The sequence below is a fragment of the Meriones unguiculatus genome, chromosome 1 (genome assembly GCF_030254825.1).
Source record: "Meriones unguiculatus strain TT.TT164.6M chromosome 1, Bangor_MerUng_6.1, whole genome shotgun sequence".
Taxonomy (NCBI): domain Eukaryota; kingdom Metazoa; phylum Chordata; class Mammalia; order Rodentia; family Muridae; genus Meriones; species Meriones unguiculatus.
The window spans coordinates 99,480,716-99,624,894 of record NC_083349.1 but is presented as its reverse complement, the minus strand read 5'-3'; the positions used below and the strand labels follow the sequence as shown (position 1 = coordinate 99,624,894).

General features: G+C 43.0%; 2 protein-coding genes and 1 long non-coding RNA gene across 10 annotated transcripts; 1 reads left to right on the top strand and 2 right to left on the bottom strand.

The window, feature by feature from the left end:
• Positions 1-7,976: 7,976 nt before the first annotated feature.
• Positions 7,977-18,788, bottom strand: LOC132648996 (uncharacterized). The gene is made up of 3 exons (XR_009587383.1): positions 18,616-18,788; positions 10,276-14,095; positions 7,977-8,209 (listed from the first exon to the last, which is right to left on the bottom strand). It is a non-coding gene; the product is annotated as an uncharacterized LOC132648996 (long non-coding RNA).
• A 24,522-nt stretch (positions 18,789-43,310) lies between these two features.
• Positions 43,311-99,033, top strand: Rmdn2 (regulator of microtubule dynamics 2). 8 transcript variants are annotated; one of them, XM_060364099.1, is made up of 13 exons: positions 47,646-48,494; positions 51,227-51,288; positions 52,906-53,373; positions 74,032-74,206; positions 75,470-75,572; positions 79,478-79,538; positions 83,654-83,729; positions 85,002-85,079; positions 87,471-87,569; positions 90,905-90,958; positions 91,037-91,117; positions 96,398-96,447; positions 96,570-96,923. In XM_060364099.1, the coding sequence occupies exons 3-13, from the start codon at positions 52,922-52,924 to the stop codon at positions 96,652-96,654; spliced, it is 1,314 nt and encodes a 437-aa protein (XP_060220082.1). In that variant the 5' UTR covers positions 47,646-48,494; positions 51,227-51,288; positions 52,906-52,921; the 3' UTR covers positions 96,655-96,923. The 8 variants fall into 8 exon arrangements, with proteins under 8 accessions (XP_060220088.1, XP_060220094.1, XP_060220073.1 ...); XM_060364094.1 differs by having other exon boundaries at positions 47,646-49,146; XM_060364105.1 differs by lacking the exons at positions 47,646-48,494; positions 51,227-51,288 and adding an exon at positions 43,311-43,404.
• Positions 99,034-118,428: 19,395 nt separating this feature from the next.
• On the bottom strand, positions 118,429-127,273 carry LOC110547086 (cytochrome P450 1B1). Its single transcript, XM_021634374.2, has 3 exons — positions 126,508-127,273; positions 125,085-126,128; positions 118,429-122,170 (listed from the first exon to the last, which is right to left on the bottom strand). Exons 2-3 carry the CDS (start codon positions 126,125-126,127, stop codon positions 121,582-121,584), a joined length of 1,632 nt encoding a protein of 543 aa, XP_021490049.1. The 5' UTR covers position 126,128; positions 126,508-127,273; the 3' UTR covers positions 118,429-121,581.
• Between the last annotated feature and the right edge of the window lie 16,906 nt (positions 127,274-144,179).

Genomic DNA, 144,179 nt, shown 5'->3' with positions numbered 1-144,179 from the left:
CCAGATGAACGATTTTCTTTGCCTATTTAGCTCCTAGAGACTTCTGGCATCCTTGTTTTATCCATTTTCAAAGCCAGTGATGTAGCATGTTCAATCCCCCTTACCTCTCCTCTCTCTACACCCTCCCCTTAGTACTTATCTCATATTTCCTTCTTTCCTTCTTCCTCCAATCTAATATATAATATAATATGATATGATATAATACAATACAATATAATAATCTCTGACTCTCAGGCCCCTGCCCCTCTCCCATTTTATCTGTCCCACAGAGATAATCCAATATAACCTCTCAACCCCCAAATCCTTACCCAGCCCTTTGTCTGTGTGAAGCACATATTCAGGTGCTGGGGAACTTGGATATGGACATCTTTGGGAGGCCATTGTTCTATTTCCCACAGCACTTCAGCTAATCTCCAACTCCAAGATCAGGACACTCGCTACCTATTCCTGAAATGCTGGATGTCATGGTACCCACAGTGGCTGAAGCACAAGCATCCATCTTCATTTCCACAGTTTCCAAATCCCAGCCTCCCCTGGTTGCCTGCAGTCAGGGAATCTGAATCATACAAGCAAATAGCTGCAAGGGAGGCTGGCAAACCTTCTTCCTCAGGGATAACATGCCCCATGCCTTGCACTACAGTTTATTTTATATTCCTAGTTTCTTTTCTTTTATTTTTTTAATCAGTAAGTAACAATTTTGAATGACATAGATTGTTCTCATTCTGACCATTGTTTGTTTTTTATCTCCTGCCTGCTGCCATATCAGAAGACTTGGTATGTTTTTTGATATTCTGTAATATATACATCTGAGCAACAGTTCTGTAAAAAATGATCTCCAGCACAATGTCAGGTGCTGGCCAGCTGGACATTAGTGAAATTGTAAAGGAACTAAGTGATTCAATTCCTGTTTTCTTTTTTCTATATGCAGTTCTCTCTAAATTCTTATTTGCCCCAGAGGCTTTGATCCATTGCCCCAGGCTGTCACCCTTGCACAGAGACAGTCACAGTGTGTGCTGCAAAAAGAGCGGGTTGGCCTAGTTTTTTGTTGTTGTTATTGTTTTGTGTTCAAATTATTCAAAGAGAAATATGTCTACATGTACCCATGAAACACTCAGGAAGGCTACTTTTCAAAGTATGGATCTAATGCGGATCTAATCTAACACATTTTCAAGCTACAAGGGCAAGATGATTTAAGTTTGACTAAAACCATTTGTTCTAATCAGTGCTTCATATGACACAGGTTCCTTGAGTGACCCCAGCAGCATTAGTAATAGACATTTAAACCATCATATATATGCATTTTTTAGTGGAGAAAGAACTTTTTTTTCATTTCCAAAGAACCATGGGTAAAACAAGAGATGACTTTGTGCCTTAAAAGCTGCACTTTTAAAACCATTGCATGGAGAGAACCTCAACCCCCTGCTCAGATGTGCCCAATTGGCAGCTCAGTCTCCATGTGGCTCTCCAAGTGAGGAGAGCAGGGCTGCCTCTGTCATGAACTCAGTTGCCTGCTCTTTGATCACTCACCCCTGATGATGCAGCCTTGCCAGGAGGAAGAGGATCCAGGCAGTCCTGATAAGACCTAACAAGCTATGGGCAGGTGGCAATGGTGAAGAACTCCCCTATCCACTGAAAGGGGGGAAGAGGGAGGGAGGGTGGGACAGGAGGAGTTGAAGAAGGGGGTTTCAATCGGGATATATAATGAATAAACTGTGCAAAAAAAATAAAATTAAAAGAATATATCATGGGCCAAAGAACAATGTGTGTGTGTCTGTGTGTGTGAGTATGTGTGTATGTGTATGTGTGTACACCCATGCTTTTATATATATATATATATATATATATATATATATATATACAGGAGAAGGTAGTAAGGCTAGGAAAAGGTGAAATGAGAAGCTGCAAAAACAGCAGCAAAATTCTTAGCATTTTGTTGGCCTTCTCCAGTCAGCATTCACACCAAACACATTAAAAAAAAATTGAAAAATAAAAAAACTAAAACTCACACATGATTCCCTTCCTTCTCAGACAGCACCCCTACACCTTTCGTTATAAGTTGCTAACTATGCTGCAGAAGGATAAGGAGAGTCTGTAAGTAGGTGTTGCAATCAAATAAAATTGACAACAAAAGACATGGCAGCAGATAATCACAACAGGGGCAATTCAGCCTGGAGGATGATTAGCCAAGTATGCTAAGCAGCGGATCCCACAAATGACTATAATTATTTGTCTTTTAACACAGCCAAACCATCTCACTCTACCTCTTAGAAATGCTCTAGCGTCTATAAATAGACTACGCTCAGCATCTCATACACATGGAATTCAGCTTAATTCCTTCTCCAAAGTGTCTTATTTCGGGTTCTTAATCTCCATTCCCTTTCTGCCCCTTCCCCCTCTGCAGACCACTGAGGCCAGTTGCTGCCCTTCACTTTCAATTTTTTATCAAGACAAAAGCTTGCATCCCTCTCCCCATGCCCACACAACACCCTACACAGTGTCGATGCACTCTTTCCTAAGATTCCATAATGGAATCCCGGCTGCCCCAGCTCCCCAGCCCTGTAGAGGTCATCTGGACTCAGGAATGCTGGTGACTAAGGACTGAGGGTTAAAAGCTGGGATGGGAGGTGAGTGGGAAAGGGACTCTAGAGTTTGTTTTTCATAGTGCTGTGCTGTTATTGTGGGAGTAAAGAGCACAAGAGCATGGAAAATAAGTGGCAGCCACAGCTGGCCAACAGGCCTGTGTCCTATCATAGCATTAACCTTGTGACCTCAATACATGCCGTAGGACAATTAAGGCCAGGGCAAGTGGCACAAAACTCTCAGCACATGCTTTTCTCCACATAGTTCATCCAGAGCTAAAGGGTTACAACGAAACCAACCATTTCCACCACTGCCACCACCCTCACAGAGAATTCACTGTTTGGAACAGCCAGTAGGTTGACTATTGATTGTTTGGAGTTTAGCCTGGAGAGGAGTCACAAGGCAGCTCAGTGCCTCTCTTGGACGTGCAGAAATACCATCTTCTCCCTCCACCCACCCATCCTGGCATATCTTCATACCTTCTCTGCTCTGCTTCAGCCCCACCCTCTCTCAGGACCTTCCGTTCCTTGTAGTGCCATTTCAAAAACAGCTATGGGATTTGGAAACAAGAAAAGGTTTATGAACCCTAAGGAGACAGAACAAAGACTTTTCTAATTCCTATGCCCAGATCTCCAGCTTCTAAACTCCCCACTCTAACCCTGACACAGTTCTTTGTTATCCCTGAGCCTGAAAGCATAGAGTGGTTAAAAAAAGCCTCCACTCCTGGGACTCTCCCCTTTCTCCTCAGGAAAACTGGTGATGGATGATGGCACAGTACAGTATCACAGTCTCAGAGATCTCTTTTTGATCATGATCTGGACCATTACCACTGAGTACCATGTCTCCCTTCTCTGAAATCTCAATTCTCCTTTGTCACTATTGACATTGCTTCCCTGGCAACATGGCACCTGGCCCCACTTCCTATTTGCAGCCATACTGGCTAGTCACATCATCCAGACTTTAAAAGGCCAGGAGAGGGAGAGAACAGTCAGAAAAAGAGCCAAACGTATCTGTTTCCATCAAGGAAAAATAGCTAACATCTGGGATGCTTAATCTTTGCAATTGTTGGTGCTCTAAGCAGTGTCTGACATTGATTCAACAAAGGTTTTCCAAGAGCTTCCTCTGTGCAGCTGCTGTTCTGGACTCTGCGGAGACAGGGAGAAAAATCCAAAGGCCCTGACCTCATGTAGATTCCATCCTAGGGAAGAGCTAGGCAGTGGACAAAAGGACAGGAGCATGGCAAGCAGCTAATGACGTACAGTAGACGTATCTCTGCCTCGCGTCTCTCTTCTTGCCTGGCATTGGTTCAATCGTGCTTTCTTCCTGACTCTGCACTGATGAACCTTCCCCAGCTTTCCTTGAGTTGCTCACATCTATGACTAAGCCCTTCTGCTGAGCTAGCCAAGGTGTCTCTTTTGCTTTCACCTATGGACCTATCCAGGCAGTGACAAACGCAGCTTCCAAAGTGCACGGCCACAAGGAGGACTTCACAGAGCTGGACACACTCAGCCTCCTTACAGATGTAACTTTTCAGTCTCTTCAGAGAGCAAGTGAGTGGGGCCACATGAACATGTCTGTCCTGCCAGGAGTAAACATTCTAAAGAAACACTTGTTCTTCTCCTTTTGGCTATAATACTCCTGAAACTATAGCTCCAAGAAGTTGGAATTTCCTCAGGAGTCTCACACTAGGGAAAGGAAAGTGCAGGGCCCAGTATCAGCAGGAAGATGAACTTGCCTCCTGGAAAGAAATACCAACAGTTCTGACAACCTCTCGAGAGCCCTGAAATAGAGACAAAGCTGGCTCACTGAAGGGAAGACCCACACTGTGGTGAGGACCGCTTAGCTCTGCAAACCTCTTGTTATCGATTTAGTTTTTTAAATTATTATTATTATTTCTTTATTATTTATTATTATTTATTCACTCTGTATTCCGGCAGTAGGCCCCTCCCTTATCTCCTCCCAGTTCTATCCTCCCTCTTCCCCCCACTATGTCTCTCCCCTAGTCCACTGATAGGGGAGGTCCTCCCCCCCTTCCATCTGACCCTAGCCCATCAGGTCTCCTAAAGACTGTCTGGATCCTCTTTCTCCATTTAAACCAAACCCCATATAAGGACTCTGAAGATGGGCTGGGGGAGGAGGGCATGATCACTGTTTCCCCCTGTTTTTAGTGAGGCCATCTTGAATGAATCTCCTTTCTTTGTTTCTCACTATTGTGTGACTATGATTGTCCTGTTGGAGGCTGATGGCCTAGGCCAGCTTCTTTGGACTTCCAGGGCCAAGAACCTATAAGCTATAGTTCTGGCCTTACAACTCTTGTGACGGAAAGGCTGCAGGAGAGAGATGATTTCTGGCCAATATGTCTATTGTCTGATCATTTCCTGGGCTATAATTATTAAAGCTTCAATGGGACAACAGTAAGTTTAAAACATCCTTACGAGGGCCAGGGGGGAGGCTAATGTAGGAAATCAGGACAAACAGAAACAGGAGCCAATAAGGCCCCTCCAGACCATTGTGTAAAGTTTGAATTCCATTCTCTGTACAGGATGCCCCCAGCTGGCTTAAGCAGCAGTGACACGATTTGGCTCTGGCTGCTGTAGTTAAGAATCAGTTCAATGGGGCAAGAGTGGGTGTTGCAATGGGTCTCCATCTAGGCCTAGGGTGTTGGAGATGTGGTGATGATATGTTGGTAGGATGGGGGCTAGGGGAACATCCTGAAGGAGAAACTGACAGGCCTTGCTGGGAATTTAGTGTGGGTGTGAGGAAAAGAAGGCTTGTGAATGACTGTCAGGTTTGGGATGAATCTTGATGGGGTAGGTTGAGAGAAAGGAAGGTTAGTGTGTAGAGAAGACAGATCAAGGGTTTAGCGCTGTATTTAGTAGAAATGAACCCTGATGGGATAAGAGAAGGCCCAATGGACAGTAGCTTCCTAGAAGAACGTGAAAGAATCAGAAGCAAGGCAAGAGCTGGAACTGGGTAAGTTTTCTCAGCACGCAGAGGATGTGTTCGTGAGCCGGTGAGTAGTGTGGTAAGGAAAGGGGCACTTAGGACAGAAGCCGGGGCGGGGGGGGGGGGGGGGGGGCAGAAAATGAAGATATTGTGTAGACGACCCAGCAGGAAGCTACAAAGTGAAATAACACGCTGTTGGGTGCTGGGAGCCACAAAAGAAAGCATGGTTTCACAGTGAGCCGAGAACTTCAAGAATGTTCTTACATGCAGTAAACAAAGGGACAAAGCTAGGCATGCCGCTGCCCACCTCTGCCAATGTCCAGTCTAGGAGCAGCGAAAGCCCTGGATCCGCACAGGGAAGAGAGCAAGGAGGCCACACACTCCGCCTGCCTTCTTTTCTCTGAAAGAGCTCTTTGTAACTTCTCTGAGGAGGAAACACCTCCACTGTGGAGAAACATTTGCTTCCTATTAAACGTACTGTTACTCAGAGCTCAGCTCCTCGCCAGCCAACCACATAGCGAGTGGGCAGTGGGGGAAAGGGGAGCAAGGGGCGCCCCATGCGCTGCTTTAGCGGGAGCGACTCTAGGGCTCAAAGCCTGCTGGCCTACAGGCCCCCAGCCCGGTTTCCCTCTGCTAAAAACCCTCTCTCCTCCTCCACCACCAGCCTTTCTTCCTGGCCCTGTATGAAAAGACTGAGAAGATGGCAAAAAGGCTAGTCAGTGGTTTGGCTCAACCTTTCGATACCAAAAAGACTAAGATGGAGTACTCTTCCATTCATTTTGCAGCTTATGGAGAACAAAATAGGCCACGGCTGCTTTAAAGGTATTGAAGGGTCACAGCCCTAGAAAGGTTGAGAACCATTCCTCTAAGCAAAAGCAGTGGTCAGGGGCAAGAGCCTACTCCCTTTAGAAGCCAGCAGGGCACCTTTACATGACAATGGTACCTTAGATCCCACAAACCCTGACCAAGCAGCAGAGCATGGAAATGGGTCTCTGCTTGAGTCTACCCTTTCACTGGGATGAAAATATTTACTTTTATACTAATTTTTGTGTGTTTTGTTTCGATGCGTTTCTTTAACAGCAGAAGAAAAGAGGTTGGTGTTTGCAGTGAAATGGGTGCTTTCTGACAAACAGCAGTGCCATCTACTGTCAAGTACTAAGAGCACGAAGTAGCGACCTCTCAGTGAAAATCTGCGTTTGGGAAGGGAAGAGCAAATTCATAGTCTGGGACTTATTGATAAATACAGATTATGAGACATGCTTTTATTTTGTTTTATATCTTTAAGCAACCCGCACAGTCATATGTGATTCGTAATCACGTAATGTCTCAGAGCTCCACCTTTGGAAGCGGAGTTAATTAAAGTAAAAATAAGCTCAACTGAATAACTCAATCGCTACACAACTTTTCTTAGGCCCAGCCTTCACATCCGTAAGACACAAAGCGGTTATACTTAATGAAGTGGTTTTGCTGACTAAACAATGTGTAAAATTCACTTCCAAAGCAAGCAGAACAGAAAATAGTGCTGTGAGCCGTTGCTTGGGTGCACTGGTAGATGACAGACTATGCCAGGAGCCTTCTCAGCCGTCTGTGAGCTGGAGAGCCTCTGATGTAGGTACCAAGCTAGCGTAGCTAAGCTAAGGCTGGGACTGGGTCAAAGTATTCACCTGATTCCAGAATTATTCTCATACGTTACATCACAGAACCAGGATTCTGAATCCCCGCCTCATAAACCCCAATGCCTACTAGCTTCAGGTCCACCAATGAAGACTTGCTTTTTACCTATTGGCAAGGAGTCTGACCTTTACGATGTGATGAATGCACCATATCGCAGATCTGGCCCAAGTTTGTCTAATTGTGTAATTAAAAGAATAAATCTGAGAAGACTCTAAAATAGTCCATCAGGATAGGGAAGAAAGAGTGGCAAGAGTGAAAGGTGGCTGGTCACATTTCATCTTCATCCAGGAAGCACAGCTGAACATTGGTGCTCATGCCCTGTTCTTTTTATTCATTCTGAGCCAAGCCCATGGAATGGTGGTCCCCACATTTAGAGCTGGTCTTCCCACTTCCAATAGTCCAGTCTAGGAACTCCCTCACAACACGCCCAGACAGTTAGTTTCATGAGATTCTAAGTCCCATCAATTGACAATCAAGATTTATGATCACAGGGCAGTCAAGTGTTCTTTTCTTCATCATAAGGGGTCATGAATACTTCTGTAACAACAACAACAACCAGGCTAACAAGCGAAACACCAAATATCTGTTTAATATGAGAGATGGAAGCTCTGAGAATGAAACCCAAGGACCCGGGGAAAACTGTGGGTTGTTTTGTTGTTTTTGTTTTTGTTGTTGTTTTCTCCTCTTCTCTTCCTCTTGCTCCCTCCCTCCTCCTCCTCCTCCTCCTCCTCCTCCTCCTCCTCCTCCTCCTCTTCCTCCCTCTCCTTCTTCTCCTTCCCCCTCTCCTTTTTCTTTTCCTCCCTCTTCTCCTCTTCCTCCTCCTTCTATCTTCTTCAGTTTTTGAAGTCAGTTGTGTATAAATTTGATTGGACAAAATAATCTAATCAGATGCTAATAGACCGGAGGTGGGGAGGCTCCAGAAAGGAAGGTCTTATCCTGACCTTTCTTGGACCTTCATCAAGCACCCCTTCCTCTTGAGTGCAGAGCAGGACTCTTCTTTATTCCGATTCTGAAAGGAAAAGAGGAGAAGAAAGAAAGTTATCTTTCTAGCTTTAGAGGACAATTCTAATTTCTGTGACTTGCTTTAGGGGGAAGGAGTAGGAGACAGCAGGACAGGACAGATTCATAGAGACTTCATCTCCAAGTTCAAGGCCTACCAGTGTCCTTTAGCAGCCCCTCATTACCAGTGTGTCAAAATGCAGTAAATTGGGGTATTACTTTCTAAGCCCTAACACTCCTATGTGCCAGATAGACAATATTCTAGGTATGAATGATATAACAACAACAACAAAAAAATAACAGAACCCCACCATTGTGATACCTAGATGAAAGTTGGGGCCAGTGAGGGTCCCCAAGGGCTAGTGAGGGAATCTACCAAATAAGCTAATAAAAACTTCCATAGAGGAAAGCAAAGCCGATGTAGGGGACCATAGGTACCAGGAAGGACTGGCTTAGAATATTTTTTGGGGTCTCCACTGAGCAACAATATGAAGTGAGGGGGGGTCCTAGAGAAAAATTTATCAGAAAGAAGGAAAAAGAAAGAGGGTCTCCAATGACAAATGTACACTTGGCTCAATAAATCCCAAGAGGCCTTCCTTTCATTGTGTATTGTCATATCTGAGATTTTTGTTTCCTTGAGCATAGCTCCCAGGATCCCACAGTTTAAGATAAGTGTTAAGTATTTGCCATGTCTGTGCATATAGACATATGGACATCATAGACAAAGAGCCTGGTCCTTGCAGTGTGCCCCAAAGCATGTAAAGAGAATTAGTTAAGATAAAGCTGTCCATGGAAAGGCCATTTCCGTTTTTTGACTGTTTGATTTATATTGTTTTAAAATGTGACTGGATTTCCAGGCTGGACTGCAGGACCCTACTTAATGTCTAAAGTATATAGCCTGTGGATATTTGTAACAGAATACACTGACAAGCCGGTATAGAGCATGATGTCCTAAATTCAATTTCTTCTCAGACATTCTATTACTCTGAGCTTTATTAAAGAGCAAAGGGAAAATGCATTACCTGTGTTAGGAGTTGAATGAGCCTTTGTGGGTTGACCTGGAGACCCAACACATACTTATGATATTCTCTCTATAGAAAAATGAGTTCTGGGTTTGAAATGCTACACTTATAGACATTCAGAACACAGACCTTTGAGGAACCGGAGACTTCCTGCTGTGGGGAAGAGAGTCTCTGGTGGACAAGGGCAGGGAGGGATTAGAGAGCAAGGACTTCTGAAGTTAGAGCATTAGTGGGAGAAACACTGATCATGACAGACAACCCAGACAAAGAGTCTAGGGAGAGCATTGCAGCCTGAGTGCCGCTGCTGTCAAAGCATATAGCAGGGAAAGCTCAGTTTTCAGCGTGCACTGTGGAGCTTCTGTGGAAGTCAGCTGACAGAGCTCTGGAAAGAAAGAGCCCCCAAATCCCAGGGCACCTTTCTCTTTATGTTTTAGGGTACTGCTCTTCTTCCTAGGTGGCCTCAGATCTGTCTGTCTCTAGTATCAATACTGTTGATAGCAGGAATGTAAAGCATGAAAATTGTGTTCTAAATAGCAGCATTAGTGACTCAAAATATGATTCTGTAGCAAAGCACTGAAAACCACGCATTGTTCACAGAGAAAGCAAACCTGAATTTTTTTTATTTCCTTCCCCAACATCTGACAACCCCAGACCTTACCAATAAATGTTTCTATAGGAAATAAGAAATGTGAGAGGAAAGGGAAGTGAAAGGAAGTGAAAGACAAGGAAAGCCAAGAGAAGTATAAAAGAAGAAAAAGAGATGGTAATCCTCAGACAAAAAGTGTCTTCATTCTCCCCTCAACCCAGGCAAGTATGTGCATATATTCATGCATGCTTGTGTATGTGAGTTAGTGTGTGTGTGTTGGGACAAGAAGATCAGGATATTTCAGAGACAGACAGACAGATTAAGAACATGGAGCGATAGTATGTGTTCTTCAGAACAGGAGCGTGCGTGGCTGGCGGTCCATAGCAGCCTACAGAGCTCTCTGCCGTGCACCGTCTGATGAATTCGGAAGTTGAGAGTAACAGTTGAGTGAATTTCTGCAAGGCTGACCTTGTTTCGACTGCCACGTGGAACCATCTCGCTGACCCTCTTCGGGTGCTGTCGGACTCCCTTGCTTGAGGACTCCAGCTGCAGAACAGGTGGCCAGTTATGGGCTTGCCGTGGATTAAGTTGGTGGAGGAAGGAAAGGCAGCATTTGAAGATTCGAATCATTATTCATGACCATATTGTGTTTAATAAGCAACTGATAATTTATTCAGAGAGTTTATTTAGATGTGCAGAGCAGGGGCTTCACTCTCAACTCCCGGCTCAGTACTTTTTAATCAGATTATTGTTTTTCATAAGCTCATTGTGATGTCATATGCCTAGCCTTAGGGGGATGAGACAGAAAGCTCACAAATTCAAAGCCAGCCTGGGCCACAAATAAGCAAAATAAGCAGAAGTTGAAAAATAAAAAAAAAAAACTTCACAACCAATCTGATTAACCACATTTAAAATGTTAAATTTTATTGACTTTTTTTAGCTCAATTGATAAGCAGTGAAATAAGCTTCCCTTGTCTTGTTTGGTTGTTGTTTATTTTAATAAATCAATCTTATATTTCTAGTCCAAAAAATACAGGGCTCTGGAAAGTATAGAAAGTGCATATGTCCCTGAATCCAATGTACTATCCAGTTGCTATACATAGAAATCTATGCTCCATGTGTTTTGGGGGGCAGTCAAAAAGACATAATTCATTGACTATGAGAAGATGCTAATCGGATGATAAAATGGAAATGATTGCAAAGGAGCAAAGTTTCTCATGCATACTTTACAAACTGGTGAGGCATGTCCGTTGTTTTTTGGTTTGGTTTGGTTTGCCCCCCCCAAGACAGGATTTCTCTGTGTATCCTTGGCTGTCCTGGACTCACTTTGTAGACCAGGCTGGCCTCGAACTCAGAGATATCCTCCTACCTCTGCCTCCCCAAGTGCTGGAATTACAGACGTGCTGAGACATGTCTGTTACTGAAGGGAAAGTCCTATCAAAGAAGAAAACTAAAACTGTAAAATGAATCCAAAGGGTTTCTATAAGAAGCCAGCTTAATCCCAGTTCTGGTAGAAGTTATTTGCGCCTCTGTTTGATGCCTTTGGAACTTTTCATGATCATGATATTTTCGTGAAAGGAGGGCAAGCAGCGTGTTCTTCAACCGTATTAATGTTAAAGGATGAACACGAAGTTTGGAGGGTGTGACCACGTGGTCGCTACAGTTTGGGAGGACAACAGGCACTTGTGAGGTATTTGATAATCTTAATACACACAGCGGAGAAATGCTGTTACTCGCCTTCCACGTTTTACACTGCAGTATGCTCTGAGCTTGTCTAGCAAAGACTCACACAAAGGAAGCGCTGAGGTACTGAATCAATGTCTGCCCGTTGTAATGAGAGAAACTACTAGACTCCTCAATTTTAAATATAGTTTTATAAATATTTACTATTTAAATTGTTAGTGACTCCACGTGATTCTTATATGATCATGTAAATATCAAGGAACTGGGTTCCCTCTGCTTTCTCTCAGTCGAAGTACACGATCAGCAAGGTTTGGAGTCCACTGACTTAGAAAACAAAAATGCCAGAATATGTTAGCCTGGTGTGCTGAAAGATTTGAAATTTTTTACTTTTTTTTTTTTTTTTACTTACATGCATGTGTGTGTGTGTGTGAGCATGTGAGCGTGTGTGTGCATGTAAACGCATGGCATGTATGTGCATGCCTTCCAGAGACCAAAGACAATGCCGGATCCTCTAGAACTGAGCTGTGATCCATCCCACGTGACCTCCTGTGCTCCAGAATACCAGGCAAGTGCCCTTAGCTGCTGAGCTCATCCCTGCATCCCCAATTTTTAAAACTTCCATTCCCACTCTGTGTTAATTCCTTCTAGTTACGTCCCTCATATATGTATGCACGTATGGACAGAGAGTGTCGACAATTCAGACCTTGACTGTTTTCAGACCACCGAACGTGATTTCTCATAGTAAATTAATAACACGGTTTCTGGTTGTGATTTAGTTTGCCCATAGAGTTAACTTTTGGGAAAAATGTGTAAATTGGTCCCATCTGTTTTGCTCCTTTGACAACAGAACAGTTGTCCTGAATTTTGTTTAGCTAGATATGAACCAAAGACCCTCTCAAGACCCCATGAATCTGAAGTCTTGCATCTGGGCATCCTGAACTGGTCATGAAGTGGTTTTCAAGGGCCTTTGCACCAATGGGTCCCAGTCCGTGTTCCTAGAGTCCTATCTTTCCAATGTATGGCTCACCCCATATCTGCCTTAGCTGAAAAATCTTACATTTTCGGCTTTAGCATAAGATCCTCTTTTAAGAAAAGTTCAAAACTGCCTTCCCCTACTCTCGTTTGTGTTGTCCCTCAATGCTAGGCCCACTACTTGCATTTATTGTATTTGCCAGTCTACAGAGGTGTGTCCTTTCTCGTAGGAACACACCTTCTCCAGCTCTTTGGTTCTGTCTCCACACCAGTCTCGGGGATTCCCTGAACCATCGTGCCTCCACTTTGTTCTTCAGAATTCCCTCAGGTAATATCTTTGTTCATTTCTGGTTCTCTGTACCTGCTGTAGACTCCAGCACTGTGTGTTGACTAATAAAGTTTTGTTGATGTGAATTACAAGAGAAAGTGTTCAGAAATCAAACACGAGGCTGCAGCAGGTCTGTGAGCCTTCAGAGATGTACTCCAATACTAGCACACCGAAATACTTCTCTCCAGTTAGCAAATTGCTGCTGCCTCAAGTCTCCAAAAGACTCCTCTCTATTCCCTTCTCCCTACTTTTTCTTTCCACTGTTCCTGCCCCTCAGTTCCACTTGGATTATGCCAAAATCTAGCAATTTAGAAGAGAGTTAAGTCCCAATCCATAGAGGACTTTAGATCCAACCCAGTTAGTTCTACACCCGAGCTAGCACACTGGCATGCCCGTCCTTGCCAAACTCCTAACTAAATCTGGCAAACGTCTGCCTCAGAGTACACAACAGGAATAACCGGGAAAATGTGAGAATGGGGTTAGATCACCGAGACAAATATTTGCTGAGATCTGGATTACCCAGCATGGCCGTCCAGATTGTGGGTCTACAGAGCACTGCCTAAGCAAGGCCAGGAAAGAGGGAGAAGTCCCGATCCACAGAGATAAGCTAGAGGCTCATGATTTGGAAAGCAAAACAGGTTACTTCTAAATACCTTACATGCAGTGAGACCTTCCTTTAGGGAACTGAGTTCTTTTTGTTCCAATTTATCCGGTGGACCGAGGCCATGTCCATTATTGTATTGCAACCCAAGAACAGTTGGAGATAAGCAAAAGGTTTATCTGACATCCTGAGCTGGAGGAGGGATTTGAAACTCAACGCCACAGAAATTATCTCAAGACTTGTCACTCCTTCCACATCCCATTTAGCACTTGTATCCTTGGCTCCATGCTGGCTTGATGTCTTACTAGTGTTGGCTGTTGTACAGTCTCCAAGGAGCTTTCTCATGCACAATCGGATTTGGTTCTCACGGTGGCCCTGTGCTGGGCAATGATTGGTGTACTCATTGTACAAAGAAACCAGGAAAACTCAGAGAGATTCAGCAATATGCCCACACTCCTTCAAAAGACACCTTCGCACTTTAAGTCCACGTGACCAACTGTGCTATGTTGCAGCTTAGTGTCCTTTGACTAAAGACGGTGTTGTTTTGTTTGACTTAACTGGAAGCAGCCTCATGAAGCTTAATGATTCCTATTCATTCTGAAGCAAGAAGATGGCAGCCTGCTAGACCAAAGACAGAATGTAAAAGGAAATTCAAGATCCCAGGAACTTGCTCGTTGGTCCATAAAACATGTGTACACTTGCAACTGTTAAAGAAAATGATGAGAATCCATTTTACTTTTGTCATAGCAACCTGGTTTCTCTGAGTGGAAAATAACAGACATGTAAAGTTCTTTGAAACCTTGCCTTTATTGACAACAGGTAAATACAAATTTAAACCCCGCCAGTAGAAAAATTTTCTTCTTGAATGTAAGCCTGTAACAAGAGAGAACAGTTAGAATGAGGCATTTATCAAACAAAGAAAAGGAAAGTCCCAGGACTGGGAAAGAAAAAGCAAACAAGAGCGAGCAACTGGCTCTGCCTGCGGCACCCAGAGGGGTGTAAGACGCAAGAATGTGTGTGGAAATCCTTAAAGGATGGCACAAAGGAATGGAATCCCTTCAGCATCAATTAACTGTGGGGTGGGGTGAATATTGATTCTCTAGTCCTGTTTGTAAACTTTTTCTGTCAACGCTTTCAGATAGATTCTTTCTAATAAGGGTCTCATACTTGCTGGGAAAATACGCAAAGGGTCACCGGTGTCTATAGGTGGATGGTGTGGCCTGACACCAAGTGTACAGAATGCAAGGATCACAAATCAGGATGATGTCATTTGCTGGTGGAATAGTTAAGTAGCAGATTAGAAAGTAAGGGCAGGAATTAAAGAGAGAGAGAGATGATATGGCAGACTTTTGAGTGCGATACCACAAGATCTCTGAAGACTCTATCGTGTCATTACTTTCAAGAGATGGTTTAAAAGTCACAGAAGCCCACAAGGTGCTTGAGTTTATCCAGTTTGAGGAGAGACTCAATAGCATCTATGAATACGAGGATGGGTGTGACGCCACCTCCCTGAAAGGCAGACAAGCCTCACTGGCATCTAGGTCCCACAGTCAATCACTCTAAGGAAGTTCTCTGGAGGCAGTTCTATCAGGCATCTTTTCCATCCTTCTCAGCTCAAGACACCAGAATTCCTTTTCTGCTCCAAATGGCAGCTTTTGAAATTTTGGTCTTTGAAGCCTCTCCAGGTGGTCTGTGGTCGGTTGCCCAAATGCAATGGGTAGGTTTTGTTTAAAGAGTTATTTTCTACTTGAAATTCAAATTTTCTCTCCACAAAAGAATACAGAAATAGATAATTGAAAGTTCTAACCACAAAGATGGCCACATACTAGGCAAGCACTTCAAATGGTGGCAGGAGTTGGGGAGGGTACAAGCAGAAGCTTAGAGGTGGGTGGTCCGAGGGATTCTTTTAATGTGGTTGACAATCTGAAAGTCTCTATTTGGAATGAAGTTGAGCCAGAAACCAGACACTCACAGGGCAATCAAAGACGAGACCACTCTGAGAGTCTCTGAAACAGGTATTTGTAACTAATAATCCAATTAAGAAAATGCCTCAACACTAAAGCAATTTCATTACTCACAATAATTGAGGAATGGCTTGGCCATATCATCCTTATATACAATTTTATATTGTAAGAATATAAATACTTGGCTTTGAAGTTGTATGCCAAGTCATATTTTAGGGGATGGTTTGGGGAAAGACTTTCAAGGAAATCCATTCTCAGAAAAAAAAAAAAAAAATATATATATATATATATATATATATATATATATTACTTTCATTAATCTTTATCAGGGTACATGTTTCTTAACTTCAATATAAAAAATACTGCTAAATCCATTGGTTCAAAACAAGACAAGAATATAGAGCATTCAGATTTCAAATATGTGGTGCCAAGAGTTTTATATTTTATCCTTTATGCTTTGGCAATGGCATGTGTGTGTGTTATAGTTTCATTTCATCGTCCCATGTCATCAAAAAAGAAAGCAAGTTTAACAAGCAGCGTCATGAAAGGAAACAAACATACTTTGACAAAACTATGTCAAAAGGAATTTCCAACCCCTCGGAACTGAGGTGGATGAGACTGAGCAGCAACTACGGAAGCGCCCGAGAAAGAAAATAAAGCCCAGAAACATCTTATAAACCGCAGAACCCATAAATTATGAACAAAACTCATGCCTAAGAGGAGAGGATTATATACTTCATAAGGACCCAGGTGAGCGCATTGAAAAGGAGCTAGGAAGACTCCAGTCTGATGGGGGAAGATGGTTTCCTAGTTAGGCCTGCAGACGACAGTAGTCTGAAAAACAAGCTCCCTCCCACCCCCAAACATGCCCACATTCTGATCTCTAGAACCTGTGCCCACGTTGCCTTGCATGGTAAAAGGGATTCGGCAATTTGAATTCTGAGTTAAGAATTCTGAGATGAAGACATTATCCTGAGTTATCCAGGTGGGCCCTTGCAATCATAGGAGACCTCGTAGCAGGGGGTCAGGAAAATCAGACTCAGACCAGAGAGGGGGCAACAGAAGCAGAGGGCTGGAGTGATGGAGTCAGACAGTAAAGGAGCCTGAGCCAAGAATTCAGACAGCACTTGGAAACTGATCAAGAAGGAAGTAGGTCCTCCCGCAATGCTTCTAGAGGGAGGCTACTTCTGCCAACACCTGGATTTTAGCCCAGCACATCCCACTTCAATCTTCTGACCTTGTGAACAGTGAAGGTAATAAAGCTGCATTTTAAGCCGTTAAGTTTGGATGATTTGTTATAGCAGTCACAGAAAACTGATACACATACCTTCCCACATCCCCTCTCCTGTATGTTTCTGGTAAGAGGGGGACAAAGGAGGAACACGGACAAGATTCAGGATGGTGGAACCAGGGCTGCTGTCCTCTGATGCTCTGTGAGAAGATGAGGCCCCTTCGGGGCTGGCCTCACTCTCTGCACTGTGTCTAGCTTTCCTCCCGCTAGCCCTGGTGATGGACAGCAGCCCATAGGAAGAGTTTGCCTGTGGACCCAAGAGGCAAAGCTTAACGTGAATCCCACACATACCCCCTCCCTAGACCCACTTCAGCTGTGGACAATGGACTTCTTAGGTATCAAAGCTTTCTCTAGCCTGTCTTCTTGAGGAGAACAGTTAAATGGTATGGATTGTGCTTGAAGCAATTGTATCAAGTTTGCAATGAGTGCCTTTCTGTCATTCCGTAACCCCAACAACACTTGGTATTGGCTGATCTTTAATTGCGGCCAGTCTGTAAGCTTAGTGCTGGTATCTCCCTAATGAGGTTGGCATCTTTTAATAATTTATGCCGATTGCCTAGTTCTCCTTGTTTGTGGGGTGGACGTGATTACTCATATTTCCTACTGGGACACCTATCTTTTTCTTATTGATTCATGGTTCTTTTTGTATTCTGTATGTTGGCCCTTCATCAATTAAGCATACAGCAAATATTCCAATGTATGTATTGCCTTCTCAGAATCCCTATGGTTTTAGGATATTGCACTTGCCTAGCATGCACAAGGCCCTGGGTTCAGTCTCCAATGTGGGGGAGGAGGGAGCTGGGGGGCTGTGGGGGGGGGGGGCAAAGGACAGGGGGCTCCAAAGTTTTCTGTTGTCAAATTTATCATTCTCCTTTTAGAAGATGAGTGCTTCTCCTATCTCTATTTCTCTGTGTCTGTCTCTCTACCTAGCTCATCAAACACAAAACTTAGGTACAAGATTGTTTGTGGCAGCATTTTTCCTACAGGGAAAGTAGGAAAGGGGGTAGAGGCAAAAGTTGGAAGCTTCCAAATGTCTATCAACAGGTGACAAATATACAGGCTTCTCAGAAGGTGGCAACAGACCACAAACACATCTCTATGAGTGGATGAGTCTCGCCAAGATTCTGTAAACAACAACAGCAGCAAAAACTTACTCATCAACATTCAGTTACCCTAAGTTAGGTGATGAATTTTAAAATATAATGGTAGAGGTGTGAGAAAGGGTGAAATTCTCTCTCTCTCTCTCTCTCTCTCTCTCTCTCTCTCTCTCTCTCTCTCTCTCACACACACACACACACACACACACACATTAAAATTGAAGTTACCTTAGGAGGAGACAGGAAATGGAGGTGGGGCTCTCAGTGCTGCTGATAACTCTGACATTTGACCTAAGGGGTGTTTGCTCTCCCTTGCTGTTTTTTTTTTTATTATTATTATTATTATTCTTTAAAATCACCATGTGCTTTCAATAACCATTAATACCTGATCTATTTTCCCAATAAAACATGTGAAGAGGTTTTTACTTATCATCTCAGAATAAGATGTTTGCATTCTCTAGGGAAAATTGCTCCCATATCATGTGTTAAAAGCTCAGACCCCAGACCCCACATAGCTTGGAGAATTCAAGCATTCGGGGCCGAGCTGGTGAATCCTCTTGGTTTTGCCAGGCCTTTTATTTATGTATTTATTTTTTTCTTAGCCTTGCTCTAATGCTCCCCTCTAGCGTACTCAACCCTCTCCAGTATTCAGCCTGGTAAATTTCATGGGCCCCGCTGCCCTCTTGTGGTCAGTTTTGCTACTCACACGGAGAAGAGGAGCGAGGGAGCTCGCATCTGGCATAAGCGGTCTGGGTGGTTTGGGTCTATCTCTGAGGACTTGCTTACTTGGTGAGATGCCAAAATGTGCCACCTAAAACCCACTACATTATTGTTTTTGTCAAAGTTCCAAGCTCTTTAGCCCGGCTTCTTACCGGAAGCACGTCTGCTTTCTTCTCACTGTGGTGATGTCACAGATAAACTCTCATCTGCTCCAAGCCTCCTGCTGTCCAGACAGATGCTGTAGTTCAGATTCTGCCTCGTGGACCCACCATCCACACTTGCTGTTTCTCCACCGGCTGCTCCCCTTTTCTCCCTGAATATCTGTGGCCTGAACAGCCACCAGGGCCCAGTCTCTCCTCTGGCACCCCTGGAGGAGGACTGTTGTAAGGGCAAAACTCGGTGAGGCAGAGAAGGAACACCCTAAGACAGAGACCGCTTCGAGACAGGACAGCCTTAGACATGCTTACTCCGTACTCTCCGCCCGCCCTCCCACACACACCCCGTTTCATAATCTCATTTTTTGCTCTTCCTCTGCTCCCCTGTCAGTTTCCAATCCTGATGAGAAGCCCAGAATAGATGGCCAGATTCACTCTGAAAACTCAGAATAGGTGTCACTTCAAGGAAACACTTGATCCAGGTCTGGTGGGAAGAGTCTTCGTAAGTAAGGTCTCCACACGTTCACCTGCCTCTGTCCACAGCCCAGAGGACATTGAATTCTCAACCCAAACCCTACTGTTACACCTGACTTCTCTCGAGTGACCTAGTCCCGGTAGCTCCTCCCCATTCATTGGAAGGCAATGTAGTAGAATGAATAAAATTCGATTCTGTACTGAGAATTGGATTAGAATCTATGCTTGCTGATGAAAGACCGGATACCTGTAGGCTCCGGACTGAACTGTCTATAAACTTCTGTCTCCTCATCTGTAAAATGGAAATGCTATTTTACTCAAAGACTGCATTGAGGTAGAGATGAAAAGCATGCTTACTATACTCCATATACATAAGAGCAACTTAGTAAAAATTGTTGTCGCTCTAGACCTTGTAGGACTCCAATGACTGTATCTCATGACAGAGTCTTTTGTAGACCTAGATTATTTGTTCCCGAAGCTCCTTTCTTAGGAGTCAGCTCCCTGGGAATTCTCTAGGGAGGGGGCTCAAGTGTGTCACTGTTCTCCAGTTTGGCACTGCTGAACACATGGCACAATTCTGGCCTTGAGGCTGGAAACTGGCTTGGAGCCCATGAAGCCCAGTGCTCCTCGCATGTCCTTGTTGATCTTCAGCTATCTCTCTGCCAAGAAGAGAAACTCGCCCTTTCTTGCTGGGTTTCTTCCTCTCCCCACCCCCGCGTCACTCTCTCATTCTTTCCGGCTGGGATTAGGACTGCCATCCATATCCATTCTGACTTGCTCAGTCTGGACCACAGGGCGCTTCATTTTCAGTGCTGGGAACTGAACCTGGGGCCTCACGCACACCAGGCCAGGGCTCTATTCCCTGAACTCTATTCCCTACTTTTCTAATCAGGAGTCTTAGTGTCATATGCTTCAAACACGTGCGTTAATCCTTCCAAGCAAGACACTGCAGAGTGAAAGCCCGTAGAATATGCTACCCTACAATGTATCACTTTGACCTCAGAATTATTTTGAGCCCTGAAGACAATTAAGAATGGATTTAAAAAAAAAACTCACTGACTCCTACCACAGAATTGACGCTCCAAGACCCCCACACCCTGAACCTACATCCCCTACTCGAGGACTCTAGAGTAAACCTTACTGCCTCACCCGTTGGTGCCATTACTTCCACAGATATTTAACTTCCCCAAAATGGCTGCCCAGAAAAACCAAAGACTTCATCTCGTATCTTGTCCCATCACTAAGAAATTTGCTTTTCTTTTGTCAAGATGGCCACATGAACTCCAGTTCTAGACGTATGACACACGTGCCAACAAACTTCCTGTGTCGCTCTTGATAGTCCACCTTTTGTTGTGCTGTAGCGCCCCAGATGAACGAAGGAAGAGTTCCCTCTTCCTACAACAACAGTCTGGGTTCAGGGAAACAAACACACGTGTACTGTAATGCTCCATCATGAAGTCCTCTGCGCTATGTCCAGGGTCAGCACCCACAGGGCTCCTCTGCCCCGACCTCAACTCTGCTTTGCTGACTCAGTGATTTCCCCTCTCTTACTCCTAAGTCTCTCTGGCAAGGGGCTCCTGTCTCTCTTTGGTTGGTCTGGCTGGAGTCAAGATTGCTGAGCTGCTGAAATGGCCCATTCTGAGCTTGGTATGACAGCATTGAGTCTAACTCATGCCCTGGAAAGCTTTTGCTAGACTCACTAACGGTTCCTTAAATCCTCTCTCTCTGTCGTCTAGGACACGGAGCTGAAGTGTCGCTGAGAGTCTTGTGCCTTATTCTTTTTTTTTTTTTTTCCCAGAGCTGACGACCGAACCCAGGGCCTTGTGCTTGCTAGGCAAGAGCTCTGCCACTGAGCTAAATTCTTAATGACAAAATTAAACTCTTTACTTATTATTAGACAGTAATAACCAGAGAGCCTGGGCTATGGGCTCTGCTTTCCATGGCCACGTGGCGTTGTCAAAAATTATGTTCCCGATGTTTCCCATCTGCCAACTGGGAGAGCCAGGCTGGGTGACCTCAGAGAATTCTCCCTCTCTGAAGGGTTAACACCTGTTCAACAGCATGTGAGAGGGTCAGACTTAGTCTTTTCGTATCACTGTCCCTTTGAGAAGTTCTTCAGTCATTCAGATAATGCCATCCTTCTTATCCATGAGAATTTTAGGATCAGTCCTTTACTTGTTTAATGTACAGGTTCCATAATTGGCTTCCTTGAGGATACAAAATGAATCCTTTTTCAGAAGGCCTAAACAGCAATCCAGGTCTCCCTACCAGTGTTCTTCCATCAAGACAAGATGACAGAAACAATTCCTGCCATTTTCCCCGCCATTAACATTGTTTAGTGTTACGACAATGAGCAGAGGCCTTTAGCCTGCTATGACTCGTGTACCTTAGTGTTCTTACTGAGCAAAATTAACCCAGTTTCATGCAAACTGTGTAACAGACCTCAAACTTAACCAGTCAGGAACTGCCGGCGAAGCTCTGCTAGGTACTTCCTGTCTGATCACACCCAAATAAATCTAAAGTCTGACTGTAGACAGCCAAGTAAGTTCTTTACTTTGTCTCCCAGGTCAGGGACTCTGAATCATTTCCCAACTCACAATTCCTTTGATGTTCAAATACGCTCTATGAAGTCCATTTTGTCTGAAGCTTTTAACAGTAGGTTTTTTTCCCCATCTAAAGCTTCCTGTTAACTGAAATATTACATTTCAAAGGCGAGAGTATTTAAACACATGAACCATCATCGTTCAAAGTTCACCTTTAGCCTGCATGAAAGAACTCTGAAAATTTGAGAAACTAGTAGCCCCTCCCCCCCGTTTTTTTTTTTTTTTTCCTAAACAAGAAACTTCATTATCAAGATATGGCCAACAGACCATGTGGGGATTCAGGAGAGAAGCAGTATTTTTTATCAGAGTTCTGTTTAAGAATCAGTGTTTTCCATGCGATGCTCACTGGCTACCCCCGAACTGACACAGGCTCAGCCCTGAGCTTTAAATCCTCAAGGCTAGTGGAACTAGTCAGAGAAAAAAGTATTTGACAGCACACATCTTTTCTCAAGGCAACATTATCTTTGTTTCATTATCTGAAGAGAGATTAAATAGCCTCTGTATTGTTAGAAGTAATATAATAATCACAACCACCATGTGACTTTGTAAAATGAGTTTGAGATTTTACAAGTGCCAGGAAGTTTCTGGCCAGGAAGTTTCTTATTTATGCTTAATTACATCATTATTTTCATGAACGGGGCCAGTTTGTCTCAGAAAGTCCTGAATACCCCATCCAGGTAGGAAGACAGCCAAAGGTTCCCCAAACCTCTGTGGGTAGAGCAGAGAGCATGGGTTGCAGAAGGGCTGAAAGGGCTAGAAGCCAGAAAGTGCATGTGGTTAGGACGCAAAAAGGAATACACGTCCAGACCTTGAAACCGAGGGCCACAGAGCTGACCACAGACGCAAGCGGCTGAAGCCGGGACGTAAGCCTAGAGACAGGAGCAGAGGTGAAGGCTGGGGTCAGAAGGAAATCCTGAGTCACTGGAAGCACAGGAGCACACAACACAGGGCTTACGCCGCCTGAAAGGCTCTCCACCCACTCCCAGGAGCGGGACAGAAACCGAAAGGGGAAAGAGAGAGACCTAGACTAGACTGCTGACCCAATAGAGAGAAGGCTGCAAACCTGCAAAGCCCTGAGCTATTTCTGACGACCATTCAGTATCCTCCATTATTCCGCTGAGAAGACCTAGGGTTCCATCACTACATTTGCTTAAAGATTAATAAAGATGCAGAGTGACCTCTGTATAAATTAGTGGTTGGATACTGTGCTCAGCCCTGGCTCTGCAGGAAGCATTTTGTTTTGTTGTAGAATTTCTGGTATGTCTTTAAGGGTAAAATAAATATATAGTAATCTAGCTTTGATAAAATCAAGGCATAGCCCTTAGGGCTGTAGAGGCCAGAATAGGCCACCCCATATGTGCTGCTTTTGCGCAAGAGTTGTTGGAGCTGATGGTAAGTAAGACACTCCTATCTGCTCTCCCTCTGGCTAAGGGCAGGCCACTGATTTACAGCTAAAAGATACTCCACTTCCTCCCTACTAGCCTGGACAAATGTTAACTCCTGAAGATGGCCTTGGCCCCTCCTTCTGGGCAGGCACCAGAGGAACCCGCAGAAGCAAGCTAGACTAACTTGTCTTCATCTGCCTACCCCTAATTGCCTGCTTCTAGAGACTGAAGTCATTTTGGCATAGGTGGTCAAGGGTCCAGGCCTGGTATTCCCAATTTCTTGTCCTCTTAATCAAAGAACTTAAATAAAGGCTAACGCATTCACAAAGGTAACAAGGAAACACCATTCAGAGTGAAACAACGGCACAGAGTAGGAAGGAATGCACTCTCAAGATTGACAGATGGCCATGTGAATGACGGTGCACGAGGGGCTGTCTGGGAACTCACCCTCCTCATCTAATCACCTGCTGTTTTAATTATTTGTCTCACTGTTGTATGAAATACCTAATAAAAGCAATACAAGAAAGAAGGGGGTTACTTTTGGTTTACAGATGAAGGCTACAGTCCGTCATGGTGGGAAGCCATGGTGGCAGGAGCGCGAGGCAGCGGTCACAGGGCATCATCAGCCAGGAAGCAAACATTTATGTATGCACGCTTGTACTGTCTGCTTCGCCCTTCTGTTCAGTTTGGGAATCTGAGCCCATGGGATTGCACCTCCCGTATTAAGCGTGGGTCTTCCTAATTCAGGTTACCTGGTCTAGACAAGCTCTAGATCACCTGTCAAAGACCCAACTTCCCAATGTCATCACACTGTGGATTAGAACTTCAGCATATGGTGGCTGGAGAGATGGCTTGGTGGGTTAAAGGCACCTAGCACCAAGCCTGATAACCGGATTCAATTCCCAGGATCCACACATTGGAAGGAAGGAATCTCACCTTCACATATACACCAAGGCATTCGTGTACACACACACACATACACAATAAATAATTAATTTTTTAAAAATTTGAAGAACTTCTGCATATGTATGAGGCATAAACATATATCCAACTTGACATGCTCTGACTTTGTAGATTTCAAAATTAAATTTCCTCATTAAAAAAATCATGACAGAGGCAGTGCAGGAGCTGCCTCTGTCATGAACTCAGTTGCCTGCTCTTTGATCACTTCACCCTGGCAATGTGGTCTTGCTGGGTCACAGAGGAAGACAGTCCTGATGAGGCTTGATAAGCTACGGTCAGATAGCAGAGGAGAACTCCCCCTTTCAGTAGACTAGGGGAAGAGGATGGGGGGGAGCAAGGAAGAGACTGAGAGAAAAATGAGGGGGCTACAATTGGGATATAAAATGAATAAATTGTAAAAAATAAAAGAGAAAGACAAAAAAATCATGCTATGTCTGAATTTCTTTTCCTACAGCATTATCAAGAATGCTTTGTAGAACACCTTTAACATACTAATCCTCAGACTTCTATACTTTTCTCCAACACTCTTCCTACTAATCCACTTCTCTAACCCTGACAAAAGGCTTTTCAAGCCACAAGTTTCAACACAAACCACAAAACGTATGAGAATTTCTATTTCAAAGGGTGCAAAAGAAAAACATCTTGCATGAATTTTCCAACAGTTGGCAGCTCCTATCAAGATAGTACATAAAAATTAATCACTAGACCGAAAGTGAAAAATAGAGTGGTATAACTGGTCATAATATTGCTTCCAAATTCCTCAGTGCGAGAGATCTCTTGGTTGCTATTCATGTGTTAAAATATGACGTGAAAGTTGAAAGACAGTATTGTGCAACAATAGCAATGCTTTATGTACCTGGTGTAGATTCATTGTTTATTTTAGAGATCCATGTCCAGATGGTTGGCATGGTTATACATGCTAACTCCCATTTGGTCAGTGTGGCAGATGTTGTTGGCAAATTAACTTAAACCATCCTCAACTGCCTTTCTTTCATTTTGCTACCCTTGATCAGAACCAGATGCCTGGTTCCCAGCTTCTCTTGAGCTGCAAATAGCTAGACATTCTACTTCTGACCAAAGTGTTGGAAGCATAAATTTTATGGTATTTTCTGAGGCATCTTCTCTTTCTTGACAACCGGCCCCATGCCCCTTCCCCCTGTTGTTTGAGTATGACAAGTAATAGACAAAAGGCCAACACATAGAAAGATAGATAAGAGGAAAAATATCTGCCATTCAATAGTATCACGAACAAATGCCAATAGACTTTGTCTGTGTGTGTGTACATGTATATGCGTGCATGTGTAGATGTTCATGTGTGTTTGTGCGCATGTGGAAGCAGAAGGTTGATTCCGAGTGTTCTTCAATTGCTATCCCCTCTACTTAGAGTCTCTTCCTGAACCTGGAGCTTGCTTATTTGGTAGACTGCCTGGCCAGGATGCCTCTTTCGCCATCCTAGGACTGGGACTGTCGACACCTGCTTCCCTGATCAGCTTTTAAGTTTTAACTTAATTTTTAACATAGTTGCCTGGGATAAAACTCAGGCACATCTTACATTCATGCAAGACGTTTGTATAGCTAGAACGTCACCTGCAGAGCCACCTCCCCAACCCGTCTTCCCTTTCTTAAAAACTTCCATTTCATTTTAATTCATTGAAAATGTTCCTTGTTGGTATATCGCTATTTTTTTCATTTCCTCCTCCAGGCAAAACATAAAATAAAATTTCAGAGCTCATTAGTTTTGAGAGCATGTAAAGAAACAAACTCACAGACACACAAAGTAGCTTCTTCACTATCAACCTTGGCCATGGGCTTCTCAAGCAGCCCATTCCTCCCAACATTGTTAGTTCCATAGGAATGGGCTTAGAGGACCTTGAAACCAGATTCCTTCTGTCATAGTCAGCAGCATATAGAACAAAGGACAGGAATGACAGGATTTTTGTTACTCAGAAGAATGTGGCCTGAGTCCTATTTCTGCCTCTGGAAGAAGATGTGACACCCCAGATTGCCTGGAAGACTGTTAATGGATAACTATCTAAACTGGACTGCATGGAGCCTTAAACCTCGTAAGATTATTGTAGAACAGGAGGCTTTCTGATGAGGAACAATGAGAAACCATTTTATGATATACATCACTGACACAGTCATGTAAGAGTTACTTCCTACATAAATTACCCAAAATGGACAAAGACCCTTCGGTGAAGCTGTTGTCTCTAGAGATAATAGAATACTGTGTATAGTCTATGAAGGATATAGACTAAGGCAATGGTCTCTCTGGCCAAGGTCTCTTTTCACCTCTTCAGAATGTATTCTCCTTTGTGCTGCACAATAGGCTGTGCATTATCTGTCTTCTGCTCTGTACATTTTTGTGTCCCGTGAATTCTTTCACCAGAAGTCATGAGGAGGAGGAGGAAACTGAGCAGAATCTGGACTGGGATTCAGGTACCATGTTTCGCATTCCTATCTGGCTGTACTGGATCTCCTTCATCTTCGTCAAGAGGGGGCTGGATTCCTTTTCTGTGCCAAGAGCATAGGATCGTCTGCTCCTCTATGGTTAGCTCCCTGGTATATGCACCCTGCCAAGCTGTGGGACCCTCCCTCCCTCTGTCCTACACATATTGAGACTACACGTCTTGGGTCCTTTGTCCTTGATCAACTTATTCCTTGCCACTTGCTGCCTCTGAGCTAAGTGGAGTACAGTTTTGGGGAAGAGATAACTGGGCTTATGTAGTCTTTTTCAACTAGACGTTGTTTTGGCGGCTTCCTCACCACTTTAATCACCAGTGTAAGACCTCATTGGATGGCTGCATGCTGTTGGTTACCTTAACCTCGCCCGTGCTTTCTTCCTTAAGCTACATAATGTATACTTTCTATGTGTCTCTGGCTCATAATTTGATTCATTACCATCATATGGTGAGATAAGTTTGCTTCCTACATAGGTCTGAGGAGGCGATGCCAGACCCTAATAGGGGTTCCTAATAGGGGTTCTTGAGTCACTTGTTTTGCATGGTGTACCTGAAGAGTCCTGAAGGAGAACCTGGAGATCCCATGATGACAGTTAACCTTCAGTACATTTTGAGTAATATCTGCATGCAGCTTTCTCCTGGATGCCCTCCTGAGAGTCAGTCCAACCTTTTCAAGGCCTTGTAGGAAAGAATCACGAGCAGTACCAAAAAGAGGCAACCGTTCCTGTACTGTAGTTCAGAGGGAAAAAAATTTTTTTGAAAAAAAAAATGCATGTAGAACTCAGCTCCCAACAACAAAGGCAACACACACACTGTTGGTATCTAGCCTGGAGACTGAATGCAGGGTTCATTCAATGGTGCCTCCATAAGGCTCAAGAAGTTACAGATTTCTCACGGGCTCCTTGTATTCTTTCTTTTCTACATGAGTAACTTCCTTTCGGTTCTTCCTGATTTACCTCTTGGTGTAATCTTTATCCTGGGGACAGATTTTTATCCCTAACTTTAGAAACAAACCATGTGACCTCAGTGCAAGTAGCAGAGCAGGAGAGTTGGTCTGGAAAAGGAACTGTCAGTAACAACTAGGTTTATTTTACAACTAGATTTATTTTGTGAATGACTGGGCAAATAGTAACACCCTATGCCCAGACTTTCTTTGCTTTAAGAGAAGGCCCAGAATTAGATCAAGGAACAAATAGTTCTAATAAATGAGATACAAGTCCTCATTTTAGCAATGGTGCCTTCTCCAACCCCCCTCCTGACAAATCAGAAGAAGTGACATCTTTGGTCATTGCTACCTATGGATAGATTAGGCCCAGAATCTCTATATTCAAGTCCCCTTTATAACACTTTAATGTGCCTCTTCCAAGAAGCTGTTGTTCCAAGAGAACAACAGCTACCATACAAGAATGTAAGCAAATTAAGTAGGACTCAGTAGCTTTCTGAGAATTCTGAGAAATATGAAGAGTTGTCTTTTCATTTTGTTTTGTTTTGGTTTGGTTTGGTATGGTTGTCTACATCCTCACAAAATTATCAGCTGTTCTGTAAGGATGTCACTATTATTATGGAGAATGTACCAACTCTGAGAGAAAGGGAGTGCCTTGGGCCTAGACGATATGTAGGTGAGCTCTACACTATAAGTTTGGAATATTACCAATAGGAACTGAATTTGTGCCAGCATATTCCCTGATAGGGAATTATTCACCTGATAGTAGATGTGGCCTATTCTTGAGGGGCTTTAAAACACTAAAGTAAAAGCAGTAAATTATGCTAAACTGACCACGGTTGATCAGAGACCTAAGAAAAATCACACTACCATTTTATAGTTACATTTTAACTATTCCCACCTCCCTTGAGGAGAAAAAAATCCTTCTCTGTAACACATTTCTCACTCAATCTGCCCTGATATCATGAAGAAATTACAGAAATGGGCACAGGGACCGAAGAGTCCTACTGATGGGCTCCTAGATGTAGAAATGATGCTCTCTGAAGTCAGGGTATAGAAGAGGAACAGAATACAAATGAGGCTACAACTGCCAGGAAGAGAGAAAACAAAATCAGAGGAAACATTCTAATGGCCTTATGGGATGGCCCAAGATTCCCACTGGAGAGTGCTAATTCTGAAGAAAGCAAACTGACAGATAAATGCCATAAATCTGGTAGGCTGGTCACAGAAAAGAGATTCACCCAAGCATCAGACATTGTCCTAAAATCCTTTTACTGAGTGTGGTAAAACAGGACAAAGGAGGCTCTTTCCTCCAGCAGTCAAAGGACTCCTAGACCAGAGTCCCAGATACTGTCTCTGGGACAAGGAAGTCCATGGCTCCAGCTGGCCTCCAATGCACACACCACCATCAACCAGACAGAGCCTCGGGTAAACCCAAAAGTTGCATGTTCTTCCTTGACTGTGGGACCTCCAACTATGTTCACCACGTATTCCAGAGCATTGGCTTTTGACTGGTTACAGCATTAGTGAGATGCCTATGACCACATGTTCCATTCTGCCTTTATGTTGGCTATAGGGCAGTTTCCTCTTCACCCATGCTTTCCTAGTCATGCCTGAATGTCAGCTCCCTTTATTAGGCAAAGACCTATTAACAAAACCAGGGCCTACATTACCTTCTGTCTGCTAAGAGATGACAGACCCCTGTCCCGAGGGAACAGGCAAGGACTCAGTCCTGGCGGACCTCCTCATCGGTCTTCAGGGAAAGGCTTCTGGCATGCCAACAGGACAGTGATAGCCACCCCAGCTACCACGCCATTAAAATGTCCCCATGTTTTCCTGATGTTGGATAGTGTCTTCTTCATCCTGAGCCTAGGACAGAACTTCAACCCCTAATCAGTAAATCCTCCTGCTCTAGGCTTCAGCCCCTTACCAATCACCCTGTAATGCACCAGTGCTGGCCTTCAAAAAGTCTAACAAGGACCATCAGTTGGTACAAGACTTCCATGCTAGAAACAAAGCAGCTAGTATCATACATCCAATGACAGATCCCTGACCTTTGTATAGTGTTAGATCAAGTCCATCTAACATTCAATGATTTATGATCCTGGATGTTGAGATGACTAGATGACATTTTTGGATCCCAGTAGTCCCCAAATCTCAAATTCTCTGCCTTCCAGTGGACTGATGCATACAGGCCACACTCTTCTCCCCCAAGGGTTTAGGGACAGCCTTATATTTTCAGACAGGCCTTAGCCATGGATCTAAATAACTTTTTATAATTTATTTATTTTTTGATCATTACAATTTATTTCCTTTGTATCCCAGCTGTAGCCCCCTACCTTCTCCTCTCCCAATCCCACCCTTTGTCCCTCCCTCTTCTCCTCCCATGCCCCTCCCTCAGTCCACTGGTAGGAGAGGTCCTCCACCTTTTCATATGACCTTGGCCTATCAGGTCTCATCAGGACTGGCTGCATTGTCTTCCTCTGTGGCTTGGTACAGTTGCACTCCCCCCAAGGAGAGGTGATCAAATAGCCCGCCACTGAGTTCATGTCAGAGACAGCCCCTGCTCCCCTTACTAGGGAACCCACTTGGAGGCTGAGGTGTCATGGGCTACATCTGAGCAAGGGTTCTAGGTTATCACCATGCATGATCCTTTGTTTGAGTATTGGTCTCAGAAAAGACCCCTGGGCCCAGATTTTTTTGGTTCTATTGGTATCCTTGTGGAGCTCCTGTCCCCTCCAGGTCTTTCTATCTCCCCCTTCTTTCATAAGATTCCCTGCACTGTGCCCAAAGTTTGTCTATGAGTTTCAGCATCTGCTTTAATACCCTGCTGGGTATAGTCTTTCAGAGGCCTTCTGTGGTAGGCTCCTGTCCTGTTTCCTGTTTTCTCCCACTTCTGATGTCTATCCCATTTGCTTTCTGAGGATTTCAATCCTCATCAGATCTAAATAACTTAACTTGAGAAAATGCAATATTTTTACAATGTGTAGATAATCTCTTTTTTTAAAGAAAGCCCCAAATCACCTATAACAGACTTTAAGTTCTCCATCTAATAGTGAATAAATACTGTAATTGCTAAGCCCAAGGCCCAGTTGTTAACCCAAAGACATTGTATCTGAGATTTGTCGTAACTCTGGGGCATACAGCTCTTTGGCTGATCAAGTTCAAATTCTGCAGACCCTTCCAGCATCTAGCACTGTAATACAGCTTTTTTTAAACTATCAGTTTAATGTTGATTTTACAGTCCCAGATATGGCCTCATGGCTAAGCCTCTGTTTGTAGTGACCAAATATTCTTTTCCTGGGAACAGAAACAACAGAAGCTTCTTGACTTCAGGCTCCAACTTCAGAGCTACCGCACCTGATGGGCCTTCTAAATTGTACGTTACCAAACACCAGGGCGCAGCCCTGGACGTCCTCACCCAGACTTCGGGTCAAGCCCATCATTAGCCTGTTTTTATAATTATCAAAACAGCCTGACCTGGCAGGCCAAGAGTGGCTGAGTTGCACTAGGACAATAGCAGTTACAGGTCTCCTATGGAAGAACCTCATGAACAGGTTCTGGGTCCTCCTCTGCTTGCTTGTTCTTCACACTCAATAACCCCTGTTAGAAACCAGAGGACCCACTGACTTAGAGATGTTCATCTTTTACTTCACCAGGCCTTGTTACTTGACATCGCTGAGTTATTTTCATGTTGACTGTCTACCCTCAACACTGGTACCTGCTTTCCTACCCCAAAGAATAGTGTGCCTAACTCAGAGGACACTCTGAGGAAGCCCGTTCACGACTGCCTCAATGTCATCAATTTAATTCCTCTGGTAAAGAAGACACACAAGACAAGCTTTTTTGATAACTCGGATATATTTGGCTCTCTGCTGGCCATCCCTCTGTGAAAAGGGGAGGCAGTAATTAGCTACATTACTGCTCCTCCTAAGAACACACTGGTGACCCAGTCTATGCTTCGCAGAACCTTAGAACAGCTGGCTGAGTTCATAGTATCAACTCCTGCTTTGAAACTAGGCCACAGTAGACACCGACCCTAAGCCGGTCTTCCTGGTTTTGCATGCACTGCCACAATCAGGTGAGAGACATGTTGCCTTACTGTTAACAACAGTCCCATCACAGATAGGCCTCCGGTCCTAGCTTTATTGAAAACAACACATTCGCCAGTTGAAACAGCAATAGTCCGTTGTAGGTGCCAAGAAATCGGGACACAGAAGGAAATAAGAGAAAAGACACAACAACCAACTGGGCAACCGAATCTCCTGGTTCTGTTATGTTATGCTTAATTCCCATCTCATCTTTCCTCTCCAGCTTATACACGAAAAGAAATTACCTGGGCCTTATCCTAAGGGTGTAAGCAGGAACCAGATGGGTGACTTCAGTCAGAAAACCCCTTTCACCTTCCTTGGTCTACAGAAAACCAGTAAGAAATTGCACAATTTCTGCTGTCTGAACCAAGACCAAATTTGTAAACAGATGTTCTGTAGCAAAGAACTTTATAAAACTAATGATCGAATTTCAAAACCTGTGCTCTCTGTGCTGCTACTAATCCCTAGGAATCTAGACTCTCCTCCTTTGCTGGCTCCAGGCCAGTGACATGGGCCATACCCCGGTGAAGAGTGCCAAACAGTTTATATATAATTCCCCCTTGTCAGAGATTTAAATACAGCTCTTACACCCACCTCACATGGAGTGTAAGAACCCTCTCTACGTGATCTGAAATTCCCCTTTCCTCACTTAATTTGGAGTCTCAACCCCATGAGGTGGGGGTATACAACTAGTTCAATATTACAGGACATGGAGGCCTTGAGGTTGAACTCCCTTCTTCCTAGTCAGAAGCCTATAGAGCAAAGGACTGGATCAACAGGATTATAGGGACCGAGTCATGTTGCTGCACTGGAAGATATGCTCTTTTTGTGCTTTTCAGAAGGCTATTACTGGATAACTATCTAAACTGGGTTCCATGAATCCCTAAACCTCATAAGATTATTGTATAGCAGGAGGATTCCTGGTGAAACCAAAAGGCATACCATCTTATGGTAAATATCAACAAGCTACTCAAAGAGGCTCATAGATCACCTGGACAGGACGGAGGGTTTTGTGTTGTTTTGTTTTGTTTTTAAGTTTTGTTCTAGAGAGCTTAAAATATAGTCCATAATATCTAGAAGGCATGGTAGCAAGTGACTCCATGTCATAGCAGTGAGAGAATATGGCAGCGGCTTGCTTCCCTCACAGTAGACCAAGAAGCACAGAAAGGAAAAAGAGGAACTGTATAAACATCATGCCTGCCTCCTCTTCCTCCAGTTAGAAAAGATCATCCTGAGTGAGGTAACCCAGAAGCAGAAAGACACATATGATATATACTCACTTATAAGTGAATATTATCCATATAATATAGGATAAACATACTAAAATCTATAGTCCTACAAAAGCTAAACAACAAGCAGAATCCTAGGGAAGAGGCATTATTCTCATTCAGAAAGGCAAACAGGACAGACATCGGAAACAGGAGAAGACAAGGAACAGGACAGGAACCTTCCAAGGTAGAGTCCTCTGAAAGACTCTACCCATTAGGATATGGAAGGAGATACTGAGTCTCATAGCCAAACTTTGGGCAGAGTGCCAGAATCCTTATGGAAGAAGAGATAGAAAGACCTGGAGGGGACAGGTGCTCCACAAGGAGACCAACAGAACCTCATCTCCTCTTAAACTGCTATGATATGTTTCACTATCATTTTAGACCAGATAATCCATGGCTGTGCAGTGGCATCCCTAGACACTGGAACTTGCTTGGCAGCGTGCCTGACCTCTACTTACTGATACTAGAGTCCTCTCCTGTGGTGGACAACTAAATATGTCTCCCGAGATCGTGAAATGTCCCTGGAAGCAAAGGGCAAACATTGTCACTGGGTTAAGAATCACACCGACGTTTCAACTATAGTTAGTTATTAAAATGCAAATTCTACCACTACAAGGGATTTTGTCTTGCCAATTGTTGATTGGTTCAACAATTAATTATTCCATAAATACCTGAGAAATGTTCAGTAATAAGTGTGGAGAACACAGTACTGAGGAGACAAAGGGACTGTTCTCCAGAACTTCCCTTATATGGCAGCCAAATAGAGACAGAGTGGAAGAGCAGCAGTTGGGAAAGCCCAGGGATGGGGGAAATAAGAGGAGGTGAAAGAAGACTGGCCAGATCTGTCACAGAGGCAGGCCTTCAGTGAGACAGGGCAAAAAGATACAGAAAAGAGATTCCAGGGGAAAACGTTAAAAATGTTGGTAGTGTTTTCATAAGGTGAATTTTTACTAATCCCAACATATCAAGCATGTTCATTTCTCCTTCCTATACAATTGATACATTTATTTAGTGATCATCATAAAGCTCAAAACGTAATGTTATTAAAGAAGAAAATCAAGCCAGGTGCAGTGACACACATTTTTAATAGAAGGCAGCAGCAGGCAGATTTCTGTGAGTTTGAGGCCCACCTGGTCTACAAAGCAAGTCCAGGACAGCCAAGGCTGCACAGAAAAACCCTGTCTCGAAAAACCAAAATGAACAAACAAACAAACAAAATCAATATTCCATTTTGTGGTTTCAAAGGATGTCCCCTTATTCAGAAGACCTACATGAAGTTACAGAAAAAAAATAGTCTAGTTTTTAGAACAAGAAAAATTTTAGAACAAGAATAGAGTTAAGTTCTAGCTTTCAGGCAGGAAAGAGCAGATCCAGGTATTGGGGTCAGGGGTCATAACAGTGCAGTGCATGATTTGGCTGGAATGTCCCTGTTATCCCTAATGGTAGCAAAGAATGAGGGGGAGGACATGACTGAATTGTGACACTAATTAAACATAAAATATACAGAGCCTTCATTTTAGCTGCATTCAAATCCCCCACCCACTATATTTTCTTTTTCTCTTCTCAGTTCACTAAACTTAAAGTAATATATAATTAATCTTCTGATACCAACACAAGATAAATTAATTCTCAGACAGCTGAGATAACTACAATGTGAAAGGTAAATAAAAGAGAGTGTCCCAAAGGATCTGGGCAAGATATTTTATATCATAAAGCCCAGAAAAGTATTCAGTGAGCTACAGACCCTTACTTCACTTCTTCCCCATTTTTTTTTCCTGATCTGAGCCATACCTTATCTCAGAGAGGAGATTTTTTTTTTATAGAGAGAGAGAGAGACCAATAATGTTTAACCTTTTAAAGGGGTTAGAAAAGAACGCTTGTTGAGAATTATATCATGCTTTGATTAACCCACTGTATGTTTTGTGGAGTACTGTATGATATCTAAACAGTGTACAATGATCTCATAGGCGCAGTTTGTGTACCTATCAATGGATGACTTACTCTTGAGTCACTGTGACTGTCTTAGTTAGGATTACTGTTGTTGTGATGAAAAAGCATGACCAAAAGCAACTTGAGAAGGAATGGCTTTATTTTGCTCACAGTTCCATATAACAGTTCATCATCAAAAGAAGTCAGGGCAGGAACTCACACACAGGGCAGGAACGTGGAGGCAGCAGTTGATGCAGAGGCCATGGAAGGCTGCTGCTTACGGGCTTGATCCTCATGGCTTGTTCAGCCTGCTTTCTGATGGAACCCAGGACCACCAGCCCAGGGATTGTACTGCTCACAAAGGGTTGAACCTTCCCCCACTGATTACTAACTAAGACAATACCTGGCAGCCAGATCTTATGGAGACATTTCCTCAACTGAGGCTCCCTCCTTGCTGATGACTCTAGCTTGTGTCAAAACTAGCCAGAATAGTGACCAAATATCCCATGGTAAGAAGCACTGTAAGAAAAGATTTGCTCTGGCTCGTGGTTACAGAGGGCTTTCAGTCCTTCACAGCAGGGAACAAGGCAGAGTCCAGGATAGTGGGAGTGGATGGTGGACACCACGTCATATAGCATGGGCCAGGAAGCAGAGAGAGCAGGGAAGGGCCAGGAGCTGGTTGAATCTTCAAAGTCCTGTCCCTACTCCTACCAGCTATGCCCTACCTCTCAAAGGCTCCCAGCTTCCTAATTGCTACCAGCCCAGGAACAAGCGTTCAAAATTCAAACCATAACAATCATTTCAAATATTTGCCATTTTTGTGTTAGGAGCAGCCCAAATTCTGTCTCCTAATCCATTTACCCAATATGCTACAGAACATTAGATGTCACTGCTCCTGGCCAGCTACCCCCTTGTATCCATTGAGCAGCCTCTCTTCATCATTGCCTTTCCCTCTCCTAGTGTCTCATAACCAATTTTCTACTTGGTCCTTCTATGAGGACATGCAGTGTTTGTCTTGCTGTGCTTGACTTACTTCACATAACAGCCTAGGTTCGTCTGTTGATACTGACGTCACAGCTTTACTCGTCTTCTGGCCGAATAATACTGTGTCGCGTACATAGTGCACATCTCTCCCTCCCCGCTCATCCATCCATGACACCAATATTGGTTCCACATCGTGGTTAGTTTGGGGAAGTAGAGCACCTCTGCAGACTTGAGTCCTTTCCTTTGAGTATGCGCACAGTAGGAAGATCACTACTACGTCGAATGAGAGCTATAGGTCTAGTTCATAGTGTTTTCCATAATGACTGAGTAGTTTGTCTTTCGAGTAACCGTGAATGAGAGTTTGCTCCCCTTTGAAGTGCTGTCTTGGTAGTTATACAACTCTGTAATCTTCCTCGTGTAATTTGTATGCAATTTCTTTATTTATGGAGGGGGGCATCCATGTGCCACGGCATGCATGTGGAGGACAGAGGACAACTTGTGCATACTGGTCCTCTCATTCCAACCCATGGAAATCAGGACTCTTGCAGTGGCAAGAGCCTTTCCTCACTGAGTCACCTTGCCAGCTGCAGCTCTATAAATTTAATACAAATTGACTTTTAAACTTAAGTGGCTAGATTTTAAGGTATATACTTACACCTTAATAATTTTTCTTTAAATAATGCTTAAAAAGAAAAACGGACAGTCAGAAAAAAATTGTCCATCCACATAAAAATGAAATTGGTAGTAGCTTTATTTGTGACTCAAAAAAGCAGACAACCCAAATGTCCATTGACTACTAAATGAATAAATAAAATCCAGTGTATTGACATCATAAAATATTACTTAGCAATAAAAATAAATGATGTACTGAGACACTGATATATGCTGTGAGAAAAATGAACCTTGAGATTTTTATGTTAGATGAGGAAAGCCAAACAATAAAATGTTTTTTTTTCCTAAATGGATGATATAACTTTTATGGTTAAATTTTATTCATTTGGAATAAAATTTTAGGGGCTGTAAGAAGGCACCTGGCAATATGTTTTCTGATAAAGTAATCAAGTGTACCATCACTGCTGCCTGAATAACCATCCCTCTATTTCTCCTTGGTTACTAAATGCTGTGTGTACCTGGATCTCTATTGGGTTTTTGTCTCTTTCATTATTTTTGTGATTCTCCACACTGGTTCTGTGCTGTTATACTATTTTATAGTAAAATTTAATAACCAGGAGAGGTGATTAATTTTATTATTATTCAGACTCTCACTGATTACTTTTGTATGTTTATTCTTCTATTTGGATATTAAAATCAAGTCTGAAAGTGGCCTGGTTTGGGTAGAAATTTTGTGAATTAGTTTATGCAAACACAGCATCTTTAAAACAGTAAATCTTTGTGTGCAAGAACACAGTGTGACTTTTCATTTAGTCAAGGCTTCTTTATGCCTGTGAATAGGGTTTGTTTTGTATTTAGGGGGGAGGCATGTAAACCTTGAACATTGTGAACTAAATTGTAATGAGACACCATGGTGCAATGTTCACGAGCAGGGGCTCTGGAGCCCGACTTTTCAGATATCACCTCCAGTACTTTCTGGACATGTGACTGCACAAATTGCATCTCTCTAATCACTTCAAATTTTAATCTCTAAAATGGAGATGGTCGGCTAGAGGATAGTTCTCAGCTGGCAGAGTGCTTGCTTGGAATGTGCAAGACCCTGTGTTCAGTCCCCAGCTCCTCTAATCAATTAAAACATAAGTGACAGCATTTGCATTACAGGATTGCTGTGAGGACTAACTGGATTGCTTGTGAGGATTCTACAAGATTACTTATGGAATCATTTTTTTTTTAAGTGCTTGGTTCGAGCCAAGCATGGTGTAACACCAAACCCTGCACTTGGGAGGCTGAGGCAAAAGGGTCTTGGATTCAAGGTCATTCTGAGCTACAAAAAGTCAGACAAACAAGCAAAAGGGAAGGAGGAAGGGAAGGCTGGGTCTTTATGAGCAATGAGATCATTACAGCAATGGAAGTACTTTATAACCATAACCAAAGGCTAACCGCAACACATATGTAACTGATGGGCATGTTGATCATCATGTGGGTCCCCTAGCAAGTGGAGCAGGTGTGGGGGGGGTCTGACATAGACTCTGTTGTCTGCTTTTGGATCACTTTCCCCCAACTGGGCTGCCTTGTCTGGCCTCAGTGCAAGAGGACACGCCTAGTCCTGAAGCGACTTGATATGCTGGGGTGGGTTTGTAAGAGGAGGGCCCCCTTTTTCTGAGAAGTGGGGGGAAGTGGGAAAGAGGATGGGAGGGTGGGACCAGGAGGATAGGAGAGAGGAGGCTACAATTGAGACATAAAATGAATAAATAAATAAATTTAATAAATTTTCTAAAAAGGTAAAACTGTCAGTGGTTAGTTTTCAATTATATAACACTTGGAAGACAATTAGGCAATACCTATCCCTTTTGCTCATTTATCCCTTAGGCCCAGAAATTCCAGTTTTAAATATATTACCCAGAAGAGACACTAGAATGGGCACAACACAGGATTTGATTTGTGTGGAACAGTTGGCTGGGGTGGGGGGCGGTGTTCTGTGCTGTACACTGGAAGAGGCAGAAATTCTACAACTGTTTATCTCAATAAATCTTATCTGCAGGTAGGATAAATCTGATTTCAGATCCAGGGTTGACAATGTTAACCATCACACCATCTCATAATATGCTTGCACTGAATAACATATTCTATAATAAAAACTAATGAAGATAGCCTAGTATCTGTTAATTCAGAGACTAGTGAGATATCTCACAACAAAATACTTATGAGTTATCAAAAAGAAAATAGAAATGAACTTACATCTATGACACATCTTATTATACATATTATGTATGTCCATATAACACACATGCATGCCTGAATATTCATGAGAAATATGCAAAAGTGTGTCTCACAAGTCATATTTTATTCCTGGAGAGTGAGATGGTCTAGAAAGGACAAGACATTCTTAATAAACTTCTGTGCTTCTAAATATTTCCAGGCTGAACTGTTTATGAAATGACTTTAATTAGAATGCAAATAAGGTTGTCTTCAATTTTTAGTAATGCCCGACCTCATTAGAAACGCCAGCAATCCCAAAGCTTGCTCACTAAGGCTATTACATTATAAAAGACAAAGTAATTTAATTTGTCGATTCCTCCAGTGAATGTTTGATGCAAATACTACTTATCAGAGAATGTCTACTGAGCAATAATGTCTCATATTTCCTTTAGTTGGGGTATTTGCATTGGACTGTCTAAGGATCATTAAGATGACTAATTGATACTGGGCTTTATTACGGTTGAAAGAGCACCCATGTGTTCCCCCTATATGAAGGACTAGCAGTCATCCTATACGGTGAAAACAAAGACATTAGGGTTAATCAGACACCAAATCAAGACTAGGGAGAGTCAATGTAATGCAGTTAGTCCCAAGTAGCTCAGCAGTGGAAATAGACACAGGGGTTCACATTAGCAGGAGCAGAACCACGCAAACACAGCCGCTATGTAAAGACTGGCTTATTGCCTGCACCACAAAGATGACAGGAATTGTGTCCTAAATGATGCCCTTTTTGAGCAGAAGCAGCAAGGAGGTTTCATTCGGGAATCCTATTCATACTCCATAGAAGGGCCGGACATCCCGAAGCATGACTTGGTAAAGAAGTACATTCCTAAGCATCTCAGCTTCAGACTATAATTTAAGAAAAAATAGCCACATCTTGCGGGGTGCTTATGTAAACATCATGAGGCGCATGTTTAAAACTAAAGTGTGAGACAAGCATGCTTAGCTTGAAAAATAAAAGTTGAGTTAAGGAACACCTGAAGATGTATCAACACGGGGTTTGGCCCTGAGGATGCCTCGTCTTGCACAGTGGCTGACGGAAGTAGGCTCATCTGACACCTATTTACCCACATACACATGTGCAGTGAACTCACTTCCCTAAATGGTTATCGACTAGGCTGCACTGAATTCCCTTCCCGCTGCAGAGTGGGTCGCTGCTAGTCTCCTAACATTTGTGTGGAGATGTCGCTGTTAACACTCCAGTCTATATTCAGTCAACCTATATATAGCTGACAGGACTTGCTCTCTTTCTCCAATCACGCTACTCACCCACGCTTCTCCTCCCTGCTCTCTGCCATCAGGACACACAAGAGGGTCACAGCAAGGCTTCCTCGTGCGGCTGTGTGCCCTCTTTCTGATTGGTTGTGAGCTCCTTCCGCCGGAACAGCTTGTGGTGAAAGCTGTTGTGAAGGGCCCCTTCATAGTCATTGCAGCTGATCCAGTTCATAGACTCACTGTAGCCGGGTATAGACAGGTGAAGGGGACAGGTGACCCTCCTATATGGGCACAGTCCAAAATGGCTTCCTTCAGTAGTTTCAGTCTCAGCCACATCCCACTAAGACAAAATGCCAGTTTTGTGATGTGTGTGTCTTCTGCTTCCCTGTAATGGTGCTCAGAATGCCTGCAGCCTTCCAGCACATCTCATGTTGATCTAGGCAACGCCTTTACTATATCTTGGGAATATTACTCTCTACTTGATTTTGCTATTGCTAGGGAGACAGAATGCTTCCTAAATTTAATGTCATTTAGAGCTAATAATGATCCCTAATTCAAGTTGCCCTTTAGCTGGTGATGAAGAGGCCATATTCCAGACTGTTTACAGCTGATTCTCTTGGCAAGGTCCCAACCCTTCTCAAGGCCTGTGAGTATAAAAAGAGCATGAAGCACCCAGCCTCTTCCTGAAGAGGGCCCAGAACCAAGGTGGAAAGTGGGGCACTGCTTCTTTACCTGCACAATAAAGATGTGTTTCTTCTATTTAGAGCAGAGGTTACTCAGCATTTGTTTTCAGCTAACAACTTTATCACCAATCCCAGGAGAAACAAGAGTAATCTCATTTGGCATCTTTATTCTTTCTAGGGTTTCATGAACCCTACCCTTTCCTTTTGCTCAGTACCCTTCCCTTCATGTATTGCCTCTAGTTGATCCAGTGCATTCCTCATGATTTTGACTAGTACTATGACATATCAAAGACTTATTTAATATTCTGTGTTCTTAGAGATTGTAAATAGCATCTGTATTATTTATGCAATTCTTCTCTACATTTTTATTCTTTCTACCAAAATTCTCAGTAATTACTCCCAATGTGATTTGCTTCTACCTGATAACCTCACAAGAGCACTCATTTTCTGGTATGCTGGATAAACAAAGAGCAAAGAAGTACATTTCCTTTGAGCAGAATGTTTTCCCAGCAAGTCACACAATGAATGTGGACCTTTCTTATTCTAACTCGTTATGAAATAGGTTGCAACACTGCCACATTTTATCATTCTTCTGTTCCCAAGATATGCTCCAAGAGGCTCTTACTCTTGGGGAGGATAACTGTTAGAAATTGAGACACTACCCTAAGTAAATTTCTATTTGTGCAAGCGTTTTGAACCTGCACACTTACTGCCGGTTGCTACAAGCGTGCACCTGAAACTGCAAATGCTCTGTCTTGCTGGGTGCAAGCAGAACATGGTTTTCCCCAAGTTTCATTAGCAAAGCTCACAAGCCCACTCTCTACAAAGCCCGTCACTGTGTTCACAGAACCCTATAAAAACTGCGAATACCATCTTAAACTGTTTGAAGTAAGTGACCCTCCCAGGTCCTTGCAAAGTGCATGAACTTATAAACACACCACAGAACCTTACAGCAAAGACGTAAATGAACTGTGTCTCTCAGAAAAGAACTGGAATGAACCTAATTTGGAAGTAACTTAAATCAATACTGAAAGATAATCAAAGTTCTTTAGCAGCCGTTAAGGAAAAAAATAAAGGACATTTCCAGACCAACTTGGCACCTCTATAGTCAGTCATTTAATAATGAAGGGTAACATTATTATTCTTTAATATTTTTATGGTTTTTTTTTTCATTCTAAGTTAAATAAATAATGCACAAGGGAAAAACTGAAAATTGACTTCCCAATTTGTTCATCAAAATTTGATTAGCATTATTTTCCCTCTCTGTTCTCTCACTGATCTTGCTACCTTGAATATCAGAAATTAAATGGACATCATGGATGAATTAACAAAGCACCTCTTAATTTTCTCACCTGGTCCCAGTGTTTAATACTTTACCATGAGATTGAATTTTATTGTGAGTACTGGGGAGAATCTTCAAACCACAGAGCAAAATTCTCACAGGCAAAATTCCAAAATAAGATTTTGTTTGTCTATCTCAATATTGATTTTAACTCAACTTTTCACAAAAGACTAAAAATCCATAAACAGGCACACAGTGACTCCTACAGATGATGCTGTCTGATCTGCTTCACTTAGGAAACTCATCAGTGGCCATTGCCTAGAAACACACCAAGCTTTCTGAAGGGTGGTCCGTGCAACATCAACTGCAGAGAGTCTTTAAGCTGAGAATTCTTGAGCTTCATGTCAGAACTGAGAACCCACAGACATGGTGGTCAATGGGCGCTGATAGTCAACAACCAGTCCAGATCTGCTTTATGTGCATTTAAGCAGCCCATTTTCCAGTTTGCCATCTGAATTACAAGTACTTTCTAAAAGACTCAGCAGGCTGGCAAAGGCAGAGGTTGTGAAACCAAAACACAAATGCAGGATATATAAATTTAGAGAGATTTTCAAACAGTACATAGCAAATTCCTGTGAGAAAACCTAGTTTGATAAACAGGACTAGTTTTAGACCCAATTTTGGCTCCACTGTAAAGTTCAGTCCGTGTTTCACAATCAGCAGGTATTTCTCCTCTGAAAGCCACCACACCGCCCACTAGACAATTAAGAGTGGTGTGTGTGTATGTGTGTATGTATGTGTGTGTGTATGTGTGTGTTGGTCAGTATGAGACTCTTGCCATCTTTTAGTCGAAAACTGAAGAATTAAGATATACAGATATTCCTATTAATCCATCAATTAGTTCATTCATTCAAGGTACGTTATTACTAAGTATCAAGAATTGAAATAGAACACAAAGCATGATATATGGTACAACATATTCATAAAAATATTGTCCAAAACTTAAAAACTTAAGACATTCTAGCATGTTCTGCCAAAGGTAGGGCATTGTTTAACAACCCTATCTGAGCATCATTTAATTCTCTGGAAGAGTGTGTCCATGTTGGCGCTATTTGCTGTTAATTAAAGTATCTGATTCTATGAAGTTGCGCGTTAACCAATAGATCCATGTGCCAGTGGTGCACAGAGGTCGGGAGTGCTGAGAAACACTCTAAAACACCGAATTCTCTATAGTAATTCTCTGGCCCAGGAAGTCAACAGCACTGATATTGAGAAACTCTGTTCCAAAAAAGATAAAAGCCTCTTGCTTGGGAAACGAGGAGGCCTTTGCCTTGCACAGTTGAGAGCAGCTTTAGTGGTTTCTGCAGGAGGTGGGGGGAAGGGGGGCAGCAAGTAATGGCTGAGAGAGAAAGTTTTCAAGTTTTAATAGTTAAGGACGTTAAACAAAGCTATTGCTCAAGACCAGTGGAGATTTTGATAACTTGTGGTAGCAAAGTATTTGAATTAGATAAAAATTTCAGTTCTCTCCACCTTTGTCACTGGACATTTAGTTATCAGCTGCTACCACAGCTGGCAGGGGCACCACTACCTTATTTGTGTTAACAGGATCAGCCAAGGCTCTTACTCCAAGGTAAGTGATTTTCTGATATCAGTGCTCAGTTAGAATGTAGCTGAAACCCATGCTGTATGTAATCACATAATTTATAAAAGATTTTATGGGTTTATTTAGGAAATTGACCCTCATTTGTGGCATAATTTTCATAATTTATGTCTCAACAAAACAATTGTATTGGGTTAGAATACATATGGACTATTGACTTATGAGACAGACTTCCTTCTGAAATCATTGCTTTAGTAGGCTTCAGTTTCATCTTTTTCCAGATTCATATCTCTGGATGAGAGCCAAATAAGCACATTAATTACAATGATAGAAATGAAATTTTATAAATTAAAAAGGATTTTATTATTTAAAAGAAAAATCTCAAAAAATTACGCAACTGGAATTAACCAGCCCCAAAGTCTATATATCTCAATGAAATTCTATGCAGTTGGAACAGTCATTCTGAAACTGTGTAGCTTTTGCACTTGACTTTCACTGTTTCCCCGTCAAACATATTTTTATGTACATGCATATCCACTACCGAAACCAAAAAAATCATGACAGAGTTAGAACTGAAAAACTATTAGCTTTACCTCTTTTCTCATAATTCATGCCAATTACCTGCATTCAGTCATTCTGCAGCCCCTAATATCTAGCCTTTTTTGTTCTCTTTTCCGCATGTTATACTGTACATTATTAAAACAAAATGCCTTAACAATGGTTCACTAATTAATCAGTCTCTACTGTAATATTAGAAAGTAAATCTGTTCTAACAACTGATCAATATAGCAGTTTTTTTTTTCCCTCTGTCTCCTAAAACCTCTTGAAGGAAGGCTGCTCCTAAAGGGCAAATCACATTTCTTTGCATAAACTAAGGAAAGGCGAGCTACAAAAACTGTGAGCTCCAACAGTTTTACAGCAGAATGTTGAACAACCTTTTCACTAATCAAGACTTAATAAAAACAAATTCTTTATTCTACTTATTGCAAGTAAACATCTTCATTCACATGTAGTGCTTAACACTACTTTGATGCACATTCAACTGTATTTGATTCTGGCCAAAGGATGAAAGCGACCTTGGCTTGTCAAGGATGTCCTTCAACGTTATCTCTCAGGCTGAAAGAATGGAGGGTGCTGACCTACTCTTGATCCATTTAATTCCCCCTTAGAGTGCTCTGAATCCATGTAAAAGCATGACTCAAAAAATCTTCTGCAATTTCTGAAGAAACTACTGAAAGACACTGGGTAAAGTTATTATCAAACAGGCAAGGTACTATTTATGGCTTTCTGAACTTTTTTTCACTGAACAAAAGCATTTTTCCACGTGAAAATAGAAAGTTTTTAATAAGAATTTAATATCTTAATAAGGTAGTTATCTTTTCAAAAAACTGACTCAATTTTCAATTTCTAAGTTACATATATATGTTTGTATGTGTGTGTGTGTGTGTATGTATGTACACATATTGGAAACTTGTCATCCATACTTATTTTAAATGCTATTTTGTATTCTTTTAATACAGAAATAGTGGGCAACCATTTTGCTGTATTTAAGTAAATAATAAGTTCTTGCATTAATCAATTGGCCTTATGAAAATATTTAGGAACTGTAACCTTGCCCATATTAAATGAACTATTGTCTTTGGAATTCCAGTTTTAGTTTGAAAATGTCTCCCTTGTAATTTCTTAGTGTCTTACAGAGACCCTAAAAATTTTTTTTATTTATTTATTTTTATTAATTATAGTTTATTCACTTTGTATCCCAGCTGTATCCCTCTCCCTCATCCTTTCCCAGTCTCCCCCCTTCATCTCCTCCCATGCTCCTCCCCAAGTCCACTGATAGGGGAGGTCCTCCTCCCTTTCCCTCTGACCCTGCCTATCAGGTCTCATCAGGACTGGCTGCATTGGATTCCTCTGTGGCCTGGTAGGGCTTCTCCCCACTCAAGGGGAGGTGATCAAAGAGCCAGCCACTGAGTTCATGTCAGAGACAGTCCCTGTTCCCCTTACTAGCAAACCCACTTGGAGACTGAGCTGCCATGGGCTACATCTGTGCAGGAGTTCTAGGTACATGAACTTTTTTTTTTTTTTCAATGCAGTTTATTCAGGAACCTTGAACAATCCTCGGACCCTGGGGAAAGCCAGCCCACAGCTTAAATAGCCTCTGGGTAGCCAACCCAGGCGTGCCACGTGGGCAATGCAGATAGGTCCACATACATGGAAGCAAGCCAGATCCTCAGCCTTAGCCAAATGTGGAATTGTATATTAATTGGGCAATTACTATTTTTCCTTTTTACTCCAAGCCCCATTCCTAATCGACTCTTAACATGGTGAGTGAGACAAGGTTACATCCTGTGGCTTACAGTGATAACTAAGCCCATGGGCTACCCTTCAGGAACTAACTGTCCAGAGCTGAGTTCAGTTCCTCTTCCAACAAAAGCACTGAAGGCTGAATCCTAAATAGCTGAAGTGGGTAATGAGTACAGATGTCATCATGACCTGTTGAGAACTGAAAACGGCTGAGATAGGATGATCCAAGGCAGCCTGTCCAGCAGGGTTGCCAAGGGTCAAGAGGAAAGCTCAAAGATTGGCTTGCTTTTATCCCTAAACTGACCTGTGTGGCTTGGACATGTGTCTTCCCCTTCTGAAGATTTCAATTTCATCACCAGAAATGTTATCTTAGGTAATGTTTACTGCTTTAACAACTAAGTCAATGGCATTGCAGGATAGTAGGGTCAAGTGTTAGGAACACAGGACGAGTCTTGCTGCTTTACCTCACTTCCTGAACGCAAAGATCAAGTCAGTATTCTGCCATTTCCCTCTTCTGATTTGGTAAGGCCTTTCTCAGCCCACAGCCCTCAATTTCATGGAAAGCCTCTTTCAAGCTGTGTGCTGGGATGCAGCCATGACTCCATGGACTCCTGAGAAAGTTAAGTTCTTTTGCGTTACTGAGAGCAAAGTTTTTCTTGTACCTAAATCTTCTTAAAGAAGAAACATCACCCTGTAAAACAGGTTTACATCATGTTATATTCTGGTTAAATAAAGCAATTGGTGTTAGATTGTAACAAATCACAGTGGAGTAGTAGTTCTTAACTGCTTTAAAACGGAAAGGTGAAGTACTAGTCTGTTGTCTAGTTTTTAAAGTGTGTGTGTGCATGAATGTGTGTGTGTCACTTGTGAGTGTGGTATATGTGTATGGTATGTCTGTGTGTGTGTGGGAGGGTGTCTCCGTGTGTGAGTGATTGGTGTATGTGTGGTATCTGTGTATTACAGTGTGTGTAAGTCTGTGTGTGTGGTGTATGTCTCTGGTGTCTGTAGGTGGTTCGTATATAAAACCTATAATGTAAAATTGTAAAAATCTTCCACTTCCCTTCAGTATATATTGTACAATGAACCTAGATTGTTTTTACAGCATTTTGGTTCTTGTGTTTTTATAAACAGGAGTGCATCTAATTTTAATTGTATTCATTGGTGGGGAGGTTAGTAATTATGACTGTTCTCAACAAGTCAAAGTTTAAGCCAACCATGCTCTAAGTGAAAGCTATACATTGAGACTTGTGAGCAATTCTTACAAGTACGACAGAATTATTATACAAACTACAGAAAGTGAAGCTGGGCAAACCTTCAGCGCCAGTCATCTGAGAAGACTAGTTCTGAACTAAAGGAACTAAAAGCAGCAGTGAGACGAAGAGGCTGGGAATTTTGTTCATTAAAAAGCAAAGTTGAAGTAAGGTAAACCCAGAAATTAGTGCAAGATGTGATGTCTGCGTTTGACTGACGGAAGGCTCAAAGTTATGACATAGAGAGGGCTTGGAAGCGATCGTTGGCAGTGATGGTCCAGGGCACGGGCCGGGTGGGGGGGGACGGCGGCCGCCGAGCCCGCCTGCGGGGCGCTCTCTCCGCAGGGCTCAGCTTTCCCCGCAGTGAAAAGCAGGCCGGGAGCCCCAGGCTCAGAAGCGCCGGCGGGAGGAGGCGGGAGCCCGGGGCAGCTAGCGGCTCCTCCCCCGGCGCCTCCGCTATCTGGGTCAGACGCGAAGGCCGCGGCGCCGGACCTTGGCACCCGCGGGCTCCGGGACTCCAGCCGCCGCCCGTCCTCTCCCCGCCCGTCCTCCCGGGACCCCGGTCTCCGGCTCCCGCCACAGAGAAGCCCGCGCCCCGACCCCAGGTGCGTACCCATCCCGGGAAAGGACCACTGAGAGGGCTGGGCCCCACAGCCGGGGGGGGCGCGTCTGGAAGAGGCGCGGCACTTCCGGCGGCGGCTTTACTTCCGGGTCGTAGCCCGGCGCCTGCTGACCCGGCGGGGCTGGCTCGGTACTGACCTGGCGGAGCCCGTATTCCGGAGGGGAGGGCCGGCTGCGTGACTCCGGGGCGACCACCGAGCGGGCACCGCGCCCCAGCCCCTGCCGCAGCCTCGCGCCAACCTTGCTGTCTTCGGGTGCTCCCCGCACGATATATTTGGATTCTCTGCCTGTACTGTACTAACATGGAAACCAGACTAACCGCACTATTAACGTTTGCAAATAAGCTGAATACTAAGAGGTCGCAGATTTAAATGGTGGATGAGTAGAGGCATGGAAATCTGATGAAATATGAGTGTCACAATTCAGTGGGAAAGTGCTCGGCTTTCTGCATCGCTGTACACAATATAGTTGTTTTTTCACCCAAGGGTTCAGAATGTTTCCTTTGGAAACTTGAAACCTAAAGCTGACTTGTAGCCCATGTTTCCTGACCCTCTTGATAAAGTTTTTCCTTCCTTTGGTTTATGGGTTACAGCATTTAATCCCTTCCCCCAGTCCCAAGGATCTGTTCATGAATTGGTATGAATGCTCCTTCGGAGCTGATTCTAAACATTGTAGCTATTTTGAAAACCTAATTTTAATATTCAGAGATGAAAACTAAAACATGAACGTGAAATTTTCCTTTAAAATTTATCTCATGCCTTAGTTGTCTTAGAAGTCAACATTTCATTGTTTCACTAGGCGATTCTCTAATAACCTTTGGTTGTGTGTCATTAGTTTTAGGTTAATTTAAACAAACATAATGTCTATCATTTCCATCATAAGTGATTTACAAACTGGAAAAGTAATGATATTTTGCACCTGAAATGGAAAATTTTGCACCATAAAGTGAGTTGAAAGTTATGCTCAATAAATTTTAATTGTTTTATACATACTCAGTATAAGAATATACTATAAGCAAAAGTGTAAAAACAATATGAATTTATACAACCTTTTAAATTATACTGTAGGCAAGCACAGATTCTTATTTACAACTTTTGTACTTCTCTTTTTCAATGTCATTTTTCAGATTATTGGCACCCAAGTACACACAGATTTACTTCTTGTTTGTACCTCACTGATTTTCATTCAGTGTTACTTTTCAAATTATTGACATAGAAGCACATTCTATCATAAGTTCAAATACTTAGACCTATATGTTTCTAATGGTGAGATTTTTTTTTAAGCAAATGCCAGCTCTATTGATTCTAGTTCTTCTCAGTTAAATTTCATAGTTTTGGTGTCTTATTTCACTCTGAACATCTTTGCTCCATCAGCATTCTCCTTCATGTCCTTGCTTGATGCTGTCTAATTCCGCATGGGGCTGGCTAGATGTCTCTAGGATTTAGGAAACAGGAAGCCAGGGGTAACATTTCTAACTTCTTAATCAGATAACACTCTGGGTCAATGACAGCAGTTTGTCTGAAAAATAATAGTGGCGTTACTGTTTTGAACTACTACAAAGAGGTAATTTGGAACGGTACAGTACCTAAAGAAAGGAGTAAGTTTGGCTGTTTCTTGTGTGTTTAAACCTGGTTCTGTCTTGGAGATGAAGTCTTTTGTCCTAGTCAGATTTTCATTTCTTTCTATTTACTTGTTAAATGAAAAGGGCTTTCGGGTGTGTGTTTCAGAACATAAAGTTCAAGGCTGGCCTGGCAAGACTGGGCCAAAGAACTAAATCAGCATAGGAAAATTCCTTGTGCTTCAAGATAGGCATGTGGACATTCTTTGTTAGGGGGGTGGGAGGTTGAGGGGAGTGAGAGAGAGAGAGAGAAAGGTTGCAGAGGAGGAGTGCTGTTGGGGATCTAATGCTGGGTCTCATGTACGCTGAGCAAGAACAATACCATTGAACTGTCCCAGCCCTAGCATTTTTTATTAATCAATAAAAACAGCTTCAAGATGATCATTTGATGCATGACTTATCTGTAATGTGAACGAATGTCATAGCTATGTAGTAGCTTGCTTTATTTCTATGGGGTTTTTTGTGGTAATCTTTCAAAGTAATTTAGTGTTATAGTATAGTATAATGTTTTATAGGGTCAAACAATAGTAATCTTTAACAACCTCCTCTGTTACAAGTGCATTAGATTCTGCTTTCGCTGTCTCTGGATGAGTGGGAGTGACAGTTGATTAGATTTACAGTTCAAGTTATGTCAATTAGTTCAGAGGACATTTGGGTTTAAGCAAAAAAAAAAAGAAAAGAAAAGAAAGGAAAAATGGGCAGATGTTCTGCTATCAAGCAGGCCTGATGAAGCACCAAGGCTCTCTCTGGAATCGGTGTAAAAGAGGGATTTTAAGTCAGTCTCTTAGAGATAATATTCACCAAAATCTGAGCTAAATTTCTGAAAGACCTTTTTTTTTTTTTTTTAGAAAAAAAAATGAGGTGGAGCATCCAAATTGGATAGTAACTGTTGTCCAACCATATAGTATAATATAATAAGAATCTAATTTTGTTTTTTACTTTTATTTAGTGTATATGTGGCATTGCAGGAATTCTTTCTTTCCCTCCACCATAGGGGCATAGGGATTGAACTCAGGTCACTTGATCCTTCTCAACTACAATAGGAATCTGAAAAAAGACAGTCTTTTAAGCAGCTTCTTAGAACTAGATTCCTCCTACTTTTTCTCTGTAGCCCTCTTCCATAGGTCATTTAAAGCATTATGTTTAGTTGGCCATGTGGTATACAGGAAACAGTGCCTTTGCTAGAATATGTATAATAATAGGGTGCTAGCCGTGGGATGCAAGATTTTCGGTGTGGAACCTAATTCAGGATTTATGTGTGTCTAGTATTTCTGGCTTTCACATATGGCTGTTGTGGACAAGAAGCAATCAAACAGAACTTCCATAAACTCCTACATCTTTAACCTGAACCTCTGCTAACTAATCTGCCTTTTCTGTCATCACCCTCAAAGAGTGGTTTGTGTTCCTGTTAACGATCAACGTGTTCATGTACTAGAGACCACCTCCTTTGCCTTCTTGTTTGTGGCTGTGCAATTCTCTACTGCTTCATCAATTTTGCTTTTTTAGTTAGATCTTTCATGTTGGAAAGTAAAGTTTTTCTTTCTTTTTGGCACTATTTCTCTGTATAATTGGCAGGCATCCTTTCTTCTAATTGTTTTGTATTTATCCAACCCTCAAGGCAGCATGCTTTCCTTTGGACTTAGTATTCCGTTTTTTCCCTACCCCAACACACACACACACTGGTTTATCTATACCTTTATGGTTTTCTGTTCCTTACTTTGGACTGTTGTCCTGTCTCTTAGTTTCTAGGTCGGGTTGTCCCCACTATGGCTTTAATAGCAACTGTTTTATAAGTAAATTTTAAAGCGAGGAAACTGACTTTTCTGTTTACCCATATTTTTCACTACTGGTAGATGGCGCCCTCTGTGTTCACTGTTACTGTTGTGCTTCTGTGTAAAGAACTTCTTAGCTTCCCTTTTAGCACTTGTCACTTGGTAATACTAGTCTCACCTTCGTTAAACAACAGAAACCCCACATTTTTTTTTAACCTTTAATGTTGAATGATATTTCACTGGGTATAGAAATTTCAGTTGATTGTTCAATTTCCCCCACCCTCCAGCATTTTAAAGATGTCATTTCACCATTTTCTTGTTTAAATGGCTCCTGAGGACATAAGCACCGGTAAGTCTTCCCCTCTCCTCTCTCCACTCCTTCCTTCTTCTGGCTCTCTTTCCCCCTGATTTTTATAGTAATAGTATACCTTGGTTTCTCGTTTTGCTTGATAAGTTGACTTTTGTTTAATTTAGGAGTTGTTTGTTCCCCTTTTTCACCCTCTAACCTTCTACCAGCTTCCGACCATTCGTGGTGCTCCATTGGTCTGCTTGTTTCTTCTTTGTGTGCTTCATTTAGGGATAATCCGATTTTTATTGCTGTGTCTTCAAGTGCATTGTTCTTTGTTGTTCCATGGTATATCACTGTCAATTTTATTTCATAAAACTTTTTTCCCAGATATTTTATCTTCATTTCTGGAAATTACAGTCTAACTTAAAACTTTCTTTTCTTCTCTCCTCATCATGTGTATCTTTACTGTGAATATATCTGTAATATATTTGTAATATGATAATATTTTATTTACAATAAGTGGCAAATGTTTTAAATAATTGTTTTAAGGCCTTTGCTGATTACATCATCTCTGGAATTCTGCTTCTGTGCATGGCTGATAAATCGTTGCTAGGTTGGACATTCTGCTTGTATGTTGTTGAATTCTGCATTTTTTTCTGTTTGTTTACAGTATTAGACACTTTTCTTTTCCTCACTGGTGAATTAATTTAATACTTTGAAAGCTTACTTTTAATCTATTTTGGAGGGAGCCCAAATAGCCTTAAATCTCAGGTTCCTTTAGCCTCTCCACCATTTGAGCTCTCTGTTTCTTCAAAGCCTCTCATAGTCTGTAAGCCTTCTTGGCATCCTGAATACTTCTCAGTTCTGTGTGATCCTTGGGACCAGTTTAACCTACATCTTCCTGGTAGTTGCTAATTCCCTTGAAGTTATTCTTTGCCAGCCCCGTGGAGTTTAACTGCGTGTTTTCCAGACATGCTTCCCTTATCCTCTCTACTCTGGCACATAAATTCTAGACACTTTAGTTTCTGTGGACCCTGAAATTATCGCTACAAGAGTTCCCACAGGAAATATTTCTTTCTGTTTGATCAGTGTTACAGTTAGCAGTGCTTTGGTAATCTGTTCCTAACATGGATGGCTTACAGCCATTTCTCCCAAGTTGCTAGCAAACTTTAATACAAATATATGTCTAATAGAGGAAATCGAAGTGAAACCAAGTTTGCGAGCTTGTAAGTATATTTATATACTTATATGCTAAAGAAAAGCCTCCTCTTACTTTTAATGAGATGCCAAGACTAAGAAATCTCACTTGTTAATTGCACACAAAATAGCAGAGAAAACAAGGACATCTTAAATTCTTAAATAGTTTTCTCCAGTTAATGATACTTTTGTTTCTACTGATCAAGCCCTTTAAAGTATAATCAAAGGGTAAACTTCAGGTTGATTGTAGAGGAATAATGAAATCAGAATTAAAGTCAGTGTTAAAGTAGACTTCAGTAACAGCCGTAAGCAAGTATTTCTCTTGAGAAATATTAAAGAGGCACTTGCTCATAGGTTAGCTTGTGATTTGTTAGATTTTTTTTAACAAAGGGTTATCTTTTATTGACTGAAAAAGCACCAATATTTTTGTCCTGAACAGAAAAATAACATTCATTTACATTTTTATTTTTTTAATTTTAGAAATAAAAGCCAAGAAATGCCTCATTCCACAAACAAAGAACTGATCCTTGGCATCATGGTGGGAACTGCTGGAATCAGCTTGCTGGCCTTATGGTACCACAAGGTCCGAAAGCTAACGACAACAATGAGTTTTCCTAAATTTCTCTCTCTGGGTAAGAAACTCGATTCACTAACTTTGCAAGATGAAAGCCACAGTGAACAAGGAACATCGGCAGTCTTTCAAAGAAGACAAGTTCAGATACTGGAAAAGTTGAATGAGTTACTGACCAACATGGAAGAACTTAAGGAGGAAATCAGATTTCTTAAAGAAACCATTCCAAAGCTGGAGGAATACATACAAGATGAACTTGGAGGGAAAGTAACAGTTCATAAGGTCAGCCCTCAGCACAGAGCTAGGAAAAAAAGGGTGACAACGGTTCAAAGTTCAGCAACAAGCAATAGTTCAGAGGAAGCAGAGAGTGAAGGAGGGTAAGTATCCTCAATGTTTCCTGGGTCAAATTATTTCTCACGTTATTGCTGTTACCTAGATCGATACGCAAACTCATTTGCTCTGCTAATAAAAGGAAATGAAAGAAATGTTTGGTTTCCTTTCTCATAGAATATAGTAGGTATTTCCTTGTAATATATTGCATATATAGAATGACATCCTGTTAGAATTGAGGAAGCCCATCATTGTTTTCCAGAATAGATAATTTATAATTTGGGTCTTTTAAATGACTAGTAGTAAGTGGCATCATGTAAGAGTTAAAGAAGACAGTCGTCATTTGCCAACGTGGGTAATCTATTTTAAAATGTGAGTACTGTGTGGCTTTTACACATAAACTCCTAGACTAGTGGGGTTCAACAGAACTTCCTGTGATGTTACAGAAACACATTAGCTTTGTCTGTGCTGCCCAGCACAGCAGCGTTAGCTGTTAACTCTTAGGCATTTAAAATGTGGGCTGGTACAAGCAAGGAAAGGAACTTAGAATTTTAACTCATCGTAATTATCATTTTATTTCATGTTGTTAAATGTACTGCTTGAAGCTAGTAGCCACTGAATTTGACTGTGGGTCTAGAATAAAGGATATGTAAGTGATTCTGTTTCATCACTAAATGGGTTAATATCCTGAATTCTAGCACTAAGAACAAATATTCCCTTAGTTGGGAAACAAATAATCTGTGATTTTAAAACATTACCCCTGGGTAGTGTTTTTGAAGAACAAAATAGCCAGGGATTTCTTTGTTTGTTTGATTGTATGTATGTTTACCTTTTAAGGGTCTGTCCTGAATGTGATAGAGCCTGGCATCCTTGAGGGTAGGGACGTTTCTGTCTCCGTGATGCCTTCCTTACCTCTGTGCCTTCACAGAGTAGGTGCCAGTAAGAATTTCTTAACTGGATGGGTGATCCACACACTTTGAGTGGAATTGGGAGGTGGTATCTGAAGGGAGAAAACAGAGAGTAGGGATGAAGTGTAAGGAGTGGGTCAACTCTTAGACATCAGGGCTGGGTCCAGAATTGTCAAGCATCTGTTTGTATGCTGGGGGAATGACTATGCCGTTCTCTCGGTAGGGAAAAACCACAGATGGTAGACTAAATTATTATGTCTAAGAACTTGGTGTCTCTGAACAGTAACAAAATGCCCTATACTGGCTTTAAAATAGGCAACCTGAATGTTTAGAAAGCACCTAAGCTGCACTGTAAAGTGTCAATCAGAATGGAGATCTGGGAATAGTCAGGAAGACGGGTAAGCACAGCTTAGTACTCTAGCAGAGATCAGAAATCTCCGCAGTATGGGGCATCGCTGAGAGGAACAGAAGATCAACCGTATAGTTTCCTTGCCCACATGGAAACCTGTGGCAGAGTTTCATCGGGGATGCTGGGTGAGGTTTGAGCAGTCCCTTCACACACAGGACATGTTAAAGATGGAGATGGGAGGGGACCCGGAAGCCGGCAGTAAAGGCTAAAGCGGTGAGCGGCCTGTATTCTTAAAACCCCGTCTCAATGAATTTAAGCCTGCTTGCTCAGAATTCTACCGTTCTAGAAAGAGAAGCAGCCCTTGTTCAGTTTATGACAGATAAAAAGGAAATAATTACAAGATTTAATTAAACTCTAAATATTAGGATAAAGTATACAATGAATATGGGTTTGAGAAAGATTTTTGAAAATTATGACTGGCATAACTGGTATGGCTGTATCAAACCTTAAAGACAGAGACAGTGAAACAGTACCTCCTCTTGCTTGATCATGGCTGTTTTTGCTAGCAATAATGTACAAGGATAGATACAATACAGTTCTAATGACAGACTAGGCTAGACTAAATGCCTCTGAACTAAGAAAATGGGAAGAAACCTTCCTACCTAACACTGCTTTAGAAAAGTTTTTAAGCAAAAATTTTAAAAAAAAATGTATTTTAATTTAATTAGTTTCACCTTCTAGGCCTTCTCCCTCCCTTTGGAACCTGCTCGATCACAACCAGTTTCCCATCAGGGACTCTTTAGCCACCACAAGCATTTCTGAGACCCCACAAGAAAACCAGTGAAGTACAAGGCATGTGCCAAACTTTAGATTGTGCTAACTTGGGAATAACAATATGATGCCGAGTCGGGCCACTGATCCAAGCTTTCGGAGTTTACTGGAGAATGCTTTAACTTCAAGCTCTGAGGGCTGAAATATAGACCTTGCCTGTGGGTTTTGTTTTGTTTTTTGCTTGTTCGTTTGTTTTGTTGTTGTTGTTATTGTTGGTTTTGTCATTTCTTTCTTATGGTTATTGCCTTCTGTCAGGTCAGTTCGGTGTTGTGATTCAGGTCTCGGCTTCCAGGCAAACAGACTCAGAAGCTGATTATAATGTTGATTTCTGTATCCTCCAAAGTTGTTACAGCTAGAAAATTAATTTTTTTTCTGATCTATTAAAAATGTGGCATTGTAATTGAAATCTTTTCTTTAGGAGATAACCCTTGCCTTAGCCTACATGCAATTTTTGACAGTTTCAGCATTTCCTGTACGTGTCTATGTTCCTATATTCAAGGAATAAATAGTGTCTTGTTCCTAAAATATATAGAAATGACATGTGATGCATTGGGAGTTTTTTGTAGCTATTTATGCTTTAACTTTTTTTTTTCTGTTTTGAGGCTTTTCCATGTTGATGCATATAAACGTGTTTCTTTTTTAAGTGTGGTGATTCATTCCATGGGATATAGGTATCCCTTATTGCTGAACATTTAGGTCACCATTTGCTTGCTCCTACAAATAATGCTTCAGTGAATACCCTTATAATTCCTTAGGCACATGTAGAAGAAGGTTTCTAAAGCATGTGTTTAAAATGCTGACTTAGAGACTACACGTATTTGTTATATGAGTATTAATACATCTTAAAAATACATCCAGTTCTCAAACCTGTAACCAGTATGAGAATCCTTATTGTCCCATATTAATACTTATAGCGTTGGACTTTAAATTTTAGGCAAATTTATGAAGATTATTGTTAACTTAATAATTTACAAATTTGTATTTCCCTGAACATTCGTAATATTGAGCATCTTCTCATATGTTTGCAAACAGATTTTCTCTTCCATGGTGGGGTTGGGGAGAAGAAGAGAAGGAGAGGAAAGGGGACCAGAGAGAAAAACTGAGAATACAGCTGAAGTCCTTCATACTTACTGAACATATCTGCTCTGTGCCAGGCACTATCCAAAGTCTGGAGGAACAACTCAGAAACAGTTGTCTATCCAACCACTTTTCTTTAAAATGGAGCAGGATGCTGAAGAACCCTGAAGATGAAGGACCACACAAAACGTTTCAAGTGCATCCTGTGCAGTCAGGGGCTTGATCCACCTGGCAAGGGCCTGCTGAGAGGCTGAAGCCATTGCCTGGGCAAACGCCCACTCACCTGCTGGTGTGAGAGGGCACTGCTGCAGAGCTGAGGGGTGATTCCATTGTTGACCATCCCACGAGCATGCTTGCAAGGCCCCGATTCTGTAGGAATGGGTGCTGTTGCGAAAGCAAGGGTACGGTGTGAGAAGAGAGCAGAGTGGTATCCACAGCCTTCTGGAACCAGTCTGACTGGAGTGGGTGGAGGTGAATGAGCTTGCAGATGACACTGAGTACTGGTCAGACAAGTGTGTGTTGAAGTGGGAGGATGAAACAAAACAACCCCAGCCCAGAACAAACCAGCAGAGGACTGCGAAGCCAGGGAAGAATGAGGTTTCGAGAGCAGTAATGAGGCCTCCAGCTGTCATCATTCCAGCGCAGGGATGCATCCTGGCTCAGCTTTAACTACATACATGACACCAGGGTCCCGAACCTGAAGTTTTTCGTCATGTGTAGCTAAGGTCAGTGAGATGGCTCAGAGGGCAAAGGCCTTTGCCATGCAAGCCTGACAACCTGTGTTCAGTCCGTGGAACCTAAGGCGGAAGGGGAGAACTGACTCCAAAAATGTGTCCTGCGGCCTCCACCTGCATGCCAGAATGCCATGGCCTGCACAGCTCTACCCACACACAAACATGCAGTAATAACAAATAAAATCACTTTAATTAAAACATGGTTAATAAGGTCTGTGTCATATTGTTTTAAGTCTTAATTGAAATGCTAGAGGACAGTGCTTTATACTCCGTCTAATCTGTAGCATGTTCTGTAAGTTAGCAATGTCTGATCAGTTAGAGTGGAGTGGTCCTGGCATGCTTTAGTGTTTGTGAGGCTTTTGTGAGACACCTGCCTAGCAGTAGCAAGGGCCTGGGTTCGATCTCCAGCTCTATGACTCAAGACAGGGAAGGGAAAGGATTAAGGTATCAAAGGCACTAAAATGGGGTCAGGAAATTTATTTTCTGTAAGCTCTGGCTCTGGAGTTTGAAAGCTGCTATAGACAAATATATATATATATATATATATACACACACACACACACACACACACACACACACACAGGTGCTGCTTTTAAATGTTTTCTCCCCATGTCATATATCTTCAGTATATTTTTTTTAAGTGTCACCACTTCACTGGTTGTAAAGGCATTGAGCAAAGACTATTGAAGTGAAAGGAAAGATTAAGAGACTAAGGATGTGTAAGATTGCTGGTGAGAGGCTGTCCGAAGGAAAGAACTGTGCAGAAATGGTGTGTATTACCACCTTCATTCAACTGCGATTTCAGCTCTTAATTTATCAGCGGACTCCTTGAACATAATGAAATCAAAATACACATTCCATAGCCATAGAAACTTCAGCTCTTCAGAAAGGTGAGCCACAGAACAGTTTTATCCTAAACCAATGTCATTAGGTTCTAGAGTCTTCTGCCGTCACATTCTGTGTCATTGCCATGGCAGTTCCACCTGCAGCTTGAGTATTCAGCTTTCTGACCTGTTCCACCTGCACAGGGCACTTTCCGTCTTAAGAATGATGGCCTAGAAGGGAAAGACATACTTTGGATTAAGTTCAGTATGGGAAAATGCTTAAGGTATGCCTTAAAGACAAAGCAAAATAAAACAAGCAAACCAACAAAACCACTTCCTGTTTTGCATACTAAAGAATGTTGAAAATATTCAGAAACCCATAAACCCCAGCTAAAGGTGCTGCCTTTAGCTTCCCACAGTAACTTCAGATCTGTGTGTTTAGTTGGAGCGTCCTCCCACCCCCCAGAGATTTTTGCTTCATCCATGACAGATATGTTAAAATGTAATTAGTCAATGGAATATAGGTTTATTTTAGTTAATTCCTTAAAATGGTAATTTAATAGTGTGTGCAAGAGTGTGTGTGTGTGTATGTGTGTGTGTGTGTGGTTATGCCTGATATTGTATGTTTCCCTTCCTTTTTTTTTTTTTTTTTTTTGTCTTTCCACTTCCCTGATTCTTTCACTCCCCCAACCCCTCAGCTTTAACAGAGTGGGCAGGCTCATGTGGGGAGATAATCTACCTACCTATGCATTCTTTTGGGTAGATCAGTGTGGCCTTTAAACTTAGCCATACCGTTTTCTAACTAGCTGTCATTTCCCATTGGTATGGTAGATACTATCCTTTGGAAAGTTTGATAGGTGTCCGTTCAGCTCCCTGTTGGCTTTTTCTTCCTCATTTGGCCCTTTTTTCACTCTAGCTGCTGGAAAGAGGACCAGAGCTCCCCAACAAATTATTCTGAAGACCAAGTTACTCTACAACACAGGCATCATGGAACCTCTCTTATTTTACAACCAAAAGTAGCTCTGGGTTGTATAAAATGTCGTCCTTCTTCAACATGTAAGCTAAACAGAAGATCATCTTCTTCATCAAGTATATCTAACCACTCATTTCTCTCTAAAAGAAAAAATAGTTTACTGGCGAGGTTTCAAACAAGACAGCGACAGCAAAGTAGAGTGAACTTTGATTCTCAGGAAGACTTAACTTCCAGTTCCAGAAGATCTTCAGATCACATTAGTGACATTAGATTTCGAAAATCATCTTCATCCCGCAAGCTAAGTATAGTTTCCTGTTGCAGGAATAACATTGTCTATGATACTCCAAGAGATAGTCAGAACCTGTCTCATGCAAACGCAATCAAAGTCTTTTCTAAAATGTCGGCTGATGCCGGGGCTCAAAATCGCCCAAGCTTATTTGACTCTGACCATGGCAATAAATACTTTTCAAACTTGGAAGCAGTAACCATGTCTTCAGGTCTTTGGACTGTGGCAAGAACATCTTACTCACCAAGCCTAACAGCATCTCTCTTTTCACTTCCAACTGTTTCTTCTTCCAGTGAAGTAAATATATCTCTTACTGAAAACCGTGAAGATGGCCAACTGAATAAGGATTCAGAAGATGCTCTTCATCACAGATCCCAGAGCCAGAGTAGGGACCACTCTCCCACGGGCATCGAGCAGCACCTGTCTCAGAATATAACTTCCGCCAGCCTCCTCCATGAAGGATTTTCTTCATCATATAAAAACGTCAATAGCTTAACTGCTGAAGTTACCTCAGGCCCCTTTGAAGAAGAAAAGTTTCCTGCCTCATCTCTAAATGAAGATATACCTTCACCTACTGATAAGCCAGGAACAAGGTCACTCAGATTTTCCTTTCTCTGAGAAGGGCAGCTCAAATCAGAATATTTCCCAGCAATCACTCTCCAAAGTCAAGAGAAGGCAGTACTCCCTTCTACTTAGAAATCTGTTCTCACATGGCTTGCCGCAATGGGAGAAAGAGAGTACTGTATGGCAGTTTAAGTGTAACTGTAGTTTTGAAAGCTTGTAGACATTATTAGAACGTGGAAGCCAAAGATAATTTTATTTTTCTGGCATTTGTCAGAGTAGAGTTCACAGATTGGCTAGTCCTAAACTTCTAAATGACTATTGTAAACTATTGTGATCTGAAAATGACACCAAATTTTTCTTTGTATGTTCCATGGATGTAATATATTTGTAGAGTACAGAGCCTCTTTTCATCCTAATCAGTAGAGATAGTATCTTTACATATTCTACAGAGTTAGGTGACTGGTTCATATATTTTCATTCCTATCAGCAATCACACTGACAGAGTTTTCAGTGACACAAGAATTAAACAGTGGTATATGGGAAATATGAATGATTTAGAACCCCAACTTTTCAGCTACATTGATTTATTTGGCGGGTGCATATGCATGCCATGGCATGTATGTGGAGGCCAGATGACAGCTTTTAGGAGATGATTCTCTCTACCGTGTAGCTCCCAGAGGTCAGCCTCATGTCAGGCTTGGTGGCCAGCGCCTTTATCTGTTAAGCCATCTCATCAGTCCATAACCCAGAAATTTTGCTTAACAACTTAATTACATATTTATATATGCACAAATCTGAGAACTTAAGGAATGATGAAATCAGATAAAAGTATATATATTGGCCTCTCAAAACTATTCTTAAAAGTATTTTTCTTATTTTCTAGTAGGCAAAAGCTACATAAGTACTCTCAAAAACAATTAATGAATAGAGAGATCATGTAAGCAACTAAAAAATACTGTTAGAATATAATTATGCTGTTCATAGAAGGACACTTGCTTTATTTTCAGTTACTTATCATGTCATTAAACTGAAGCCACAGTCCCCATCCTTGGGCTGAAATATTATTTTTACATGCAAAGGTTCCTATTCATAATAACATATTAAAATTCTTTTTAATTTTAAATGTATTCCTTGAAAATAGCATAAAGTGTGTCACTGTAACCATTTTGAGATGTGCAGTTCGGAAACGCTCAGCACATCCACACCATTATAGGGCTAGCACCACCGTTCATCCCCAATGCTCTTTTCCTATTGTAAAACTGAAGTTCCAGACCCATCAGGAATAGCTCTTTAGTTCTTCTCCCCTCCCCTTCCCCATCTACTAGCTTTTTACTTTCTATGATTTTCACTAATTAAGTGGTTCATATAAGAAGAATTGTTACTACTTGTGTTTTCCAACTGTCTCATTTCACTTAGCATTATGTCATCAAAGGTTTGACTAGCATATATCAAGATAGTTCTTGTTTTGTAAGGCTTAATAATATCCCATCTTATGTGTGAATCACATCTCACCCAGCCATTCATTGGTCGATGGATAACTTGGGTTTCTTCTGTGTTTGAACTGTTGTGAAAATTCTACTATGAACGTGGGCATGAATGCCTCTTTGAGATGCTACTTTTTAATATCTTATTAGCATGTGTTAATTATACATAATAATGAATTTCATTGTGACCTCTTCATATATATGCACAACATATTTCAATCCTACTTATTCTTACCCTTTTGTTTCCCTCTTACTCTCTCTGATCCCTTTTTCTCAACCAGCTCCCCACTTCTGTTTCATGTCTTTTATTTTCTAGTGACCCAATCAGTTTCACAATGATTACTATAGGAAAATGAGGAAGCTTTGTTTACAGGAGCTGGACACCTAAGTGGATATTCCATTGAAGAAAACATTTTCCCATCAAAACTTAACAATGTATAAATTCTTGGAGAAGGAAGGGGCCTCAAGAACTTCTCCCTACTCTGTGACAAGATGTTGACAGGCCTATTCTGATACAGGTCTTGTACAGCTTCTGTAAACTCCAGAGTCCAATAGCATGCCGTGTCTGATAGTCAGCATTCCACACCATGCACCCCTCCTTCCATCTCTTACATTCCTCCCACCCCTTCTGTGATATTCCCAGAGCTTTGCAGAGGGTAATGTAGATGCCCTATTCATTGGTTAGCAGTCAGTAGTCACTTATTCTTAACATTTGAACAGCTGTGGGTCTCTGAAGTTACAGGCCATTGCAAGGAGAAGCTTTTCTGACCAAAGCTGACAGTAGCATTAATCTTTTGGCATAAACATAGTTATTTAGAGGGCAGTTTGATAGCCATGTCATGTCCAGTTATCAAAATGACAGTAGTAGCCTCCTCACTAGGACTATGACCTCCCCAGCCATAGGCTTTTGACTAACTTTATAGTACCAGATGTGAATTCCCGCCTGTGGCACAGGTTTCAAATCCAATCAGAAAGAAAGTTGGTTGCTCTCTTAACAGGCTTGCCATTATTACACAGGTGGTATATCTTGCCTGGCCAGTAGTTTTTATTACTGCACTGAAGAATTATTAATGGCAGTTCTCTCTCAGCGTCTGCATAGAGCTTTCCAGTAATGCGAGGGTACAGGAAGCTTCTGGCTCAGTGCCAGAATGATCTCTGCCATACGACCAGGGCATGTGACAAGACCCTACTTTAAATTGTTTTTGAGACTAAACCAAAATTTCTAGACCATAATGTAATCTGATTTTTTAATTTTTTAAGGAATCATCCTAATGTTTTCAGCAATACTATATTAATTTTTCATTCGTACAAGCAAAGCACAGGATTTCTTTATTTCCTTAACTTGTCAACATCTATCTGTTTTGAATAAAGGGGTGTGAAGTGATATTCCATTTGAGCTTTGATCATCTTTTGATGGGATTTTTCTTTGGAGAAAATGTATTCAAGTCTCTTGTTCTTTTTTTTTTTTAATCAAATTCTCCATTTTGTTATTGTTGCTCTTTTAGGAGTTCCTTATGTATTGGGGATATTAGCCCCTTATCAGAGATATGAATTGCAAATATTTCCTCCATATGTCTATGTTGATTTTTTTTTACTTCGCCGACTGTGTTCTTTGATGCACAGAAACTTTATATTTTGGTATAGTCCTGACCTATTCATCTGCTTTAATTATTTCTTTCATGGCCTATCCATTGGGTATTGTAGCCAAGAAATTATTAATTCATTGGCATGTGGCTATTGTCTTATGTTTTCCTCTAAGGGTAGTATAGTTTAGTTTGCATTTAGATCCTCAGTGTGTTTTGGAGTTAATTTTTGGCTGTAAAGCTGATTAAGGATCTAAGGATGTAATTTTTGAAGGTGTATTTACTTATTTATCTATATGTACATGAAACCTAGCTTGTTTCGTGGGAACTGACATCAGAACTTTGGACCTAGGATTACATAGCAAGCTGGTCGTATCTCTATCACTGAAGGATGTGATGTTATCCGATCTGATTCTTTTGCATGTAGAAATACAAAAACACTACTTAAAGATACTATTCTTCATCATCATATGGTCTTGGTATATGCCTAAGAGTAGAATGGCTGGGTTATTCAGTAGTTATAACTTGAATTTGAAGAAACTTCAAGCTGATTTCCATAATGGCTGTATGAATTTGTGCTTTTGCCAGCAGTGAAAAAAAAAAAAAAGGTCCTCTTTCCTCACATCCTCTCCAAACTTCATTCAGATTTCTTGATGATAGCCATTATGTTATGACTGGAGTGAAGAGGTGTCTCAAAGTAACTTTAATCTGCATTTTCTTGATGAGTAGGAGTTTTGAGCAGTCTTTAAAATAGCATAAATTGGGTGATGAGGAAAAACAGAATGCAATTGAAAAGATGAATGAATCACTCAAGAGGATATAAAAATAATTGTTTTGTAGTTTCAACTTTGTCATAGTATTTTTTTTTCTTTTTATGGTGGATAGGTGAATACAAATATAATTGCTAGTAAAGTGAAAAACAGTAAGCGAAGTTCCATGGCTTCAGAATAGCTGTTCAACTGTTTTGGAGTTCACTGAGATGCACACAGTTGAACCAAGGCAAGCACTTAAGTGGCTGCCATAACCTAGATCTTTGATGGTTTTATTTGTGAGTTCATTATAATCAAGTAGCTTTATAAAAAAGATTAGAAATAAAATGGTCTTGGCTCCCTTGTCAAACATAATTTGACCACATACATATGTGTGGGTTGACTCTTGGTTCTGTATTCTTTTTTGTTGATGTATATGTCTGTTTTTATGCTCATGGCACACTGCCTAATCCTATTGTCTTGTGGTAAATTTGAAATTGAGGAACGTGAGATCTTCAAGTTTGTTTTGGGTACCAGGTATTCCTGAAGATTTCAAGTGAATTTCAAGGTAGGTTTTTATATTCTACAAGATTGTTATTGATATTTTGGGAAGGATCACATTGAATCTATAGACTATTTTAGAGTAGTATTGGAATCTTTTTATTTATTTAATTACCTACAGCACAATTCTGGGCAGTAGTTACTCCATCCTAAACCTCCAAGCCTGCGTAGTTCCTACCATTCAGATTTCCCACATTATACTTGGTTTTAGTCATATCTTAGGTCCAGTTCATCTCTCCTTATGGTTTCAAGTCCTCTCCTGCAGATCTCTTTCTCTGACCCTCCTACTCAGTTCTCTCTTTTCCCCTCCAGACCAGGATGTCCCACCCTATTCTCTCCATTGCACAGCACTGACTGGTTGTTTTATTGAAAATACAGAGAACAAATGGTGGCATGTTTACATAAACTTGAGACAGGTGATGCTTAGTTTGGAATCTTAAGATTAAATCTATAAACATGATGAATGTCTTTTCAATCCTCTTATATTCTTTGAAGAATGTATTATAATGATACAAATCACCAGGCAGTGGTTCATGCCTATAGTTCCAGCTATTTGGGAGGCTGAGGCAGGAAGATCACTTGAGTCTAGGAATTTTGAGTCATAGTGCTTCATGACAATCAGCTGCCTATACTAAGTTCAACATCAGTGTGATGGCTTCCTGAGAGTGGAGGACCCCGGTTACCTAAAGAGGAAGAAACCATGCTGGCCAGAAGCATAAGAGGTCAAAACTCTCAGGACATAGATGATTAAACTCCCTAAATTAATTTTCCTTTTATTCTTTCATATGCTGTTAGAAATGGAATCCATTTTTACCGTTTACCTTTTAGATAGTTAATGAGCCAATGAATAAAACACCCAAGTTTTGCTTGTTGTATCTTCAGCTTTGGTGCATGTGTTTATTACTCCAAGGTTATAGTGTGTGTGTGCCTATGTATTTTATGTGTATGTGTATGCCTTTGTGTGTATATGTGTGCAAGTGTGCGCATATTTATGCATGTGTGCATGTGCACGTGTGTATGTGTGTGCATATGTACTTGTATGTATGTGTACATGAGAGTGTGTGCAAGTATTGTGTTTGTGTGTGTGTTGCATACTGGTGTGTGTGTAATGTGTGTGTAACAGTTAGGTTTTATTCTTTCCCAACATATAAATCATGTTAGATAACTTTTCCTCTTCCCTTTCCATATGAATACCTTTCATCTCTTCATTTTAGCTAATTGCCCTGAGTAGAGCTTTGAGTGGTATGTAGAGCTGAACTAGTGAAAGCAGGCAGTTTTCTCTCGTACCAAGTCTAAAGGAAAAGCTCTCAGTCTTTCATCACTGTACATGTTACCTTTGTGCTTTTCATATGTAGTCCACCAAGGCAATTTTCTTCCATTTTTATCATACGAGTGCTAAATTTTTCCAAGTGCTTTTTTTTTCCTTTTTTGCGTCGGTGGAAATGATCTTGTGGGTTTTTGTTTTGTTTTGTTTTGTTTTGTTTCTTTCATTTTGTTGCTGTGTTATGCTGGTTTATTTCCATGTATTAAGTCATCCTTGCATCCAAGAATAAATCCTACTCTGTCATGGGGTATAGCTCTTCATACTGGTTTGTGAAATCCTGTTTGTTGGTACTTGAGCATGTTTTGCCTAAATACTCATCAGAGGTATTGGTCTATAGTTTCCTTTCCCAGTAGTGTCTTTGTCTACTGTTCCTATCAAGGTGAGGCTGCACTTGTAGAATACATCTGAATTGTTTTTCTCATTTCAATTGTTGGGGCAGTTTTAGGGTTCAAGGATGCCACTATTAACTCTGTTTTAGACCTGTGTAGAGCTTGGCCTGGTGACACACACTTTTCATCCCAGAACTCAGGAGATAGAGGCAAGTGAGTTTAAGGCAAGCCTAATCTATGCAGTGAGTTCCAGGTCAACCAGGAATGCAGTGAGACACTGTCTCAGATAAAACAAACCATTTGGTAGCATTCAAGGAAGTCATCTGGTCTTAGACTTTAAACTTGTTGGAAGCTTTTGATTACTAATGCACAGACTTCTTGCTCTTTTTAAATGTTAAGATTTTCTATGTCTTCCTGATTCAATATAGCACTTGTATGTTTTGAGAAATTTGCCCATTTTTATCTAGGTTATTTTTCATTTTAATAATTTTTATTTCTCACAATGTAATAAACTGTTATTGGGAGTTTTAAAATTCATTATATTTTTATAATATTTCATAGTATTACTTAACATTTAGGAATGTAATAAAACAATATTAAGAAAAAACCAGAATGGGAATTTATCCAGGCTTAAAACCATGAACTTTTAAAAAAAATTACAATTTATTCATTTTTTATCCCAGCTGTAGCTCCCTCTCTTATCTCCCCCAAGTCCCATCCTCTCTCCTATCTCTCTCCCCTAGTCCACTGATAGAGGAAATCCTCCTCCCCTACTGTCTGACCCTATCCCATCAGGTCCCATCAAGACTGCCTGGATCCTCTTCCTCTGTGGGCTGGCTAGGTAACCCACCAGGAAGAAGTGATCAAGGAGCAGGCAACCAAGTTCATGTCAGAGACTGTCTCTGCTCCTCTTATTAAGGAACCCACATGGAGACTGAGCTGTCTATGGCTACAACTGAGCAGGGGTCTGGGTCTTCTCTCTATATGGTCTTTGTTTGATACATCAGTCTCTGCAGTTCCCCCTGGGCCCAGAATTTTTGACTTTGTTGGTCTCCTTGTGGGGCTCCTATCCCCTCCAGGTCCTTCTACCTTCCCCTTCATTCATAAGATTCCCCACACTCTGTCCAAAGTTTGGCTGTGAGTCTCTTCATCTACTTCGATCCCCTGCTGGGCGGAGTCTTTTAGAGGATGTCTGTGCTAGGCTCCAGTCCTGTTACCTAGGTTATTTAATGTATTCACAGCAGTTCCTTTTATAATCCAATTTCTTTAACACTAGAAGTAATATCTCCTCTTTCATTTTGGTCAGTCTCCCTTTTGTCTTCAGTCAGTCAAAGACTTAAAATATGGCTGATCTTTCTAAAGAGAGATCATTTTGTTCTGTTGACATTTTCTTCTATCACTTCTCTCTCTCTTGCCTATTTCCATTCTAATCCCTATTGTTTGTTTCGCTTTGTGAGTTGAGTTTGTTCCCTCCAACTTCCCAATGTGTGAGTTTAGGATGTTGTTTTGGGACCTTCCTTATTAATGTAAGAATTTATAGCTATAAATTTCCCTTTTATCACCGCTGTACTCATAGAATTTGGTATGTTTTCATTTGCATTCACCACAAGATATCTTGTCATTGTCCTTATAGTTTCATTTCTGGCTTAATAGTTGTTTAAGACTGTGGACCAAGGAGATGGCTCAGTAAGCAAACTGCTTGTCACACAAACATGAGGGCCCAGCACCCGTGTGAAAAGCTGGTTGTGGTTAGCCCACGCTTGTAATCCATCCTAGTGAAGCAGAGACAGGCAGATCCCTGGGAGCTTGTTATCCCTTAGCCCAACACAGTCAGTGAATGCCTAGATCAAAAAACAAGGTAGTACCAGCAAGATGACTTAGTGGGTAAAACTGCTTACGAGCTTGACAACCCTGAGCTGTAGCTCCAGAGACTCCATGACTTAGAAAGGAAAGAGCTAACACCACAGAGCTTTCCTCTGACCTCCACACAGTGCTGTGGCAAAGGGGCACCACACACATACACACATAAAAATTATAATTAATAAATAAAAAATTCCCAGGTGGACAGTTCTGAGCAATGACACCCAAACCTATCTTTTGGACTCCACAGGCACATGCATACAGACATGCACCCGCACACACATGAAAATGCTGCCCCGCCCATACATACATACATACATAAAGAGCATATTGTTTAATTTCTACATATTCTTGGATTTTTTCCAGTCTTCTGTTGGCTCCTCGTTTTCTTCCATTGTGATCAGAAAAGATCATCTGTTCCAGGTGTGATGCTGTACTTGTATGAATCCCAGGAGGCAGGAAAGATAGCTTAAGTGTTTCAAGTATTTTTAAATTCATTAAGACTGATTTTGTGGTTTAACATATGATCTGTCCTGAATAATATTCTTTCTTTATTAAATTTTTATTTTTTATATTAATTACAGTTTATTCGTTTTGTATCCCATTCATTTTGTATCTCCTTCTTCATTCCCTCCCAATCCCACCCTCTTTCCCTCTTCTCATCCCATGCCCCTTCCCCAGTGCACTAGGGGAGGTCCTCCTCCCCTTCCATCTGACCCTAGCCAATCAGGTCTCAGAAGGACTGGCTGTATTGTCCTCCTCTGTGGCCTGGCATCATAGGGAGGTGATCAAAGAGCCAGCCACTGAGTTCATGTCAGAGACAGTACAGTCCCTGTTCCCCTTACTAAGATACCCACTTGGAGATTAAGCTGCCATGGGCTACATCTGTGCAGGGCTTCTAGGTTATCTCTATGAATGGTCATTGGTTGGAGTATCAGTCTTGGAAAAGACCCCTGGGCCCAGATTTTTTGGTTCTGTTGGTCTCCTTGTAGAGATCCTTTCCCCTCCAGGTCTTTCTATCTCCCCCTTCTTTCATAATATTCCCTGCACTCTGCCCGAAGTTTGGTTATGAGTCTCAGCATCTGCTTTGATATACTGCTGGACAGAGTCTTTCAGAGGCCCTCTATGGTAAGCTCTTGTCCTGTTTCCTGTTTTCTCCCACTTCTGATGTCTATCCCATTTGCTCTGATACACTGCTGGGTAGAGTCTTTCAGAGGCCCTCTGTGGTAGGCTCTTGTCCTGTTTCCTGTTTTCTCCTTCTTCCAATGTCCATCCCATTTGCCTTTCTGAATGAGGATTGATTATCCTGCCCAGGGTCCTCCTCCTTGCTTAGCTTCTTTAGGTGTACTGATTTTAGTATGTTTATCCTATGTAAGAATGTTCTTTATCTCGAGAAAAATGTGTATTCTGCTGTTGTCTAGATGCATTAATGGACCCCTTGCCCACAGTAATTGTCATTTTCCAGTCATTTTCTGCCGGATAGTCTATTGTTTATTCATTACTGAAAGTGGGACATGAAGGCTGTGGATGTAGCTTGATGATAGAGCATTTGCATGACATGTTTGAGGCCCTGGGTTCAATATCTAGTGTTGCAAGAGGAAAATGTAGAACAATGAAGTCTTGTTTAGTACCATTCTGCTACTTTTCCCTTCAGTTCTGTCAATTTTTGCTTCATGTATTTCATTTATTCAGACGCTCTGTCTGTTGCATGGATATTTATAATTGTAATTTATTCTTATTAAATTGGCCATTTTGTATAGTCTTCATCTTTTAAAATTATTTTGAGATTATAATGTAGTTATATCATTTCCCCTTTCCTTCTCTCCCTCCAAACCCTCCTATATATTCCTTCTTACTCTCCTTCAAATTCATGGCCTCTTTTTTTCAATGTTATTAAATGTATATATATGTACATATATAATGTTATTTATTTAATATTCCTAAATTTAACTGCTCAGACTATATAATGTTACTTCCATGTATGTTTTTAAGACTGACCATTTAGTATTATATAATTCTTGGTTAAGACTATTTGTCCCAACCTCAGAATTCTTTAGTTGCCTATAGTTTTTTGTGTAGGGTTGACACCTCATGTTTCTTCCCCTATCTATGTTGGCATGTTCATTGTTGTCCTTGGTTAGCATGTTTAGACAGTCATGTCCGTGAGACTCTATGGTAATAGCAAAGTTCCATGTCCTCTGACCCTTACATTCTTTCTACTCCCTCTTCCCCAGTGTTCCCTGAGTCTTAGGTGCAGAAGTTGTTTTGTAGATATAACCATTGGATAGTAGTGGCTCTCTTACTTTGAGCCAACAGCTCCCTAATTAGACTTAAGTCCTGTTCAACAAGAAGAAAACCATTCCTGATGTTAGAAACCCAGGGCCAGTGAAGTCATGGATCTTGGAGGAGAACCTACAACCATCCCTTTACTAAGCTAGCATAAACCCTCAGTATATTCTAAATTTTTGTCCTTATATCCTCAGATAGTGGTAGGTCTAATCCTTTATAAAGAAAACCTCTTGTAATAAATAGATGGAGACCATCACAGAAAACTACAACCAATCAAAATACAGAGTTGAGGAACCCAGTCCCAGTGTTCCTTGACCCTTGTCACAGATTTTGACATCAAGTCTATATTGTGTGTTATTGGCATAGCCTATTTTAGTCACCATTTTCATGGAGTATCTTTTTCTATCCTTGACCATCAACCTGTTTTTGTCTTTAGAGTAAAAGCATTTTGTTTGCATCCTATAATCAAATTCTGATTCTTTAAAATCTAATTTTGCCAATGTGTATTTTTTCATTGAGAAATCAATCCATTTACATTTTGATACAATAACTACTATTAGGAAAGAACTTATGGGTGCTATTTTATTATTTTCTCTGTGTGTTGTAGGGTTTTTTCATTTTTTTCTTTCCTTTGGGTTAAAATTTTATGATTTGTTCTTATTTCTTTTTAAATGTGTTCTCTGGTTAGTTATTCTGTGGTTTCCAAAAAAAAAAAAAAAAAAAAAAAAGTTCTAACAGTTGATTTTCAACGGGTCTAAATTTCAGTTACATAAAAAAAAAATTTCTTTTTAGCTCCATGTTTTATGTTATTGTCCCACTTTATATATGTATTATGTAAGCATTATATATTTACAATTTTATACTTTTCTTTCTAAATCCTGAATAAAAAGTGTCAGTGCAGAATTATCATAACAATTTGTTTAGTATTTATCCATGTATTTGCTTTTACTGAAGAATTTAACATTTTTCAGTGGAGTTGTTTTTGTTGTAGTGGTTTTGAGACAAGGTCTTCTGTAGCCTAGACTGTCAGGTAGCCTTGAACTGTGTCAGCTAGGATCCTCCTGTCTCTACCTTCTAGGTGTTACAGGGATATGCTGCCAAACTCAGTTTACAGTTTACAAGGACAGGGAATTGGACCAAGGGCTCCAGGAGAGTCAAGCATTGTGCCAACTAGACTGTATTCCCAGCCTGAGAAATTTGCATTTTTGTCTTCAGATTATTGTGTGAAGCAAATCTGAAGGACTCCTTTTAGCATTTCTTGTAGGGTAGATAATAAACTTGGCTCCCTCCCCAAAAAAAATTTAGTTTCTCCTTTATTTTTGAAGGATCATTTTGGCTGGGTATGGAATGGTATTATTATTTCTTTCTTTCTTGTGGTATTAAAATACATCATCCCAGCTTTGTGCTTTGAAGTCTGCTAATGGTGACGATCCTTGACGTGTGCTGAGGTTTTGGTTTGGGTTTTGTTTTGCCCTTTGAAGATGCCCTAGGTTTGTTTTTCAGCAGCTCAAGTGAAGATGCCTTGGGTGGGCCTCTTTGGGTTTATTCTACTTGGAGCCAGCTAAGATTTTCATATACTTGTCTTTCCTCAGATTTGGGGTTTGGGCAATTATTTTTTTCAAGTAAACCCATTGTTCCTTCTCCTCTTCCAGAACCCTCATAACATGTATTTGGTCAATATCATGGTATCTCCCAAATCCTTCCAATTGTATCTATTTTTATTCATTCTTTATTCTTTTTATTCCTCACAATATTTTCAAATTACACACCTTCAGGTTTGCCTGTTTTTTTTGCTTTCCAATGTTAAATTTTTTATGTTGCTCCCTTCCAGTTCATTTATAATAATCTTAGCCCCGTGTTTGGTTATGTTTTTATAATTTGAATTTCTTTGTTAACACTCCATTTTGTTCATGTGTTATTTTCTTCTTTTATCTTTTTTCTTCTTTCCTTTTTTCCCCCTTAGCTTTTTTATCAAGTTTGAGGCTATTGTCTTAAGATCATGGACTAAGCACTCTAAAGCATGTGTCTCTTGAGCTTCCGTGTCTGGAGATGCTCTCTCATTCTTTGAATAAACTATCTTTCCTTATTTCATAGTATGCTTGTGGGATTTGTTGAAAGTTGAGACTCTTAAAGAATATCCAGCTCTGCAGACTGGCTCCTTGTAGAAGACCCTCAGTGATGAGTGGAAGTGATAGTTGGGGATCTCTTCAAGTCTTTCTGGAGCATGCATTTTACAGGTCTGCGTGCTTATGCACTTGCATAAGCAACAGACCTTAATTTTTCTAGGAGTCTTCTTGGAGACTGCATGTTCTGCTGTATTCCTCTGCCCCTGCAGCTTATTCCCAGGTACCCATGAATCTATCTCCTCCTTGTTACATCTTTTGAACCACAGTGCTCATGGCTGCTTACAACATCCTTCAACCTTTTCCAGCCCAAAGTTCCAGAGCCCTTCCACAGTCTCCGCAGAAATACATGTTCAGATCTGTCAGCAGAAATAGACTACTCTCTGGTACCGATTTCTGTCTTAGTTGAGGGTTTGATTGCTGTGATAAAGCACTGTGCTCATAAGCAAAGTGGGAGGAAAGAGTTTATTTGGCTTACACTTCCACATCACAGTCCATCATCAAAGGAAGTCAGGGCAGGAACCTGGAGGCAGGAACTGATGCAGAGGTCAGCTAAGTGCTGCTTAATAGCTTGCTCCCCATGCTTTACCTAGCCTGCTTTCTAATGCCATCCAGGACTACCAGCCCAAGGATGGCACCACCACCCACTGTGAGTTTGGCCTTCCCAGGTCAATCATAAGTCAAGAAAATACCTCACAGGCCATTCTGGTAGGAATATTTCTCAACTGATGTTCCCTCCTTAAATGACTCTAGATTGTCAAAGTAACGTAAAACTAGCCAGCACAAAAAGGTAGTATTAATTTTTGAAAACTAAACCAAAGTTAGAACATCAGGAGCTACAGAAATGGCTCAGTCAGAAAAGTACTTGCCACACAAGCATGAGGAGAAGCTGAGGTCCCATCCCCAGCGCCTGTGTAAATGCTGCGCACAGCTACACCCACCTGGAACCCCAGCACGGAGGGAACGGGAACTGGCAGGTCTCTGGCACTGTCTGGCCAGCCAGCGGGGCTACCAGGTGAGCTCCAGATAAAATAACCAATGCGAGAGTGACTAAGGGAGGCACTGGATGTCCACTTCTGACCTCACACACACACCACTCATGTGCATGCAGTTGTACGTGTGCACATGAACACACACACACACCACACAAAGTTAGAACATCATGTTCAACTATAGATAACTATCTGACCAAGTGCGAACACGGTCTCACCTTTTCTGAGTGCCTCCCGAGTTTCAGTGCCTGCTGGTGTGATCTATCCCAACATCCGGTGAGTGTACTTTGGGTGCTTAGCTCTCCAGCGAGCGAGCCTCACTACTAAGAAGCAGGCAGTTTAGCGGAGCTGAAGAACAACAAACAAAAACCACATGCCGTGGGGTTGTTATTTATAGCATATTAAAGAGAATATGTGCTGTAGAGGAAAAATTTAAACATATGGGAAAGGAGAGAGTCAGGGTTGTAAGATTAACTAGAATGATCTGGAAATGGCCACACTAGGATCCAGTGTGCAGAGACTTCAGTGAAGAGGAGAGGTTAGGTTGCTGTCTAGGAGAAAGACCATTCCATCAGAGAGAACAGCAGGTAAAGGCCTTGAGGCGTGAGTGACAGGCTGAGGGAGCCAGTGACTGAAAAGGCTGGTTAGAAATCAAATCAGAGAGCTGTTAGGGTTGGTGTAAGTCCTAGTGATTGCCCAAGTCCTTGCACGTCGCCGGTCCTCGGACCCTTCCTCTGTGTAACAAATGGGTGCCACCGCATGTTCTAGCACAAGGGTTGGATGATTTGACTTGCATTGTCAAAGGCTTGCTCTGCTCATTCTGCATAAGTCTAAAGGGAGTTGGCGGTTGTTTCTGCCATTGTAGGTACATTACAGCTAACACTGACACAGAAGAACAGAGTTTCCCGGTCCCTAAGGCTTTTAACACACACATAGAGGAGCTAAAGTTGGATGCACTCCTTCAGAAGGTAGACCGTTTACGGATAAACGAGTCTGACAAAGTGGAGAGTTTTGAGCTACTTTGTGACCACAAAGAAAAGGTAAGAGCTGCACTAGAGCAGCATGTTCATACAGTTTTCGTTTGTTTATTAACGTGTCATCCCACTCAGATTGAAACTATTAATACTATGTCACAGTTCCCAGAAACAGAATTATTGATGTATTTTTTTAAATAAGTGTGTGTGTGTGTGTGTTTAAGTAAGATTGAGTTAGTTCGGTTCATCTAAAGTCACAAAAATAGGAACCCACCTTATACAGATTGACTTTGATTTTATTAACTTGGGTATCTAATGCATATTTTATAATATGAAGAATAAGGCATTATGCTTAATGTTTTCTCTGGAAAGAATAAAAATTGTATTTTAAGTTTTCTTTTTTGTTGTTGTTTTGGTTTTTGTTTGTTTTTTAAGACAGGGTTTCTCTGTTCTGGAACTTGATCTGTAGACGAGGCTGTCCTTGAACTCTCAGAGATCTGCTGCTTCTGCCTTCCAGTTGCTGAGATTAAAAGCGTGTGCCACCACACCCAGCTAAGTTTTCTACATTGCTATCAATACAGAATCTATCGGTATTTATGGCTATTTCTGTCAATAGTCATTCTGCAGTGCTTAATGGTGGACTTGAATGGCTACTCCCTCTCACCCTCAGCACTGACTGAAAAGATACAAGGGCTCGTGATAGCTCAAGGAGAAATAAAATCTCTTTTTTTGCCCATGGGAAATTAAGCCTAACCTTAGTCAACTTCAACACACTCTAAAACCTGTGAACCCTAACTGATCAACATATAGTGTACAAATATATCAAATGATCAGACTATATTCTGTAAGAATGTACAAGAATTGTCTGTCAGTAAAGTGTTTAAAACTTTTAAACTTATCTACAATTATAATTAAGTCATTTAGGTAACAATTGTAATATCTTTTTTGAGTATATCACTTCAGTGCACAAATAGTACCTAAAATGCTCAGTCAGCTATTTATTGTACTGATACTGACAGCAGATAATTTACAGAGGATAATAAGAGAGAGGACGTCCTAGTTTGGGAGAATGTGTAAGTTCTGGCACCTGTCAGCTCTATCTTCTACACAATTAGATCTAGTACCTGTATAATATTAAATGATTGAAGATCCAAATGTAATACTATATTTGGTCATATTTCTTAGCCATAAATATTTATGTTTAAAATGTTATCCATATATATAAATCAGTTATCTATAAATACCATTGTACCTGTCTACATTTTTAAAAATACAATGAAAGCAATTACAGCCTATCTGGACAAATTAACGCATTAATCTATCTTTCAGTTTAGTGAAGAGATAGAGTTTCTGTGGCGGCTTGCCCGTGCCTATGGAGACATGTATGACCTCTCTACAAACAAACAAGAAAAGAAACATTATGCTAATGTTGGTAAGTAATTTGTCAGGACTGGGTGTTCTCAGCTGGCATTATTTTCCACAATAAACCATCAATGGGTTTTAATACAAGCAAAATCATCTAAGTTAAAGACTCATCTATTTTGATATATTTGATAACCAAAAACTGTACACAGTCTCAGAACAAACTGGTCTTCTGGGACCTGAATGAATGTTCCTTTAAAATAATTGAACTAATAATACTAGAAGGGGGAACTGAAAAAAAAAAAAGATTTCACTTTTTAAGTTTATAATCTCACAGAAGGCTAAAACAACACCTGGACTAATACTTGAGGTGCAATAATAAGCCAAGGAGGCTCGTGGTCTCCATCTGTGACCTGTCACAGTTAAACTTACCACTCCCTTCCCATGGTATGCAAGTCCGGAGACACAGAAATAACCTCTCAGCTCTCAGGGATTTCCAAAAGTGTCTGAATGAAACAAAGTCAGCCTTGATGATTACTTAAGCTGAGTACATGGCAATACCTTATGCTGCCATGAATAGATTTTGCTTATATTTGAAATTTTCCATAATAACGATAGTCACAATAAAAACTGAGGAGAATGTCAAAGCACTATTGCTGGCTGGGTTGTTTCATTGGATGTCAGAAGGCTTTCTTGCAAAAGCTCCTGAGACTTTTTGCAAAAGTCTCTCTGAGCTTCAGCATAATTGATGTCATGGTTGTTTTTATTCTCCTTCTGTTCCAAAGCTGTCTCTTTTCCTCGATTTTTTTAAATGATGATATGAGAAAGAAATAGCAAGTGAGAACTCCTCCCACTCTAGTTCTGGGCATTTTTATTTCCATGAATGAAATATGACCGGAACTATGGTAGTCTCTCTTCCACTAGGAGATTTCATTGCTGAGTGTCCACTGCACTTTAATTGTTCCCTCGTTGAAGGAAGATGGGAAATTTCCCCTCTTGTTCTGTGCATATTTACCTGTCACCTTTCCAGCATCAGTTTTCTGTAGCAATCCAGTTGGCAGGCACTGTACATGGTAGTTTTAGAAAAGAGATAAATTTCAAAGAAAAGAAAATTTCAACCAGAGCCTGAAAGGATTTATATTCTTATCTGCTGGGGGAGAGATAAAAGATCTTAATGTAAAAAACTGTTTTTCATCAGCAGTAACGTGTCTCTTTTTCTAGCACTTCCTTCTCTTGGGAGTTCTGTTAGCAGAGGGGATTAGGAGTACAAAATTGATGAGGTCTCTAAATAGACTGGGGGGGAGGGACTCTGATTTTGTTGGGAAGGAGATACTGTTGACATAATCATATGTAAAGGGACAGAGATGTGCTGTTGTTTTAAGAGAATGCAGGGCGTTGCCTGTGTATAACAGAAAGGAGGGGTTCATAGCAGGAGCCACTTTCATGTAGGGAAGTTTTCTCATAGAAATAACCAGTTCATGTAGGTACAATCCTTTACACTGTGTTTTTAAATGGAATGGGAGCTCAAGTGAGTTGTCCTAGTTAGCTCTGCTAACTTGACACAGCTCAGACTTGCCTGAGAAGGGAGTCTCAGTTGAGGGATTCCCTAGAGCAGATGATTTGTGAGGTGTCTTTGGGGGACTGATGGATAATTGATATTGGAAGGCCCAGCCCACTGTGGGCAGTACAATTCCCTGGGCCTGTAGTCCTGGACTGAATACGAAAGCTAGATAAGCATGCACCTACAAGCAAGCCATTAAACAACATTCCTCCATGGTTGCTGCTGCTCTTCCTTGGCTACGAGCATTGGTTGTGTGGATAGCGTGAGTCTGCATCTAAGTTCCTGCCCAGGCCCCTCAGTGATAGCCTATGGTCTGTAAGCTGAAACAGACCATTTCCTCACCTCAGTTGCTTTTGGTCATGGTAGTTGTCACAGCAGAATGAAGCTGGAACATTAGTTGATGTCAAAAAGAGATTTGTCCTTAAGAACATTTACAGAATCACAGCAAGAAAAAAAAAAGGCATCATTTTCATTCATACAGAAGGAATTTAGTTAAATATTGAAGTTAGGCAAAAGAATCATTTTTATTTGTACATTTAAGAAGTTAACGCAAAATGTTAGTGCCTGAGAACACTGTTAAAATGAAGTGTAGAGAGAAGGGGTGAAGAGGATGCAAGAAGTGACACATGAGTAAGACAGCACCACACTAGAGAAATGACTGTAAGCAGGACCTACAGGCCATCATAATTCAGTGTGTAGGTAATATGTGTTTAGTTCGGTCATGATCAAGTACACGGGGCTAGGAGAAGGGATTCAGCCCAGCTCTTGAGGAATGTTGGATTCAGTATGGGGTTTTTCCCCTCATAAGCTTGTCTGTGATGTCATTTAGAATTATTTTATAAAACTCAATGTACTACTTTACAGTACATTTTTGAAGTGTGATTGACTATTTACTTGTATTCCAAGTAAAATATTAGTCTCATTCTTAAGAGGGTGTTGCTATAATAAGTAAATGATCAGTATGAATCCTGTTCTGTAAGGGAAGTTTTGGGGTGGGCAAAAAGAGACTGCACAACCAATCTGCCCAGCTTCCTTTGTTATCCTCAGAGTGATGGATTCAACCTAAGCCTGTAGTAGGGCTTAAGTTTTCATTTGACAAAATGGCTGAAGTATTGACTCCGATTTAAGTTGTTTCTTTTTCTTTTGAGACAGTCTTTTCCAAAGTTGGCCTTGAACTCACAATCCTCCTGCCTCAGACAGTCAAGTGCCAGAATTGCAGGTATGGACAGGCCACCAAACTCAGCTTAGTTTGTTTTTCACATGAAAGAACTCAATTTTAGCTGCACGTGGTAGTTTATACCTGGAATCCTAGTGCCTGAGAAGCAGAGGCAGGAGGGTTGCAATGAATTCAAAGTCAGCCTGGGTGACACAGGGAGCTCTAAGTCACAGTGTGATACCCTGTCTCAAAAAAAAAAAAAAAAAAAAAAAAAAGGAAGAAGAGGATGTTTCTGGTTATTCATTTAATAAGGACTGACTCCTTTATTGTTTGTCCAAAGGTAACACCAGTTATTAGCAAAATTCTTTACCTTAAACTTTTTCCATTGCAGGTAGATTTCTACAGTAGATAGATCCCATTGTAGGTAAAGCTATCACATGAATCTTGAGCAATTAATAAATTAGAGAATTATTTTAGAAGGTCCCTACTTAAGGCTAACTCAGCCACTTTTTGTAGAATGTCCTTTTGTAACCACTGGGTAATGTCTTCAAAGCACCAAGTGGGGATGGGAACAGGGAAGAAAGAGGTATAGAAAAAATATTCCATTTTTTGAGAGTCTCAGAACACAGTCAAGCCATTAGACAACCTCTATGAAAAACAGTCCTTAATTAAAAGCTGACAAACTGAGTATAATAATTTAAGGCCAGCATTTATTCCCTGAACCCATTCCAGTCGTGAATGAGCAGGCCAAGGGCCTTCCCCACCCCTTCACACACTGTCTACTGTGCTCTTTTGACATTGTTCTTACTTGTCAATCAAGTTACTTGCTGTGTACTTAGTGTGTACTGAGGGCTGTGGGCCTGGAAGTCAAGGCCATCTCTTACTGATGTTTTATTCCCAGTTAGTCACACAATATAACAGTTAGTAAGCACTCAGCAAATGACGTTTGACTTGATTACAAGAAAACAATGTGTGTACTTTTAAGTAATGAGTAAGAAACTTCCCCCACCCTTGCCTAAGTCAATTAAACCAGTGGGTATCAAATCTGAACATACATCACAGTCCTTGGAATCCGGTAAAACAGAGATCAGCAGTCCCAGCCCCCAGAGTAAGCAATTGACCCAAGTGATGAATGTCCCTTCAAAGAAGTGACAAATGGAACAAACACTTTCCACCTTAGGATCCTATACTGACCTATTGATGACTCCACTTGCTACCAACTCCTATAATGATACTAACCTCAGTCTCTGTCTTCCAGGAAAAACTTTAGGAGAAAGAGCTATCACCAGAGCTCCCATGAATGGACACTGCCATCTATGGTAAGCACAGGGTCCCTGCAGCCATGACATCCCTGCATGCATGCCTCTGTCTACACTGCAGCGGGTTTTGAGGAGTAGGATTGCGCATTGAATGGATCAGGCGCACTCACAGAAAAGGGGGTGGGCAGTGCTGCCGCTGCTACTGTTCTGTTTATTCTCACATGTTTCTCCTTAGATACGTTTTAAATGTGAGCATTTCATGAGAATCTAACAAGTCTCATGACTTTGAGGATAAACTATAATTAAATATACCAGTTTTTTGTTTGTTTTGCAAACATACACTAAAGTTTGGGCATGTTTCTGAACAAATTGTGGAACGAATGCCCCAAACAATCAAATCACGGAGGTCATTTTCTTTGACCTGATAAGCCATGGGAAACAAATTCCACAGGTCAGGGAAAATCCAGTCTGAGCAAGACTTGATGTGCTGTGGTGGGTTGGTGGGAGGAGGAGGGACTCCTCTTTTCTGAGGAGAAGGAGAGGGGGAAGTGGGAAGGAAAGTGGGAGAGTGGGAGGAGAGGAGGGAGAGGGGTGTGATCGGGATGTAAAGTTAATAAATAAATTAGTTAATTAGAAAAAAAGAAAGCACAAAGCAACATAGCTATTTGGGTAGGAATAGGATGGGCACCTTTGGAGGAAAATAGAAAAAATATTTTCTGGTTCTGTTTGTTTTGTTGTTGTTGTTTTGTTTTCTTTGAGGAGGTGGCTCTCTTCTACACTGAAAAGTCGAAAATTAAAAGAACCATATTGTTTTAAGTTATTCTTCCTTTTATTTGTTGTTTTACAACAAATTTGTTGTTTTATTTGTTGTTTTACATTTTTAGAATTTTAGTTGCTGCTGCTGCTGCTGCTGCTATGAGCTTTGTTTTTCTCATGAGCTATCCATACAGTTACCCTAGATATTAAAAATATACAGTGAAAAATTAACTTATGACCCTTTCTTTAATGTATGTTTCCAGAAATCTGTCCACTTTTGGGTTATTTTCTTTCTTTAGGAACATCACTAGGCAAAATCTGTCTCAAAACAGCCACCTTTTTGCTGTTCCTGTCCCTAAGGATTGGTTTATCAGACAGAGCTGTCTGTTTATTTTGCTGTCAATAGGGGGCGCTCCATTCGCAAGCACATGCTTCCTGAACCAAAAATAAATAAACAAGTAAAATCCAGGTGTGTGTGTGTGTGTGTGTGTGTGTGTGTGTGTGTGTGTGTGTACCCCAAATCCTAAGAAACACACCCAAAAATGTGAAATGAGCTTTAGGCTTAGAACACGTGACTTCATTCCCCCAGCACACCGTACATTGGTAGTAGCCCCTTGAATAGAAAGAGAGTGGAAAAGGCAACGCTAGCCTTGGTGCTCCTGTCAAACCCGGAAGAAGCTACCTGCTGGTACAGTCTTGCACTTTATATCTTTAGTCGCTTTGCCCAGATCGTCTAATCCCCATAGTATAAATGTATACTTACAAACTGACACGCGTTTCTGTTTCTGCACTTTAAGGAGTACCGTAATGAGTTTGTACTGAGCAAGATATTTCTCTCTTCATCTCCTCGCTAACTGGGGATTTGGGACCTAGTTAGCCAAATAAATATTTATTGGATAGCTGGAGAAATAGGTCATCTTAGAGAGAACTTCCCTACTGTAACTTTAAGGCTACATAAACGTTCGACAGTATTCTAATATCTTTATCATTTCAACCTAAAACACTCTGGAATCAAGATAATAAAGTATAACGAGGTGGCGGCATCACACACCTTTGATACTAGTCCTCGGGAGGCAGAGGCAGGAGGATCTCTGAGTTCAAGGGCAGCCAAGACTGCACAGAGAAAGCCTGTCTCGAAAATAAAAACAGCCACAACAACAAAGATAATAAAGCATATGTTGTCCAAATGGGTTTGGCTGTAAGTGTAACTGTATCTTCAATAGGAGTTGTCCTCTCCTACCTACACACCTACAGCATATGAGCCACAGGGCAGTCTGTTTCCATTTCTAAATACAAAGCAAAGCCCCCTCCGTGTGTGTGTGTGTGTGTGTGTGTGTGTGTGTGTGAGTGTGTGTGTGATTAGTAAGCAGCAGCACACAGTAAGTAGAGAAGCAGGAACTAGATGATGTTGTCTGCTGCTGTTTCCTGCCATCCTTCTATTCCGAAAGGCTCCCCTGATCCCTCCCATGTATGTAATGTTGGTGTTGAATCGCAAATAGTGCAAGACATGAATGGAGTTATTTCAGGAGTTGTGGAAATAATGACTGCCATACATTAAAAGTGTATCCAGTTCATGATGCAAATACATATTTATGCATGTATACATGTATGTGTAGATGCATGTATTATACATACAATCAGAAATCTTGTGAAAGCAACAGTACTTCAAACAACCTCTAGATGGAGGTAATTCACCATAGTGTAATGTGACTTTCTTTAGGATTCCCATCAGACTGAGTTTGAGAAATTAAAATATTAAATTACATTTTTTAATAAACACTATAGAAATAGCATTTATATAGTTAGAGTTAATTAGAAGAAAGGAAGTGATGACCTTTTGGGAGAAAGTAAGCTAGTGACCTTGGAGTTTATGACACAGAAGAAGGCAAATCATGTTTTAGACTCAAAGAACAGGTTTCAGAACAGATTATAAATACCCTAAGACTCCAGGGACATTTTTGAGAGGAAAAGAGCATTTCCTATAATGTCTATAATTCATGGAATTTCTTTGTCTTTTCTCCTCACTCACAGTAATTTGGGAAAAAAAAATGGATAATAAGAGCAGATTAAAAACCTAGAGGTTACATAAGTAATCCTGATCTTTTAAAAAAATATAAGAAGTATTTTTCTAAAATTGCAGAAAACACGAAAGTAGAAGGTACTGGATTTATGAAAGATGACAGTAGTAATTCAAAACATTTAGCGTGTGCTGAGGTATAAAACCCAGTCTCCTTTAAAATCTGTGAGTAGCAGTCTGTCTTAGCTAGGTTCTGGGGTCATTCCTAACAGGCTGGCTTGATTGTCTCTCCCCCCAACCCATTTCACCCCCCCATCCCCGACCCCCTGCCTGCCCAGCCTTTAGCTGTAGTGCATTCCATTGGCTGGAAAAAGAACAAAGTTAGCTGACAGGGGCCGTTTCCTGATTGTGTGTGAATGAGTGCTTGACTTCCATTGTCCTTTGTCCCCCAGAATGGTTTTACTCTTCGAAATTAAGAACTTGCCCACTTCATTTTAGTACTTAGAAGTTATACTTATTCAGAAAAAAATGACTGAGGTAGCATTGAAAACCATATTCCCAAGCTCAATTTTTATAACAATGCAAGATACACTCTTAAAATAGTTAAATGTGTATATTTTGTCTCAGGTAGCAGCATTCTGACATCTGCTGAAGACTTGCACAGGTGTGAAAAACACTGTATCCTCGGTTTTAAAGTAAATAAAGTAACTAAGCAAGTTGCTAAACAAATACGCATCCAATCTGTGGTCAAATAACCATTTCTGTAAATGTGGTTTTCCCAGTGGCGGGGGCGGGGCAGGAGTCAGTCATCATAGATGCTCTCTTGTCCTAATGCAGTGTTTCCTGCAGGAATTGAGAGAAAAGGACTTTTTTTTTCAAAGCATGCTGTAAGATTATCTTTAGTTTTATTTGATTTATTCATGATGGTGGTTTTGTTTTCAATGACATTTAAGGAGGTCAGGAAACCTTCAAAGAGACAATGGTCCTTAAAAGTTGGTCTAATATGTCTTAAATTTTATTAATCTGTTAACACATTGTTATCCAATTTAATACATGACTAGACTTTTTCGGGCAGCCCAGCACGTGATGGTGGCATCTGGCATTGGCTGAAACCTCTTAGCTGCCAGGCATTAGCATTACATTCTGTGGCTCATTTGCCCTCAGCACATGAGCATGGCATAGACAGTGTTCCTGTGCCCAGTTATGCTTGAAGAAGCTGGCTTCATTTTAATGTCAAATATCCGTTTGCAGGGCCCCTGCATCTATATTAATGCTTCTGTGAGACATTAATGAGTACTTTAGTGATATATTTTAACTGTTATATGATAGTGGCTTTTGAGAACTTTTTGCATGACAACCACTGTTGTTTTTTTGTTTTGTTTTGTTTTCTCTTCATTCCCAGGTATGCAGTTTTGTGTGGTTATGTATCTGAATTTGAGGGCTTGCAAAACAAAGTTAGCTGTGGACAACTGTTCAAGGTACTTCTTGGTGTTCAAACTGTCTCACTCACTGGTATGAGATTGTTCAGCATGTTAAATTCTAGCGATTTACTTTGATGTGTAAACAGCATAAAATAAAACGGTGAATACTGTAACAAGAAGGGTCAGACCATTTGTTTGGCTAAATATTAGCCAAGATGACACAGCATAGTACCCACACAGTAGATGAGTGTTGGCGTTTCCCACCCCCAAAGATGGAAGATTAGCTGTTTGGACATGAGCTCACTGACATCACAAAACATGGCTGGGAGTCGGCAGTCAACAGTCTCTGCTTGTAGGGCCTCTCAACCTTCCCAATGCTGGGACACTTTAATATAGTTCCTCATGTTGGAGCCCCAACCATAAAGTTATTTTGTTGTGGGCTGGAGCAATGGCTCAGCAGTTAAGAGTAATGGCTGCTCTTCCAGAGGTCTTGAGTTCAATTCATTCCCAGCAACCATCTGTAATGGAATCTGATTCCCTTTTCTGGTGTACATGAAAACAGAGCACTCACGCATAAAATAAAAAAAAAATAAATAAATAAATAAATCTTTAAAAGGTTATTTTGATGCTACTTTATAATTGCAATTTTTCTGCTTTTATTAATCATAATGTCAGTATCTAATAGGCAGGGTATCTGCCATGAGACCCCAAGGGGCTCGAGACCCAGAGGTTGAGAACCACTGCCTGACCTCAGGGCTGGGAGTGGGGAATGTAGCTTAAAGCTAGCATGATGAATGATCAAAGTAAGCAACTTTCCTACATAGCATGTACTGTTTGCTGTTGACTTTATGACCCAATAACTAATCTGTGTGACTCGGTAATTGTAGTGGAAGAGAACCGCTCTTGCCTGTATCCCAGCTTCCGGTACTCAGCCTGACAGTGCTGGGGGAACCGATTCCCGGCCTCTCCAGTGCCGCTGTTTCCTTACATTAAATCCTGCCTCGCGCTCTCTGCTACCTACAAACTCACTTCTGGTCAGTGTGTCTTCACTGGGAAAGTCTTGGACCCAGAGATATTTGACATGGATGTATTCTAGTTTCACTGTGGTACCTGGCACACTTAAGCATGCCCTCCTTAAGGCACAGGTGCAGCCTTAGATCCAGGTGTAGGAAATTTGATGTTGGATTCTTGCTGAGATTTAGCTGTGTTCAGGCTATGCAATGGGGAAGTCACTGAGACGTTTTCAGGCCACTGAGGGCCATGGGCTTTGGCACACAGAGTTTCAGGAGAATCTGAATCTAGGTGATCCCTCTGTGAATTTCTTTTCAGGAGCATCTAGATACGGCCATCCAGCTCTTGCCTGAAGAACCCTTTTTGTATTACCTCAAGGGAAGATATTGTTATACCGTAAGTTAATGCCGTTGCTTCGAATACGATGTGGGTATTTGATATATTTGATATATTTTCAATAGCCTACTTACTCTTTTACGTTTCTACCTGTTGCACACTAGAGAGCAGTGTAAAATTACTTTTTAATGTATGATATGGGTGTTTTGAAATTGAGTATTAATTTTCAATTATAATGTATATTTTTCCTGATTTATAAGCTTATATTTTATATATTATTTTAGTTGTGTGTGTGTGTGTGTGTGTGTATACATTTTTTTCTTATGTTTCCATGGGATCGCAGAGTCCATACCTTGGACTCTCTCAGGTTGAAGTCAAATACCAGTCGCATGTTGTATGCAAGTGTATCCCCCATGGTACTGTGGAAAGATCTCTTTTTATTGGGCATAAATTATGTGTTTAGTTGCTGGCCAGACAATGACTTGGTTTTTGGTGCAAAATACTTTTTTTTTAAGTTTGTGGTGCCAGGGATCAACCCCAGAAACACCTTACACATTCTAGGTGAGTGTGCTACGAGTCTGAAGCCCCACATAGTGTCTTCATATACGGTGTAGGGCAGGGTTCCTTCAAGGAACCCAAACGGATGGGCCATGAGGCATGGAGACAGCTCCAGGAAGGGCAACTGGTCAGCCCACGGCCCAGTGTCTTAAAAATACTATTAGTTTACAGCCGAGTTACAGAATGTAAAAATGTATCTTAAAAAGTGCATGAAGAAAGTGCAGGACCAAAGATACAACTTGTAAATAAGGAGTGTGCAAATGAGGACCCTTCTCATTGAGGCCAAAGAAGGACTAGGGAGAAGGAGGAGGCTCTCTTCCGTTATTGAAGACCTGCTGTTGCTGCGTGTGCATTTTACGATTTACATATCTTAACTATAAATAAATAATGTGCTCCTGATAACTATAAAATAAAACTGACAAAATTATGAAAATATGTCTATACTTTCAACATCGTGGTGGGCTTCACATGCTTCTTGATGGGGTAGGGGGTAGTGTGGCCTGTGTGTACTTGTGCATGTGGGACGAGCGGTTAACACCAGATCTTTTCCTCGGCGATTCAACACCTTATGCTCTGAGACAAGATCCCTCTGACTCTGAAGCTCACCAATTCTACTGGACTGTCTGTCCAACAAGGACGTGCCCGTGTCCATCCCACTCCTCCCCCAGGGCTGAGCGCACAGTCAGGTGCCCTGCCCCTTACCCTTCACTTGAGTAGCCACTGGGCACGGGTTCTTAGGTTTTCAGGTTTACACAGCAAACCATATGCCTGACCCCTAACCTGCCTTTTTAGATAATTAAAGGATCAAGAATATTTTTAAAAGATTCCTATGTAAAACACATAATAAGGATATCAACTTCCACAGTTAATAATGTATTTAAATGACTGAACTTCAGTTATACCGTCAACCAGATTAAAGCAATGTTAGGTTAAAAAAAAAGGAAATAAATGGTGTAATATACTTTTTACAAAGCTTAAAGTAACAAAATTAAGCAAACCAATACATAAAATTGTGCAGAAAAGCACATGGCCTTGTCAGCCGCATAGCTGTAGCCTTGTGGGTCCTTAACAAGTGCTCTCCCGCGGATACATTCCTAGCTCCACGGTTTTGTTTCTTTTGTTCTGCTTTGTTCTATTTTTTTTTCCTTTGGGTTTGTTTATTTTTTTTGGGGGGGGTGTTGTTTTGATTTTTGGATTTTTGGCTTTTTTCTAACCAGAAGATGACTGCCTAGAAGTTTTCAAATGGGTTGAGAAGGTACTTGGTTTCACTGAGAGCACACACATGGCGCATCCTCTAAGCGGCATTTCTGAAATATGGTTCATGCCCAATATTCAGATTTGGGGAAAATGAAAAATAAACCAAATGGCAACATGAAGTTGAAACTGATCACTTTTTGTTGTCTGAACAGTTCACATGTGCACATAGTTTGTGTTGTTAAAACCCACCCCTATTCCTTCCCCTCTAAATCCTCTATCTTTCCCACCGCTCTTTCCTCGAAACTTCACATGCTTGTTCTCTTTACCCGCTGAGTCCCCTTAGCACTGCCTGTGTGTGCCCCGGTGTAGGACCATCAGCCGATAGCCTTCAAGGGCCTGAGTACTCACTCGGTGAGTCTTCTCGGCCTCTGAACTCTGTCTAGACTAAGAATCGTGTTCTGTGTCTATGCCTTAGAAAGCGGCTGACTCAGGAGGATAGCTGGCAATGGGAAGTAGGCAGGAGTAGCCAAGGCAGGGCCAGTCACTACTGCATACTGTGATATTTTAGTGTGTTTATTAACATGTGTTGTATGTAAGTGCACATAGATACATATATGCTTACACATGTAACTAGAGAGACATCATCCATTCAAAAGGTAATAGTTCTCTAAGAGCGATGTTCCTTTATATGTGTAGGTCGCAAAACTCAGCTGGATTGAGAAAAAAATGGCTGCTACTCTGTTTGGGGAAATACCCTCGTCAACAGTTCATGAAGCTTTGCAGAACTTCCTCAAGGTATGTTTATCTGTCACTCTAGTCTCAGGCTGCCTACCATCTGTACCAACATCAGCTGTCCTGTTGTCAAGGAAATATGTCTTCTCTCCACGTGGAAAGCTCTAGTTGAAGGCTTGGATTGAACTGTAGCCTTTGACAGTGTTGTTTTTAAGACTTACAGGAGTCATGTTATGTTTCAAAGCTTTTTGGATCTAAAATTATGCTTTTAGTCCTAGGAACGGCACAGTAATTTTCTTGGTTTGTCTGTTTTTAAGACAGGGTTTCTCTGTGTATCCCTGGCTGTCCTGGAACTCACTCTGTAGACCTTGAACTGGCTGGCCTTGAACTCAGAGATCCATCTTCCTCTGCCTCCTCATGCTGGCCTTAAAGCCTATGCCCCACGCCCCACTGGCACACTATGTTTTAAAAGCAATTTGGTAGCCTAATTAAAGGTGTAAGGATGGGCTGGAGAGATGGCTCAGGGGTTAAGAGCAATGGCTGTTCTTTTAGGGGCCCTGGGTTCAATTCCCAGAACCCACATGGCAGTTCACAACTTTTTGCAACTTGAGTTCTAGGGGATCTGACACCCTCACACAGACATACATGCAGTCAAAAGACCAATGTACATAAAATAAAAATAAATATTTTTAAAATAAAGATGTAAGTAGAGCAACTGTTCCTACCAAATCTGAGAGCAAATTATTGAACTTGCTCCCAACATTCCTCATGAGTTTGACACAGAAGCAGTATACAGACTTCAAAGATTCTGTTGTGTGACTTTTCTTGGGTGATGGGAACAAATGTTCATTTGGACCAGACAGGACATTGATGACAAACTGATTCTAACCAATCATAGCTGGGTGAGCCAGAGCTTTTGGGGTTAGCTATGGAAGCACAGATGTCTTTTAAAAAATAACCTATTTAATTTTATTTTATGTACATTAATGTGAAGGTGTCAGTTCCTTGGAACTGGGGTTACAGAGAGTTGTGAGCTGCCATGTGGGTGCTGGTAATTGAACCTGGGTCCTTTGGAAGAGCGGTCAGTGCTCTTCACCACCGAGCCATCTCTCCAGCACGGATGAGTTAGAGCAGCTGTACCACTGAAAAGAACACCCCGGTACAGGTGATGACTGGGGAAGCAGCCTCCCTGCAGCCCTCCATCAGCCTTTAGGCCGCTCCATTGAGCAGCCTCTTTCCCAGCAACTGTTTGCTCACCTTGAGGGGGACGGGGCTTGTGAGTCTCATAAATCTCTAGACTTCCAGAAGTCTGTTTAAGATCCCTGAGTTTCATGTTTGTACCAAGTTTCCTTAGCTTCTTGGGTCCTGTGAGTTTCCCTCCTCCCTCTAGGAAAGAGTGTTTCAGTTGAAGCAAATAGCTATTCAAGAGATGTGAAAAATTGTCTCACAAACCACTTTCCAGGTTGCAGACACTTGTAGAGAAGGTTCTTCAGGCATCAGATCGAGCCAGTATTTTGAGTCTTGCTTTAACATATGCAGTGGCTTTGCTGATATAACTTCGAACAATTAAATGAGGTATTGCACACACCTAAGCATGGGGTGTATCACCCGTTAACTTAACCTCCTATTCAGCTGGTCTCCGCCTTACTCTGAAAGCCGCCATCCAATGCTACAGCCACAAACTGGATGCCCCACCTCAGAAACCCACAACCGGAAATGCCCCCACACCTCCAGTCTTGGAGTACCTTCCTGTCATCTCTCAAACTTGACACATATGGGATTTCCAGCTCCCAGAGTAGACATGCCTGACTCTGTGCACAGACTCTGATGTCTGTGCATGTGTTTCAGTTATCTTGAAGAAGAGAGCACAGAGAAGAAGTTATCCAGATAGTGTGTTTGCAGAACTAAGACAAGTACTGAACAGAGAAGGAGGTGCAGTGGAGTGGTCAGCCTGAGTCCTTATTGGGATGACTCAAGAAAGATTCTTATCAAATGAGAAAGACCGAGATGGAAGTGACTAGAGAAGAAAAACACCCAGTCAGCCAGAGCCTGCCAGCACGATGGGGGTCACCTGGCCCCTTTACCCTCCAGGCTCTCCAGCACATCCAGAGCTCTAGCCAGGACTGAAATGACAGCTTCCTCTGCTCCATCAGCAGCTGTGCCAAGGCCGTACATTGTTCACCTGTCACTCTAAGTCTCTCTTATAAATGTCGCTACACATACAGACAATATATGGGAGCAAGTGTATTCTTTGATAATGAAAACTGAAAACAAATATAAGTGTCTAGTGGGAAGCACTTAATTCAATGAGATTGTGTGCAGAGTTTGAAATGCACCTTTAGGAACAATGGAATAGTTCTAAGTATGCCCACATGAAACATGTCTGTGGCCCCAGGAAGGGAAAACCTATAGAAAAAAAAAGTCCCCATTGTAGGTGTTGTTTTAAAAATACTATTTCTGTTTCTGTGTTCAACAAATCATCTGGTAGGATGACTGCTGATTGCGGCAGTCCTGGAACTCCTGGAGAGTGAGACTGAAGCTGAGGATAAAATTAGAGAGGAGAAAGTTAACTTTTTAAAATGTGTAACTACCTCATGCTCTAATAATTTTTCTTTCTCTAAAGTCTTCCCTTAGGTTCTGTGTTCCTCCAGGCCAGGCACTGGAGTCAGGTCAGGAGCTTGCAAGCCTAGCCCCCTCTGCCAAAGCTGGCTCAGAGGCAAAGACTGAGTTGGATCCTTAGAAGAGCTGTCATCTAGTCCCCCATCTCTGAAGGGATTCTTCTCCCCCAGAGATTAGGGACTGAGTCAGAGTGGAGATGGACACACCAGTAGGACCCATTCTGTCTACTGCTCAGACTAGCTCTTTCAAGGATCCTATGTTTCCTTGAAAAGCACTACATGAGATAGAACCCAGGTGTTATTGAAGTCCCAGTCACGTGGCACGTGTTCATAAGCAATCAAGTCTTAATCTAATAAAAGATGTCTCCATGGGGTGACAAACATGCTCTACTCTTTCCCTAAACCGACTGTGGAATGAAGAGGACCTGTCCTGGGAGAGTATGTTGCCAGGTGGGTTTGTTCTCAAAAATAAAAAAAAGATGAGAGAGGCTCAAAACAATAAAAAGAAAGGTAATGACTATATATGAACTAATCCTGTTACTGCGGAGGCTTAATGACCATAACAGAAATGTCAATTCACTCTAATAGCTATCTCCGAAGGCTGTGTTTCTATACGAAGACACTTAAGCCAATAAGAATATTAAAATATGAAATAAGCCGAAGTCTTGTTGCAGTCTGGTTCCTAGGTCTGATTTGTTGAAATATATCCTTTTCATTATGACCAGGACTCTTGTCATAACATTGCCCTGATATTCCCTTCTCTGCTTTCTCTTAATTCAGACTGAAGAATTGCAGCCTGGTTATTCTATATCTAACTACATGTATGCGGCCAAGGTAAGGAAGATAACTGCTTAAAGATCTCTCCTTGCAGCTAATATGGATTACCTTTAGAATGTCTTTTTTCATTTTTAGTGCTGCGTTGAGCTTGGGGAACCCCAGGATGCTTGGAGATTCTGTAACTTGGCATTATTACTGCCTGTCGTTACCAAAGAGGTAAGTCTAGGCAGTGACAGAGTGTGAGGGCCTCACCAGTACCGAGGTTCAATTATGAACAATGGGAGTTTTCTTTGTTCGTGTAATAGTTGTACTTATTTTATGATCCCAGATTTATTGCAGTATAATTAACAGATAACTGCGCGTATGAAAGGTACACAACTTGGCGTTTTGTGTGTACCTATAAGGTAATTACCACAATCAAGCTAATAGATGCATGCATCACCTCACACCACTGTTTTCATAGTTGAAACCACCAAGTATTTGATGGAGAATTCCTAGCTATAGCTAACGTGCTGGGCATTAACTCTCCAGAACTTTCTAATAAATGCAGCTTTGCTGCCTTTAACCACTTGGAAGAGAAAGGGAAGATACTGGAAATCATGGCTATTCTTTTTCCCTATGATGAAATTCTCTTTTATAATAAAACTTGGATTTTATATTACGTTAAAGTTTTAAAAGCAGCTAAGTCTCTATAGAATAACTTGTCACTAGGAGGTCACACGCACACACATACGCACACTCACACACACACACACTCACACTCACACACACACCTTCCACACACAAATCATGAGCTGTCACCTAAACATCCTGGTGCTTACTGGGTGTGAAACTGCAGGAAGGGGCTGGCCAGATGTGTTGGTAGATAAGGTGCTTCACATACAACTTGGAGGGCTGACGTCAGACCCCAGCACCACAGCACACACAACGCTCCACACTCCATGCCTGCCATCTCAGCCCTGGGCAGGATGGAGATGAGTCTATTCAGGGTCTTGAAGCAAGCCAGTCTAGACCATGCAGCAAGTTCAAGTGCAGTGAGAGACACTGTCCCAAAACATACGGTGAGGAACAATAGAGAAGACGGCCAACACCAGCCTGTGATGAACACAAAGACACACCAAACAGACACACACCAAACATACACACACACACCAAACACACACACAGACACACCAAACATGCACATAGACACACCAAACAGACAACACTCACACACACACACACACCAGACACATGCACACATATAACAAATACACACCCGTATAACAAACACACATGCACATATATAAAAATGCATACATACACATATAGCAAACACCCATGCATGGATACACACCTGTACACGCATACACACACATTCAAGCATTACAAACACACATGCATGCACACAGAGGAGAAGAGCATGATTCTAAAGACCTGTTGGTCAAATAGTCAGCAAAAAAAATGCTAGGCAGATTGCCAATTAAAAGCACATTGATCAATAGGTCTTTAGAATGGCACTGTTCCCCTTTGTGTGCATGCATGTGCACTTGCTATGTGGGCATATGTGTGTTTGTTATGTGTGAATGTGTTTTTACATATGTGCATGTGTGTTTGTTATATGGTCACCATGCTCAGTCCCTACAGCATATGGCTATCCATGACCATGAAACTAAATAATAACAATGTGCATTGCAGAGTTTGTTAGTTAAAAAGACACTTTTGTTGTGTCTGGCCATTGGTATGTAGCAATTCAGAATTCTGGAAGTGCTATAGGTTCAGACATTCCTCGGGATTAGCGTCCAGTCTGCATGCCTATGAGTCATCTGTATTCTGAATGAATACAAATAAGACAGCGTTTTTCTGCTCCAAACATTGTCACCCTCAATTCACAAAGGGAAAGAACTGGCTTGGGGAAAGCATCTCTCTGTGCTGGGACACTGAGATTTTTTTGTGGAGATCCGGGGTAGAAAAGTGAAAACGTGCCTCTTATTTGTCTTGCTTTGCACCTGTCATAATCGTAAGCTCAGGGAGCTTCTGAGCAAGAGAAAAACAGACAGTGCACATCCAGACATGGATGTGTCACAGTCAGAGAGCAGAGCACTGAGAGAGGTACAATCAACTCACTGCAGAGATTTCCAAGGGGTGAGATCAGTTTCTTCAAGCAGAGACCAGGATATCCCAGAGATGGACTCTGCAGTATCTGTATAATGTGAAAGTGTTGTCAGAGGACAGCTCATGAATGTAAGCACGGAATGAGAAATCAAAGATGTTAGTTGGGACAGAAGGAGCATACAGTGCAGTCATTGGAAACAAGACTGAAAGGGGAGCTAAATAAGACCTGCCAAGAAACTAAGGGCTTAGAGCCAGCCAGACCCCATGGCCACCTGGGCAGGGCACGGTGCTGCTACGTCTTCTAGATGTTTGGGATTTCCACTGTGTCTGTTGTCCTTCTGCCACATTCATAGTGGGTTCCATCAGTTAGTAATAGTGACAGGGTAAGCCCAGTATCATGGAGCATACCTGTAATGCCAGCAGCAGGGGCAGACACAGGAAGATTACCACAAGCCTGAGGCCATCCCAGACTGCATAGCAAGTTCTGGACCAGGCAGAGCTAGGTAGAGAAACTCTGCTTAGAAAACAAAAGACGCAGAATAGCATGGGTCCCTGAAATCTTTCCCTACAACACAAAGGTTTTGGTTGACAATGGATTTTGTCCCTCTGGTTTCTTGCTGTGTTGATGATGGGGACCTTATTATCTTTTAGTGTAATTTAGTTTATATACAGTCATTTTAACTAAGCATCTGTGTTCATATTAGAATGTCATAGTGCTAATGAGGTGCGGTGCCTAGTTTGACATGCAAGTGTTTATGCATAAACTTGAGAGCTTCACGGCTGGGCTAGATACTGACAGTGCTCAGAGTCGGTCGTTGGTCTGTAGGCCTCTTAGCTCTTCTCCAGTCTTCTTCCCACCCCTAAACCTCTATCTTCTCCCTGGCTTCAAATGGTGTCTACGACCAGAGCCCCTCAAATTGAAACCTCTAGACCTCTTTTCCAAGTTGTAGACTAACTTCTTACCTGACAGACATCTCTGCTTCAATGTCTCTCAGATGTCGGATTCAACTTGTCATCAGATCGTGGATTTGTTCTCACCAGTCCTCTTTAGAAATCACACAGACACACTCACACACACATATATCAAGCTGGGAAACCATGAACCATCTTTAATGCCTCATTTGCCCTCAGCACCCCAAAACCTAGACAGACAAACACCTGGTGATAAAAATCTCTCAATTCCTCTTCTAAAAGGTGCCTCGAGCCACTCTGCTGGCTCTGTCTCCAATGCCGCTGCCAGGGCACAGTAGCAGCAGCCTTTCTTTTGACTATAGAGCCTGAGAACCTTCCAGCTGGCCCCACAGTTCCCATGTCATCCAACAGACCACCTGATACCCCGCTCTTAGTTTCCCTGCAGAGCGTGCAGCACAGCTGCGATTGTGTGGGTATTTGTGTGATCATTCCATTATAGTAGCAGCAACTCTATTTTATTCATCACCATATTCCTAGTGCCAAGTACGTGGCCTAGAGCCTCTTCCTCTGAGGGCTGGCTAGGTCGACCCACCAGGGGGGGGTGATCAGAGAGCAGGCAACTGAGTTCACGTCAGAGACAGCCCCTGTTCCCCTTACTGGGGAACCCACTTGGAGCCTGAGCTGCCATGGGTCAGACTGAGATGGGGGTCTAGGTCCTCTCTATGCATGGTCCTCAGTTGATGCATTGGTCTCTGTAGGATAAAGTCAGTAATACATTCCATTACTGACTTTACCAAGTGGTTTATACTGGAGATTACTCTTCTATGAGTGATTAATATCATCTGAAAATATTATAGAAAGTTAAAATACAGTTTCTCTTTCAGATTAGTACCTCTATCACCATAAATCAAAGTATTATAATTTCCTTCCCACCTGAGCCTTCTCCGTACACTCCAGGCCACTAGACTTGAGTATTTCCTCTAAGCAAACAATGGTACGGCCATTGATGAAGTCATTAATCCAGCAATCACTGAATATTTACTTAGACATAGGAGCTCCTTTTATTTTCTGTTTTAAAGAATGTTTCTTAGGATCTGTGATTAGCTCCTTCAAGTGAAGAGATGCTCACAACAATAATTGAAATACTGTAGTTTCGAATTTTTTTAATACAAAGCTGCTTATACTCATTAATTTGGGCTCTAGAGAGCAAATGGCTGATAGTCTGTGTAGCAACTAGACGTGTGATAGGTTTATAACATCCCGGTGAGAGACAGTAGACACATCGACAAAATAACTGTAATGCAAAGAAGTTACTAGGGCCTCAGAAAAGATGAAGGATGCTATGAAAGCTCACAGGCAAGGGAGCAGTGAGAGGCGGGGTGCCCTCACTGTGACTTGTGGTGCCGTTAGTTTAGTAGTGAGTAAACTAGTTACAAAGTCACTAATTGGAAGCCCGGCTTGGTGGCACACACTACGACCCCAGCACTTGGGGAGGCAGCGACAGGCAGAGCTCTGTGAGTCCAACGCCAGCCTGGTCTCCAAAGCAAGTCCACAACAGCCAAGGCTACACAGAGAAACCCTGTCTCAAAACAAAACAACAGAAAAACAAAATCCAAAAATCACTAATTGGCCCTAATTCAAGCTGAAAACCACTTTTAGAGGCAGGTGGCTAGACACATAAATCACTTTATCCTATGTTCTTTACAAAACGGAGATTGAATTCCTGACTCTACATATACAACTTAGGAAACAATAATACAAAGACTAGAAAAACTAAAAACCCGCCGTGATCATTTGCTCATGCTAGTTTCCTTATTATAGAAATGGTTTCATAATGTCCAGATTTTGAGGCTCCATCCGCCCTAGAGCTGCTTACAGTCACTGCTGAAGCTGTCCTCCTCCGAGTGCAGTGAGAGCTGTGGTTCTTCGCGCCAACGCTTTCTGAGCGCTAACATGTAGGCTAGGGTCAGACAGTAGGGGAGGAGGACCTCCCCTGTCAGTGGACTAGGGGAGGGGAGTGTGGGAGAAGGCGGAGGGAGGGTGGGACCAGGAGATGAGGGAGGGGGCTACAACCTGGATACAAAGTGAATAGATTGTAACAAGTAACAAGAACAACAACAATAATAATAAATGTGTAACATTAATGTGACATATTTGAATGTGTAAGCTGTGTTTACATGACTCTTCCTGGGTAATCTCTGGTGCCTTCAAATCCTGCTGCTGGGGCTATGGCTGCTTCACACTTAGACAAGGGAGACAGGCGGGAGACTCTCCCCTCCTGAATCCCACTCCAGATTTCATGGAGAAATAGATTCTCCATGAACTGCATTCACATAGGTCCATATCCTGCAGGGTCCTAAGAAATTCAGAGTCTATTTGCAATAGCCTTTCAGGAAATATTCCTACGTCCAAGAATAGTCCATTTCAGAGTACTTAGAATATCAGGGTAAATGTTTGACATTTCATTGTACATTTGTGTTTTCTTTATAGGACAAGGATGCACATAAAGAGGTGAAAAAAATAATCTCTTCTTTGAAGAGGTAAATAAAAGAACTTATTCTTCTGCAAACCCAGTACATTGTTCTAGGATTTATCAGAATTGTATTTTTGATAATGCTTTTTTCCTTAATGTAAAGATTATGTGTTCTCATTTGATTTGAAGGTCTAGCCATGTGTTCTGCAGCAGCTGTACTGTGAGACAAATCATGTTGTTTGGAAAGAGTATTTACTCTGATGTTCGCATATAATGACCTCTGAACATGTATGCTTCATTTTTTCATGTCAATAAACTATGGCCTTTAGAATGTTTGTGTAGCTAATACTTAAATCGATCTAATAAAATGTACCCTAGTGAATGGTTTCGTTGTTTCAACAGACCTAATAAATTAAAATAATTTCATTGGTAAGGATGAAAATGTCAAGAATGGGCACAGCTGCTGGAAAGGACAAAGAAGAAATATAGCTAGTAATCAGAATTGTAAAGAGAATTACAATAAAATACTGTTTTACTATCGAACTTTGAAGTTTTTTTTTTCTTTTTTCAGGAAGTGGTCAATATTAGCAGTATTACCATAAGATGAAATGTGTTTATATGTTGTTAGTGGGAGTATGCTTTTTGCTATAATTCTTGGGTTAAAATATAACTAAAGTCCAAAACGTGTTAAGTCTAATCATGCATGTCACATCATAGAAATAACTCTAGAGAGACAGCGTGGATGAGCATTCCCAGCAGCCTAATACTATGCCCAACAACAAGAGACCAGTCATTCATGCTAGAGCTTCACTGCAGTAGAAATAGTTTATATTAAAAATAATTACATGTTCAACATGGTGGCACACTGGTAAATCCTCTCACTCAGGAAAACGGGATGGTATGATCATGAGGCCCACACTGGTCTGGGTTAGAGAGCAAGTCCCTGTTTCAAAAAATACACATACATATATGATATTATGATATGATATATGATATAATATGGAGAGAAGCAGGAAGGTCATGAATCCTACATGGACTAAAAAGCAAGACTGTTTCTCTCACCTGTGTGTACGTGTGTGTGTGTGTGTGTGTGTGTGTGTTTGTGTGTACTTTATAGAAAAGTTCATAGAATATCTTGTAAACAAGACAAAATAGTACATTGATGTGGTGTCAAACTGTAAAAATACGCTAGAAAATTATTAGTAGAAAATAAACTAAACTAATACTAGCCCTGTTTCTGTGAGTCTGTGTTTTATTTGCTATATTGCCCAATTTTTAGTAATAAACTAAGACAATTTTTAAAAATTAAGTTTAGTCATCAGTGACTAATAAAGATCCTCTGGTATACTTCGACCATTCTAGAAATCAGAGTAGAACTTGAATTCTCTGTTTACTGTCCCCAACACACACACACACACACACACACACACACACACACACACACACACACGCTCACAACTCCCAAGCCATCACTTAGAGATTCCAGCTAATTAAATGGAACTGTTTCTTCTCTATTTGAGAGCATATATGGCCAGTTGTGGTACCAAATCATTCACTTTCCTCTACAGGTGGTCTACTGGCTACATGGGGCAGGAAATACATAGGTCACCTCACAGCCTTCGCAGTGCCGTTGACAGTGACCTGCTGGCTCTAAAAAGCTAAAAACAGTAAATACTGCTACCAATAATATGCAAGCTGAAGCAGGCTGTTCCGGCTAGCAAGAAATGGCACAGTTAGTCATACCATAGGCTCCTTGGAAACAGCTCCACCGCCTCTCCCAACAGAAAGCAGTTTAGAGACTTCCTCTAAGGAATCTGAGAAGGAGAAACAGTGTCCTTGACAAATAGAAAGGACTTGAGGCTCTGGTCCTAAGACTAAGTGCTCACTGATTTTAATCGAATTCCTATCTGCTCCCTGATGTCAGTATATCTTCAATGGGCAAGTCGGTAGCCACTGGTCAGATAATGCAATGTAGTTTGTGGAAAAGTCCTTGATCCGATTAGTAGTGTGACACTCCTACTTTAGCAATTTCTGGCCATGTGGCAGTTTCTCCCACAAAGTGTTAACAGAGGAAGGTCCCCACCCAACACCCCAGCAGAGTCACACCTCCTGAAATATGCTAAACCCAGGCGGTCTGAGCTCTACCCCATCTCCGCAGCCTCTGGAGCACTCACATCTGCTGTCCTCACCAAACCATGTGCCACACGAAGCACGAGTGACGGGACCAACTCAAGCGTCAGCATCAAACTTCTTTGCCTTATAAAAGCTCTTTTGTACGACCAACTGCCTTACTTAAAGAATGTTAAATCCCTCCAGGGAATTTCACACAAATTTACCTGTGTAAACACTAACTTTCTGTGGTTGCTTCACTCACCTCAGGATACCTGACCACGGAAAAGGCAGATCGCGGTATTCATCCTACGTGACCTGAGGATGTCTTCTGGTGGATCGCCGAGGCCAGGCTAATGGGACCCCTTCCACTTAAAGATGGAGTACACAAACTCTGACCTCTCAGGAGACTTCGGGCACAGTGCTGGGAAAAGGGAGTTCAAATCCAGAGCTTTGACTACCTCCCAAGATGCGAATCAAAACTGTATGTTACAGTTTCTCATAAAACATTAAAGAAGTAAACAATGTCCTGTTGACATCTTAAGGCTTCGATGTCCCGTGAGTTGTGTTCTTAGCTGTCCTTCCTGAAGGACGAATGGAAAACCAAAGTCACTTCAGTTGTGCCCCCACGTTTATAGCGAAGCTTTTTATTTTGCAATGTCTTTATAGTTTTGAATTTAGAAATGTATTGGTTAAAGCTGAAAGGAAATGCAAACACATCTTTTACACCAGACTTCCCACTGTAACAATAAATAGCTTAAGCTCTGATGTAAGAGGAACATAGTCAGGGCCACAGAATTTTACTGGCCAAGCCAGGACTCTCATATTCTCAAAGCTGCTTTGAGCCTACGGCTGCTTATATGTCATGATGAGAGTCCAGTGTGCCCGGCATACGACGGACGCTTTTAAAATGCCTTTAAAAAAATCCTGACAGACTTTTAGAGCTTTCACTTCCTCTCCAATGGTCTCTAACATCACACAAGTTTTGGTACACTGTGTTTTCACTTTTATTCAATGGGAAATAATTTTAATTTCCATTTTTATTTCTTCTTTGACACATGAGTTATTTAGAAATCAATTTAGTTTCCTCTATTTAAAGATATTTGCAGAGATCTTTCTGCTATTGGTTTCTATTTTAATTCCATCGTGATCAGAAAACACATTTTCTGTGTGTTGATTTTTTTAACTTGTTGAGACTCTACGGTACAAATAGTTTCTATTTTGGTTAATGATCAGTGTGCATTTAAAAAGAACATGAACTCTCTTTCTTTTATTCTTTTTTTTGAGAGAGAGAGGGAGAGAAATCTCTGTACTGTCCAGACTGATCTCACACTCTAGCTAAGTGACTCTTCTACCTCAGCTTCCTGAGTACCTGGGCCTGTAAGTGTTAACTACCATTCCTGGCAGAAAACACATTCCTTGTAGATCAGTTATGTCAAGTTGGAGAATAGTGTCACCAAGTCTTTCCGTTCCTTTGGTCTCCGCCGCTTTCTCAAGTCAGTAGAACTGGGTTTCCACCCCATAGTCCAAAAACTCTCACGGCGGTGAGCTGGGGCAGCTGTAGGGTTCCTCTTGTGACTCATCTCTCAGGCACCGCTCCTTCCATCTCTTCTGTCCAGTGTCTTGAACCACTGCTGCCCAGCTCTGTCCCTGTGGAACTCTGGAAAGATGCCTTTGTATATAAACCTGCATCTCCTTGCCACCTTTCTAGTCCCACAAACTATTACTTGGAATGCAAAGCAAACTCAGAAGTCTCACATTCCTTTGTTACGAAAGCATTCGTAATTTACAAATACACCTGCTTTATAAAGTGAAGCAGCTAATTCACCTATGAAGTTGGACTTTCGCCTAGAGCTGAGAGAACTCTTGCTTGTTTTTAAACAGCATCCTTGCTCTTGGTGATAAAATTAATTGCTTATGGGGAGTAAAGTCTTTTCTCTCTCCTTGAGCCTTTCATGTTGGTTCATCTGAAACAATTGGAAAATCTGATTTAACACTAGGAAAATAATGTGCTGGGAATCACTGCATTAGGAGGTATTACTGCCATGTAACCGCAGTTCCTTCCAGCAGAGCCTCACTGGACAGTCCTCGCAGCCAGGGAGGCTGGCCCTGCAGTGCTGGATACGGAGCATCTGGCGCACAGTATAACCTGCTAGAATTCTTTCAACGTCTCGGTCATAAAGATAGCAGTTTTACAGCCGAGCCATTGCTTGTTTTCATCCTTTAAAAATGTATTTTTATTCCCCTTGTTTCCTTTTGTTCTGGGAGCTCAGGGTTTCTTGCAATTGTAATTAATCAAACATTTATTGAGCTAATATTGAGAGACCAAACGCTGATCCAGATTTTATGGGGACCCGAAGCTTACATAGTTTGTGGAATTTTAATAGAGAAATACAAGAAACATGAATACAAATTATCTTTGAAAGTGATTATTTTTTTTACAATGCAAAAGATACTCCAACAAATTATAAAATTTCAAAAGCCAAAATTACAATAACTATTATAAAAAGCCAGAAAAAAATAACCCTTTATTATAATCAGCTGCATGGCATGGCTTTGTCCTGCTCCAGCCTTTTACATTATACTCTTTGTTTGTGTCATTATGTGAGCCTGAATTTTTCAACGTCATCAGCCTTTCCTCTAGCGTTATAGAGTAACATCTGTGTTTCATAGCAGGTAATGTAGACAAGCTCCTCTTGGCCCCAGTCCGCGTTTGCAGTGGCACGTGGTAAAACTTCTCAGCGTCCCTTCTTCCTAAAGTGATCTCTCTGGGTCTCCGGCCCCTTGAGTACCTTAGGCTGCCACAACTATGGGACCAGTTATATCTGGCGTCTGTGCTTCCAGAGCGCCCCTCTGCGCCCCATTTCATCTGCAGCCTGGAAGTTCCCAGGAATCCTTGAAGCCTGAGTCATGGGGCCCCTCGGCAAGGAAACAGGGTCTTGTCTTTAGAAGTCAAAATTAGGATCTGAAGCTCAGTGTAAACCTCCAGACATAGGCTGTTCCTGCTGATGTGGAAGTTGCATGCAGACCAAGTATCAGATTCACCCTAGAATATGTAGGAAACCCCATAACCACACCATCCTCCTTGGCTCCCCAAGTCTTCTTCCTGAAGTCCTCTCCTTGGAAGATAATGAAGCAAAGAGTGACAGACTGATGCAAATATCTTGTGTCCTTTCCATGTCACCCACCACTTACAGGCCTGTCCGACTGTGCCCCTTGCTCCTGCCTACCTGCCCTTGCAACCAACCTCCAGAATTGTCTCATTGTACACACAATGTCTGTGTGCAGACAGACTGGATTACTCATTACTCAAAAGCTTTCTGTCATTCTTCTGCCTGGCTGCTTGATTTTATTCCCCATGGGAATAAGTGCCCCCATGACTGCCCATGGGAATCAAGGCCTGGCCCAGTGATGAAACCTCATGATCCCTGTCATCAGTTGCGATCTTACCTCCCTCCAGATGCCAGAACACTTTTCTGTGTCTTCTTTTAGCCCAACCAACCTCAGCAATGTGACCACAAATGTGTCATAGGATTTCATATCTCCTGTCCATGTGTGCTCCTTTAACATCTGTAAAGCCAAATAAAGCAAAGCCAGGCTGCTAAAATGGAGAGGTGAGAGCCATTGCCATCCTTGGCTTTGGTGTGACAGGGAACAGAGCAGAGAACAGTCATAGAGGGAGAAGCAAGCAAAGGGACAGGACAGGAACACAGGTGAGCTACAAGCCAGAGGCTAAGCAGAAGACAGCAAGTTGATGTGGTGCCAAGGACGTTTTTTGTTTTGTTTTGTTTTGTTTTGTTTTAACATATGACATCTTATAATACAACAGAACTTTTTATCCACTGGGATCGGTTAAGAAAGTGATCATGGGCAAAAATGGCTGGAACAAAACTTATGTTTGCTGATGCCATAAACCTAGTTCACACTAGAAGAACACTGCATCCAGAGGCCTGATTTCCAACACTGGTTTGGACAGCACTGAAAGAAATCATATCAGGGCTGTGTGTTCAATTTAAAATCAACTTCTAGGATTAATGTCCTTGGGGACTAACTCTATTTCCCTTTACTTTCTGCTTTTCTAAAAAGTAAGGAGGTTAAAAGCAATAGACTAAAGAAATTTTTAAAATTTGTATAATTATTAACTTGGCCATACATATAATAACATAATATTATATTCTTGGCCAAGAATATAGTAACAACTGCCTCCCATGAGAGAGGGAGGAGATGAGGAGGTGGTTCACTGGAAAGGAGAACCATAATTTAAGGGGAATTTGGGAAAGAGAGCTTGGTGGCCATATGAGATAAAGTCATGGGAGTGTCCTTGTAGGGGACAGTTTACTTGTCCCTGATAGTGGTGATTTCTCCAGATGTCTCTCGGTTCTACTTCATGTCCCCTTTTTATTTCACATAAACGTAAACTTTCACTACTACAGAACTGCAATTTGTACTTCACAACATGCCTGAAATCATGTCCTAACGCTTACAAATCCCCACCTGAACGTCCACTGAACTGGCCAGAGAAACTCAGGAGCAAGGCAGTTCATCTGGGTTCTCCCAAACCTGCTCAGCTAGGCATTGTTGGCACCCCATTTCTTTACAAAGCATAACTTGCTGGCGTACAGTGATGCCACATTGTCTCCTGACAATGGAACCCTCTCAGGATTCGCAGGGCCTATGAGGAATATAGTGACCACAAATAGCTACCCATTCCGGGCAAGGTCTTGTCCAAGGGAGAGCTGATGAGTCGGATCAGTGCCTAAAAGAATGATCCTACAAAGTAGCTAGTATAGCACAATGACTCGGTCTGTGACTCACTCGATGCTTTTACTAGTAGTTTCGGAGACCAGCTGCATACTGCAGACCTCAAGGAGTTCTTTCCAGTGAGCGCTGTCTCCGATTTTCTCAAAACTCAAAAGCTTTCTTGTTTTTACATCAAATGTACTGAACTGTAGATTATAGACAGGAAAATGCTGATAATTGAATTTATCATTTGATGAATTCTCACAAATGTACATGCAATGTAATCCCTGTCCTAATTAAGATGTAAAATATTTATATCACCCTTTTACCCTCTCCCATTCAGGTTCCCCTCCACCTCCATCCCAGCCTCATCTCCCTCCTGATCTGCCTTCCCGCAGTCTAGGCTCATTGTTTCCTAGGACTTCTTAAGAAGAAGAACATGGAGATCCCCAAACATGGCTCTTTTGCCGAGCATGTTTTTGAGATTCACATATGACACATAAATGTGTAATTTTAACTGCTTTTGAGTCATTTCTAGCTTGGAAACACCAGTTATTTCACTGCATGCGGTGACTTGGGGTTTGGAATGATAAAGAGCTGACTTGAATTTTCATGCACAGGTCTTTCTTTCCCTCCCATCTCAGGTGGAGATCACCAAACATGACCTTTAAAAGTCTTGTCTGTGAGAAGATGGAGCCTGTGTTGTCACACTTGCCATTCAATCAAATGCATAGAAACTCCCCTGGATACAATCCCATCAGCCAGTTTGTCCTTGACCTCTCCCCACACTTTCCAGACTTCTTCTTTTGTTATTCAGTTACATGTTTTTGCTAAATTGTTATCTCATCCATAGGGACACATATCTATTCCCTAAACATTAAAAAGACAATGTGGGCCTTTAATCCCAGCACTCTGGAGGCAGAGGAGAAGGATCTCTGTGAGTTCAAGGTCAGCCTGGTCTATAGAGAGCGTTCCTGGCCAGCCAGGACTACACAGAGAAACCCTGTTTTGAAAACCAAAACACACACACACACATACACAGAGAGAGAGAGAGAGAGAGAGAGAGAGAGAGAGAGAGAACTTGGTTTACCTTGAATCCAGCTCTTTCCCTTTTCCTTTTGAGACATTCATTCTGAGGTAAATTTTTTTCTACATTTCAGAGAAATCATTTCATGTCAGCCCCAAATTTCATCACTAGGATATTATGAGATTCCTCTCTGCAACCTCCTGCCCTTGTTGATGACATAAAACAAACCTCGTCTGGCCTGGGTCTTATCTCCATGAAATAGTCAGCATATTGTTTTGAGTTTTTCACTGGATCTATTAATTTTAAAACCCAACACATGCCTTGGTAGAGTTAAAAATTGCAGAAACCCAGGGGAAAAAAGGAATTCTTAATCAAGATGTTAGCGGCTCCAGTTTTCTTTTTCCTTTTTCTGGTGATGGGAAATACTGACATCTCTTTACTCTTCAGAACCTCCTGGGGGATGCTTGGGCAGAAGTGCTGAGCAGAAGTCACCGCTGTGCAGGAGCTAGGCTGTGGGACTTCACGAGGTCTGGATGCCTTGTCTGCCTAGAGATGCTCCAGCTCCTACACCATGACACCCTACTGTGCTAGACCTGGTGCACAAAGGCTGGACCAAGGCTGCGCTGCCCTGCACCCCAACACTATAGTTTGGTGGCCAGGTGGCAATGGTAGTGAGTTCTGGCAAGCTTAGCTCCTCTAACTGTCCCAGATAGAGGAGGCTCAGGCATGAGCGTCAGATGATTTCAGAGAACGTAAGCTTCCCAGTGACTGATTCTCAATAGACCTTCTGTTAATCAGGATAACCAACAGCCATAAGTTATCCAGAAGCGTTCAAGATCCCAAAGTATATCCTGCATTGTCACAGAAAGATTAAATTGTAGGTGATGATTAAAATACTTTAATATGCTGCTAAACAGTAATTATATTAAAATGCTCAAAACCCACCTTCTCCAAATTTTTCTTGTTTTGCTTGGTTGGTTTTGGATTGGGGGCTTGGAAAGTTTTGGTTTTGTTTTGAGACAAGTTCACACACTGTAGTTCAAGGTGCTCTTAAACTCATAATTCTCTTGTCTAGATCTCCTGGGTCCTGGTTTTAATAGAAGCATGTTCCTGTACTCAGCTTCCAGATATTTTAATTTACACTTTACTCATTATCATTATTATTATTATGTACGTTTAAATAAAGATGTATGTGTGCCATAGTGAGTGTGTGTGTGTGGAATTGCTTCTCTCTTTCCACATTCCACATGGATTCCAGGGGTCAAACTGAAGTCTTTGGGTTTATACAGTGTCAGAACATGGTCCAGGAATGGAGCTGTGAAGAGGATGCTGAGTACCTGTGAGAACACTCCAAGAAAACAAGTTTTGTGACCTCAGTTTCTTCAAAACACAGACTTGTCCTCAGAATGTGTTTTCGCACTCCTCCCAGGTCTAGCGGATAGGAGTGGGTTTACTTCGGATTACACATTATTGCTTGCTGCTGTTTTCCTCCCCTGCCATCTGCCCCTAGCTTATCAAGTCTCATCAGGACTATCTGGATCCTCTTCCTCTATGGCCTGGCAAGGCTGCATCACCAGGGGGAGGTGATCAAAGAGCAGCCAACCAAGTTCATGACAGACAGCTCCTGCTCCCCTTACTCAGTAACCCACACGGAGACTGAGTTGCCTATTGGCTATATCTGAGCAGAGGGTCTAGGTCCTCTCCATGCATGGTCCTTGGCTGGTGCATCAGTCTCTGCAGGACCCTCTGGTCTCAGATTTTTTAGCTTTGTTGGTCTCCTTGTGGAGCTCCCGTCCCCTCTGTGTCCTTTTATCCTTTCCCTTCTTCTATAATACTCCCTGCACTTTGCCCAAAGATTGGCTGTGAGTCAGCAACTGGTTTAGATCTTGTTTATTCTGTAACTTCCCCTAGCACCCTGGTGTTCAATCACTGAGGGACAGCAATTTTGTCTTACCTGTCACATTCTAAGCACTCCCATTTATATCATGACACAGTAACAATGACATGGTTTAAGCATGCTCAACACAGTAGCCAATCAGCAGAGGTGACAGGTACATAGAGCAGCATAGAAATGCCAGGTAGGAAGGATATCAAGAGTTAAGAGAAATGAGGATGGGGGTGGAGGTGATGAGGAGAATAGCCTAGTTTGACACACTAGCTGGAATCCTCAACCTGAAAATACAGGAATGAATACAGGAATGAATACAGTACTACAGAATGGAGAAGATCTCATCACAGGGATGCCTGATGCATCATCAGAGAGGAACACATCGGCCCTGAAGTGGCACAACACCAGGGGCCCACAGTCATGGCTCTGCGTGGTCTCAAGCATGCCTTGTGCCAGTTGCATCCAGCTCACAAACGTAAGTACACTTTCCAAACCCCGGAAGGTGCCCAAACTACCAGCCTTGTTTGTGACAGGCATTCACTTCACTCTCACCTTTTACCTTCATAGAAGCCCCGAGTGACATGGCCTACCCAGAGCCAGTAAAACTTCTCATCGTTTTTGGTCAAAGAAAGTTAAGGCTGGTAGCCATGGACTGATCAGCATCTTCTTGATGCCCTGTCCAAGTGCAGGCAGAGGAAGCAGCTTTGCCTGCAAGCCTCCCGCTCCATTTGCAGTGGTGATGGGCATAGAGCTAAGCCAGACAGGCAGCAGTGAGGACATTCCTGGATTTAGAACTCACATCAGAGCTCTGCTCTCCTGTGCTGACATACGGAACAAGGGGGCTCCCAAACTGGGGGTCACAAAAACCATCGGAAAACAGATATTTACGCTACAATTCATGACAGTAGCAAAATTACAACTATAAAGTAGCAACAAAAATAATTTTATGGTCAGGGATGGGGGTCACTGAACGAACACTGAGAAACCATATTAAAGGGTCGCAGCATTAGGAAAGTTGAGAATCACTGCTTTAGCGGGTTTGGTAACACCACAGGAATTCTTGGGCTCCTGCTAGGGAGAAACAGGGCCAGGGGTAGGCAGTGCTGAGCTGGCAAATGCAGGGTTCTCTGCTGAAGTCTGCTAAGAGGGCCGCCTGGCGAGGATATTCCTGTACTGACAGGCACAAAGACAAGCAAGGCTGTCGATGGAATGCTGGCTTTCTATTTCGGGATTGGGGATAGGCGGGATCAAGAGCAGAGAACATAGGGATGTCTCTGCAAGAGCAGAGAACATAGGGAGTCCATCAGTCTCCTAGAAATATGGGCTTCTGGGGAAAGGCAGCATGGTAGAAAGGAGAAAGGGGCATAGCCTGGAGCCTGAGTCCAATCCAGACCTTGCACGTGATACTAATTGCACCTTGAAATAAGCGGCATCTCCCCAGCCTTCCTCCCTGAAGGACAGGCATTCGTGTGGCTCTCTGTACCCTCCACAGATACCCTGACTTGCTTTCTACGTCCACGCCCCTGATTCCCTGCTAATGTGACTCACAGTCAAGAACTCAGCAAAACACGTTGACTGTTCCCCTAGATCCCGCTTGTTTAATAGATGTCTTCAGAAACAGTCAGCAGTGGGCTCTCTGCCCAGTATCTCACAGGGGCTTGGGAACACCACAGGGCCCCATGAAAGTCTCAGGAGAGGAGCTGTCACTCAGTTCTCATACGCTGCTGCCCAGAGAATGAGCCACACACTCCCTAGCGGGTAAGTGGATGCCAGTTCTGAGTCTCAGAGCAGCTCAGAATTTTTGGTGTGAGCTATTGGCTTCCCGTCAGCCGTGGGGGACTTGTAAGAAACTCAAGGATGAAACTCTCCAAAGTGCTTTGCACACTTGGGCTCTCCTAATCCCCCACGGGCCATGATTCCATTGTCTAGATGATTAAAAACAAATAGAGGTTAGGTAAGTCACACTTACTGCCAGAGCCGGAGGCCTCCAGAGCCAAGAGTCACAAGCGAGAGTTCGGAACGATGAGACCAAGAAAGAAAAATGCTGAGCTAACTGTGCAGTGCTATGCAGGGTCTGTAGGCCTGGCAGGACCTGTGGAACTTGGCATTCATTCTCTTTACTCACAGGACCCTCATCAGCACTGCCTTCCCTTTCTTCAACTACCTTTAGGTCTCCTCATATCTCCCCTCTCTTTCTTCCATTATTTGCCCACCTCAACTTTGGGAGCCTGCATTTTAGCCCACAGAAATCTGAAGCGTGGGCAGGGGCTTCCCACTGGCTGGCCTCTGCCCTGGACATAGGAGTCCATGGAGGAAGCCAACCCAGGGTCTCTGAGACACAAGGGATCCAGTCCAGAAAGGAGTTTGTTCGTTGTGACTCCTTCCATGCACCATAATTTGACTTTGCTTTTCCGAGGGTGTTTTTGGGTTTTCCCAACAATCTAATAAGCTGAGTGTTACTAGCCCAGTTATCTTTGTTCTCAGGGGAGAGGGCCAAAGGGAAACTTGATACCCATTGTGCAGTGAGTTCTTTTCCGGGATATTCTGAAATGTCTCCTGTATGGCTCATAGCTGGTTACCTCTGCCTTCATCCCAACCCTCGGAAAAGTTGGCTGTGCCTTCAGCAAGTACCTCAGCATTTGGGACCAGGCTGTGTTCTTTTATCTTCCGAGGTGTCTATAGCAAAACGGAAAAGACATATCTTCAGTCTTTGCATCCAAAACACTGAGAATAAAATCTTTCACAGAGAAGACTCCAAGTTTAAAAAAAAAAAAATCTTTTGGAATCAGAGTGGAAAGCAAGCTGATCAAAAGGAGCCCTTCTCACAAGCATGGGCTTGGGGCTGATGATGTGTTGTGATGGTAGCAGTAGAGATACCTAGGTCTTGTCAGACATGACCCTAGAGTTCATGCCCGGGAACCACAGTGCCATTTCTTATCATCTCCCAGCCCAGGGTCCTCCATTTGTCACCAGGTCCTAGCCAGCATGTCTAACCGAGCCACAGCCAAACAAAGTATGCAGTTAGCTCCCTTATACTAAAAGTTGAGTTTGTCAAATGACAAATAATTCTGAGCAATACTTTTAAGACAAATATTATGGAGCATTTTGTAGACACCATTTAAATTATTATTATTTCTCTACAATGATAAACTCTCATTTTGGAATTGTCCTATAAGACTTTAGTGATTTGAAATCGTCTTTATTTTTCAAAGAGGAAACTTTATTGATTTCTGCTGTAATTTCTGTTGCTTCCTCTCCCTTTCTGGCTTTTTAGGTTTACTGTAGTTCCTTTCTGTAAGAGCAAAGGTATAACCTAGGTATTGATTTGGGGACTCTATTTTTTTCTAATGAATGTATCAAAGTCTGCAAATTTCTAATTTTTTAAGATTTACCTATTCTATGTCTAAGTGTTTGCCTTTGTGTATCCATATGCTTGTGTGGCACATACAGAGGCTCTGCCAGAATGGGAATTACAGACAGCTGCGAACAACCCAGACACGGCTGCTGGAAACCAAGCCCAGGTCCTCCGAAAGAGGACCAAGTGCTCTTGACAACTGAGCCCATTCTCCAGCCTTTTTTATAATTCTTTTACTGCACAGATTGTCTTAACGGTGTATTTTTATTTCATTTGGTACAAAATATGTTCTAAACCTTCACTTGCTGTCTCTCTCTTAGCGTTTTGGTTTGGCTTTTGGGGGGCGTTTTGGAGGGGGGGTTATTCGGTTATCTTTCTCTTGATTTTCCTGTAGGCTAAGACTGTATTGCATGGTTTCCTTTTAATTTTTAAAATGTTTTTTAACCTGGAGTGTGGCCTCTGTTGGTCATTGTTCCATGTGATCTAAAGAAACAGTACTGTGCTGTGTGGTGTGCGGTAGTCCACCAATAGCAGTTAGAGCCAGATCATTCCCGGTGCAGTTAGATCTTCTGTATTCGCACTGAGTTTCTAATCGCTTTATCAATCCACTCTTAAAAGTGGGTGTTGGACAATACAACTGTTATTAAGGCAAACAGCCAAAATACAGCTTCATACGCCTACTATAAAAGGACTTAGGTTTCGGCTGTTACTTTTATATTATGACATCGGTTGTTTGCTTTGGCAGGTGACATACAGGCATTTGTATGGAAGATTGTGGCATAATACAGTCCCATTATAAATCTCTGACTCATCCTATGAAGTTTAAGATGTAAATATTCAGGTTCATTCTTTCAAATAGTAAAGTAGTTTTGTCAGTGACATCAGTTTTGACAAATGTTAAGTTTACATAACTCTCCATGTCAATGGATCTGAAGAAGAAGGACCTACTACTTCCTGTCTTTCTCTTTCCCAAGGACTTTTCATACAAATATCTCCTGCATCTTCTCCTCTTTCCCTATTGGATCAGTATATGTACATGCCTAAATATAAACCATTAAAATATATCTCAATTGCTAATCCCTTCCTTAGACCCCACCACACAGCTCCAACTTTAAAATTTTTTTTTTCACATTCCTGAGAAAGCAAGTCATGTAGAGTGTAACAGTTAGCCTTAGGTCTCTGGCAATTTTGAAGAGCTTTACAGAGTCAATACGGTCTATGCCCTAGACTCTGTTAGCAGGTGAGAAGATGGTGGGCGGTGGATAAATACCCACACTCCCTGAACCCTTACACACCCACACAGATGCATACAAGACTCTCCCACTGTGGGTGCGCTCTTCTGGGCTACTTCCTTGGGTTCTTCTCCCTTCCACCCTTCTCCACCCCAATCCCTTCCAAACCCCCAGCGCTAGGTAGGCAAGAAAAAAGATTAGAAGGGAAAGGGGGCATAGACCTCTTTTTAGACTACTTCTTCCTGATTAAGACCGTTGGGTTCCTTGGGGCAAGTCCAGTCTTTGTAGTCAGAATATCCAGCGATCCAGCAGTAGCAGCAGCAGGAACCTGCCACAGCGGGGACCAGCAGCAGCGGAGGCAGCGGCAGAGGAGGCAGTGGGAGCAGCAGCCACCACAGGGCCCCTCATTGTTCTCCCGTTTATACCCTTTCCAGAATCCCCAAACTTAAACTATCTGCAGCTGGCAAAAATCATGCCCCTCCTAGAGCAGGGGCAATCCTATTTAACGACTGTGGGCAATCCGAAGCTGCCTCATACCCAACACCTGGGATTAAACCAAAAACACATTAACATGACCTAACTGGGTTTTTTAAAGAAACCAAAATTCTCACCACACACCTACACCATTACTACCCCTAAGCACACCCTAGTCACTCAGCCTGCAGCTATTTCCTGAGTGCCGTGAGGTGACAGTGCTGCAGTGTGCACTGGGGTTCCAGATTGTCTCTGGGTTCCCTGGGCTGTCCACAACCTTCCTACCTTCCTTCTCACGGCAACATTGTATCTCTCTGGGTAGTTGCTAATTGTGTTCTTCAGCTCAGCTCAAATGACACCATCTTCTTGGAGCCTTTCCTAACTGTTCTCTCCCCACAAGCTCAGCAAACTGTATTAGGAATATGTAAATGCATTTCTTCAAATAGAAATTCTACCTCTGAGTCAGTGTATATGTTTGTTTTTATAATATTCAGTTTCGTAACGCTTTCTAAAAATACCTAACAACATTTAGAAATATGAGTTAAACGCTGAATAAGTGATGGTCTGGATGACCAGACTGTATATAAAATTATATTGTGTTTGAGAACTCTAAGAGCATATGGGATTTCCCCAAAACACAATTCAGAGTACCCTTTATGATTAGATATGGATGAAACACATTTGATGGTACATGCAAGAAATTTGAAGCTATAGCTAACTACAGAAACTATAGAATCCTGGGGCCCATAGAATATCGGGAATTATTTATCCTGGCTTCAACATCATGCTGATTAACTGGCCTCTCCCCATCACCTTCTCTCTGCCACTCTCCCCAGCCTCTGGCTATGAGCACAGTAGTCGCTGTTTCTACAAGTCTCTACAATGTTTTATGTAGAAACTAGTTTAGACTAGAAAAAAGGGACATTGGATGTGCTCCCTCCCCACAAAGAAATGAAAAAGGTGGAGGATGGTGGATATGCTAGTCACAGAGTTATCCCTAGCCGATAAACTGTGCACCAAAACGTCGCCTAGTGCCTCATGATAGGTATGAAATTATTTCCTGGTTATAAACAGAATAAAGCAAGAACTTAGTCCCAAAATATCAGAAAGGCAGAACCAAGAAGAAAATAAGCCTTCAAGATCCCAGGCCACAACCCTCCTCCAACCTGCCTTAATGCCCTTAACACAGCACATAGCTCTGAGTTCTGTCCTCTAGGAGTTGGGTTCCTCAGTCTATGATACAATGCCGAGATTTTCAAGGAGTGTGGAATATTGCCTTCGTGAAAAACATGACTGATGTGTGTTTCTGTTCCCTGGTGTCTCCTTTGGGGATCTTGGCTTTGCGGGGACTTTTGTCTCTCTGTGGGGCAGCGTCAGCCTGCCAGTGAATTAGTACTCTCCAAGGCCAGCCAAGACACAGGCACAAACAATCACATGGAAGTGCTTTCCCAGCCAAGAAGTGCTTTCAAGCATGGAGAGGTCGTTATCCTCATTAGTCAGAGCTCTGAGAAGTTGGTCATGTAGACCAGGATTGACAGGATTTTTCTGTAGAAGGCCAGATAGTAAATATTTTAGGCCTTGCAAACCATATGGTATCTGTCATAGCTACTGAACTCCACCATTGCACCATGCAAGCAGCCATGAGCAATAAGAGAACAAATTAACGCGGCTGTGGTCCAGCCAGTTTTACTCACGGACATAAAAATTTGAATTTCATAACATAACATGTTCTTGTGTCATGAAATATTATTCGTCTCTTGATTTCTCTCGACCATCTAAAAATGTAAAAAAAAAAAAAATACTCATAGCACACAAGCCATGTAAACATAGGTGGTGGACCAGACTTGGTTCATGGGCCATAGCTTGTTGGCCTCTGATATCATTTAGGATGGCCGGCAGGGGAGGAACCACCACGACAGAGGAAGAACTCAGGAAAATGTCCCATCTATGATAGCTGTATTTGAGAGACTTTAGCTCTTGCAAATTCAATTTAAACACAGCTCTGATTATCCTTTGCCTTGTTTCTTTGACCTGAGCCTATTTTCTGCTGGGGGTGTTGGCCTGTCTGCCTGCCGGTGAAGGCCAGGTCAGGATGATTCAACCATATGGAATAAGGGAAGGGGTGGAGAACCCCAGCGTGAAGGATCCCAAGGAGATGAGAAAGCACAGCCAAATGCTCATCATCCTTTAGGTCAAGGCTTCATGCTTAGCCCTGCAAGAAGCAGCCATGTTAGAGACATCACTCCTGGGGTGGCGGTTCTCAGCCTGTCGGGGGAAGGATTGGTGGAGTGATCATACACGCTCTGGTGGTCCCATCCGTTCCCCCAAGCTCTGTTCTACACAATTTTACATTCTGAGGAGTGGGATAGAACTAAAGACAGACAACAAACCCATGTTGGCTTTGTGCTGTCTTTAGATACATGCTGGGATTGCCCAACAGAGAGAGAGAGAATAGAGCAGGGCTGGGTTTTGAAAGAGCCTGGAAGAGGGAACCAATAGGTGTTAGAGTGGTGGAGAGAGGCTTCACTGAGCTGAGGTCTACACTCCAGAGAGAGAAAACAGGAGAAAGAGCTTGGTGCTGAGCTCTGCAAAGTCCAGGGCAGGTCTATTTGATGAACTAACCCCACCCCAACAGACTGTCACAAAGAAAATGAACTTTAATACAAGCTTGAGGAAGGCAAACAGTTGTTGGTTTATCATAATAGATTCTCAATAGATGTTTCTAGAGCCACTTCCAGAGGTTTGACGATAGAATAAGAGGCAGACAGGCTCACCTTGTTTCCATAGCAACTGGCTCCTGTGAATTACCAACCCCTTTCTTCCACTGCTTCATCCAGTGCCCCCCACACTTCCTTTCTGTGTCAAGGCCAAACTCAGAGCCTCTGGATTTGTTGTGGGTCTGTGGAATCCAAGGGAAGAGAGCCTTAAATTTAAATGATGATGCCTGGGAAGATGGGAGGAGAACAAATGTGGCGGTTAGCCTGACAGCATCAGGGGAGCCCTGAAACTTGAGCCAAGAGAGCTGAATGGATGGCGGCAGAGTTGGGAGAGGAGAATGCCCTGCCATTCAGGCACAGATTTCCCGAGGCCTCTCTGAGTTGGATGTAACCTGATGCCTGGTGTCCCAAGGAACTGCATGGGTGAGAGAATAAAGCCAAAGCCAGGAAGAGCGGCTTCCAGGCAGGGGCCCAGCAGCAGAGGCTGTGTGAGCTCCCCAAACAGCCCCACTCCAGCCAACCCGGTCTCAGCAACCCAGCTGGGATTTGGTGGCAACCTTTTTCGGTCATATATAATAAAAGCGTGTTACCGAGACGCAGAGGTGGAGCTCCAAGTATTCCAGAAAATTTGGAGGCATTCAGTACACACAACATTAAATAAGCCCACAGATCATTAGAACATACTTTTTTGTTTGTTTTTGTTTGGTTTTTGTTTCTAAGAGAGGGTCTCTCCCAGGCCAGGCGATCCTCACACTCACTATGTATCTTAGAATGGCCTCGAACTTTCTGCCTCCACTTCTGAATGTCAGGATTGCAGGCGTGCACCACCAGGACCCACTATAACTTGTACTTTTACAGACACTGTTGAAAAGGGCATTAGCTCCAAAGACCTGTTGTCTGGTTCCTCATTTCCAGAACGAGCCAGTCAAGTCAGGGAATGGTCTGAAGCACACCAGCGCTTTGGCAAAAACAGAAGCCAGGGCAGATTAAAGGCTAACCCACAACATCTGTCATAGGGTGTGCTCACACTATTTTACTTCAAATTGCCCAGATTTTAAGTGAAATCAGCTTACTGCGTGTGGGCAGCCTTTTGTTACTGCTGTGGGTATTCAGTATGCTGTCTGAGAACTCCTTCTTCATCTCCTTCCTGTGAGGACGTAGGCAGAAGCTGATACCCTTAATGCCTTGGGGTTGCTTTCTTTAGAGGGCCTTCAGGACTGTTCATTATAAACAGTCCCCTACACACTCATATACACTTGCACACACTACACACACACACACACACACACACACCACTCACACACATACACACACTCATACACCACACACGCAAACACAGACTCACACACACACATACTCATATACCACACACACACACACACACACACACACACACTATACACACACCACACACATACTTCCAGACACATACACACACATTCACACACATACTACACACACATACCACATACATATGCACACAACACATGCACTTACACACATACCACACAAACACCACACAAATGACACACGCATCACACACACACCACCCTGTGTATTGTTTTCATCACACACCTACCTGAAATGTCGTGTTTGCCTCCGTTCACCCATTTACCAACTATAGTCTCCATGAGCTCGGAGCCTGGGGCTCACCCCTGTGTTCCCATACCCACAACACGGCATCAAAGTAAAACTTCTCCGACTTGTGGGAGGCCTGACCCCAGAGGCTGGCGGTCCATCTCCTGTTGGACTTGGAGAATCTGGCAAGGATGTCAACACAGGCCTTGGCCCTTCTTCACAAGCCTGGACTTGGACTGCCCCTCAGAGCGTCCAGCCCGTGGCTTAAGCTCATTTACACCAACTCCCCTTTAAAACTTTTTAGCCTTTAATTGTTTTGTTATAATTTTATTTCTCATAAAACTCTATGTCCATGTAATGACTTGTATAATGAAGAATCAAACCTGCTGTTCTCCAACTAATTGCGTGAGTGGAATCTTGCAGTATATAACCTTTTGGACTTTTTTTGGTCTTCTGAGACAGGGTTTCTCTGTGTAGCCCTGGCTGGCCTGGCCTCGCTTTATAGACCTGGCTGGCCTCGAACTTACAGAGATCCACCTGCCTCTGCCTCCCTAAGTGCTGGGATCACAGGCGTGCGCCACTCCACCCTGCTAGGCTGACTTTTTTTTTTTTTTTAACCAACATGGCTCCCTTGACAATTGTCCACGTGCTGGTTTTGCAGTTATCGGCTTCTGTGGCTGAGTCATGCTCTATTATATGGCTGCACTGCACCACAGGCACTTCAGCTACTCGGCTTTGAAGGAAAACTTCTCCAGACTGGATGAATTATGAACAGAGCTAGCAGAACCATTTAGGTATCATTTCTGTATCATTTAGGCACTCATTTCCCCCCTGCAGGATGACTATCTTAGAGCCGTTGGCTCATGCTGCCATTTTGCACTCCCCTCAGCACTGTGTGAGAATTCCAGCAGCTTCCCATAGCCGGGATGCTATGGGAAACAAAACTACAAGTTTAGGCACCAGAGTGGATTTGCAATGGTCTGTCCCCCAAAAGGAAGGAAATTTCTGTGCACAAAGATTACAGACTCAAAGGTGACAAATGACTCTGCATTTCCAAGCACAGGCCCCTTTGGGAGAGATGAGCGATGGCACCAAGGCAAGGAAGTGAGCTTTCAGAACAGTCCAGATGAGCACGCTTCTAAATTATTTCGTATATCACCACTCATGCCATACTAGAGTGTGTTTAAGCTTACTGTGGTACTCTGACCCAAAACTCCTAAATGTTTAGTATTCCTTCCGTTTCTTATGCTCTTACCTGATACATGCTGAAAAGCAGGAATAACCACTTTTTAAAATAAATTTTTAATTGTCTTATCAAATAAAGAAATTAGGAACATAATCTGGTGCTTGAGGTTTGCCCGTATAAGTGTTCCATTATGTGTATGCATATGTGTGTGGTCACTGGCCTGGGCAGGTTTGGAGTCCAGAGACTGACATTCATGATATGATCAACCACTTTTCCACCTGACTTTCTGACAAGGTCTCTCCCTGAATCCGGAGCTCACGGTTCCAGCTGCACTGGGCCCAATGGAGTTATGAACCAAGGTTACAGAGGGGCACGACCACGCCTGACCTCTGTGGGAGTGCACAAATGTCAGTCTTCTCGCTTGTACTTTGCGTGCTGAACCATCTCCTTATCCCCCAGATAGTTTCATCCAAAATACCAACACAACTGGGTTTTGTAGTTTTCCTTCCTTTTCGTCCCTTTCTGAGGATAACTAAGAGACCCAAGCCAGAGGGCAAAGGTTCGCTGAGCTAAGCTAAAAGAGAGCTAAAAGACAGTTATGCAGAAAAACAGAATGACTTTATAAAGTGCCAAAATGGCTGCAAGCTTCCAGGGGGCACACCTGGCTGATGCCCAAAGCTGCCCTCATTTCCCAGCGTCATCTAGCCTGGACTCTACTAGATTGTTTGGGTTTACTTCCTGTCTCTCCCAACAAAACATCTTGACCCCACCAAGATTTTAATTCCTCCCCCCCCCAAGAAAATATTTCTCTCGGTTGTCCTGAATGGGTCTCACCATTTTCCAAGAACGTTTTATCATTTATCTGGAAAATAAGTGACTGTTCCTTGAGACCAACTCACAGCCGTCCTTTTTGGGCTGCTAAACTGAAGTTCCCAGCCCAAGCATTGATGAAATGGAGTGTCATTTTGGCTTTTCTGCTGCTTTGCCTGTTTTCATAATAACAGGAGTGGTTGTGGGGAAAATAAAAGGGGCGGTGGCGACCTCTGGCATTGCCAGGCCCTATTGCCTATGTGTGTGGAACAGTGAGGCCCTGCCTGTGGGTCTTGTGACACCATGTCACTTACCAAATAAACAGGTCCTCAGAAAATTATCCTCACAGCACCCTGCAGTTTTCTCATCTGGCCTATTTGACTAGGCGTCAGCTGCTCTTGCTGATCAAGGTGCTCAAATCTTAAAAGTGAATGAATTACATGCTCAACGAACATTTCAGCATGCTGACTTGATAAATGTATCCTGCATTTTTCGGGTGGAGCAGAAATATTAGGTCAGCATGTTAAGACCTCAATCCAATCCTTCAAAATTACAAATTTAACTCTGTGTCAGCCTTTATAAATTTGATAATGTAAAGACCATGGATTTGCTAGAAAACTGGATACTGAAAAATCATTGAATAAAAGGTAATGGAAAAAAACAGAAGAGCAAACAGGCTAAACTATGAGGTGATCAAAGAAGAAGTTTGTAACACATGCTTCTGTTGTTTACATTAGAGAGTAGTGCACTGAAGTGTAGCAAAGTTGAAGGCTGGCTTCTCCCACACAGTGGTGTGAAAGCTGAATTCACACTGTAGGGACATAGGGATGTCAGAACCCAACACCACAGTGCCTCAGTGGAGGGGCCCATAATAACAGAAGAAGTAAATGGCCAATTAGACTGTATTTCTTGTAACATAAAAACAAACTCCATAGAATTATGAAAGTGGTTTTTATTATTTAGGTAACAGTATTTCGTGATAGATAATGACTGACAGAACGTTTAAATTTTAATTAAATCAAAAGGTAGAGGCTACCCCTTAGTTACTGCTCTGTGCGTAGGAAATGTTTTGGTTATGACTGTGTACTATGTCAGCTATATACATACTAAGAACATACATGATAAAGTACAAAAACTCAAGAAAAGGCTAAATAGGAAGTTATTCTTGGGTTATAATCACCTGGTGACATATACCTTTTATCACACGATTGTGTCACAGCTAAAAACATACTAATTAACATACAGGGCCATGTATCTATTTAATCTAGCACAGCCCTGTTGTGAGAACAGTAAGAGTGCAGTAATACTTCACAGGTAAAGGCTAAGTTCTGGGGCATGAACTCATTTGATTAATCCACAAAACACACCTGAGGCGTCTTTTCGTTTTTTTTTGGGGGGGGGGAAGCAATGTTCTGACGCAGTCCAAGCTTTACTATACAAATGAGGCATTTAATAGAAATACTAGAAACATACTTTAGCTGCACTGACCCATGCAAAAATTCTGAGTTACATGACATCCCTCTGTAGCAGAAAATGGGCTTTCTGATCAAGCCCGTAATCTATTACAATAGCATCCAAATTTGGTAACTGTTACTCTTTCCTGGTTTGTATCCTCTCTCCTTTCACTAGGTTCTAAATATATTAAGCAAAGCAGACACACACACATACAGGTACACACCCCTTAATGGAAAAGGTGCCTACATTCACGAACCAAACATCTGGTCTGGTCGACTTAATGAGGGGTCCACATTGGTACGTGACTTTCACTATTGGAGTTTCTCAAAGAGGCCATGGGAACCCAGATCACTGTCCCAGCCCTCTGAGACATATGCCTTAAAAAGGTCTAAAAAGGTTAAAAAATATTGCACCGTTAACTTTTGGAGTTGAAATTAAGGCCTTTAAAACACTGACACAACTTGTGCTTCACATTCAAGGGGTTCTGTTATGAGAATTTGTTTTAAAACCGTACATTAAATTTTTATAGTTCAATTTCCAACTACAAAAACCATGTAGAGGTGGGAGGGAGAGGCAGAGGGCAAAGGCTCTGAGGATCCTTAAAGTACACTTGAAATTTAAGGCCTGGCACTCTGAACATCTTTTTTTTTTCTAAACTTCCATGCTTCAAATTTTATAGTTCAACAAATTAATTTTGAGTGAATGGGAACCATTCAGCCATTGCTCTTCATGCTCATTCTCTTTTTTCCTTGGGGCTTCTGGCCATCCCCCCACACACACACACAAAAACATCACACATGCCTTCCTTTGTAATTTTGATACGAAAATGCCAAAAAGCCTAATGAAACAGAGCAAACAGTGAGCTCTCTGAGAGAGGCAGGATTCTTTTGTTACATATAATTGCAATGAAAACAGAAATAGGAAACTCCCACCGGCCCTGTTCCTACTTTTTCCCTCTTCCAACCCTGCTTAAAGGGGTTTTCGGATTGTTTACATAATCCAAACACATACAGTTCTTCTTTCCCAGCTACCAAAAAGTAACTGTTCACAGTAAACCACCCTAAATAAGAGAGGCGATTTTAACTGTCTCCAGCATCTTACAGAGCAGTCGCTAAACAACCTCCTAAGACAATCTTCAGATTCTGACTTAAAAAAACAAAAACAAACAAACAAAAAAACAGACCTTAAGACTCAACTTAAAAAACAACACTAACAATAACACTTAAAGAGAAACTTCTCAGCTGTAATGAGTTTCCTATCGTGTGGCCTAAGACAAAGAACATCCAGAAAATCCATGGCCTTTTTTCAGCATTCGTCCTCAGACAAAGGTCAGGTGTCTCACCTTCCATGGGATAATGATTCTATTTCCTCTAGCTTCAACTGAAACAAAATAATCAAGATGGATTTTAAGTTAACTTAAAATTGAAGCATGCCAAGAGTTTGAAATCTTAACGTATTAATGGGGTCAATTCGAAAAAAAGCCTCTGTGTTGTAACTACAATTACTAGATAAGAACATATTTTGCTGATTTGCTTTTGAGGGTTATCCCTTGTCTGAACTGGGAATGAGAAAAGATCTTTCTGTTACTTAGTTCCCTGTTGTTAAAACAGATTGACTTAATCTGCCTCATTTCCTGTATTTGAGCAAATTTCATTCAACTGATTATTCTTTTTGGTTTGCAATATGGCATAAGAAATACATTATACAAATATTTTTCTAATCAAATACTATTCATGTGATGATTACAAATACTTCTGTAACAAATTTATATGCAGTAAATACTATTTGGTGACATGAGGCTTTTCGTTTTGTTTTGTTTTGTTTATCAGACTTATTACTAAGACCAGTTTATTTCAATCCCATAATTGAAAGCTTAAACTGGACTGGCAAATCTTTTTCCCCGTTATAATTGGAATACTTCATTTTAACAGCCAAATGAGGTACATCTTTAATTCATAAGATTTTTTTTTGCCACCTAAACAATTTACCTTTATATTCAAATTTCTGAAAACTACTGCAGTTATTAAACCAACTATTAATTCCTTTGGGGGAAACTGACTTCTGTGGTCCATCCTGAAGTGGAGGCACATCTCATCTACAGGCAAAAAGAAAACCTCACCCAGGGCTGCTACAGAGGGGTTAAAGCATTTTCCTAAGCAGGTGGTCGCTCGGTAGAGAATGTCTGGTCTTTACATTTTACCCTGAAATCACTCGTTTTCGATTCTTGAATATATCCTAAGCCTTTGCTTAGTGCAGTTTCCTATAGGGTCGATTTCTGCACACAGAAGTTCCAGCGAAAACCTACCCAACAAGGCAGAGTTACTGAAATTCTTCGTGAAGTAGCTGTGCACATATGTTGATAGGTGTGCATGTGTGCAATTGCAAAGACAAAAAACAAAAACAGGGTCCAAATTCCTTGGGCCCTTTTACTGTTCAATTAAAAAATATTTCCAGGAACTCCAGCACAGGCCCATGAGAAGCCAGGAATTGGTAAATGTGCCTCACCTTCAGGCCACTTGGTCTCTGCTCACTTTCAAGAAGTGATGCCAAAACGAAGCTGGGAACATAAATCTGTATTTTCCTCCCCAGTTAGAGGCGGGTGTTCTCATGTTTCAGCTACCTCCAGCTTCTCACTGGGAAGCTTCCTCAGCTTGCAGCTTCTGCACAGCCCTATCAAGGAGCTCCATGGACTCTCTGAGAGACACATGGATTTTAAAGGACTTGGGCTTAATGGTCAGGCCGTAACTGAAGCTCATGTTTGAGGGCTCATTTTGGTTAGCCTTGAAATCGCACTGATGAGCGAGGATGGAGACGAAAAGAAACAGGAGCATCTTAGACAGCTCTTCACCGATGCACCGCCGTTTGCCCACTGAAAAAATCATCACACTGCTGGCGAGTTCCTTGTTGATGAAGCCGTCCTTGTCCAGGAATCGGGCTGGATCAAAGTCCTCTGGGTTAGGCCACTTGGCCGGGTCATGGTTCACAGACCACTGATTAACAAAAACCACCGTGTTCTTCGGGATGTAGTAGCCTAAGACGAAGGTGTTGGCCGTGGTGGCGTGAGGAATGGTGACAGGCAAAAAGCTGGAGAACCGCATCGATTCATAAAGAAAAGCCATGACGTACGGCAGATTGGGCTGGTCACTCATGCAAGGCAGGCGGTCCCTTCCCACAACCTGGTCCAACTCAGCCTGCACTCGAGCTTGCACATCAGGATATCTGTTTGGATTTTAGTGTGAAAGAGAAAGAGAGAAGGAGAGAGGGGGTGGGAGAGAGAGAGAGAGAGAGAGAGAGAACACATAATTAGTTTATCTTTCACCTCGCAGCACACTGCAGTTCTGTTTTAATTCCACAAACTATCTAGGTCTGTGACTGAATTACAATTTCTGAAAGAAAATCTAAAACGGGTTACTAATTTCTTTCACCCGATATTACAAGTTAAACAATAACAATTTTTTTTTCAGTAATAAGCCTCTTATGGCCTAGGATTTATTTCCCACTGTGAGAAAATAAACTCTCAGGTTTTTAATAGTCTAAAATTGCACAATAGTATACATTTTAGACACCCAGGAAAATATTTGCCTATCTTTTAACACCTTCAGACCTAAACAACTGGGCTTATAGGTGAAAGTTCTAATACACATTTTAACAAATTACTTTTATACCAATGGGGTCATAAAATACATTTTCAATGTTTTAGAAAGAAGTCTACGAAGACAAAAAAAAAAAAAAAAACCTAGACCCACAAAAGTTAAAATGCTGCACTGAAAACAAATTATTTTCCTTCCCTCATATCCTTAGGTAATTTCTTGTTCTTATTTTACAAAGTATTGTTGGTGTCCTGATAGATAAAGCTACACATTTTCTGAACTCAAAAAGCAAAGCCCCAGTTTGTGAGACGGGACACAAATTCATGTGTTGCATGGTTGTTGACAGAAACTGGGGCAATTCTTTTGAAATACTGCACAGCAAGCTCTACAAAGGCAACAAGCCCTTGGCCTCTAATTTCTAAACCTAGGAATTTACACCGAGAAGCCTATTTTCAGAAAAACAGCTTAACAGCATAGAATCATAGCAATACTCAGAACTTATAATGCAGCCAAAGCCATTAATTAATGTTAAAACTCAAACCTGATTTTATATATGTATAATATTAGAGCAACATATTATGTAGCCATCAAAATTACTAAACCCTGGGCTGAGAGGTGCCTGGGTGGTTAAGGGCACCAGCTGCTCTTGCAGAGTACCTGACGTTGATTTCCAGCACTCACGTGACAGCTAACTGGCTTCTATAACTCCAGTCCCAAGGGATCCACCCTCTCCTGGCCTCTGTAGGGACAATGCATGCACCTGGTCCACAGACAAACATTCAGGCAAAACGTCCACAGACGTAAAAATAATTTCAAAAATTAAAAATGTCTTTTAAAAGAAAAAAAACATACTAAAATCAATGTTAAAAGATGAGGGCGTGTCTACATAATAAGTACAAGGCTCAAAAGAAGGGGTTGGGGATGGGGGAATAACTGTGGCTACTGAAAATAATTTAAGCATTTAAATGGTGAAACAATGGGTGTTATTAAAATCACTTAACAGAACGTCCCAACATTCCCCATCGAGGGACAAACAGTAACCATTTTGGACCTTATGGATCCAACAGCTACTCAAGTTATTCTCTAAACAGGCACTGTAATCTGCCCACTCTGATTATATCATCTTTTCAGGGAAAAGAAAAAATAACGTTTAATTGAAAAAGCCCCTGAAAGTGTTTTTATTTCTTTGGAACATGTGGAGAGCTACTTACACAGCTGGATGAGAACTATTCTTTTTTCAAAGGGTGCACGCTTACCTAGCGGTCCCACACCGGAAGGCCTTTTTTCTGATCTAGCCTTGACTTCCCTTTATTCTCGTCCACTCTCCCCTGCACCCTGCGTCCCGGTAGTCCCAATATACGTTTCCAAGATTTGATTGAAGTTATTTTACATATACTTTTAAAGGGTGAAAGTAGATATACAGCATCTAAGGGACTAGGGATCGTGTGGATTCCGAGAGGACGCAGATGCTGCCTACCACGCTCGGAGGGGCGGGCTTACTCGGCACATTCGGTGGTTCTCGGCCCTCCTGATGCAGTGACCCTTTAGCACAGTTACGGTGTGCTTTTAATACCTCGTGTTGTGGTGACCCCCCAACCATAAAGTTATTTATTTCCGTTGCCACTGCCACAACTGTAATTTTGCTATTGTTAGGAATCGCAACGTGTCAGTTTTCCGACGGTTTTGGGCAACAGGGATGGAGAAAGACCCCCGGGTTGAGAACCGCTGCTCTAAGAAAAGGCCTCTTGTGTCTAGATAAGATACAGCCTAAATCCGAATTTCAGGTAAACAATAGGTGACCGTCAAGTTCCCCTAAAGGACTCATTTGCTTACACCACCTGACTGCGGGGGGGCCTACTTCGTCCTTGCGGTGCTGAGGGGGTCTGCGCCCTGGCCGGGAGATCAGGATGCCCCCTCCCACCACCACCACCACTGGGCGGATGCTGAGCTCAGGCCACCGGCGTGATAGATCCTGCTTGCTCTGCGGAGCAGCAGCCTGCGGCTAAACCTTCTGCCCAGGTTGTCCTCTGAGGATCACACACACACACTGGCTTCCTTTGCCTAGTGACTGAGCCCTGTGCTTGGAAGCTGGATGTTGAGACCTGGGCTGGACAGTCTCAATGGTACCAGCTGTGAGCCACGTTTAGTGAACATTTTACTGCACCAGGCTTAAGCTTGGAACCGGTCCATCTCTGCTTCTCTCGAGCTGCAGAAGGATCAAAGTTTATCTGCTCAGACGGTACAAATCTTGTTGTTTTTGGGGTGGGGGCGGGGCAGCTCTTCAAAGTTTTGTTTCTCAGTCACGGATATCAGAGATGCTGGTTAAGTCCTGGCAACGCTAGGTGGGGGAGCGCCTCTCTGCCTGCCTGCGTGGTCCAGGCCCTGTCTTACCTGAGGTCTCGGTTTTGAGGAACTGCGGGGAGGAGGTTAGGGAGAAAACCTCAAATTCCGCGCCCAGCCCAGCTAATGACCTTTGATCCTCTCGCCCCCTTTTCAAAGGAGGGAAGCAAAACCCGACCCATCCCTCCTGGTAAAGGCTTTACCTGGTGAAGAGGATGAGCAGCCAGAGCAGCGCGGTGGAAAGGGTGTCCTGGCTGGCCCCGAAGATGTCCGTGACAGTGGCCGGCACGTTCTCCATGTCCAGCCCGGAGGGACCCTCGCCAGGGTCCCCGGCGGCCTTCTTTTCGGCGGAGAGGATGAAGGCGTCCATCATGTCGCGGGGAGCGGCCCCGGGCACCAGGCTCTCGCGGTGCCTCAGGAACTTGTCCAGCACGAAGCTGCTGAAGTTGCGGTTGAGCTGCTGGAACTCGCGGAAGGTGGTGCGCACCGGGTTGGGGAAGAGCTGCAGCCAGGGCAGCACGTCCACCAGGCTGCCCGCGCCCACCGTGCGCCCGAACTCCTCGTTGTGGCCGAGCAGCTCCAGGAACTCGGCGTCGTCGTGGCGGTAGCGGCAGCCGAAGCACACCGCGCTCATGACGTTGGCCACGGCCACCACCACGGGCTGCGTGGGGTCCAGGCCGGCCCCGCCCGCGCAGCGCCGCACCAGGACCGCCACCAGCTCGCGCGCCTCGCCCAGCGCGTGGCCCTCCAGGAGGCGGCGGCCGCGCGGGTGGCGCGCGGAGAAGGCGCGCATGGCGCCGTGGGCCGCGCGCCGCTGCGCCCTCCAGCGCTCCGAGTAGCGGCCGAACGCCAGGCTGCGGCCGCCGGACACCACGCCGAACGAGGCGAAGGGCGGCCGGTCGGCGAAGGCGCCGCCCTGCTGCACCAGGGCCTGGTGGATGGCGCTCTCGCCGTTCAGGACCACCACGGAGCAGCTGCCCAGTCGGATCTGGAAGACGTCGCCATAGCGCCTCGCCAGGCGCGCGAAGTACAGGTGCGACGCGCGCCCCACGGCCGCCGCGTTGCCGATCAGCGGCCAAGGGAAGGGACCCGGGGGCGAGCACCCCGGCTTCCGCCGCCACTGTCGGAGCAGCCACTGGCCCAAGTGCACGGTGGCCAGGACGGAGAGGAGCACCAGGAGAGTGATCTGCTCGGTAGACAGGGGGCTCGGCTGCTTCGAGCTGTCGGTGCCAAGGCTGGTGGCCATGCTGGGGACACAGAGGCAAAACGACACAGTCGGGTGTGTAGAGGGAAAAGGAAACAAGGCAGTGTGCCCCCCTCCCCCCGCAGGCCCGGCCCCACCACCGGGCCACAGCACCTGCTGGAGTAGAGAGGAGGCAATGCAGAGACTCAGGGAGGGAAAGGCTGGGTTTCTGGCTACGACCTTTCCACACGCAACCCAGCCTCCAGCAGAGACCTGCTGCAAGCTCCCGACTCCCCAGCCGCCTAACGGTCCCCGGAGTTCCCACACGCCCTCGGTGGCAGACATAGAGGCAGGTTCCTTTTCAAGGATCCAACACCCCACCCCTGACCTTTAAGAACTGGGCCGAGGAGGCCACGGGACGGTGGCTCCGCGCACAGACTGACCTGCCACAGAACGTGGTTTCCAGCGATGCAGAGCAGAGGCTTCTGGGAGAAGCCCTGGAGCCTCGGTCCAGAGCAAGACTTCAACCTGAGATTCTCCGGGGACCAGGAGGCCCGTCCCCGAAGCCTGACAGCTGCTGCTCTAGCCCCTACTCTTGGCTCAGTCGGTTCCTAAACTTAGATTGGGATGGAGGAGGGGGAAAAACTGTCAAGTTTGCTGAGCCGCACTGCACCTGGGGCTCCGCAGTCAGGGCTTTCTTGGAGTTGGAGTCGCGGTTGAGATGGGTCGGGGGTCGGGAGCTGAGACAGCGGAGTCGAATCCCAGCCCGCTGGCGGCTGGCTTTCAGGCTGGTGTCTCAGAAGTGTCCGCAACGCACCCCCGAGACGCCCCGCGCCATCCCTCTTCTCGGGGTTTTAAGGACTGGGTAGCGACGGGGGGGAGGGGGGAGCGAGGACCTCGAGGGGGAGGGGCGCGAGGGGCGGGGCGCACCGCCAAAGCCCGCAGCTCCACGGCTTGCGCTCGGCCTCCGGGGTCTCGCGTCTGCCGTCGGGGTGACTCGGGGTGGTCCAGTGGAAGTCCCCGCAGCCCGCCGGGACCGTGCTGGGACAATAGCTGGCGGCTTTGTTGGAGTCACCTTGTGAAGTTTTCCTTTAGCGATAACGGCTTGTCATCCCCCAGCCAAGACACGAACCCCCGCCCCCAAGCTCCCCTTCCCCCAGGAAGCTCTTTCCTGAGGACCTGGCCCAGGACAGAATTTCTCACGCCTCTGCGCGCTTGAACAAGAGCGCACCGAAGAGCGCGCTTTCCTCCAGTGACTCGATTCTCGGTGCCTTGCTCACCATTCTTAGGCACCGAGCCAGGAAACTGTCATTTAGGAACAGGGACAGCTTTCGTCCCGACGGTTTACCCCGCATTCATCTTTCTCTTAAGCTTGTGCAAACCGTTTGGCCCTACCACCGAGGCCCTCTGTGTGAGTAGATCTCTTTCCACCTCCGCCGGAAGCCTGGAAAGCTGCAGCTCTCCCGGCCCAAGGTGTGCACCAGCCAGCCCTTGGCACACAAAGTTCGCAAAGGGCCAGGGACTCCGCCACCTTCCGGACGCGCGAGACAGCTCGGGGCGCGCCCAGGCAACGCTCCAAGCTTGGGCGCCCGGGGACGCTCCTGGAGAGCGAGGCGGGAGAGGGGGCGGTGAGTGGGAGGAGGAGGCGGCCCTGCTCCCGCGGACGGCTGGGTTGAAAAGTTGCTGCTGTCGCCTCCCCCTTGCGTGCGGAGCTGTGCCTCGCGTGCGCCGCTTCTGGGAAGTCGGCTCCAGTCATCTCCCTGGGCGCTGCTCGCGGCCGCCCCTCCCGCGCTTCTCACGGCACCTGACAGGCCGGGGCGGCGGCCAAGGGCGGGGTGCCTGCCGCCACCACCCTCCGCGGCTCACGCACGGCTGAGCCCGCAGGGCCTGCCCCCGGGATGCTCGCTCTCAGCCAGCTCGCCGACCCTTGCTCGCTCAGCCTGCTTCCCAGACGCGGGGCTGCCAGCCACCGGGACGCTTTCTGCGAAGGGACAGCCAGCGCGGTCAAATGGCCCCGGCAGCCGCTGCCCGGGTCCCTACCGGCCATTGCTTAGAACCTGAGAGAACACGGTAGCTGCTAGGCTCTGGAAAGGGCGAGCCGAAGGAGAGATAGGATGCTTCCAGTTAGGCAAGCAAGAATTGTAGCTCCGGGGCCAGTGACGTGATCTCGGGCCAACCCCACTCCCAAGGTTTGTGTTGTTGTCTCATTTACAAATAAACAGATTCAGAGAGATTACGAGATTTATCCAAGCCACACAGTTCCCGAGAGGTGGCAACAGAAAAGATTTGAACTCACAAAGCCCCGCTCCGAACCCCTCACCCAGGCTTATAGGGAGTAAAAACACACTTAAGAGGCCCAAAGTCGTCTTTCTTTAAAAACAAAACAAAACAAACAAACAAACAAACACAGACAGAAAAAATGGGCTAGGAGTTGGCCGGAGGCTCAAGAGCTAACTGCTTGCTAACAAGCCTGACCACCTGAGCGAAATGCCTGGAAACTTACAGGGTGCAAAGAGAGAGCCAACTTGCACAAGTAATCCTTTTTGACCTCCACACCTGTCACAGAACACACAGGGGCACCCATAATAAACGTGGTAAGTTTTTAATCAGCTGGGTCGTAAGACTCACAGAGAACCAGGACGCTCACTCTCCGCACTTAAGTTGACTGTGAGGGAGGCCAGTGGAAGGAGCCTGGCAGCCGGCACTAGGATAACCGATTACATGGTAAACAAACTTAATGACGGTGTCTGAAAGACAGTCTAGCATCCTTCAATAAAACGCCTGGCCTGCTGAGAAAAGGTCTTTTTATAAGTCTTTTCAGTAACGCTTGCAATGTTTTCTGAATGAGATTTTATATGCACCATGGTCCAGTACTCAGACCGGTGATGACATTGGCCTGAGGGCAAGTGCGGTAGTTTAATAATAAAAACCGGTTTCTCTGAGCTGCACTGCTCCAACAAGTCTCTTTGTTTTTCTCATATTGTAACAAAATGCTCCAGACTGGTCCATTTGTAGAGGGAAAACAGGTTTATTTGGGATCACAGTTCAAGAGGCAGGAAAGTCCTCCAAGAGCGTTATGCCAGCTCCTGGGAAGAGAGGGAAGGGAGGGGCAGTCATGGCCGCAGTCCACTAGAGCAGAGTACGTTCAGAAGAGACAACAATACTTCGTGTTCTTTGCCTCCAGTGTCTAGAAGCTCCCACTAGGCACCACCACTACGCTGAGAAATTAAAGTGACACCTGCACTTTTGGGAGACCCGCAAACCATAATATGCTCTTTCAAAGGGAGTTTATGGTGATCATAGTACCCAGCTTTAGCAGGACCCTGGCTAGTGGTCCGGGACCCTGCCAGCTGCACTAGCCTCCCACCACACAAGGGGCTGGCGTACACTCTGAGCCTCTCTCATGGCCTCTCTGCCGCAGTTCAGGAAGGTGGAAGCTGACTTCAAACCAAGCCAAGTGGCTGTTTAAAAGCAGAAAGCAAGGCCAAGCACTCCTGGTTAGCAAACGTTAGGAAGCCTTTCGACCATGACCATCGTGTGCGTGCCTACCACAGCAAATGCTGTCCTTGGGCACAGCTCCTGTTCTAGGACGTGTCTCCAAAAGTAGAGGAACCAGCTGGACAGAGGCGGTCAGGGAAATGGGCTCTTCTCAAAGAAGATAAACCTACCTGGCTGGCCCTTCTGAGCTTTTATGGTAAAGGTACCAAAGAGGGGCTTTAGTCCTCAATTAAAACTTAAGTGGGGGGGGGGGGGAAGCAGTGCACAACTTTAATCTCAGCTCTTGGGAGGCAGTGGCAGGCAGTTCCCTGCGAGACTGAGGTTAGCCTGGTCTGCAGAGCAAGTTCCAAGACAGCCAGGGCTGCACAGAAAAACCCTGTCTAGGGGCGGGGGCAGAGGGAAGAATAAATAACCTTCAGATAAATCCAAAGCACCGATATGTATTTCTGAAGCATCGGTTCTTTTCTGTCTTAACCAAGTTGGGGCTTTGGGATAACCATCATAATTTCTTAACCAACCTTTGGGTCTCAACCCAGAAATCTTTTCTCAGTCATCAACACAGGAGGAGGCATTTTATCCTCCCAGATCTCGAACTTGACTTTTGCTTTCTTTCTTATTGTTTTCCTTGCCTTCAAATAACTTTCAGGAAGGGTAGTAGTGTTATTTGTCTCTATAGACCATGCCCAAGAGAGCGCAGCCATTTATCACCTCTGTGTGGGTGTTGTTAGGGACGCTGTGAGATCCTCCAATCCCCTCCAATCATGTGCGCATGCGCACAGAAAGCAGCATGAGGGACAAGAAACCCTTGCTTCTGAAAAGCCCTGACATTGGGAAAGAAGGAACCAGTAATCAGGTGTTTGCTGTTATACAAAGGAAACAGAAATACAGAGACAGTGCACATGATATGCTAGGATTTGAGAAGGTTCCTCAAGAACGCTGTGTTCCAACTGTAATTCCTCCCTGGAAGACAGAAAAGGGGACCACTAAACTGAAAGAGGCATTTCCTCTAACCTCAAGACCCAGTGCTTGTCAGTTAAGGTGCTAAGGTGGGGAGGCATCCACCTGCAGTGGTGTCCTTGACTCTATGAAACACCCCGACCTCAGAGACGTCAAAAGCGCAAAGTTTAAAAAGTGTGCTTTAGAACTGATAAAGCATTATGCATGCTCACACGGCGGGGGTGGGGTGGGGGAACCCCTGTTTGTCAGACTTTGACACCGCCATGACAGCAGTGCAGCTGAAGGGAGAATGTTATGACTCACGGCGTCAGAGGGCCCAGTCTGTGCTCACTTGGCTCCATGTTGCTGAATGAGGTGTGCATCGGGAAGTGGGGAGGTGAGGCAGGGGTCGTTTACATCATAGCTGATAAGAAAAGCCGAGAGAGAAGGGACGGGGGCCACGTAAGACTTTCAAAGGTACACCCCACACACCCCAATGACCTAGTTTGTTAAATTTTTTGGCAGAAAGCCTGACTTTATGGGGTTCGCACCATTATCTGGGGACCAAAGCATATGAGAGATATTTCATATAAAAGCCAATAACATTCTCCCCTAGCCCCCAACATACCATGATCACCTCATAATACAAAATGCATTTTGTCCCTTTCCCAAAGTCCCTCAAATCTTACAGCTTTGGCTGTGAGTCTAGCCTTATAGTTGACCCATCCCCCCAGCACTCCTCAAATTTTAGGAGTCCTGTATCATTTAAAATTTTAAGTCCGAGGTCTCTTTAGAGACTCAAAGCCAAGTTTCACTGCCGAGCCCCTGCATAAATCAAAAACGAGTATGTACCCCCAAGACACAATGGCTCAGAATAAAATACTTCACTCCAAAACAAAAGGAGGACAGCTTCTGCCCCCAAACTCTTAACCATGTCAGTGCATCTGAGTCTTTTTCTTCGCATCCTTTGATAGCTTTTGAAAGAGAACTCTAACCCACCGACAGTTCCCTGACCTTGTCCTCAATTGTCGTCTCCATCACTGGCTCAAGGGTCCACAGCGTCACAGTCAAGGCGGACAGTGCAGTGCTTTTACCAACAACAGCCTCCCAACTCTATTTGGCTTCCTTCTTTTTTCTTGGTTTCCTTTCTTTAGGGCTTCCCTTCATTCTTTCCTTCCCACTTTTTCTTTCCCTATGTCCATTTCCAGCTTCCACATCTCCTTCCTTCCGAGACCACCCTTCCGCAAACCCTCCCCCACTCATCTGTATCTCTATCTTCCTCCCCTCCTTTCTTCTTCCCTTCCCCTCCCCCATCTGAAGGATGGAAGCCAGGGCCTTATACATGCCATACAAGTGCTCCATCACTGAGCTACATCCCAGCCTCTCTCTGTTCGCCCTACCCCGTCATACACACCCACTCACGCACTTCCTACTTTCTTTGCGCCCTCTTCCTTCTCACCGAAGAATAAGGAGTAGCCATAGAGGGGACAGAGAAGTAGGAATGAGGGAAATAGAAAGAGAAGGGGGCAGAGCAACTAAGAAAAAGGAAAAGGAGCAAGATACCAAATACCAGGGATGAAAATTAAACTTTGCGGTAATTTCATCTCTCAAATATGTGAGGACAACTGGGCACAGCAGTGATTCCATGGGAAGGGAAAAGGCGCCATGGGTTATGATTAACTTTGCACCACGGTCCTTCGGGGTTCTACCACAGCCTGCCCCCAGTTCTGAAATGTGTCTAACAACAGAGCAGGGGGATAAGAGCCTTCTCCTGATCCTGTGAGCTCACATGAAAATCTTTAGACAAACAGAGGATATTGTTTTTCATTTTTCTTTTTTAAAATTAAGTGCTTACTAGGTTACTTTAAAAAAAATGTTGTGACAAGTAAAATTCCCAAAGTAAATAAATACATAAATAAAGACAGAATGTGCACTTGGGCTCTGCTGGCTCATGTCTTCATATCTAGCTAGGGAAGGCTAACAGCAGGTCCAGGTTTTAATTTTTTTCCATTAGCCTCTTTATATTATATCTGCTTTTCATATTATATCTGCTTTTTTCTCTATTTCCTCTATTTCCATAATGAGATAAAAATTCAGGTTTGGGAGAGAAAAGACTAGCCTTGTGCCCAAGTTTTCAAAAAATAATAATAATAATAATTGGTAGTTAAATAGTATAAGTAACTGTTCTCCCTACATAATCCCAAATGGAACAAAAGAGCTGGATAATTATATGGCAGCATTTTTTGACCTTGACCTCAACAGAATTAACCCTTGTGCTATTAAAGAAACCAGTTCTCCTCTATGGCCTTTTATTTTGCTGGATTTCTTTGATTAGAAAGCTCTGGATATTAGGAAGCTCCTTCCAGTAGCAGGAAAGTTCCAGAATGAACTTTGTTATCTTAAGATAAATCTTGAGCTACCCTTTGAAGTCCATCTGGGCGAACTTACTTTTCCAGTTGCATGCCCAAAGACAGCTGTCATGTTGCCTCTGAGCCATTCCCTGGCATGGAAACAATGCCCTGGTCCCTTAGTCACCATCTAAATAACCTGCTTTCAAGCACTGCACCCAGCGTCTATGGCCCTGGACACTGTAAGTTTTCAAAATCCCTGTCTAAGTATGTGCCTGGAACTGAACACATCCCACATCTGTCATCTTGTCCAGCCCAGAGAGACATGGCTGCTTTCTTTATTTCTTTTTTTTAAGTTTTATTTCATTGTATATGTGTAGATGTTTTGCTGTGTGCATTTCTGTGTACCACGTATGCGCAGTACCCAGAAGAAGGACCTTAGAACTGGAATTACAGGTGATTGTGAGCTGCCACACAAGTGCTGGGTCCTCTGAAAGAGCAGCAAGAGCTCTTAAGCACTGAGCCATCTCTCTAGCCACAATACGGCCACTTTCTATCACACGCAGTGTCTCTTTTCTTGCTGACGATCTGCCTCCCAGTTAAAATATTTACAGTTGACTAACAGTGTAAGCAAGGCTCACCCTCATCTTATGAAAGTGGACCTGATAGCTAAAGCTCAGACTTTAACTGTCCGGTTTTCAATTAGTGCTCTCTTTAAATGTAAACTTTACATTTATTCTTTGCAAATGCATCTTATACCTTGAAGACAGTTTTCTAGCCCTGGAGACCATGTTGATACTCTTGGGGTTGTTTGGTTTTGGTTTTTTGTTTGTTTTTATTTAAGTGTATACTTTATTTGTTCTTTGAGAATTTCGTACGTGAGTACATTGTATTTTTGTCATATACAACCCCCAGTTCCATTCCTCCACCTCCTCCCAGACTCCCCTACATCCCCTTCATCTTTCTGCTATAAAATACCCACTGATCCCAACTACTGCTACCTGTGTGTATGTGGTTGTGTGGCTGCACACGGGAGCATGGAAAACCTATCAGGGGCCACACCCCTAAAGAAAACTGACTGTTTATCCTAAAGCACCCTAAAACATCATCTGCCAGCAGCCGCTCAACTAGGGCTTAGGCATCACCAGCCCCCACACATCCATGCTGGACCATTAAGTGGCCTCATCTTGTGTAGGTCTTGTTCAGGGAGCACCGGCTGCTGTGATTTCACAAGTGTAACAGCCCCTGTTGTGTCCAGAAGACACTGTTTTACAGCAAGCTTCCCAAACCCCTCCTTCCTACACTCCTCCTACCCCCTCTGTTCTGGTGTTGTGAGCCTTGGAGGGAGAGGATGCGATATAGATATTTAGGACTGAACAGTCCATGGACACCTATTCTCCGTGATTCGACCAGTTATGAGACTTTGCATTAGCTACTACCTACTACTGCAAAATGAAGCTTCCCTGATGAGGGCTGAGAGGTGGCATTGAACCCTAGGTTATTAATATAAGCATTTAAAAGGAAGTCTGAGACTATGTCTGATTAGAAAAAAAAAAAAAAAAAAAACAACTTTAGGCCTGGTGGTGGTGGTGCACACTTTTAATCTCAGCACTCCGGAGGTAGAGGCAGGTGGATCTCTCTATGAGTTCAAGGCCAGCCTGGTTTACAGAGCAAGTTCCAGGACAGCCAGGGCTACACAGTGAAACCCTGTCTCAAAAAACAAAAAACAAAAAAAGAGAAAGAGGAAGGAAGGAAGGAAGGAAGGAAGGAAGGAAGGAAGGAAGGAAGGAAAGAAGGAAAGAAAGAAAGAAAGAAAGAAAGAAAGAAAGAAAGAAAGAAAGAAAGAAGGAAAGAAGGAAGGAAAGAAGGAAAGAAAGAGAAAAACCATCTTTATACTTTTGTCAACCCTCAAAGGCAGACTAGAACAGGACAGTAAAGGCATATGAAGAGCATGTATAGTGTGGCCCGGTGACTGTGGCCTTCTCTTGATTTCTTCAAGGCAACTATCTTTGAGTCATGCTTTGGACTGTACTCTTCACTTACATTATTCTACAATCATAAATTTGCACATTTGATTATTTTCTGTTTTGACAAGACATACACTTAAAGATTTTTTTAATTTATGTTTCTACACATTTGTGATAAAAGAGGGCATTGTCTCACCTGGAACTGGGGTTAAGGTGGTTGTGAGCCATCACCTCAGCTCCAGGAATACATTCTTAAAACATGCATGCACAGTATGTAAATAAATTCTTCTTGCAGGACTCAGCCAATAGATAATACACAGAGAGACTGGAAAGGTGCACACTCTCACTCCTTTCCAGACCCCAAATGTAAAAACTCTGGACCTTCTATTTATGTCCATATTTTTATATGACTGAGATCTTATTTTAATTATTACTGTTTGGTGACCTTTGCCAGGTGGACAATGCTGACCTCAATGGAAGGTGTAGATCAGCTTCTTTGCTGTGGAGTATGGTTCTGACATAATTTATTTAGCCATAAGTGATGGCTTGAGTGATCATTTGTGCTGCTCTTGACTCTACTAGCAATGACTCCACTGCAGGAACTTTACTTTTCTCTCTACTTTTGTAGTACCTGCAAGTGTTGAAGTTGACCCAGACATATAGAGTACTCTCACCCCACTGTCATTTGAAAAAGCATGCCAGCTTGCATGCCTATGAACCTTGATTTTTGTGCCAAGTAGCATGTGCCCAGAGTATCCCGTTCCTTTAACTTAGGTTTGCAAATGTGGAACACAAAGTTAAAAATATCCTGTCTTTCAAACTGGTCTTTATTCTAAAGGACATGTGTGCTTGTGTTCAGAACATCCTTTCTTCCTGACAAAGGAGGGAAACTCCGGGTTAGAGACAGTGAACCATTAAAAGTGGGGAATTCCAAATCTCCACAACCCAAAGGGAGGTTTCACAGCAGAGCCCAGGGAGGAAAACTGTAGCCCCCCACACCCAGGTACCCTCTGGAATGATGACAATTTTACACACATACACACACACACACACACAAACACACAAGCACATACACTTATCTTAGGCTCAGATGCCTTGTAAATTCATCTAGCCCTTTACAAGATACTAAAAGCCTTGAAGCCTGCACAACAGTCATCAGGATCTTGACAGCTGTGGGCATAAGGCTGGATTCTCTTACATAATTAGTAATTTTAGACCTGTTACAGACTCCTGAGCCTCAGTTTCCTCAGTTTTAAAAAGCATACTATCCCAACCATGATAACTGGTCATGAGGAGTAAATGAGAAAAAATCAATTAGTATAGTTCATGGCAGAGTGAACCCTCAATAAAAATTGCCCTGTAGTGTTAGGAACATGAGTATTATGTGTACTCTTTCTAAGTCTTTATTTCTGATCTGCAGACCATGGTCCTGAAGAAGCGCTTGGACTTCTGTCACAGAAATAAGCACCTAGTCAATGTGACAGCTGCTAGGACAGCAGCCCCTCACCCACCTGCCAGCTCCTGCCGGCCCAGAGTCAGAACCTTGACCTTCTTTCTGCTTATCTTTCTTAAGCAATGCATTGAATGTCAACCAGACTTCCCGGGTCTGACTGCCAAGAGCTGTGGGAAAACTAATGAGTGAGCACATGTCAAGCTTCTAGACCGGTGCCTACCCCATGGCTGCCACTCAACAGCATCAGTTATTGCTGTTCTGTGGGAGGCCATTTGTTGCTGACTCTAAAAGGCTCTCACCCAGCTTTCTGCTCTTGGCAGGAGGGCTTAGTGGCAGTGGCCAACCTGTGATTTCCTCCAACTCCAGCTGGTGGCTCTGTGAGACTTCTTCCTCACCCCAGTTCACCTCACCCAGGCTTGCCTGTGTGGAGATGTTTACTTGCAAAGGCTGCCTGCTCCCAAAAGCTCCCCGAGGGGCCACACTAGCCTCCCTCTCTTTTCCCAGGCTCCTGTCCAGCTCTCTCTGCTGGCTTTTATGGGTATGTTTGCAGCCTAGAGGTGATGAGGCTTCCAGATAGTACTCACCAATCCCTGGCAGCAAGGCTGAGGAAGCCAGGCTGGGTGAAAACTCAAGGGTGTGCTACGGGCACTCCCAAGGATGGCACCAAGAGAACAACACTGTGGTGCTTTCTGGAAGATTCATCTGTCTCCTTCTCTTCCAGCCCTGGCAAGAAGTGCACATGGCCTCAGACCTGGGACATACGACCCCTGTGACAGCCACACTGTGATCCTGTCACAGGCGCCTGCAGCAGAAGGCAGGGCATGGAGATCTTTAGCGCTCCCTCCTAAGTGCCAGGGAGGAAAGTGTCCAGAAGTCTTCCCAATCCAAAATGGAAAATTACACGCAACAGTCTGTACTTTGGCACTGCCTAACCCCCAATTTTCCTTTTCCCCTGTGCTGAGTCAGTCCCCGGTGGGTCATATGTTTTAAGAATTTAAATGCAGGAAGAGGCATGTTAGCGTCCAAGCTTTGGCAGCCTGGCACTGTGACCCGTGTGAGGATGGCTGGGGCATCCATCCAGCAGCGTGCCCTTTGAATTCTCACTCTGCTGTTTCAGAAACGCCCTGTGCAGTAAGGATGCACCCGGAGTCCTCAGAGTACCAGCCACATCCCAGAGGAATCTCTAGGTCACGAATTACCACAAGGACATGGAAGGGACTCTAAACTAGCAGAGGACCCGTTTCTGAGAACTTACCTGAGGTTTCCTGCAGCAGAAGGTCAAAATCAAATTACATATGTCCTTAACAAGGAGTGTACACACCAATATTTTGAGGTCTATATACAGGCCACTACACCCAAGTGTAAAGTCTCTTCTCGGGTGTCATAATCATAAGTCAGGGTCTGTGGTTATAAATAGAGGCTTGTGTCCCCCTGTTTATTTTCTTAGCATCCCCCAAACAACAAAACTGGTTGGAGACCGAGAAAGGAAAGGAGCCAGTATCCCACTCCACCCTCAAGTGATAGACCATGTATCTTGTAATCTAAATCTTATTTCATTTATTTCTTCTGACCACCCTCTGATGCTAGCCTATTTCATATAATAAAGGGATTTGTTGTTGTTGTTGTTGTTGAAAGCCATAAGTCATGGATTGGCAGTGAACATGGCTGTGGGTCCATTTTGCGTTGCCATCACAAATAACACAGAGAGGGGAAACAAAAAAGGATGTATTTGACTTACAGTGCTGGGGGCTGGAGGATCCCGATAGCATGGTGAAGCACCCGGAAAAGACCCTCTGACTTCACCACAACATGGCAGAGAAGCAGACAGGGAACTAGCTACATGCACCAGGGCTGGGTAGGGGCAACTTCCATCTACAAACCCACTCTCAGGAGGCTTCGTTCACTTCTTCAGGCTGACACTACTCTGTCCATGAAAATGGAGCTGCTATGACCTAATGATCTTTCCCCAAGCCCCACCTTCTAAAGGTTTCACCATCCTAACGCCATTACCCTGGGGACCAAGTTTTGAGAACATGAACTTTCAAGGGGGCAGTCCATGGCCACACCATAGCAGGGGGTGAGATTTGAACTCAGGTCTCCGGACTCCAAAGACTGCCATTACCATGCCAGTAAGCAAGTTTTCATTGGCTTACTGCCCATCATCAAGATTTGGCAAACCTCTCCTTCCAGCCTCACACCATCTAAATGGCCTGCTAAGGACCTAGGCCGTACAAGTCCCCTTTGGGCCAGGTAAGGTGACTTCCTACAGGAGCCTGTGATTCCAATAGGCAACTGTCTTTGTTCCAGTGACATGGGAGCCAAGCTCTCCCACCTCTCCCTGTGTAAGGCAGCCTTAGCCTTTTGCTGGTATGACTTAATGCCTGTAATTTACAGACAAATCTTGGGCCAGCATTTCCAAGCTTCCTTTAAGACAGTGGTTAGAAGAGAGTTGGCATGAAACTAAAATGGAGGCTTGGTAAGTAGGTCTGCTACACTCAAACCCATTATATTGAAATTATCATAAAATTCACACTCTTCCAATCCCCAGAGATGACAGCTTTATTCAGAAGGAGGTGAGCAAACTGATGACTTCATGGGCCACGATGCCAAAATCTTAGCTCAGTATTTTCCTTTCAGGGCCTCTTCAGAACCTAAAAACTACCATAGAGTCCAAGGAACTCTATGTTTATCTTGAGCTATATCTATCAATATTTACAGTTTTAGAAATGAAGTCTGAAAAAAATTAAAAACATTCATTCAATAGTCCATTAAAAACAATAAAGATAGTGTGCAGTAATACAAATATTTTAAGAAATAATTGTATTTTCCAAAACCATAATATTTAGTCAGAGGGACATTGTTTTGTGTTTTTACAAATCTCTTTAATTTCAGATTTAACAGAAAACAGCTGGATTCTCCCGTTTCTGCATGCAATCTGTTGTGATGTCAGCTATCATGAAGATCACTAGTAAACTAAGGGGTAAGAGTGAGAAAGGTAAAAGACACCTTATGATCATAGTTTCAATCTGATGGATTCCTCAAAAGGGTCTCAGAGACATGGGGTTCTTGAACCACACTCTGAGGACCACCCTCTGAAAGAGTATGATTTTTCTGGTCATGTGGAAAGTTGACAGGGGCAATGGTGGAACTCAAAAGCAGTGATGTCCCAGCTACTGATTTTACGAGGCAAGTGTGTAACCTTGCTGGCCCAACACAAAGGGGTCTCAGCAGGGTCTCGCCAGAAAGCCCTCACCTTCCCATGGCGGTCACCAACCTGGATGAAGGGCTCCAAGCCTAGGAAGGCCAGGAGAAAGATATAAATCTAGTCCCCAAATCCCAGGAGCTCAGAGCCCACAGGTTCCTGAGTCATGTGGGCTGGAAAAGCCTAGTTCAGGAAGGCAGTACTCTAGGATGTGGGGCCAGCAGGCATCCAGCCACAGCCTAAACTGGCAGTGGCATCTTGGATGACAGTTATGCCAATAACACCAAAGGTGACAACAGTAATATATCACTAATAATACAGTAAACACTACTACAGACTGAGCACTTTGAGGCAGGCCATAGGCCAAGCAGCTGATATAAATCTTATATTACTAATCCCTCACAATCAACTCCTGGAGATAGCTATTATCCTAATCCCCCTTTTATAGATAGATAGAGCAAGGCAGGAAAACCTGAGGTTATCCATCAAAATCACAGGTCTCAGTTGTGGTTTGAGATGGAATCTGGCTTTGGATCTAGCAGGTTCCAAGAATTCTCCTGATGCTCGGCCATACAAAGTGGGAAAGTTGCTGACAGTGGAGATATGACCATTGGGGGACCAATGCTGAGGGAGAAGGCTGCCGTCACCCTTGGGCAGTGTTACTGCTCCCATTAGAGAGAACGTGTAGACAGAGTGGGCTCTGCTTTTGGTGTAGGCAGCCTTTGGGAGGTGGGGACGCTCAGAGCCGAACCGCTCGGGGGACACGACAAGACTTAAGAAAGCGGGGCGCTGAGGCAACCACAGCCTTCGGCCCTTGGTTCCCCGAGGCTCAGGGGTCCTCCCAACCCACCTCCATCTGTGTACACCATTAAGGACCAAGCCGGCTCGGCATTGTTGCCACCAGCTGAAGTTCGGCACCCCTGACTTCTCCTCTACGAAAACTATGCCCCTTTGAAGCTCTGACCTAGAGGCCTTTGCAGCCCCGTCGCCCAGCAGGCTGTCTGGCACAAGGCCCACTTTCACAGCCCACCCCATCTAGCCCCAGCCTCCCAGAGGTCCCTAGACGAGCTCTAACCGCCCCCCATTCCATGAGAAAACAAACAGGGAGATTGAGAGCGAATTCCATTCCAAGGCATCCTCCCTTCTCCCAAACCGGAGGCTCCAAAGAGCTCAGCTCTGCACGCGCTTGCGCTTTTAATTTGCGTGCAGACAAGCACAAAAGACCTAACCGGATATACCTGTTATTTCCCAATGACCTGAGAGCCTGAAGTTTATGTTAAGCCTTGGGTTACGGCAGAGCTTGCACGCAAGGCTCAGCAGCTCCCTCCCACAGGCGACTCAGAGGTGGTAGTGTGGAGGACAGAGGACCGGCTCTGAAGTGACAGCACATAATTTAATTCCTCCTAAGCTTTCCAAGCATGCAGACTGTTCCTTTTTTGTCAGCATATAACCTAAGTGATTTGTTCTACGCAGGAAAAAAAAAAAAAAGTCTGATTGGAACCATATTGCTGTTAAACCCATAGCGAAGAATGAAAATTCCCTGAAGCTTAGCTGGTGTGTGGCTAGACAGGTGACAGCTGAGGCATAACAGCCCCCTAGCCCCCCAGCCCCCAGCCTCACAGGGCCCAGCCTCCCAGCCCCCCAGCCCCCAGCTTCTCATTACCGCAGGCCCCCAGCCCCCAGCCCCTGCCCCCAGCCGCTGTGCTTCTTAACCAGGTCATGGCTAGAGATTCCAAAGTCAGGGGGTGGGGGGCAGGACTCTATTCATGTATCTGCTCCTGAACAGCTTTACTTTTAGAATATTTGCAGAACAACACCCTGAGAGAACCTCACAGCTCCAGCCATTGTCTGTCCTTCACTGAGGAACAGGGCACGTTGGTGGTGCTGATGAGAGGGCAGTAATCTTACCCAAGCAGTAAGGGGCAGGACTCTGACACTGCCTTGCCTCTACCAAGCTTCGAGTTTGCAGGTCAGTGAACTCCTCCGGAAAGCCGGGGAACCGGTCCTCACCTACGATACTCCCATTTGCAGTTTCATAAATAGTAATCACATTGTTGTGACCTTTTTATCATAACTGGTATTTCCAAAGACGTCTCCGTCCATGCGAGTCCTCTGAGATCTTCAGTTTAAAATATATTCTCCAATGACACGAGGAGGAGGAAGGCTACGGCAGCAGGATTTATAGTGTTCTACGCCTGCCTCACCCCAATCCCGTCATCTCACATCCTCTGCAGCTCCAGCAGCAGTGGGCTCTACAGCCTGTCTGGAGCTGTGCTTCCACCAAAAAAGCCCTTCTGGGAAAATCCTGCCCTCACCCCTCCCTCACGTAGAACCATTTCAACCCCAGGGCTGCCATGGCCTGTGGCTTCACTGGTTTCTTTCTGCTCCACATGCTTTGGGTGTTTGTTCCAATGTATCGCCTCTCATCTGGAACCCCGGGGGCGTGGTTTTCTGTGGGGCTTCCTCCATCTTTCCTTCTCCACCACTCGCTGGACGCTCATTGTGGACGAACTAATGTGCTGAACCATGTGGATTTAATCACAGTAGAGAGAGAATGCGCCACGGGGCTGGGAGAGAAGTCCACCTCCTGGGGTAGAGAGTGCAATCTCCGAGGATGCCGCCCTCCCTGGCTGGCCAGCTGGAGTAAACACTAGCTAGCTCTGACCGTGTTTTCAGGAAAAGATCAAACCGATCACCTTTGTTTAAAAAAAAAAAAAATGTGACCACTGCAGGAAGTGTTCAGATAACTAGAGTATGTCCTTGGAAGACCCTTTCATTTTCTTAAAGAAATATGAGCTTTCTTACTAATAATTGGTATTTACAGAAAAAAAAGTTTATGTGGTTGTCCCTATGAGGCACCAAGAGAACAAAGGCTTGTGTTTTTCACACAAGGCACAGGGGAGTTCAAGGGTTTCTTACTGGGGAAGGGAGGGCCCTGTGACTAAATTGAGAATGCAATGTATGTGCTATCTTTTTACTCTCAATCAGCATTATTTTTTAAATCAGCATTACAGAACATCTTCAGAAAGTGAAGAGGAGGAGAGGCTAGTGAAGGCAGAGGGGGGAAAATGTGAAGTTGAGTCATTCTCAACCTTCTTAATGCTGTGACACTTTAAGACAGTTTCTCCTGTTGTGGTGACTCCCAGCGATAGAACTATCTCGTTGCTACTTTATAACTGTAATTTTGCCACTGTTATGAATCATAATGTAAATATCTGATATGCGGGATATCTGATAGACAACCCCTGTGAAAAGGTCCTTCAGCCCCCAGAGGTCGAGACCCATAGGTTGAGAACAGCTGGGTTAAATAGACGTTGACGATATGAAGTAGGTAAAGCACACTGCCACCACGAGGGGGAGGGGCACAGAGTGCCATGTGGTGTGGGACCCTCAGGTCCTAGCAGGCAGAAGCTCTCTCTACTTCTCCTTCCCCCACGCCAGGCTACGGTTCAGGCTTAAAGGAGCATAGCTTTGGTTGTCTTTCACAAAGCATTTCAGAAATGCTAACGAATGTGGGCAAAGCTGGCTTTGGGGTGTCAGGGAGTTGAGTGGGAAAGGCAGTGGCAGAGGGAAGCTGGAGTTGGCCAGGTCCTGTGGAGAATGTGCAGAACACTGGCAGTGTGAGTGGACCAGAGGGACTGAAACACCAGAACAAGTTTGGGAGCGTCAGAGAGGAGACCATTCTGATCTGAAAGGAAAATTTGTGCTGAGAAGCATTTTTTTTTTTCCCCAGGGGGAGAAAGGGCCCCTTCCCCCATGCCTGGAAGGTTTCTAATTATCTGATCTTAGAATCTCCCACAACAATTTCTACAGTGACTGACAGGTAGCCTGAGGAAGTGCCCCTTCACCTGAAGTAGATAAATGTCTGTCTTACCAGTGCCAGGGAATTTTGTTTGCAGAATTTCACAAGTACCTGTGGTAATGGAAGGCTGCCAAGGTGTATATTGGTGACACAGCAGAGGTGATTTCTCCAAGCCTGTGGGCTTCTAGAGATAGCACTTGGGGTTTCTAACCTCCACAGAGATCTTTAACCCAAATAAAGAGGAGGAGAACATTTATCTCAGAAAGTCACAGTGACACAGAACCAAGCCTTATTAAGGCTCTGACTGCTGGAATATTTAGCCTTGAAAATTCACAACCAAAATCCACGTAGAGTCTGCAGGTAGACACAGAGTGAATTAAATATCAAGAGACTCTATGGAACAAGTGAATTCTGCCTGCTTGCATGCAAAAATTCTGCCACCCATGGTTCCATCAGAGAAACAACAACCTGGAAAGGGAATGGCTCCATTTCTAGAGATTTAGTCAAATGTGTGCTGGCTGAAAGCAATTCCAGATCGGCTCGCACACACCCCCCATGCTATTTTTCCTTGAAGGAAAGGATACACGTGTGCAGATAGACCACTCTCAAATCATGTCACTGGTGGTACAGACCCTGAGCCAGCCACGGCATTAATCATTAAGCAAGGGCTTGGCTCTGCAGGAACTATATGTTCATCCACGGTACAAGGAAATCTTAGGTTTCAGCTGTTTATTAGCAATAAGTTGGGAAGGAAGATCAGGCTGCTATGTTGGCCTTGTGAGAGCAGTAACAGTTCCTAATTTCCACCGTTCCTCTGTAGCATGTGATACGTTTCAGAAACTCACTTAAAATCAAGAAAATAAGCTGGCTGTTCCTTAAGTAACACAAACAGCTCATTTATAAATCTAA

Bases quoted from the DNA above. Each gene is read 5' to 3' on its own strand.
- Rmdn2 (XM_060364081.1), top strand. From the start codon at position 52,411: ATGTCTAATAGAGGAAATCGAAGTGAAACCAAGTTTGCGAGCTT. The intron at 52,455-52,905 runs GTAAGTATATTT...TTTTAATTTTAG, and splicing joins GAAACCAAGTTTGCGAGCTT to AAATAAAAGCCAAGAAATGC. The intron at 79,539-83,653 runs GTAAGCACAGGG...CTTCATTCCCAG, and splicing joins AATGGACACTGCCATCTATG to GTATGCAGTTTTGTGTGGTT.
- LOC110547086 (XM_021634374.2), bottom strand. From the start codon at position 126,127: ATGGCCACCAGCCTTGGCACCGACAGCTCGAAGCAGCCGAGCCCCCTG. The intron at 122,171-125,084 runs GTAAAGCCTTTA...AAATCCAAACAG, and splicing joins CTGCTCATCCTCTTCACCAG to ATATCCTGATGTGCAAGCTC.